The 144,179-nt window shown below is 32.0% G+C and overlaps 5 protein-coding genes and 1 pseudogene across 11 annotated transcripts; 3 read left to right on the top strand and 3 right to left on the bottom strand.

Moving 5' to 3' along the window:
- Positions 1-10,670: 10,670 nt before the first annotated feature.
- Positions 10,671-21,394, bottom strand: LOC139481059 (vitelline envelope sperm lysin receptor-like). Of its 4 annotated transcripts, none has more exons than XM_071264118.1 (9): positions 21,293-21,394; positions 20,314-20,364; positions 20,003-20,036; positions 17,003-17,187; positions 15,189-15,349; positions 13,754-13,902; positions 12,110-12,197; positions 11,430-11,589; positions 10,671-10,739 (listed from the first exon to the last, which is right to left on the bottom strand). In XM_071264118.1, exons 1-9 carry the CDS (start codon positions 21,293-21,295, stop codon positions 10,713-10,715), a joined length of 858 nt encoding a protein of 285 aa, XP_071120219.1. In that variant the 5' UTR covers positions 21,296-21,394; the 3' UTR covers positions 10,671-10,712. The 4 variants fall into 4 exon arrangements, with proteins under 4 accessions (XP_071120219.1, XP_071120218.1, XP_071120220.1 ...); XM_071264117.1 differs by having other exon boundaries at positions 21,255-21,300; XM_071264119.1 differs by lacking the exon at positions 10,671-10,739 and having other exon boundaries at positions 11,530-11,663; positions 21,255-21,300.
- An 8,059-nt stretch (positions 21,395-29,453) lies between these two features.
- LOC139481058 (uncharacterized protein DDB_G0284459-like) lies at positions 29,454-34,849 on the top strand. The gene is made up of 2 exons (XM_071264116.1): positions 29,454-31,967; positions 32,648-34,849. The coding sequence occupies exons 1-2, from the start codon at positions 30,285-30,287 to the stop codon at positions 32,858-32,860; spliced, it is 1,896 nt and encodes a 631-aa protein (XP_071120217.1). The 5' UTR covers positions 29,454-30,284; the 3' UTR covers positions 32,861-34,849.
- A 19,679-nt stretch (positions 34,850-54,528) lies between these two features.
- LOC139481057 (condensin-2 complex subunit H2-like) lies at positions 54,529-78,055 on the bottom strand. 2 transcript variants are annotated; one of them, XM_071264114.1, is made up of 20 exons: positions 77,977-78,055; positions 72,882-73,018; positions 72,436-72,537; positions 71,731-71,786; positions 71,021-71,096; positions 70,568-70,633; positions 70,248-70,327; positions 69,743-69,882; positions 68,692-68,769; positions 67,136-67,278; positions 66,712-66,798; positions 63,951-64,020; positions 63,509-63,622; positions 62,698-62,822; positions 60,695-60,767; positions 59,958-60,092; positions 57,748-57,815; positions 55,753-55,854; positions 55,173-55,319; positions 54,529-54,702 (listed from the first exon to the last, which is right to left on the bottom strand). In XM_071264114.1, the coding sequence occupies exons 2-20, from the start codon at positions 73,011-73,013 to the stop codon at positions 54,562-54,564; spliced, it is 1,935 nt and encodes a 644-aa protein (XP_071120215.1). In that variant the 5' UTR covers positions 73,014-73,018; positions 77,977-78,055; the 3' UTR covers positions 54,529-54,561. The 2 variants fall into 2 exon arrangements, with proteins under 2 accessions (XP_071120215.1, XP_071120216.1); XM_071264115.1 differs by having other exon boundaries at positions 77,961-78,010.
- A 262-nt stretch (positions 78,056-78,317) lies between these two features.
- On the top strand, positions 78,318-135,908 carry LOC139481056 (lipase maturation factor 2-like). Of its 2 annotated transcripts, XM_071264111.1 has the most exons (17): positions 78,320-78,494; positions 79,265-79,315; positions 79,800-80,002; positions 83,160-83,188; positions 83,599-83,804; positions 85,768-85,793; positions 87,593-87,745; positions 106,835-106,943; positions 107,960-108,100; positions 108,924-109,029; positions 110,274-110,373; positions 112,272-112,390; positions 116,239-116,363; positions 117,589-117,802; positions 119,001-119,103; positions 129,846-131,116; positions 131,748-135,908. In XM_071264111.1, the coding sequence occupies exons 1-16, from the start codon at positions 78,401-78,403 to the stop codon at positions 130,002-130,004; spliced, it is 1,938 nt and encodes a 645-aa protein (XP_071120212.1). In that variant the 5' UTR covers positions 78,320-78,400; the 3' UTR covers positions 130,005-131,116; positions 131,748-135,908. The 2 variants fall into 2 exon arrangements, with proteins under 2 accessions (XP_071120213.1, XP_071120212.1); XM_071264112.1 differs by lacking the exons at positions 112,272-112,390; positions 131,748-135,908 and adding an exon at positions 112,780-112,898 and having other exon boundaries at positions 78,318-78,494; positions 129,846-130,022.
- On the bottom strand, positions 89,919-101,485 carry LOC139481055 (malignant fibrous histiocytoma-amplified sequence 1 homolog). Of its 2 annotated transcripts, none has more exons than XM_071264110.1 (3): positions 101,237-101,485; positions 93,775-94,204; positions 89,919-93,005 (listed from the first exon to the last, which is right to left on the bottom strand). In XM_071264110.1, exons 1-3 carry the CDS (start codon positions 101,240-101,242, stop codon positions 90,073-90,075), a joined length of 3,369 nt encoding a protein of 1,122 aa, XP_071120211.1. In that variant the 5' UTR covers positions 101,243-101,485; the 3' UTR covers positions 89,919-90,072. The 2 variants fall into 2 exon arrangements, with proteins under 2 accessions (XP_071120211.1, XP_071120210.1); XM_071264109.1 differs by lacking the exon at positions 101,237-101,485 and adding an exon at positions 97,972-98,382.
- Positions 123,218-124,499, top strand: LOC139482508 (uncharacterized; annotated as a pseudogene).
- Positions 135,909-144,179: the final 8,271 nt, after the last annotated feature.

The following is a 144,179-nucleotide window of genomic DNA, read 5'->3' as shown; positions in this document are numbered from 1 at the left end:
TTTTTTATGTGTCAATAACGCTTTGAAAGTTTAGTATGACAATTATCGCTTTCAACACTTTTAACATTCACGCAATCTCATCAAGCATTATTTTATTCATTTAGTTAATGGTCCTTCAAAAACTCTGATTGCAAATGTGTTTCCTGCAGATCTTATAAAGCCTTATTCTGTATTGATTAAGAGGTATATAGTTGATATACTTATTGGAAATATGACGCGATGATTTGAGCTGTATATTTTTCTTTGACAACATCTACATATGTTTATACACTATCACATTATTGAAAGGTTGTATGCATATCCATGGTCACCAATTCTAATGCAATTTGTATGTAACAATTTTTTTCATTGGCTAAAAGTTGCCGTCAAATCCACAGTTGACCAGGCGTAACTAAGGAGGGACAACCATTTTGAAATGATTGAATCAACAAATGTTCGATTACTACTACATAATCGAAAATAAAACAACACCTACATCGAATTCGCAGTTTTTATGTAAATTTATCTGAATTTAAAGCGTACATATAACGTAATAACCTCCAGTTTGTAAGTTTTCATTTGTATGACGTCACGTTTACCTATGACGTTCATCGTTCATGAAGTTTCGCGGATTTTTTTTTATTTGTCAAGTTTAGACATTTTTCCAAGTTTTATCGTATTATTTCTTTTTGTAATGCATTAGAATCGGAATAACAGTACTGTAGTTGAAGAGTTGCCACCGTCAATTTTGATTTGACGGTCGCAAATCTCCGTACATGTCTCATACATGTCTGTTCAGCTACGCGTCGCCAGTAAAACTGCATTTGCGACCGTCAAATCTACAATTGACGGTGGCAACGCTTCAACTACAGTACTGTTATTCCTTAATTGTACCCCTTAAATAACAGATTTTGTCTTTTTGTTGCTATTAGTATTAATCACAGTGTATGACCAAACTCAGTAAAGATCTATGTAACTTAAATATAATTGATAAATTTTATAAAAAACACTTACCATTACCTTGAAAATGTCATGCTATAAAAATAATAATCAAACGAACTTAGTGCTAAAATAGACAGCAATAATTGTCCTTTTCGAAATTTGTATTATATCAGTTTCAAACAAACTTACGAGGATGCAATTTGTTTTTGGCTGTACTTTTAGAGTTGTTGTTGAAATCGGGATATCACATTTTTATATTCACAATAAAGTTGTTTATAAAACCCGTAAATTCATTGATCATTCGAATTAAACACTGCAGTAAAATCTTTAATACATTATTGGTTTTTTTTAACACTTGAATATAAATTTATTGCACTAAAGCTATTAACAATGACCTTACTGCTACAACTTTAACTGTAAGGTACCCCTGAAATGGTTAGTCATATTAATACATTGTTTTATCGGTACTGATATTGAAAAAGTACATTTCTAACCCTATATTGCTGTTTTAGTAGGTAGGAGTGCTCATGATCATACACTCTGTCGATATAGCTACTTATAATTTGGTATTGTACAAGGTCATGTGTTTCTCGTTGATGTTTTTCGTTGTTGAAGGCCGTGCGGTAATATATAGTTACTGATCTCCACGTCATTTGAACTTTGGTGGATAATTGTCACCTTGACAATCGTATCACATCTCCTTATTTTTATATACTCAGATACACTATTCACTGTTGTCGTATCATTCCCCCCTATATTAGCTTTTTTACATTGAAATCAATATATTAGAATGAAGCTATGTACACAAAACCCACAGATCAGCTATTCAAAATAATAGAGTTGATAATATATATGATAGACCTCTTGATATGTACGTCTTTTCTGTACTCGGGCGGACTAAATGATTGACCTTTTACACATCTCTTTAGTTAAATAACGTATGTTGACGCCCAGGTTTCTTTTTAAAATGTTGATCATTTGATTAATTATAAAGTTTGTCTTCTACAAATAAGTTTAACTATCTCTTTGGTATCTTTTGCATTTATTTTATATATGCTTACATTATATTTTGAACCATATCTTTTTGGGACAGTGTTCTTTACAATCGTTAAGAATTTATGCTATCAAATATTTTAACATCGATAATTATATAATACCTCTATTAACTATTTTCCGGTGCATTTAACTTTTCCTATTATTCTTTAATGTTGATAGCTTATTTTCATTGGCGTCCGTTAAATTCAGTTTTGCACTGGAGACTTATCATTTATTTTCTACTCCGTCATATAATTTAACAAATCAATTATCCTATATGTTTTTTAATTGTAAAAGATACCGAGAGTGCAATCTTTAGTCAGAGCAGAAAAAACAATGACAAAGAATAATCCATAAAACATTTCATACATGTAGAAACTATGACAGAACATCATAAAAAATACAATTCCAGGGGTGATCATATGCACTCCTTGATTTTAAAAGTCCCTGCTTCTCTTATCTCGTTCGTCGTTGCTTATAAGAATTATTTCGGTTATGTCGTAAATAAAGAAAACAGTAGTATACTGTTGTTAAAAAATGGCGTTCATTATCACTGAACTAGTATATTTTTGTTTAGGCGCAATCTGAAGGACGCCTCCGGGTGCGGGAATTTCTCGCTACATTGAAGATCTGTTGGTGACCTTCTGCTGTTGTTTTTTTCTGTGATCGGGTTGCTGTTTCTTTGACACACTCCCCATTTCCATTCTCAATTTTATTCCATTCTCAATTTTATATAAATTGATTGAGAGAAAACAAATCTGGGTTACAAACTCAACCCGAGGGAAACACATAAACTATAAGGGGAAAACAAAAGAAAAACAAAACAACTGAAGTGCGACAAAAAACAAACGCCAACATACATAGAAACGAAAAATTTTATAACAACTGCCATATTCCTGACTTGGTACAGGCCATTTTGACATGGTTTAATGGCTAGCCAAACCTCCCGCTTTAAATGACAATGGTTAAAATATCGCTACTATAATAACACATCACAGACACGCAAGAACAAAACAACGCACAAACAAATAATTTACTAGTCTACACAACATGCCAACTGCAGAACAAAAACGAACATCTTCAATCAATGACAGACACCACAAAAAGTGACGCCCGTACTTACGTAACTAACATGCAATCTCGAGCGTTGTTCAATTATTTTGACAAAACCAGTCAAAACAATGTTCATGTCAAAGTTAATACGTGAACCTTATTCCTATTTTATACTAATTATTAATTCAATTGAATTAGAAATTATATCTCAGTGTTTTCATGACCATGCGTGTAAAGGATACCATTTACTTTTATTGTAAATTGTGACAGTTTATGAATGTTGAGAGCGGTCTTCAATTTAAAGTGATGAGATAGACTATTGTAATTTCAATATTCATTTAAGGCTGGTGTAAGCTTTCATTATTTTTTCCCAGTGTGAAAGGTCAAACTGCTACTACGGATTTTATTGGAACAGTTAGTATATCACTAAGAATTCCTCGGTTATTTTATTTTATTTTATTTTCAAAAAAAATATATCAGACTAAATAAAATATTTTGTTTCATGTAATGTGGTCATTTAGTTTACTTTGCTAAGACTCCACGGCATTCAACGCCATAATGTGACTAAGATTGCTTACATACTAGTGTATGACATTTGGCAAGTATACAAAATATCATATAATCATATCAGTTGCAGGATAATTCTGACTACTGGGCTGGTGATACCCTCGGGAACGAAACGTCAACCAGCAGTGGCATCGACCCAGTGGTGTAAATATTTATCAAAGGTACCAGGATTATAATTTAGTACGCCAGTCCATTTTTTGAATATAGTTGGTATAATATGATTTGAAAATGAGAATGTTATGATAGATGTTAAAACGTAAGAGAGAGTTTTCCCACCAAATTTTAAATGTTCACAGGTTAATCTATAGGCATCAGGTGCCTTTCCATTCTTAAGTGAATTTATAATTTGTACCACCTCCTTTTCTGAGACTGGGGCCAAAGTATCACTATTCTCAGTATAAAGTATCGGTCAAGGCTGATATGTCCTGTTCCACAATATGTTTATATGTATTATCAAAGTCCGGGTTATCGACCGGAGTGGCTAACTTTTCATAATACTAGAACACACCCGTGATATCACGGGTCCGTGACTGAATTAAAGTATATAACTATGCGCAAGCCTTATTTTAGTATTAGTATTGTCATCTGATAAAGTCATGCCGATTATAGTCATTATAAGATACACAGTTTTTCTCTGCTTTCAAGTCTTTCTGTTTGAACCCGTCGAACTGAAACAGTAATATTAATTATTTGGAAAACAAAAGGTCCTGGAATGGGGTATTTTTTAATCAACACATTGTCCTACATAAGTTATAAATAAAGTTGAATTCATTGCTTCGCTGTTTTACGTCATGCCCACTAACAAATTGAAAACTGTACCTATACGCCTTATTTTTAGTCCAGATCTTTAGTATTCGTATTGTTATCGTAGAAAGTCTTACTGATTAAAATACTACAATAGGTAACAATTTGACAATTTAGTAGTGTCAACCCTGTGGTTATGACCCGTGTATATAGCATATTAATCCTGAATACAACGTTTGGTGGTGCGCCTGTCAGATGCGGAACGTACAGATAAGGTAGTAGGTAACAGGTGAATATACTATTGGTATCAGTAGCGGACTCGACCCGGAACTTCTTAATTATTTAGCTGTTCCCCTAATGGATCGGTAGTTTCTTTCCGAGATCCTTTATTATAGGATTTTCGGCTTTCATTTTTGAGGATGAGCGAGTCAGGTGAGTGGGTGTGTTCGTATGCTTTATTACATTGTACTTATTGTTTTGGGGAAGGTTAACTTTCTGGTAGTAAGACCCGTCACGGCCAGGCTGGGAGACTGGATAGGCAAATGCTCACATTAAATCTGTACCGATACAGTGTGTTAAATGTCTTCCTTTTTACACCATAACCCATGGTGGTGCTCCTACTAAAGGAGGGAGATACGGAACATACATACATACATACATTGGCAATATTAATTACGTGGAAAACAAAAGGGCCTGGAGTGGTGTAATTTTTAATCTACACCTTTGTACTATATTAGTTATATATAAAGTTGAATTCTGTTATTCGTCGTTTTTACGTGATGACGGCTGACAAATTGGACCTCGTAATTTTAGTATTATAGATGTATCTTAAATTTTAAATGTTCACAGGTTACTCTAGGTATCTAAAATTTCTTCCTTAGTATTAATTACTTTATTGTCATATTCTTAAATAGATGTTACAGAAGAGCGCAAGTTTCGCTGGTTGTTTATTAAAGTATAGAATTTTTTATCATTTCTGTCAGATAGCGACATGACATCTGTAAATTTAGACTGTCTCTTAGCAGATTCTATTTTCCTTTGTTCTGATCTAAGTTTCTTTTTAAGTACTCTCATTTGTTGATAATGAATGCTTAATTTATCTGATGTTCCCTCTTGTTTCTACATCTAATAATGATATTTACTACGATTTAAAATTTCTGTCATATTAGGAGTCCAGTATCTACTATTTTCCCACGTTTTCTACTATTAGGAGGTTGATGCGAATCAGCAGTTTGAGTTATTATCTCACATGCAGAGATCACAAATTCATCACAAGTTTTCAATTGATAGATTATCTATTTCAGTTATGTTTTACTGAAAATTTAATTCCATTAATCTCTGATATTCACATTTTTCAAGTTTATTCCAGTTAATACGCTGCAAATGTTTGCTTTTTGGAATAGCATTTGGTTTATCTGAAGTTTTTATTAAAACTGATACCATTATCGGATCATGAGTAGAAGCGTTAGCTGATTCGCGGCTATAAGAACGGCATGTATTAATAATATCAAAATTCTAAATGAAATAGTCAATTTGTGACTATCATGATTGTTAAAATGATAAAATGTACTACACTCTACACAGTTGTCAGGTATACGTAGATTATTATTACGTAGAAAGTTTTTAAAATCATTATCTCTAGGATGATTCCTGAAAATTGAGGCATTCATATCACCACCTTTGTCCTGACAAACTTCGTATTAACTCGAATTATCATTTTAAGATTATGAAAAAGTTTGATTGATACAGCGTAAGATCCGTTTAACCTATTACGAAAATTTTAAAGCAGTTGTTAATTAAGATAATTTTACTGATGATATAATTAAATTATACACGAATGCAGTGTAAGACTATGCTGTAAAGTCGAAAGTCAATAACACAACGTTTAAAGGAGGAGGCTTTGCTAAGACCCATTCGGTATCTGAAGTTAGTTCTGCAACCCCACTGTTCTACTAATAAATAAACTCATCATAGATACCAGGACTAAATTTAGTATATACACCAGACGCGAGTTTTGTCTACAAGACTCATCAGTGACGCTTGAATCCCAAAAAGTTGAAAAAGCTCAAATAAAGTACGAAGTTGAAGAGCATTGAGGACCAAAATTCCCAGAATTTGTAAACAGTAAATTTATAAATATAACCATATCAATGACAAATCATGTCAGCACAAAAAGTGCTGACTACTGGGCTTATGATAATGAGAGAGGATTTAATCTTGAATCTAAAAAGATAATTGCGATGTCGCTGCTACGTCATAATCATGTTGAAATTGATATTTTTTATAGCCTTATACATGACACAAATGCACAGGGCACAATTCATAATATAATAATGACGACTGCCATGCCTTCTAAACATCTTGGAGCGGTTATTCTTTGGTTTTTTAATATTTTTTAATTTTTTTAATTTTAAAAGCTAAAAAAGGGATGGAGAGAAGGAAGATACCACACGGATGTTCAAATCATTCAACAACGCCTTGACAAAAAACGACAAATGTACAAAACACAACATCAAAAACTAAAGACTGCGTAAAACGAAACCAACAATATCCTGCTCCACAAGTGTCACATTTCGTTAAGCTTATATTATACTGTTTCCTTTATGAAGAAAAACTGTCTCGCCGTCGAATAATGCAAACCCTCTATCCTCCATAACTTCCGTTATTTGATTTATTGACAAATATCTAGGTGCAGTCTTTTATTAGAAACATACATTGACAACGTGAGTCAAAGGGAGGTATAACAAAGGGACGAAAGATACCAAAGGGACAGTCAAACTCATAAATCTAAAACAAACTGACAACGCCATGGCTAAAAATGAAAAAGACAAACAGAAAAACAATAGCACACATGACACAACATAGAAAACTAAAGAATAAACAACACGAACCCCACCAAAAACTAGGGGTGATCTGAGGTGCTCCGGCAGGGTAAGCAGATCCTGCTCCACATGTGGCACCCGTCGTGTTGCTTATGTGATTACAAATCCGGTAAATAGTCTAATTCGGTAGGTCACATTCATGAAAGGGAAGTGGATTGTAGTTACGACGTAAGGAACATATCCGATATCATTTGTGAAACGGTTATTCCATAACGGTCAACCAACTCGTGATGGAGTCCGTAAAATTTACGAAGGGATGATTTCAACTTCACCATTTGGAAATCTTGGTTTAATAGCTTCCTTGTGAGCAGTAACCCTCTATCAAGAAAATCATGATAGGAAATGCAAGCACGGGAATATCGTATCAATTGGGAGATATATACCCCGTATGCAGGTGCTGCTGGAATGTTGCTACTTAGAAATGGAAAGTTCACAATTGGAAAGCTGAAATCATCTCTTTTGTCGTAAAGTTTTCAACCGACCCTCATTGTCAATTTCTAGATAAATTATAATTTATTAAATAAATTATTAATATGAATCAGTATTCCAAATTCTAAACAACATCGTAAACTTTATTTAACATTAAATATAAGTTCTGAGATTTAGTCCATTTCAAAAAGTTCTTTTAGATAAAAGCCTGTTCCCAAACGGAACCAGTATTCCATAAAAAGAAATTAGCGAGAGGATGATTCAACGTGCACTAATATCTTTGGTTTTGAATCGAAATCCATCTTTGTTAGAACACGTGTATTATAAAATAAAGAGGGTCCGTTTTTAAAGTCTATTATAAGCCATCTGTTACGCTTCAAAAGTTTTTACTGTTCTTCATTAATTGTCGTTTCTTCCCTCAAAAGATTGTCCTGATATATTTTCCGGAATATTTACTCCAGCTGGCACAATGACGATTGCTATCGTTGTACTTTTGGGTTTATCAACCTCTGCTGTCGCTCCCGATCGATCATCTTCAGATTCCTTAGACTCATCCAACTGTTCGTCAAGTTCACTGTACCTTGGTTTATTTAATTGAATTTGCAGATTGGCTTATCTTTTTTCCGTCAGGTCTGTTTAATAGTCCTTGAAGATCTAGTCGTACAAGATCTCCTTTCACTAATGTTCTCAGTCTACTGTTTTATCTATATAAGTTGGTGCTTTCTCTCCAATAATTTTCCAAGCTTTGACCGATTCTTTTTACTTGGCATTGACTATGACCGATGATGCTTCAAACCTTATTTCGTAAACCATAACTGTGCTTGATTTTGAACACATATAAAGGAAGTATTGTGAAACCTCGTCCTTCGTAATAACACATTTATCAAAATGCCCATATTTATATACTTTATATGCACTGTCATGTAGACGTTGTAATGGAAAAGGATCATCTAAACATCTAGAGTATCTCTGTGTAAAGTTATAATTATTTTTTGGTTGATGTAAATATAACTCGTTCATTTCTTGAAAATCAGCTGAACTCTATTGTCTTTATGTATACTTCTGAATAGTAAAATTACAAAAATACTGAACTCCGCGGAAAATTCAAAACGGAAAGTCCCTAATCAAATGGCAAAATCAAATGATAAAACACATCAAACGAATGAACAACTCCCATATTCGTAGGTACAGGCATTTCCAAATGTAGAAAAGGGTGGATTGAACCTGGTTGTATAGCGTTAAACTCATTATTGTATGACAGTCGCATCAAATTCCATTATATTTACAACGATGCATGAACAAAATTGACATAACAGATAAAATTGTCAAAATAGAGGTACTGCAGTCATCACCGTGTCACAATCTCAAATGACTTATGAAACTCTGCAAAAGGACTTTTGGTCCTCGATGGTATCACTATCCCAGTAGTTAATACTAACATCCACATATGATTATTTGTTGAAATTTGCCACTTCTAACTTTTGAAAATAATTTAAATATACATACACATCTCCATCACTAACTACTGCATGCAATTGGACAGTTAGTTGGTAAGTTATTGCCTATAGATATGAAATGTTAACAATAGGTAAGCTTTATCGTCACGTTTTTCTTGAATTATTATGTCTGATGGATGTTTGATTGACTTCACAAAGAAGTACAACTGAATTATTTACCTAGAAATTTGTTCGATTGTAAAACATGGCTTTAAAACATTAACAAAAATAGTCCAAAGTTTCTGACGCCAGACGTTCTTTTCGAGGACGGATTGTCGATTGAAGCTTGGAGACTGTGTAGTACAGTTCATATAGAAAACGTGGAATGAACTTGAGGCACTCGTTTCCACACGCCAAGTAGTCAGGGTTTAAATGAAACAGTATTTCTAAAATTGTGTTGATAGATTACGTTAAATTACTTGAAGCAAAAGCTGTGCTTCAATCGACAATGTTAAGCTTAGACGTTTTTTTTTATGTTTTGGTATAGAATTTTTAATTCATCACACGCATACATTTTATACTTATATTTTTTCCTCTAAACTTTCAAAATTGGTTGAACAGGAAATCAGGTACGTCTAATTTTATGACTTCTGGGTTGTTGTGACCATTAACTAAAGTTGCACTGATATCTATGGATAACCAGTACCTGTCTGACATTACGTGAGAAAAACGTTTTGCCAACAAACTTTCAGTGAAAAGATTATGGATTTTAATTTTGAATTTAATTTTATCCCCTACCACAAAAAAATCTTTTAATATTTGTATCTAAGATGATAGTCCTTTAGATAGGGCAAACCCAACCCTTTATAGCAGAACATAAGACTGTATCCCCTCGGCGAAAAGCATCTGTTTAAACCTTGACATATGGTTAACCCCTCAAGCAGAGTATAATATTTGTTCATGAACGTTGTCAATATAATATATTTGATGCAACTGTCATACAAGTGCAAGGGCTTAGCTGCCGACTTATGCGAGAGGTTGAGCTAGCTATAAAATCCGGTTAATCCACCATTTTCTACGTAAGAGAATGCTTGTCAGGAATATGACAGTTGTTATCCATTCGGTTGATGTGTTTGAGATTTTTGATTTTGCTATTTGATTAGGAACTTTCCGTTTTTAATTTTCCTCGGATTTCAGTATTTTTGTGATTTCAGTGTTTTCTAGTAATAAAGGTTATTCCTGAAACATGTGTCATGTAAAGGGAAATCTGCAGTTAGACATTTCCTATTTTTCTGTCTTTTCCAAATTTATAGACAGTTTGAAAACTCTGGGTTGAAAGCTTTTAGGTACAGGAGTTGGTTATACGAACAGGTACACACATTTTCGACATAATTGGTTTTTTTTTGGAATTGAAATGGGCATTATTGTAAACGGCAATCATCAAACATCTATTTATAAAAAAAAGACCTATGTATGTTAGTCTTACTCCCAATAAAAATTATTTTAAACAAAATAATACATTGATACGTTGCTTCGTATTCCCGGGTTCAATATACATATGGTATAACGGTGGACTAGCTGGACGATTAATATTAAGACAAAATAATTTTCATTACACTTTATTGTTTTCAATCCCATTCACCGATCATCTTTTGTCTTTATAACAGGTACTCTGTAAAAAATAAAAGAAGTCTCAAACATTATTTCAATATTCAAACAAACAAGAAGGTGTAATAAAAATATGTTTGTTCTTGTATAAGATAACTATTTAGAGAAAATATTAAAATCAGTTACATTGGTTTTTTATTCTTATTTTGTATTCGAATTTGTAATTTGATTCATAGAAAAATACCTAGGCACAACATTGACCCAAAACATTTCTGTTTAGTTGTTATAATAATTGCAATATCTTAAGCTTTCTTTCAAGTGCTTAAAGGCGCACTAGCTGTTCGTGTTCATCGATTCGACCTACGTTCTATTATGTTGTTTTTTTGTACCTTTAAGTCAAGCCAATTGCTACTGAATTTTTTACAGTTTGTTTTTGAGAGGGTTGATCGTTCATAAACATGTTTAACCCCGCAACATTATGTATGCGTCTGTATTAAATCAGGAGCCTGTAGATTGTATGGACTCTATGAAATATTCACGATTTAATTATCTTTGTGTTTAGATTTCTCTGACAGACTTGATCACATTCAGGCGAGGTATTTACTGTTAAGGTTATAAACCATATACAAATTCGTCTTGTTTTATTGAAATTCATTTTTTAGTACCATGCAGATTGCATTAATTCTAAATTTGCATTCAAATTTTAATTATAACATAAAAATCAGTGTCCCATTGGTTAATTAAGTCTACAAACCCCATTACATCCACCACCTTGCTGACAAGCAGTAAACTGACACTGGAATTTTATATACGGATTTCCTCGCATTCTAAAAGCTTTAAAAAATGGACTGAAAGTAACACTTCCTGTTGTTGTAAAACCATTATTTTTCTTGAAAATAAGCCCATCGCCGCATCTACAATTGTAATCAGTTCACAATGTGCATACCATGATTGTCACTGGACATCTACATTCTGTAACGGTTACACGCTATAAAGTTTTATAAAATAATGTAGTAGCTAGTTAAACCTGCACATGTTTTTATTCATAGTTCTAGACTCTGGTAATATAGAATTTGTCAAATGGGTATTGCATGATCGTGTATAAACAAACGTTTGTCTATGGCAAAAACCCCTCTAGATGGCTTATACTTAATGGCGTACGGTTGTCATGTTTTCCCATATACGTAATTCAACATCGTGTAATTTTTAAATCATCATGTTATAGGGGATATTTTCGGTGGCGTTGTACCTTTTATTCATTTGTTTGTCAATTTGGTTAAAATTCTGATCCATGTCAACTCGCGTGGTCGTACATATGTATAGATTTTAGTATAACGAAATCAGAGAACTATATTGTTATCAAATTGTTTATTTAACTATTTTGTACTGATTTTTTTCCATACAGGTCAAATGCATTCGTAAGATTTAACTCACCCGCCTATTAAAATGTTGAATGTCTCAATTCCATCGTATGATATAGCTTGGCAGCTGAAAGCTCTAAAGGAAGTCTCGTTACTTGTAGCTGAAATCAACACAAACCAGAGTATTATTTTGGGATTTAAGTACAAAAACATGGATCGTATAGCACGTACAATCTACTGATCGCAGAGGCGGATCCAGAACTTTTTATAATGGGGAGGGGTCTCTTATTACCATAAGAGGGGTCCGCTAGTCATGCTTCAATGATTCCCTACATAATGAACAAAATTTCCAACACCACTGAAAGCCTATGAATCTAAATTTCCATTTGTAAAGTCGTCACCTCATCAATGGTATTGCATCGGTGTTATTTTCTGTTGGTTTTATACACAAGATTAAAAAAAAACGTAGTATCTTTTTCTTCTATTCAAGCTAAATAAAAAAATGTGCTCAAACGTAAGCTAGCACTAAGTCTTGTGTTTTGGGGTTGATAGAAAACAAACTCCTAATAAGGCTCATATGGCTTAATGACAATGATAAACTAAATACATAAGTTAACAAGATTCGATTCGCCATCTGTATTACATACCATCGACCCAAATGTATACAAAGCAAGAATGATATAGAACATGATCTGGATCAATCTATAATAGATAAGGCGATTTAAGTCATTTGACTTTCATGTCTCACTTAAACAAACAATCATCTCAATATACCTAGGTTTCGTTCCTACTTCTAACGAATAGAAAGGAAGGAACTTATTCACCCGTAGATTGCCGAGTAACGAGCTTATTCACCCGCAGATTGCCGATTCGCGAGCTTAATCATCCGCATATTGCCGATTAACGAGCTTATTCACCCGCAGATTGCAGATTTCCGAGCTTATTCGCCCGCAGATTGCCGATTCTCGAGCTTATTCACCCACAGATTGCCGATTAACGAACTTATCCATCCGCATATTGCCGATTAACGAGCTTATTCACCTGCAGATTGCCGATTGTCGAGCTCATTCACCCACAGATGGTCAATTGTCAATAAATGAGCTTATTCATCTGCAGATTGCCGATTAACGAGCTTATTCACCAACAGATTGCCGATTGTCGAGCTTATTCATCCGAAAATTGTCGATAAATGAAATTTTTCACCCGCAAATTGCCGACTGTTGAGCTTATTCACCCGCAGATTGCCAATTGTCGAGCTTATTGACCCGCAGATTGCCGATAAACGAGCTTATTCACCCACAGATTACCGATTGTCAAGCTTATTCACCCGCAGATTGCCGATTATTGAGCTTGTTCACCCGCAGATTGCAGATTATTAAGCTTATTCACCCGCAGATTGTCGAATAACGATCTTATTCACCCACAGATTGCCGATTGTCGAGCTAATTCACACGCAGACTGGCGATTAACGAGCTTGTTTACCCGCAGATTGCCAATTATTGAGCTTGTTCACCCACAGATTGACGATAAACCAGCTTATTCACTCACAGATTGCCGATTGTCAAGCTTATTCACCCGCAGATTGCCGATTATTGAGTTTATTCACCCGCAGATTGCAGATTATTCAGCTTATTCACCCGCAGATTGCCGATAAACGAGTTAATCCACCCGCAGATTGCCGAATGTTAAACTGATTATAAAAATGTTATACACTGACCTGATATTTCACCTTTTAGTCGAATATTTTTTCCGAGTGGTATTAATTTCCCTGTTAATGAAACTCCACCGTAGTCGACGACATCAAGTGTCAGATTAGTAGTAATGTTTCTAGATTTTATATCAGTTAAAGCTTTAGGAGGAAAGTGACTGAAAAAGAAGTTTGTATGAAATTTATATCATAGGTACATTGTTTTGGTTTTGAATTTCTACTTGTGTGCACAATGTTTTGTAGTCAGGGCAAGTTGAAATTTGTCGAGAAAATTTATTGTAAGGATTGTGTGCACTTGTGTTGATTCAATGTTAAACATATGGATATTTTATAGAAAATCCACAGCATTTCCCCTTGTTCTTTCAATTTTGACAATTCGGTGCTTGATAGACAGAGGATAAGTGCATGCCGTGCTAGCAAGGGTTTCCTTAAAACAAGTTTATAAACTTAAAATATTGGTCAAAACAAATATAAATATGGACCAAATTATGTACACCTTCTAGAGTGCGCTCGGCTTAAAAGGGATTCAGCACAAGTTGTTTGGGAAATCAAATGTTGTTATCACTTTTGTAAACAATAATGCTAGCACATCATGAGTAACTCACATACCAAAAATCAGCCCAATATCTGAAAGAGTTTAGAAAAAAGTCTGTAGAACTGTGATTTTCAACAATTATCAAAGTCCAAAGCCCGTTATTTCGGCAAAAATTAGCGGAGCGGTACGAAACTTAAACTTGATCTGTAACTCATCATGGTAAACTCACAAACCAAAAATCAGCCCAACATCTGAAGGAGTTTAGAAAAACAGTTCTTATAACTGTGATATTCAACAATTTATCAAAGTCCAAAGCCCGTAATTTCGGTCAAAATTAGCAGAGCGGAACGAAACTTAAACTTGATCTGTAACTCATCATGGTTAACTCACATACAAAAAATCAGCCCAATATTTGAAGGGGTTTAGAAAAAAACTCCGGATAATGGTTTGTTGCGGAATGACGGAATGACGGAATTACGGAATTTCGGACAGGGGTAAAACTATATGGCACCGACAACTTCGTTACAGGGCCATACAAATCTTTGTAGTAAAGTCTGGATTATGTACAAAAAATCTTGGTATTATTTGCCACATTATCGCCATTTTCGATTAAATGTAACAAAACAATACATAATAATGATTTGCACGAAATTTTTCCTTGATATATGTACAAAATGGCCCATCTCTGTTATTCATTATCTTTGCTGTTTTGATACTATTGCAGTTTGAAAGTTTTGCAATTCACATGGCTACCTGAGAAGGGCTCATAAACTTTAACTTCGTAGATGATCGGAGGAATACTTTTATGAAACAGTATTGATGACCGAAGAGAGTAGTTTCTGTTTTTTTTTGGTTTAGATTAGTCATTAATTATATTTTTTTCTGGATAAATGTTAAGAAGTATGATACCTGTCATCGATTTTCCTTGCATCAGCATGTCCATCTATTTCATCTCCAAACGAACATGTTAAAGAATATACATCGTCAGCATTTTGTATGAGAGTACCATTTACGTTGTGAGCAACTTCAATGTTCACGCTATAGACATCTATTCCAGGTCCGTAAGTTCTCTAATAAAAAAAAATAGTGCGGTTACTATTGTATGTACAAGAAGAAATTATTGCATCGATTTAATAACCATGTCAGGGTTGTTTTCAGCTGTGTTTTATTTTTCCAGTCATTTACACCCTACATATAAGAACAGCATTCGTTGCACATATTGATCTGCTGAAATTCACCCACTCAAACAAAAATGTTTTTACTTCTAATGAATGTCTCACAAGAAACGTAGGCGTGGGATCGCTAACATTTGTATCTTTATTTTCAATGAGCATATACATATAGGGAAAACGGTAGTATTTAATTTTCCCAGCATTAGGTTGGCCTTTTGTGTACCCAAGGCAGGTGAAGGAAGTCAAATTAGGAGCGCTGTGATTGGATGTAAGGGTACAATATATTTTTTATTTATCTATGAATAACTGCAGTGTGTATATTTACAACATAAATTTTGAAACCTATTGAAATATTTTCTAGAGAATTATTTGAAAAGACTTGCAAAATTTCACAAATTTGGTGCAAAATGACGGTGGGCATGGATAACATAAACAAGCTCCGTTGGAAGTTAGTCATGATACTATTTGGCTTTAATTTTTAAAACACAATAATAAAGTACTAACACAACATATAACTGTTTTATCCAGGTTTTTATCTTAAAAAGTTGTAAATTTAGAAAATGTTAATATTGTCGCCTATGGCAGAATAAATAGTACCGTTTTCCCTATAACTTCTGTAATAATAGAAATTAAGGTGTGGGTGTGCATACAATGCAATATAAATTACATTACATTTCAATAAGACAAAAACTCCTGTCAAAATAATAGCCAACGGCGATTTTTGAACTCGAACAATACATTGCTGAATTATTCTTCTGATCTAGATCCCATAACAATCCAACAAGTAATGTAGATGTGAGTGTGCTTAAAATGCAATTTTCTACATAAATATAAATTGGTATCTCAGGGGGGCATAACTCTTTTAAAAACAATTAATCATCACTGATTTTCAAACATGTCAAAGCATTACTGGTATGCCCTTGTGATATAAATTTCATAACACTCTACAAGAAATGAAGGCATGAAAGTGTTAAATAAAACTTCATTTTCTATACAATTAATATTTCCAAGGGGCACAATCCCTTTAAAATAGTTTTAACAGCGTGGCAGTTTTTGAACATGCCCAATGCATTGCTAATTTTATTCTTTCAAAGATTTTTTTTTCATATTTGACACACTTGCGAACACTTGAAAGTGCGTTTAATGCAGTGTTCTACAGAATTAACAAATCTATAGGCAACGGTCACGTTATCGTATTTAATTTTGAGTAATAAGTACATATATTTACGTTTACATAAAAACCAAGTCGACTCAGTTTTAGTGTAGATATAATTCTCCGTCAACCTAGCGGCATTTAGCATGTTTAAGATGTTGCAATTGTATCTGCGTATTGCTACTATATATGTGTCACTGAACAAGCACGTCAAATAATTCTACTTTCCGTGTCAGTGTGTTTTTTAGAAGTTAATTTTGGAAGAAACTGATGAATGACGAACTCGCAACGCCGATAAAAGCACACATGATCCTTTAAGTAAGGAGCATATCCAAATAAATTTATAGAGCCTTTGTATGCCCACATCCCTAAAGATCACTCTGTAGTAAACAATTTACCAAAAATATACATCCGACATCTGGTCCTCCTGGGTAGCTGGCATTGATTGTTGATCTAAAATCATCGATAGGGGTCAGTATTACTTCCGTCCCATTACATAATGCGACAGGTGTAATGTAATCCACGTCGGTTAGAAAGGTGATATTAGCTGTATCATTTATGTTTTCTCCGCACTCTATATCAACTGCAATTAGATTATGCAGGAAATGTTATCTATTTTCTTTATAACTACACAATCATTTATTATGAAGTAAAGACGATGGGTAAAGAAAAATAAAATTTAATAAAAAAACTTGTAAAAATTATACACTCGTCATGTTAAGTTGATAAAAGCAGAGACATATAATACATATTATATGTCTCTGATAAAAGCAAGGACAGGGTGAAATAAAAGCAAGTGGAGACAACCTTCAATATTGCACTGTAGTGGCCCCTTTTCACCAAGTTAGAATGGTTTAAGGATAAAATTGGTCCTACAATTTAAAAAAAAGGGTTTTGAACAGATGAAAAAGAAAAAGTCGTATCGTATAAGTATAGTAGGTTTTAGATTATTTCAGATTCAGATGAATACACAATATTGTCTTGTAAATTTTGTCAACTAAAATGATGTGTGAGCTTTTCACTGTGACTTGTAGAAAGAACAGCAATGAAAGTCCTGTCCTTTTTGGTCGTTAAGTGCGTGTATAACTTATGTGCAACAAATATAAAATAGATTTTTCTATAATCGTTTATTCCTGGACGATGGATCATTGTAAACACAGGGCCCATTGTGTATACTACAGTGGATTATACAAGGTACATTATATTCAGGTGATTTTCAATAAATGTATTTCAAGTCTTAAAAAAAGAAAAGTGCGTGTAGGACATTGTGTAATTCTAATGACTTTTAAATTTTCTATTGAAGACCTGTTGGTGACCTTCTGCTGTTGTCTGTTCTATGGTTGGGTTGTTGTCTCTTTGACACATTCCCCATTTTCATTCTCAATTTTATATCCCTCAGTTTGATTAAAAATTTGCATTATTAAGGAACTTTACCACTAAAATAAACGATATTGTGATTTTTTTTATATACAAACCAGACTCCCAACTATTAAGAAAAAAAACCAGCTTTCAACCTTAAAAGGGTATACCACCGAATTGCAACCTATTTGATGCAAAACTGCGAACAAAAATTGTATCATCAGATGTTTAGCTTGCAACTGGTGACAACATGGTGTAATTTTATTTTTTTCCAGATTTGTTTAACTTTCATGACTTTTGACCTATTCATTGATGAAATGATTTTTTTTAAACCCTGACAAACGTATGGAAAATCTAGACAGAATCCTTTCCTCAAAATTTCAAATGGTTTATATCTTTAGTTCCGTTATTTATTTCTATATACTAGCATTTTATCATAGTATTTTACAAAGCTTGTTGTTTAGACACTCACACAGAGCATCGATCCTCTTTAGATAAAGCTGGTTTAGTGCAAAACAGATACTACAAGTGAGGTTTTAACGTTCTTAAAAAAAAAAGCGAAGAAGTACATACGATATCTTCTTTATTCTCAATTGTTTTTCGGTTTCAAAGTTATACAATTTCCCATTTTCCAGAAAGCAGAGTTTTTGATACTTTCTCAAATATATTTGTTTAACTCTAGTATACCAGGCCGTCATTTTTCCTCATTTGCCCTTCTCAAACAGTTGGAAAACGCAACTTGAACTTAATATTTGAAAACAGTTGGAAACACGATATTGACTTCCAGTAGATAAACAAAATTTACAGTTAAACCTGGCTAAACCGAATCCTGTATAAACAGAAAACCAGTATAAACCAAACATGTTCTTAAGCACCGTCATATCAGTCAATTTTAATGCACTGTGAACCTGATAAAACCGAACATCAGCCAATACCGAACATTTTTTAAGTCCCGAAGAGGTTAGGTTTAAACAGGTTTAACTGTATATGAATAATTGAATATCATGTTAGAAAATTTAGACATATCATAGCGCATAAACGTCCATCAAAAACATAAAGGATCTTTCAAACATAGCCTGTACAGAGGTTGGTTAAAAGTTAATGCCATCTTATTCATTGAATTCTGAAAGTTTTGTATTGTTGTTATCAGTAAATGTGTTTGCTCATTGATGAATTGACTGTCGCTGATAGATCTTTTGAGTTATAAATACATGTAGACGGTTGTTTGATATTTAACGGACAGTCGATCATTAATTATCTATACTCGAGTTTGACATGTAAAAAGTAAAATAACAAAAATACCGAACTCCTAGGGAAATTCAAAACGGAAAGTCACTAATAAAAAGGCAAAATCAAAAGCTCAGATACACCAAACGAATGGATAACAACTGTCATATGCCTCACGTGGTACATGCATTTTCTTATGTCGAAAACGGGGGGTTGAACCTGGTAACGATTTCTATACTCGGCCGGGTCTGACATTTAAGCGATTGTCTGCTATTACTAGGGTTTGACATTTAGAAATTTTCTATAGACGGGTTTGACATGTAGACGATTGTCTAAACGGGTTTCACATGTAGATGATTTTCTAAACAGATTTGACATGTAGATGATTTTCTAGACGGATTTGACATGAAGATGATTTTCTAAACGGGTTTGACATGTAGATGATTTTCTAGACGGATTTGACATGTAGATGATTTTCTAAACGGGTTTGACATGTAGATGATTTTCTTAACTGTTTGACATGTAGATGATTTTCTAGACAATTTGACATATTCACGATTGTCAAGTTTGATTTGACATGCAGACGATTGTCTATACTCGGGTTTGACTTGTAGGCGATTGATTTTACTCGGGTTTTACATGGAGACGATTGTGTTTAGATGGGTTTGACATTTAATCGATTCTCGACACTCGAATTTGACATTTAGCGATTTCCTATAGACGGGGTTAACATGTAGACGATTGTCTAAATGGGTTTGACATGAAAAAAATAGGGAGGTGAGAGGTAAATACATTTGATAAAATCAACTTACAATCGACCACAATGCCCTGGGGTAGACTTTCTATCTGCAATGAATAGAAGATAATTTTGAACAATAAGGAAGATTTGTTGCCGATACATATATAAAGGTTTTGTCTTGAACAATAGGAATAAGTCAGAACTACAATTCAAAATATCAAGAAATTATTTAAAATTGATGAATTGTCACATGATTTGATTTCTATTTAACGTTCAGCAGCAAATAACAAATACCATGTATGTCATAAAGTAATATAAATAGGAACCTTTTATTCTGCTAAATCCGACGCGATTTTCAACGTGCTTGTTCAGTATTCTACATACCTGTGACCTGATGAAGAAGACAAACAGGACACACATCAAAGTTGAGAAGGGCTGAAATTAAATAATAAAAAAATGTTCAGTTGTCCATTTAAAGACCACAAGGGCTGAAATGCAAGATTTAAAAAAATGCCATTTGTTATTTGGTGTATAGATAACAAATGTAATGCATCTTACATCTTAGAAAATTATAATTTAAAGCATAATCCTTTATTTCATGAATGACAACTTTTATCAAATCTATAAGAATCGTTCTATAGTTCTACTAGAGATGAACAACATTTTTACATGCAGTTGCTGTTGTGATTTCTGTGAGTATCTATATATATTTAGATATAGGAAGATATGGTATGACTGCCAATGAGACAAATCTCCATCCAAGTAACAGTTTATAAAAGTAAACCATTATAGGTCAAGATACAGCCTTCAACATGGGGCCTTGGCTCACACCGAACAGCAAGCTATAAATGACCCCAAAAATTACTAGTGTAAAACCATTATCTATATATTTGATAACATTACATGTGGAATAATTATGGTTTTGGTGGGTGTGTTTATTTACGTTAAAGACAGTGCATTATAAATCCCTTTAAAGGTATTAATCTAGTGGTAAACTCGATTTTGCTAGGATTTTCCAATAATCTACTATTTGATAAATAGTCATTTTGGGGCATTTATAGCTTGCTGTTCGGTGGGAGCTAAGGCTACGTGTTGAAGTCCGTACTTTGGCCTATATTGGTTTACTTTTACAAATTGACACTTTGATAGTTGTCTCATTGGATGTCGTACCACATCTTCTTATATCCATCTATGAATTTGTCGTGTAAGATGACTTGACATGTCCATTATTCATATTAAGTATTGACATATAATTTCTGCTCATTTATTGACCATTTACAAAATATACAATTTGATTTTATGGTATTTATAGTTGTAAAGATTACACGCATTTATTACTTCATCATAAGAATGACGAACTTACCATCCTGTAACGTCCACCTGGATAATCGAGTACACCTTAGGTTTCAAATCACGTGATTACATGTATATGTGAGGCACTGACGTATAACGAGGAGCTATATTATGAGTGACTAAAGAAATAACTCAATTGAATTGTTTATTAGTAAACACAGGACCGTAACTACATTGAGGCAAATGAGGCAAATGCCTCATGGTGGAGATTTCAAAAAACAAAAACAAAAAATGAAACAAAAGATTGCCTTCATATCAAATTGTTTTCACGGAAAGTGTCTTGCAAAAAGCAAGTTCTCTTCACTCTCTAATGACATCATGTCGCCCCTGCATGTTTTTCGTGATCAATGTTTCTATTTTACTTTTAGTTTTCAGAGTTTATGGTCTATTGTTTGTACTTCTGTGTCTCGGGTTTATCTTTTGTTCATTTTTTCTCTCTGTATGAATATAGTCTGAGTGTTGATTTTCATTTGTAAACGTGGTTAGTAACACTTAAGATGTTGAAAATTAACAAACTTATAAATTATGTCCACCATTTAGCAAATTTGTACTTAACATCATCATGCACCAAGGGGCGACGAAAAATAGTTATTTTTTACTGGATAAAGGTCAATGTCCAAGCAGTTATTGATACATTTAGACTAAAATTTGACAAAAAGATATGTGGTTCACGGTAGCTATAATTTATACCTTCCACTTTACCAAATTTGATTGTAATGGTGATTGTGGTAAATAACTGTTTAACGTCTAACGGCAAATTAAATGTATTTTCAGGACAAGAACATGTTAAGGCAACTAATTATTACTCTAATAATTACAAGACAGACAAACTGAGAAGGACTTGCTTGTTGACAAGGTAAATAAACTCATCATAGATATCAGGACTAAATTTTGTATATACGTCGACGCGCGTTTCGTCTACAAAAGACTCATCAGTGACGCTCGAATCCAAAAAAGTTAAAAAGGCCAAATAAAGTACGAAGTTGAAGAGCATTGAGGACCAAAATTCCTAAAAGTTTTGCCAAATCCAGCTAAGGTAATCTATGCCTGAGGTAGAAAAGCCTTAGTACTTCAACAGTCCGCATGAAGACATGTCACCATACCAGGACAAATTGTGCACCAGTCTTTGCTCTTACTCTTAAATGTCGTGTGCTTCGCAGATAAGAGGTAAAGACCAATTTTAAAGTCTTTGGTTTGATCCAACCGAGATTCAAACCTGACCCCTCACGCTTGGTGCGAAAACGCTTTCACGAAACCACCGAATGGTATAATTAAATTCGGAAACGCTCCTTGATAAGAAAAACACCTGCCTTTTGGTGTTGGTATCATTTAAGGTTGAAGACTGACGTTGCAGTACCAACAAGTGAAACTGCGAGCTACTGCTCACTGATGATACCCCCGCCGCAAGTGGATAATATTAATAGTGTAAAAATATGCAAGTGTTCTGTAAACAGGAAGTTGTCGAGTGATGAATTTGAAAACGCATCACACGGTATAGCTGACTTATAAAAATCCTGAAACCAAATTTCAGAAATCCTTGTATTGTAGTTCCTGAGAAAAATGTGACGAAAATTTTTAACTTGGTTATCATGTGTAAAATCATACAAGTGTTCGGTAAACAGGAAGTTGTCGAAAACGCATCACACGGTATAGCTGACTTATATAAATCCTGAAACCAAATTTCAGAAATCCTTGTATTGTAGTTCCTGAGAAAAATGTGACGAAAATTTTCAACTTGGCTATCATGTGTAAAATCAGACAAGTGTTCGGTAAACAGGAAGTTGTCAAGTGATGAATCTGAAAACGCATCACACGGTATGGCTGACATATATAAATGTTGATACCAAATTACAGAAAGGGTGGATGTGTAGTTCCTGAGAAAAATGTGACGAAAGTTTCATGGGACGGACTGACTGACGGACGGACTGATGGACGGACGGACTGACGGACGGACTGACAGACAGAGGTAAAACAGTATACCCCTCTTTTTTTAAAGCGGGGGTATAATTAGTAGAATTGTAGCAGATATTTTGTTTTGGTCTTTTGAACCATATGTTGAAATCTTCAGTATTCACCAAACACTGAGCTTGAGTGTGGCACTTGGAAGTAAGAAGTCTTATATATTTAAGTCAGTAGGTCAAAAGTCAAGGTTACAGACATTACAAGTAGACTGAAACTTTATTTTCCGCCATTTAGGTCAAAGGAAAATGTTACAGTAGCAAGTCCACAGCCTGAATTTTGATCAAATGTTTAATTTCTCGCCATTTGAACCTTAACTGTGGGTAGTCTTTACATCTTCCTATGTTTCCTCTACTACAAACCCGTTCTAGATCTATGATTTCACCTTATGCAGGTTATATAGCAAATGGGTGTACACCCCAAAATAAACATAGTTTGGCATCCACTCAACTGGAAACAAATTGTCTTGTGAAGAAAATGTTAAACTCTTTAGAGTAACTATAGATTGGGAATTAATTATATATGGCAATAATATATCTGAAAAATGTAAAAAGGCAACAAGACAATAAAAACGAATGGTCAAATATTTACAAAGGCTAGGCAGTTTAACAGCATATCATTAATTAATTCTCTTGAATTAAGATATGGTTCAGTAATTTTGCACGACAGTTACAAAAAAAAATGTTTTGAAATTTGAAAAGAATATAGAAAGAGCTCTTGTATTCATCTAGGAAGACAAGGATAGTTAATAAATACGAAAAACTGCTAAAAATTCAAATATTTCGACTTTAAAATATATATATTTAAGAAGAATATAGAACTATTGCAACAGAAACATTTGAAATAATTCATTAAAAATTCCAAGTTATTTTCATGATTTAATTAATATTGAATTCATAAGTATAATTTTAGTTCACATGAAACAACAGTACTCCCGAGAGTCAGGACTACCAGGTTTGTTGCGAGAATGCTACACGTCTGGACTATGTCCCAAGTCAGGAGCCTGTAATTCAGTGATCGTCGTTTGTGTATGCGTTACATATTTGTTTTTCGTAAATGTTTTGTACATAAATAAGGCCGTTAGTTTTTTCGTTTGAATTGTTTTGCATTTTCATTTTGGGGCCTATTATAGCTGACTATGCGGTATGAGTTTTGCTCTTTGTTGAAGGCTGTACGGTGACCTAATGTTGTTAATTTCTGTGTCATTTTGGTCTCATTTGGAGAGTTGTCTCATTGGCAATCATATCACATCTTTTTTTTATACTTATATTTAACATTGTCGCACGAACACATCTTTTGACCAATTAAAAAAAGGTACATAAATGGGATCCAAATAACAGCTCATGCCAGTTCAGTGTATGCATATAGTGCTTTTGTTCTGTGCACTTTTGTTTTCTATTTTGTAAGACTACTTGCTTTGTTTAGTGTTTTTTTTACTATTATCTGATGTGATTGATATTCTTACTTATGTTTTATGTTGTTTTTTTTTTAATTTTGCATGCAAATTTCAAAAAACTTCTTTTAGCTTTCATATTTCTTTCAAAACAAACATTTATAAAATGCCGATACATATTATCGAGCCCATGCATTGTAAATCGTTTATTTTAGACTTTTGTATGGTTTGGATATACGTTTTAGTATGTTATAAATCAAATATGAGAATTTGAGTCAAATCGATGAACATGTATTTGACAGCTAGTACCCCTTTAATAAATTATGTTTGGTAATGTTTTACATTAAATTTTGAATTGTTAGCTCCATTTTAGTGCTTTACTTAATTATTTCATAGTATATATGTTGTGTACAAGTTATCATTTTGTACAAATTATAATTTGTACCAAAAAATTGTACAAATTATAATTTGTATTTTTACTTTGTACAAATTGTAATTTGTACAAAAAGTGCTTGTACAAATTACAATTTGTACAAAAATTGACAAAAATTCACTTATAACTTGTACAATAATTTATAATATGAGTTTTGGTTAAAAAAAAAAAAAAAAAAAAGCATTGATACACATTAAACAATGGCTATTAAATGACCACACAGTACATCTTAAATAAAATAGTTCTTTATCATTCGTTTGATCAGGTCATCGAGTGATTTATGGAATTGGGTATTGCACAACATCTTTTGACTCTCACATCTAAGTTTAGAAGTGCTGTACCTGTTTTCAAGGCATTTTAACTGCTTCACGTAGCGAATGTTGAAGATCATGAACCGTTGCTGTGAATTAGACAAATAAATGTCTTAGAAAGAAAGCGAGTTTAATATCATCATTTGCTGAGGAATATGGCTATGCTAAAGTCAGGAATATGTCAGTTGTTTTTCTGCTGTACTATGCATAAAACTTAATGAAATCAGTTGAGACAATCTAAACTTAAAAAACAACATAAAACGTACACAGAACGGACAGACGGACTTTAATTGTTATACGAAAACTAGTTAGTGTAGTATTATTAAGTTATCAGACCCAATGACATTGAATCATCAACCTTTTAACAAACACAAGTAAAGCAGAATAAGTCATGAAAATCCAATCATTTGATATACGATCAAAAATATAAATCATTACTTGTTTAAAGAAAGACTTGATTATTTTCATGGACTTTTTGAAATAATTTTTCGAGATCCTTTTCACGATCATCAAAATGCTGAACACGATCTTTAACGATCCGAAATGTCAAATCTTACAAATGTTACAGTTTTTGCAAAGTTTCTGAATAAAGAAAAATCATCAAAATAACGATAATAACTAATTAAGAAGTCATATTGAATGATATAAAAAAAAATTAAGAAAAAGGAGTTTGTGCATTAAATTTTTTTTTTAAATCCTGCAAATTTACTTTTTTCTTTCTAAAAAAAAAATTGAAAATCAGTCTGCCTTTTGTAATTTTGTAAAAAAAACAGTATATTCTGTTAATAAGGTTTAATGTGTGGTCAGTTAATTAAAATTCTACCGTTTGATTCAATGCTGATTTCACCAAAACCCACATTATAAATTATTGTACAAGTTATAAGTGAATTTTGTACAAATTGTAATTTGTACAAAGTCAAAATACAAATTATAATTTGTACAATATTTTTGTACAAATTATAATTTGTACAAAATGATAACTTGTACACAACATATATATAGGAACATTACATATTACATATACAAGAAAGTGTTGGAGTACGAATGAATTTTTTATTTTTTAAATAATAAAAAATCTCTAAGAGATGGACGAGTACAGCCAACAAATTATCAGTATCATATCATGGTCTTTAGAAAAATAAATGTGAGAAGATGTGGTATGATTGTCAATGGGACAGCAGTTACTGTCCACCAGAGTCCAAACGACGTAAGTGTTAAAATAATTATAGAGTACTGGATGTGCAGCCTTCTACAACTAGCAAACCCCATCCAAAATGATAACCTTTAAAATATCTGGCATAAAATCAAAAATTACAGTAGGCATCTGTTCCTAGTGTCTTTTTGTTGTTGGGATGTACAAGTACCCGGCCACGTCCACTTGTATTTTTGTCCATCTGATGAGTTAAGCCTTTTTCAACTGAGTCTTATGTTGTACTGTTATACCACTGTCCCAGGTTAAGGGGAGGGTTGGGATCCCGCTAACATGTTTAAACCCGCAACATATGTATGTATGTGCCTGTCTGAAGTCAGGAGCCTGTAATTCAGTGGTTGTCGTTTGTTTATGTGTTACATATTTGTTTTTCGTTCATTTTTTGAAATAAATAAGGCCGTTAGTTTTCTTGTTTGAATTGTTTTACGTTGTCATTTCGGGGCCTTTTATAGCTGACTATGCGGTATGGGCTTTGCTCATTATTGAAGGCCGTACGGTGACCTATGCATGATCCAAGAAAATGAAGATACGATCAGATTAACCAAACAAGAAATACATCTACACCTTATAATATTTCAATACACTTAATATAGCTGACCTACTGCTTATAGTTTCTGAGATACAGACTTAATCAAGAAAGCTATATTGTGACCAATGAACCATGAAAATGAGGTCAAGGTCAGATGAACAACAGCAGGCAGACATGTACACCTTACAATTAATCGTTATGCATTAAATATAGTTGACCTATTGCTTATAGTATCTAAGAAACAAACTTAACCATGAAAACTTCACATTGACCAATGAACCACCAAAATGAGGTCTTGACTTTTTTCAAGTAGTCACTGAACCATGAAAATGAGGTCAATGACAATGGACATGTGACACACGGAAACTTCGTAACATCAGGCATCTATATATGTTGAGGGCCTCAGGGAAGATTAGTTATATAGCTAACTGTGTAACCCTCTTAAAATAAAGTATTTTTGTTGTTGTTGTTGTTGTTTTTGTTGTTGTTGTTGTTATATACAAAGTATATGAAGCAACCAGGTCTTCCACCTTCTAAAATATAAAGCTTTTAACAAGTTAGTTACCGCCATCGCCACCGCCGCCGCCGCCGGATCACTATCCCTATGTCGAGCTTTCTGCGACAACAGTCGCAGGCTCGACAAAAATTATGCACCTACGATTAAATCATCAGTCAGTTCATATCCAACATCCAATGGTTGTATTGTAAAAGCGTTATAAAGAGTCAGAGAAAAACATGACATTGTGCAATGCCAAGATACAAGAGTCGACAGATTGTAGATCCGCGAAAGTGCAAACAAATAAAAGACACAAATAACCGACCTAAGAGTACTGAAAGTTAGTTCATAGCAACTTACAAATGATGAATAAATCAGGTAATCCCAGACTAAAGTATCAATCAGTATACAGGCATCCGATGGATTTTGTATAAAGACGTCACGCCAAGACAGGCAGACACGGCCGACACTCGGCTAACCGAGAGATTGGTCGGTTAATCTATATTGAGTATGCGGCTATATGGGCGATTGGTCTCATAGCCAGAAATTAGTAGTGGTTTTGCTAATTAATATTCATAATATGTAAAGAGAATTGTACCACGTGATAGTACTTTGAACTGGACTGGCTTGATAGGCTTGATATCATTAAAATCTTTAAAACACGGATATTATAAGTTGCCCGTCACAGAGTCCTTATTTACAATCACTTTGATATTTCCGTAAAGTTGTCAGGCGGTCAAAATCAAAACAATGAACGCGAATTTAGTGAATTTTTCGTGCTTTCGTGAGTTTATTCTTCTTGAAATAGTGACATTTTAATTTTACGTGGGAACCTAGAGTTCAACGACTACAAATACAAGGTTTGGACTTGCTTATTCTTTGGGAATTCAAGTTTCATATTTCACCCCGGCAACCTGTTTTTGTATTGACCTTGTAAGCCAATTTTCAACACGAAGTTTGCAAATTTGACGTTTCAGCCATTTCAGCCTGTATTTTACACTGCAATGTTAAAAGCCTCTCGCTTCGATTTTTAAAATAGCTCAGGAACCTGTATTTTTGCAGCAACAGTCATTATGTTTCGTTTAAATGGTGTATATTGTTGTGTATCTTCATTTTCTGCCCCGGCAACCTGTCTATCACTTAAATTAAAATTAAAACAGACATTTTTTCAAAATTCCCTATCATTTTAATGTAATTTCCGTGACCCGTATCCGATTTCTTTAGTATAATATTCAAATAAGCAAAGTGGCGTTGATTTCTGGATATGTGCTAATCGGGTTGGTTATACGTCTGTTAAGAGTAAAACGCTTAATTTAATGTTAAACTCTATTAAATATACAGATTTTTGGCATGTTATAAGAAGCAAATCAAAAAATGAAAGGTGTCTGACAAAATGATATCTATCATAGAACATTTTGCACTTGTAAAAACATTTCTTAGTCTGCGCAGTTTTCAGTAAAACTAAAAGGCGTCGCACAAGTATGTAGTATTTATGCTTATACGCATAGCAATTTTTTTAATAAAGGCGAAACAAACAAATTTAGATATCACTTAAAGGACAAAAAATAGTACGGTCCCTTATGGAAATGTAAGCTTAAGAGTGACACGGACCTTGGGTGATTTTGGTGAATAAAATATTCTGTTCTATTCTATAATCTTGCGTGCAGATATTTTTTTAAGGATTTTTAAAAATAACAAACTTTAACTCTGTAAAGTTCTTTCTCGACAATCAAGCGTTTTGTGTAGTCCTAGTTAAAAATTTATCCTTGCTTCGGAATACCTGTTTCTAATTATAGAATTCATTTTATTACTCAGATAGAAAGCATGTGCTTATGACGTCAATTCACAGTGCGTCAATCATCCCCGTTTACTACCAGTCTAATTATAGTACAAAGAAATATCGGAATCCCTTAATTATCGAGTTCGTTTATGCATTGTAGGTCAACTCAGTCATCAATTCAACAACACAATGTGCATTTTAATTGTACTTGTTCAAAATATTACAATTAACGGGCATCTTCCCTTCTTAAGCGAAAGCTGATGCAATAAAGCACTGACCGTCACATTTTATGAATCTAAAAATAAATAATAGATTATTACGCTTTTGGAAAATTTTGCTCTTTTGGAATATTTTTTTAATTCTTGTCATATATAAAATGTTACTTGAACTATTTGAAATGATTTTCATTACATTTTGAATTTGTAGTTTGTGTGTTAATTGAGATATTGAAATATAATTTCATGCAAATCGGAGAACTATATTATGCGAACGAACCGGACTGTGGAAATTCTCGAACTTCCGGGAATTATCCATGTCGAAAAATATAAGACAACATGTTTACCGTTACACAGATCATTTTTAAAGCAACACACAAAGAAGATAATAATTAAATAGTTCAAAATGTATGGGATAGTTGAAAACAGAATTTGGAATTTATATAAACAATACAATACTGTGAATTGTGATTCTGATAACCAAGAACAATCTGGCTGGATATTTTGCGGAGTAAGTCGTAATTCTGATCCCAGCTCACAAGAAATTGTAAGAACACTTATTGACAGTTCTTTAAAGGAGTATTACTTTGCCAACAATCCTTTGTCAGACGGTTGGAACCATTATTCAACAAAGATTGCAAGAGAAGCCGCTGGATAAGTAGTTTCATTTAAAATTATGCCATATGGGAAACGATTTGACCCTAATCACGTAACACGGGTACCTTTCATGAGACTCGACAGTACGGGTGAAATTTCGTCAGAAAGTTCGGACATTGACACTATGATTGACCATAGTTCCAGGAAGAGTGGTAATAATAAACAATCATTTAATAGTAAAGGGGTTGACCTCAGGAACATGTTTAATAGAAAGTATACCAACTTAGGTGGGTACAGAAATAATTTGACTGCTGAGGATAGCCATAATTCATGTAAAATATTGAAGGATATTGTAAACAAAACAATTATAGACGATTCTAAACCAATAATGACTGAATCAAGAGGAAAATCTTATTGTCCGCTCACATCCCAGAGGCAGAGCAATATGTGGAACAACAAACCAATGGCAATGTTCCATCCTGCGGTAGTGGCTTCAACGATTGGCATAACAGCACCATCGAATACAACATCGGAAAGATCATACATTCCAAAAATGACTTATTGTAATTTGAATCAGTGCTATAAAAATAAATTCAAGCAAAACTATTTAGCAAAGATTTCTTGCAAATCTGCTGGTGCTACAGGTAGTGTAAATCAGACAAAGCATTCCAATAATCCTTCCAGAAAAAACTGTGATAAAGACAGAATTTTAAATGATGTAAAAACTAATAATATAGAATCTGTTACTTCTAGTCCAGATACAGAAAGAGTGCAATCAAATCCAAAGCGTTGTGATGAAGAAAAATGTGAACCGAAAAATGGCAGCAAAAAAACACTTTCAGAGAATCCTAAAGAAAGGGAAAAAAGCAGCCGATTGGAACAACAAAAAAAGGATAGTGAAGACAGTTGTGAAATACCTGACAACAATGGCGAAGTTGTAAACAGTTGGTTAGATTTATGTACAGATGATGAATGTGATGAACTGAAGACTCGGGTTGTACCTGATTCCTCAAATTATGAAGTTGTGGAAGTAGAGGAAAGTGGCAAAAATATAACGTGTGAAAAGAAGTCCAATATTGACAAAATTGGAGGCAATGAAATGAATGACAATTGCAAGAGCTTCAATTTCAGGAAATTAGATGGAAAATCTTCACAGTTTCAAATTCAAATTAATGCAACCAACTCTCAACAATCTCCTAGTAGCATAAGTAGTGAAACAGATAAAAACAGTGAAGAAAATACATTAGAAGATAAATCTTTTATACTTTTTATAAGGAAAGAAAATAAAAAATGTAGACCCTCAGCTAAAAGGCGACGAAGATCCAAAGCTAAAAAGGAAGATTCTACAGACATGACAGAGGAGACAAGTCAATCAGACATTTCTTTCCAAAAGTGCCAAAATCCAGCCGTTGCTTTCATGTTAGGTTTTAGTCCAGACAGTAACACTAGTGAATCACAAAATCAACCTTCACATTCTTTTTTTATGACTTTTGAAGATGATGAAGACTTCAGCGATTGGTCAGATGATGAAGATGATGATGATGATCAAATTGATGGAAACTGTTTAGGTTCCGATTTTCTTGACTCTGCATTTAGCATGCCTTTAAATTTGAATGTTATTTGCTCTGTGAAACAACCAGAAACAGATGAACATTCCAAAAATTTAAAAGACATAAACCATGCGTGGGAAGTTCAAATTAGAAGACATCCTTCAACAGCCAAGATTGAGGATCCAAAAAAATCTAAGAAAAAGGACAAAAAGGTATATATATTTCTAGATACATGTACATGTACTGTACAATCATGTATGTTAGATATTGTTGGAATGACAATTTACATGTACATAATCATGATAATAAGAAGTGAATATTATGAATACTAATCGTTAAAAAGAAACCTAACAACACTAACATGACTTATAAGGTTACACCAATGCAAGTAAAAAACAGTCACTACTAAAAAAAAAAACTGGTTGGTAAAGAAACACCCCCCAATTTAAATTTTTTTTTTTTTTAATATTTCACACAATTTATCCAAGGTCTTTAGGACTGTATGTTCCTTAACATACCCTATATATTTATAAAAAGATGTAATACAAATGTATGATTGCCAATGAGACAAGTTTTCACAAGAGACCAAATGACATAGAAATTAACAACAATAGGTCACCTTCAACAATGAGCAAGCCTATACTGCATAGTTGGCTATAGCATGTAAAGTACTAAATATAGTTGCATACATCTTTAACCTTTTGTCTTTGGTGAAAAGTTTTCTGATAGTCTATCTGTATCATGTGACATCTCCTTATGTTTATGTTAGCAATTAAAGGACTGATAAGTTGGTGTTAACCAAAATTTACAAATTAATTTTGCTTCAATTTTATGTATTTATATAATTATTAATATGTATAATGTATATTTATGGTGTTTATATATACTTCAGGTACACTTTCCAGAGGATGCAACGATTGCCAAAGTACACCACATGATTACATGGGCACATGCATATCAGGCAGCAAGAAAAGGCCAGTGGCGGGAAAATGCACTTGATCATGAACGTTTTCAAAGACGCATAGATGACACAGAAAAAATTCTTACTCCAGTATTATTAACAGAACATAGAAATAAAATGTACAAATTACTATCAGAATCTTAGATGTAAACAAAAAACAAATTTGTAACAGATATGTTAAAAAAGGAGGTTAAAATGCAAAATATGAAAAATGGTAAAAATACAGGTAGCCTGAAAATATGGATTCAATTTTTGTTCCTAAATTATTTCACAGTCCCAATTATCCATTCTAAAATTTGAACTTTATATGGTTCTAAAATGTTTTGTAGGCAATTACATGAATTAGTTTCAAATTATAGTTGTGATATTTTTTTCAAGATATTATACATGTAAATGACTTGATATTATGATATTTATATGATATATACAACATTTAGACTTGGCAATTGAAAGTGATATACCTCAAGATTACAGAAATAATTTCAATATAACTGTTCTGCTGTTACCTTCTGTCTTGACTGTCATGTGTGGTTTTTTTTTACAATTGTAGACTTGAATGAATAAAAGAGGTTAAATTTATTAATTAATGCAGAGTATTATCTCCTTAACAAAAATGATTTCTCTCACTTGTGCTGGGTATTCATACAGAAAAAATAATAAATTGTTTTGAATTTGGTGATGGTTATTTCATCATGCTCATTACTTTTAATTGCAGAATTAAATTTACTATTAATGTTTCCAAACATTTACTTTAAACTTAGAATGGAGAAAAATGCTAGACAGATTTTTCTAAATAATTAATGGAGAAAAGTCCAAAATATTATTTCAGTCTTCCAAGATCATGAAGATAGGAACTGGATTGTAAAAATATATATTTGATAATTTCTTTTTCTGTATGCATGTTAGATATAAACAGGGTTTGTTCAAAGTTACACTATGTATATCATTTATATGTAAATAAGTGGCGGCAAAAATCTGTGATAGTAAAGGCTGTGCTTAAATAGCAGTTGAAATTTGTTTTCTTTAAGAAGACATTTGTAAAAGTTTCTTAACTGTTGAGCGATTTGGAAGTATATAACCAATTTTCTCAAATGATTAGGTACATTAGATATACATGCCTTAGTCCTGTAATGGTTTGAAAAGTGGTTCAGACTCCAGTCTCCAGAGTTTGATATGCAATCATGACAATGTTGTTAGGCTATTTTATATTTTTACTTTCCATCATTATTGCTTCATTGTTTGTATATATAATTATGCCATATTCATGATAGTTACCCAATTTTACATTGTAATGTTTGGGATAAATCTTCACTGCTCATCTGGGTTTTTACATGGAAGTTTTGTCAGTGAAAAACAAATACACTTACAATTAAAATTGAAACAAAGGATAATATTTGTATTGTTTTTGTTAAATTTGACAATCTTTAAAAATGTAAATTCTTTAGTGGATTAACCTTAAGAAGTTAATTAAAAAAATACATTTAGATACATGTATGCATGTATACACATCTGAAAAAAATAAAAACCTACCCAAATTCTTAAAATTTTGTAAGGTCAAAATATGTTTCGAGCCCATCAGCTGTGGCAAACTGCTAATTGTTATGTTTGCCCAATGATATTCATCTAACATCATGCTTATGGGAAAATGGCTTAGAACTTGTCAGTACTTTATATATCCTGTAATTTCTAGTATAGATGTATTTTGTTTTATTTGTGCAATTGTCTTTTTCATGTTAATTTTAGTCGAAACAAATTTTTGTTCACTCTGACAATGTTATCATTTATGAATGAATAGTGGTTGATATTTTATTGAAATCCTGTTGAGTGTTGTAGTAATGATTTTTTCTGTCAGAAGATGTAATTGACTTTAGGACCTATCTTGAACTTTAGTGTTGTGTGAGCTTTGTTCTTTCAAAGGCTTCACTGTTGAATTTATAATGTATGAAAATTATTATAAATTTAAAAATGACAAATTTGATCAAAAGAAAATATATTAATCTTTTATGAATTTTTTATTTGATACCTAATTATGTACATTCTAGGTGAAACATGCTCAATTCAAACACTGAAAATATTATAATCTGTGCAAATTGTTGATTATTTTTAAACTATGAATGATTAAATATATATATAAAGATTATAGATTGTTGTTTTATCTTTTAGCATATATAAAAATAATGAGATGTGGTTTGATTGGCAATGAGATTATAATGATCTACTAAAAACAAAGATCATAGATGTAAAGTAAAGTAAAGTAAAGTAATCTTTATTTAAAGTCGGGGTTTCATATATACATAATAACAAGGAACATGAGCTCTTAAGAGCTCTTTAACCGACTGATATTAAAGGGAAACTTCGCAAAAAAATCAAAAATTGATATGTTCATTCTGTATAAAAATGCTCAAATTCATAGATATTAAAGTTTTATTCCGCTAGATAAGCGATCACCATCGATTTTAAATTTAGAGTATCAATTCTCTGCGATCCGCCATTTTGTCTTCTTTCCCCGATTAATAAAAACGATATGTCTATAAACCACAAAGAAACAAAACTACAGTAACCGATGTAGTCGTAATTGCGTGTCGATATCTTGTCAATCGTACGGTTGTTTTATCCGACTAACTAACTTGATACGAAAAATATTTTTACTTTTTTTAAATTACCATGGTCTGTTGTTTTTAAACTGTTGATATTGGAATTAGGTGAAAAGTCAAAGTTGAAATCATAAATAAGTGTTCCGTGAAAATTGTTTTCGAAAATCTAGTTTGTTCATAATTCTTTAAAGTAATAAACAAATATATGTTGATCTTCCCTCATCTGATCACCAGCATGGCTAAAGGTATAACTTCCAAAGGTATTGTGAGGTGACACGTCCAGGTATTCAAGCGATTTCCTGTCGGGCTTGCAAGTTCATGCATCGTTTCACTTCTGCAGGTATTGATCAGTGTACAAGGCTGATAACTTATAACTTATAACTTTCCATTTTGAACTATCAGATGAATAATATACAACTCTGTCTAACTCTTACTTGTCATTACTAAACTCATACGCTTGTTTATAAATAACATTTCTGGTGTAAAGAATATAATTCATAAACATATAAATAATACCCAAAAAATAAGATTTGATGAAATTAAAATCTATTTAAATATTTTTTCCAAGGGTGAATTTGGGAAAATGTAATATATAGTCATTGTCAATAGTGAAGGACAGATTGGAACAGACCAGAAATATTGATTTAAAAAAATGTACGCACTTGCCGACGATTCGTTTATACGACTGGATAGAAAGTTACGGAACTATAGCGCAATTTAAAATATATACATGTATACATTGAACATAAGAAAAAAACATATATTTTGAATAAATAGGGGTAAAAGTGTTGTAAATAGACTAGTCCACGTATGCCAACAGTATGTAATCATCGAATGTCGATAGACTATTGTATACCAGAAGAAGAAGAGAACCAATTTGATTTAAATACAGGTCCATGTATACCTTTTGCTTTGGTTCATTGAAGCTGTGGACCTAGTAAAATCACAGATTTATATTTCAATAAGATTGTTCTCGAACAAAGGAAGTAATTCGTCATCACAATTGTTATGTATGCCACTGGACGAACACTAATTATACCCAGGGAATGTGAATATTTTGCTGGGAAACTTTTGAGTATCAAAGTTTCAAATTAATTTCGGGATTTATTTTCTTTCTTGGTATTCAATAACAGAAAAAAGAATAAATTACTTGTTCGCTAAATAGGGGTATTCTTGTCAGATAAAAGACTTTTAGTTATATTTAAAAAATAGGGAAATATGACATTAAACTGGTTCTGTCTTTTTTTTTAAACATCGTTAAAAAGATGTGTGTCTAAGGTGAACGCCACAAGAACCCTGTAATACTAGTACGAGAGTATAGCATGTAAACATTCCTTCTCAATAATATGGTTGTATTGGAAATCTTTTCATACAGATTGACAACTCATTGTCCGATATGCATGTACTATTTGCCACATGACGCCCATAGTTCTTTCTACCATCATCATCTTATTCTGTGATATTGCTGTAAACATCGATGGTTCACACCCAAACAAAATGGGAGTAATGGACCTTCAGAGCTTCTCCGTGTTATACACTTGTGAAATATATAGACGAAATTTCTGTATTGAAATGAATCTACATCTCACAAACAGGATTTTCAAATAACGATTGTGAGTAATCACCTTACAAACCAATATAAACGTATGGCAAGATATAACCATGAAGGAATTTAGTTTTTGTCAGACGCAAGAACTCATCACTATATATATCATAAACGTATACGTATATATATGCATACAGTTTCAAATATTAAGAACAAGCGGTCGATGTCGATAGTCTGTTTTCTAACTGTTCAGAGTTAGACATGTCACTTGTTCATTCTTGGAAGCCTTCATATTCCCCGTCTAACGATGGGAACTCTTTCTGATTGTGTTGACTACAAATGCTTGTATGGTAATTCTGTCGTTTATCTGTACAAGCGGTTGCATTTCCTCTCCTTTCCCAACAAACAAACGAACGAAACGCCACTAGTCTGATTTCTCTGGAGCTCATCCTCAATGGCTCTTATACGTCAGGAAACTTACATGTATACTAATAATGATTGTTTCAAGAACAACGATGTATGGACGAACTATTATAAATTCGTCAATATCAGTTATGCATGACTAAAATATAACTTTTATTACAACTACTGTATTTATTATTTGGATTAATGACGGCTATCATGTTCAACATTGCACAAATATTATCATAGAATTTAAAAAAAAATCCTCAAAAATCCTCAAAAGAAATAATGCCTTAGCTTAGATAATTGATATTCTTTTCACAAAAAGTTCGTGTAAATGATTGTGAAATGAATTTAATTATGTAAGAATAAAATGTTAAAAAGAAACTAAAAAAAAATCATGCATGTTGTATGTTGTATTTTTTTGTTAATTAAAAACTTTAAAATTGCAATAGTTTTATTAGCATTTAAACACAGCCAGATTTGAATACAAGTTAAGAAATTCCGGTAAAGTCAATGATATCAAACAGATGTACAATGGTATATCAAATTGGGTAATATTGCATTTAGTTTTTATAAAAGATTAAAACTACTATGTTTTGCTTCATATTTGAATCTTTACGCCAATCGCCGCTAAGAAAGTAATCAAAAATTGTTTCCTTTTATTTTTATACACTTTCGGAATTACGAATATGAATTTTATTTTCAATTAATTTACACAATTTAATTATTGTATCTTTATTCTCATCGTGTATTAAATCTTAGTGTATTAACATCGTGACAGCATACTCTTTCTAATCCTTTCTGTTTATCCTTTCCAAATAACAACATTTATACCTGTGTACGCTTGAACTCACACCTGTGGCTAAATAGCTACAAGGTAAACGAATTGACCTCAAGCCGAGAAATATACAGTGACCTTTACAAAATAATATACACACTCTGCTCACACATTAGTTGCATTGAAATGATTATCAAAACAATAACGGTAAATAGAACTGAAATATTTTCAGTTCAATATCAGTAAAAATGTTCAATAAATATTTTATGAAAAAAATCTCAACAATAATTAATTAAATTTATTCAAAAACATTTACTAGAGATAATTTTATAGGAGTTTAATTCAATCAATACAAAACGGTATATGCATATTCATTTTCGTTCATTCTTATATTGTGGTTCATAACTTCGACCATTCGTCAGCTGTGCGCTTTTAATTACGTATATTGTCGATAAGCTATAAGAGTTAAACATCCATAATATGGCACGCGGGAACCACATAAATGAGATAATCACAATTTATCGGGGATAATGATAGATTATCGGTCGACCATTATAGATGTACGGCGTAAAGTATACTTTACGGTTGTAAATGCATTTACGAAATTATCGTCGACAATCTATCATTATCGATCATAAATGCATTAACAGTCGACAATCTATAATAAAGGAACGCGGGAACCACATTATTGGATAATTACAGTTTAACGGGCGATTCGTAAATGCATTTACGCCCTGTTTTCGATAGCAATTCATATGTACCCAATCACAATAGGTTATCGACAATGCTAATTAATTTTGTCCAATCATATCCATCGATTCAAATGACAACGCGTTTAAGTCAAATTGATCGTCTAGCTAGATCTCAACAACCGGCAATTAATAGTATTTTAGAATACTGTTTATCTGTAAAAATTGAGACGAAATTATATTACATGCAAGTTTACAGTTATTAATTATTATACTTATAATAATTTTACCGTGACAAAGTTAATAAGTTATAACTGGTACTAATTTCATATACATGGCAAGTCGTTGTAGAATAATTTACTTTCTAATTTCTATATTAATGCATCATTTATCATTTTTAATATAACAAAATATTTTTTTTTATATCAAATATTTTATATTAAAAAATCGTGCATTTTTTTTTTTATCATTAACAGAGACACACATATATATAATATATATGTACCGTGACATATATTGTTTTTCCGGATTGAATACCATAGTATTGCCCAGTGCTTCTGTTTAAATAAAGTAATTTGTTTAGTTGTAAAAACAATTACCAAGTGATAATCCATTTAGAACTTCACCTCCAGCTTAATTTCAGGTGATTAATTGGAGGGCAATAAATTGCGCAATCGCACACCTGTAAATCCAGTCACAACTCGGGCTACAGAACTAATTATTGGAAAATCGGACACATATAATTTTACTGTGTAATTAAGAAGCAAACCTTAGCAAATAAATGCGGTACAGAAAAGTTTCTTGCAATATCAACTGATCATTACCAGATTTTAATTTTTAAATTAAAAGAAATGCCGAGAAAGTAGCTTTTTATTTGTTTGGTGTATATAATAACCATAAATCCACTTATTCATGGTATGGCATCAATATTTCTGACCTGACACTACGTACTTTATATTGCTTAATTCTATAGAATTTAATATGCAATGTTTCGGGTTCTTTCAGGAATATTCCAAGGTAAACCCTCATCAGAGGCCGACAAATACTGTCTAGTGAATATCTAATTGTACATAATTAAATAAAGTTTATCAAGAGAAACAAAAAAGAATCATATAGACGGTGAAACATTTGTAAAAGAAAGGCAGACAGCTTAATCTGAAAGAATCAAAATATTTTAATTTGGCAGAACTATAACCAATGAATATCTATAGACAGAATATATTCAGAAACAAATTTTGTACATGTTGCTATTGTTTCTAATAATTCTCGCAATTTGTAAAGGAATTAAATTCAAATAGTTTTTGTTCACCGTCTTCTTTGAATATATTAAATCCATTATTTCTCGTTCTTTTGTGCAATTTGATATTATTTTTGTAAGATATTGCTTTATTTTATTGTTTATTATTATGGTCATTGTCAAATATAGCAATATAAAATATTTCCAGGAAGGCAACTCCGCCCATTAAAACGCCAACGATCTGTTGTATTATAATAGCATTACTTCCATAGGTAGCTCATTGACAATCATATTATTTGTAATCAGGTTGCATGGTAACTTCTAAGGTTTGATACGATTGGCGAAGAATTATATATTGTTGATTGCTTAAAACCCAGTGGCAAGTATCTCATGTATGTGTATGATGATGGTATAGTGATGATATAAGGTTGTTTGCTTTTTTAGTAGTATAACTTCTATAGTTCACTGACAATCATATTAGTTTCCATGTTACCTTCAATGGTTTGAAATAGTGATGAAATATTGACTGTTGGTTGCTTAACGTTCAGTGGAACATATTTCATGTATGTTTAGGACGATGAAATAGCTATATATATATGTATAGTGATGACCTAAGGTTATTTGCTAGTATAATAGTATAACATCTATATTTCATCGACAATCATGTTAATTTGTATTTATTTTCCATGTTTCCAACTAAGGTTTGACTTGAAATAACGACGAATTATTGATTGTGATTGTTTTAATGCCAGTGAAAAATATTTCATGTATGTGTAGGACGATGATATAGTGATGGCCGAAGGTTGTTTGCTAGTATTATAGTATAACTTCCATAGTTCATTGACGGTCATATTGATTTATAACTAGTTTTCATGTTCTGTATAAGGTTTGAAATGATATAGCGATGAAATCTTGATTGTGGTCGCTTAACATCTAGTGGCACATATTTCATGTTTTTTTAGGGCTATAATATAGAGACAAGGCTGTTTGGTAGTATAATAGTATAAGTTTTATGGTTCATTGACAATCATACTAGTTTGTACGTAGTTTCCATGTTACCTTCAATGGTTTGACATATTAATGAATTATCGATTATTGGTTGATTAACGTTCAGAGGCAAATATTTCATATATTTTTAGGACGATGATATAGGCACGGAGATGACATAAGGTTATTTGCTAGAATAATAGTAAAACTTTCATAGTTCATTGACAATCATATTACTTAGGTCTTTCTACCTTTCCGTGGAAAGACCTATTGATTTTGTTCTGATTATTAGGTCTTTCCACCTCTCCGTGGAAAGACCCATTTATTTGGTTTTGATTATTATATATATAGTCATAGCAGTAACTTGATGGATACTATTGTCAAAGCATGTACTTGATGAATATCCTATTGCCATAGCAGTTACTTGTTGAATATCCTATATTCAAATAAGGGAATTGATGAATATCCTATAGTCAAAGCAGGGACTTTGTGAATATCCGATCGTCATAGTAGTTCCTTGATGAATATCCTATTGTCATAGCAGGTACTTGATGACTATCCTATAGTCATAGCAGTTACTAGATGGATATCATATTGGCAAAGCATATACTTGATGAATATTATATTGTCAAAGTAGGTTACTTGATGAATATCCTATAGTCAAAGCAGTTCATGATGCATATCCTATTGCTATATCAGGTACTTGATAAATATCATATACTCACTCAAAGCAGGTATTTGTTGAATATCATATTGTCATAGGAGTAACTTGACGAATATCATATAGGCAAAGCAGTTGCTTGTTGATTATCATATAGTTATAACAGGTTCTTTTTTAATGTTCTATTGTCATAGCAGTTACTTGATGAATATCTTGCAATCATTGCAGTTACTTAATGAATATCCTATTGTGATAGCAGTTACTTGAGAAATATAATATTGTCATAGCAGGTACTTTATGAATATCCTATTGTCAAAGTAGGTACTTGATGAATATCATACTGTCATAGCAGTTTAATGACGAATATTCTATAGTCAAAGCAGGTACTTGTTGAATAACCTATAGTCATAACATGTACTGGATGGATATCCGATAGTCATAGCAACTACTTGTTGGATATCCTACATTAAAATAAGAAAATTGATGAATATCGTATAGTCGAAGCAGGTACATGATGAATATCCTATAATCATATCAGTTACTTGAAGATATCCTATTGTCATCGCAGATGCTGGATGAATAATCTGCAGTCATAGCAGTTACTTTATGAATATTCTGCAATCATAGCAGTTACTTGATGAAAGTCCTATTAAGATAGCAGTTACTTGAGAAATATCTTTTTGTCATAGTAGGTACTTTATGAATATCCTATAGTCAAAGTAGGTACTTGATGAATATCATACTGTCATAGCAGTTTAATGAAGAATATTCTATAGTCAAAGCAGGTACTTGTTCAACATCATATTGTCATAGCAGTAACTTGATGAATACCCTTTAGTCATAGCAGGTACTGGATGGATATCCTATATTCTTAGCAGCTACTTGTTGGATATCCTACATTCAAATTAGAGAATTGATGAATATCCTTTAGTCAAAGCAGGTGCTTTTTGAATTTCCTACATTCAAATGCGAGAAAGGATGAATATCCTATAGTCATAGCAGTTACTTGATGAATAGCATACTGTCATATCAGTTTAATGAAGAATATTCTATAGTCAAAGCAGGTACTTGTTCAACATCATATTGTCATAGGAGTAACTTGACGAATATCATATAGGTAAGGCAGTTGCTTGTTGATTATCATATAGTTATAACAGGTTCTTTTTTAATGTTCTATTGTCATAGCAGTTACTTGATGAATATCCTGCAATCATTGCAGTTACTTAATGAATATCCTATTGTGATAGCAGTTACTTGAGAAATATAATATTGTCATAGCAGGTACTTTATGAATATCCTATTGTCAAAGTAGGTACTTGATGAATATCATACTGTCATAGCAGTTTAATGACGAATATTCTATAGTCAAAGCAGGTACTTGTTGAATAACCTATAGTCATAACATGTACTGGATGGATATCCGATAGTCATAGCAACTACTTGTTGGATATCCTACATTAGAATAAGAAAATTGATGAATATCGTATAGTCGAATCAGGTACATGATGAACATCCTATAGTCATATCAGTTACTTGAAGATATCCTATTGTCATCGCAGATGCTGGATGAATAATCTGCAGTCATAGCAGTTACTTGATGAATATCCTGCAATCATAGCAGTTACTTGATGAAAGTCCTCTTAAGATAGCAGTTACTTGAGAAATATCTTTTTGTCATAGTAAGTACTTTATGAATATCCTATAGTCAAAGTAGGTACTTGGTGAATATCATACTGTCATAGCAGTTTAATGAAGAATATTCTATTGTCAAAGCAGGTACTTGTTCAACATCATATTGTCATAGCAGTAACTTGATGAATACCCTTTAGTCATAGCAGGTACTGGATGGATATCCTATATTCTTAGCAGCTACTTGTTGGATATCCTACATTCAAATTAGGGAATTGATGAATATCCTTTAGTCTCTTACATTCAAATACGAGAAAGGATGAATATCCTATAGTCATAGCAGTTACTTGAGGAATATCATATTGTCATATCAAGTTCTTGATGAATATCCTATTGTCATAGAAGTTACTAGATAAATATCTTATAGTCATAGCAGCTTCTTGTTGAATATCCTACATTCAAATACGAGAATGGATGAATATACTATAGTCATAGCAGTTACTTGATGAATATAATATTGTCATATCAGGTACTTGATGAATATGCTATAGTCATAGCAGTTATTTGATGGATATCCTATTGTCATAGCATGTACTTGATGAATATTCTATTGTCATAGCAGTTACGTGTTGAATATTCTATATTCAAATAAGGGAATTAATAAATATTCTATAGTCAAAGCAGGGACTTGGTAAATATCCGATCGTCATAATAGTTCCTTGATGAATACCCTATTGTCATAGCAGGTACTTGAAGATTATCATATAGTCATAGCAGTTACTTGAAAGAAATCCTTTTGCCAAAGCATGTACTTGATGAATATCCTATAGTCGTAGCAGTTACTTGATGGATATCCTATTGTCATAGCATGTACTTGATGAATATCATATTGTCATAGCAGTTACTTGTTGAATATCCTATATTTTAAATAAGGGAATTGATGAATATTCTATTGTCATAGCAGGTACTTGATGAATATGCTATAGTCATAGCAGTTATTTGATGGATATCCTATTGTCATAGCATGTACTTGATGAATATTCTATTGTCATAGCAGTTACGTGTTGATTATTCTATATTCAAATAAGGGAATTAATAAATATTCTATAGTCAAAGCAGGGACTTGGTAAATATCCGATCGTCATAATAGTTCCTTGATGAATATCCTATTGTCATAGCAGGTACTTGAAAGATATCCTATTGCCAAAGCATGTACTTGATGAATATCCTATAGTCGTAGCAGTTACTTGATGGATATCATATTGGCAAAGCATGTACTTGATGAATATTATATTGTCAAAGCAGTTACTTGATGAATATCCTATAGTCAAAGCAGTTCATGATGAATATCCTATTGCTATATCATGTACTTGATAAATATCATATACTAACTCAAAGCAGGTACTTGTTGAATATCAAATTGTCATAGGAGTTACTTGACGAATATTATATAGGCAAAGCAGTTACTTGTTGATTATCATATAGTCATAACAGGTTCTTTTTGAATGTTCTATCGTCATAGCAATTGCTTGATGAATATCCTGCAATCATTGCAGTTACTTAATGAATATCCTATTGTGATAGCAGTTTCACAAGAAATATAATATTGTCATAGCAGGTACTTTATGAATATCCTATTGTCAAAGTAGGTACTTGATGAATATCGTAGTGTCATCGCAGTTTAATGACGAATATTCTATAGTAACCTTTAATCATAACAATTACTTTGATTTAAATCATATAGTAGAAACAGTTACTTGATGAATATCATGAATATTCTTTAGTCAAAGCAGTTACGTGAAGAATAACCTACAAGCATAGCAGTCACTTGATTAATATCCTATAGTCATAGCACTCTGTGTTTTTTGGTTTGTTAGATGTATTTTTGTTTGTACCCAACTGATGATATAAGCTTTTTTCCACTAAATTTAATAGTTTATTCTTATGTTGTACTGTTTTATCACTGTCACAGGATATTAGGAGGGTTAGTGTCTTCGAATAAGTTTTAACCCACCACATTCTATATGTGCCTGTCCCAAGTCAGGATCCATTCAGTGGTTGTCGTTTGTTGCTGTAAAATATATTTGTTTTCATTATTCCGTGCATAAATTGTTTTTACATTTGTCATTTTGGGGCCTTTTATAGCTATGCGGTATGGACTTTGCTCCTTATTGAAGGCCATATGGTAACATACAGTTGTTAATTTCTGTGTCATTTGGTCTATTTTGGAGTTGAATCATTGGCGATCATACTACATCTTCTTAATTTTTTTTATGAAAGTCTGGTTCTTCTTTTTAGTTATCGAAGAGTCATGCACAAACAACGGGAATATTGGAAAATAACCTTTAATACTTATTTTTTTTTATTCATTTTTGAAGAATGTAAATGAATTTTCCTTTTTTCTAAATTGCACTCATTAATTCTATATCTATTTAAAAATTTACTGAGAAAAAAGTAATCAAAATTACGGTATATAGCTCTAAGGCAGATTTGAATTTCGGGGGAGGGGGCAAGGATTTTTTTTTCTGGACAAACTTTTTTTTGGCGAAAAGACGAAAACAATTTTTTTCTTTCAATTTTAGAATTACATATAGTGGCAGCTGAGGATGAAACAAACACTTTTTTTTCTCAGGGACAAAAACAAATATTTTTTTTCTCCAAAACCTGGAAACAAACTTTTTTCCCAAAAAAAATCCATAGCACACCCCCCCCCCCCCCCCCCCCAAAAAATCAAATGCTACATATTAAAATAGGTCATTTCTATAATTGTAAAAATACTTTATCTGAGTTATCTCCACTAATTTGGCAAAGCTGAAAACAAATTACAGCCGTAAAAATGAGAAAACACATACCAACAATCGATCAAATGTTGCTTTAAAAATGAATTAAACAATACAAGCCACAATTGTATTCAAGACAGCAAGTCTGTTGTCTGTTTTTATAGTAAACATTTACTGAATTCGTTTTTGTTCACTGAGAATATATTCCTAAGACGAGCTCAAGTATGTCAATTAAGTCATAGGGCATCATGTGATAGTTGAAATTTCCCAGTGCAATCATTTTGTGTCCAACTGTGTCTTTAAAACATATCAAATGTTGTATCCACTGTCTGCTGTTCTGTAGTCTGTTAGGTCGCGGTTTTTTTTTAAACTTTAGCCTCCCACTTCGGCAATACCAAATCATAGAGGGGGAGGGCGGTTACCCGGGACAAACTTTTTTTTGTCAATTCATAAAAATATCGTTATAAGTAACAACTTTCTGTATTCTAAGATCTGCTATGACATCACAACATTGAATTCACCAAGGTACACTTAAGCTTTTATCTATAGATGTCTTATTAAAAATAATAATCACGGAATCTTAAAGTATTTTCTATGTTAAACATATATAATGTCTGAGATATTTTCTTATGCAAATAAGTTTAAAATTTTCATTTTTTTTAAGATAATAGAGTAATCAGATATGTAATTTGACCCATATCTTGCGGTTCATCGATTTTCGGTAAAATCAAAGAAAAACCGGCAAGATTAACATTGTTAAATACTTCATTTATTTGTTATTCTGTTTATTTTATTATTTTGAGTTTATGCATTAAATATCAATTTCTAACATAACATGATTTTTTTTTTACATTTAATAGTACTCCTTCTTGTCAAGAGTGTCATATTATAAGTTTTTAGTGCACTTAGGAGTCCTAATCAGTGTTAAGACACACTAACTTCATAAAATATTATTATATGAAATGATATATAGATTTCTGAACAAAAGAACAACCCAAATAATTACACACAAAAAAAGAACCATAGAGCATAAATCTTTAAAGATTTCTTGTTTATGAATGTTGAAAATTTGTTTCTTACTGTCAAACAGTCTCGAATTAATTTATTGATTATAAAATTCTTAAAAAAAACACTTTTTCCCTGTTATGTCAACGTTTATTGGGGCCAGTTGTTATAGAAATTTAACTTCTGACACCTCTTAGCAATATTACAGGTAAACATGTGATCATCTAGCCACCTGTAATATGCATTTACCTGTAAAAATCAAACCTTTTAGAGAAAAAATACAAATATACATGTATATGATAATAAAAGGTATTTTACTTTGTAAACGATAAAGAAAACAAAACATTATTTATGTGTGGAACTTTTAAATTTTACAAGAAGCTTCAATTCTCAGATCTGCAGTGACATCACAACATGTAACTGACCAATCAATGATTAGCATTTTTGTTATGTAAACAATGTTGAGAGGTGATGCGGATAAGATTCCTCTAGATTTTCCATAGACTTATTGCAAATTAATTTAATTGATATATATCGTAACCAGTTGAATATAGTAATTTTACTCTTTTAATACTGTTAAAGACACTATATAATATCTCTATTTTGATTTTTAACATACTATAACATCTCGTTAAAAAATTATCGGCAATATAAATAATCAGTAATCCCCTTCAAATAGATGAAAAATCTAGAGGATTCCGGATGGCATCACCTCCTGACAAATGTAAATGCCAGGATGTCCGGATCTGAGAATATTAATACAAGGATGTGAAGTCCGAAATTTATTTTTTACAACACCTGTTGAACATGTTTTAGAAAGGGTAACTTTTGCTTTAAGGAATTAACTTCAAGGAATTAACTTCCAAAGAAAAAAGTTGACCGCCAATCAAAATCGATTTTACAATTGGCTAGCATTTCCGGTTTTATCTAAAATTATCGAATTTACGACTTGTGTTTTAATTCACTTGGTCGAGGTTAACTATCATTGTCGAAACAATTCACCTTGTCGACTGTAAATGCATTATCAAAGAAGTAACTATCATTGTCTGCGCGCGAGTCACATTAATTAGACCATCTATGATGGTCGACCGTAAAGTATACTTTACGCCGTACATCTATAATGGTCGACCGATAATCTATCATTGTCGCCGATAAACTGTGATTATCTATTAATGTGCTTTACGCGTTCCATATAAACAGATTTTATTTTTTCCCAGAATTCAATAAATCGGGCTAATACGTCACGACCCACTCGAGAATTCAACCAAAAAAGTTACAAATTAAATACTTGATTTTCTCCGTTATTAGAAGGAATATAAATTTAAAACTTTGCAAATGTGTTTTTTATGTTAAGATGAACATAATTAGATGATAAGTAAAAAAATCGCGGAATTTCCCTTTAATAAACAAAACATACATGTAATAACATCAGATACACATACAACACAAACATACAGACATCACATATATATATTAATACATAGATAGCACATGCAGAATAAAAGCTAAGCAAGATATATTAAAACAAATGTCTAATATCAGCACATATATAGTAGCACATAGTATTTATATAAGAGTAGCACATGCAAACTTAAACACTTTAAGCACAAACAAAAGACTGCATGCAGCTATAGCAAAGGTAATGCATAAGCAAAAGAAATAAATGGCTAAATAAAAAATAAAAATAACTGCAAAAAGATAAAACATAAAAAAAGCAAACAAACAGATGTATTATGTAAGCAGCTATACGTTTTATAGGTAACTGTAAGACCTTCAAGCATGAGCAAAATCCATACTATAGAATAAGCTACCATATATATAACCATAAAAATGACAAACAATGACACAAACAAACTTTGTCTTTATCTTGCTGTCAGAAGTGGACTTCAGTAGAATCAATAAACCTGGGTCCTTCTTAATAAAACTTTACTCAGTGCAAAATTTGTGCTCGAAACACCAAATCCAGTATGTGGGGGGATGATCACTGAGTCTGAGTACAAAAATCATACTTAAAAGTTTTATGACTAAGTCCAAAGTGGCTTTTGTAGTATTCTTGGCCTATAATTAATTTCATCCATGTTCAAGAAATTTGAGAAACAATATGGAATGAATATGTTTTGTTCTGCATCCCCTAATAGAAAGAGGGATTTATCTTTATTTTATATAGGGACTTTTAGTGTTGATACTATCATAAATTTCTACAATTCTAATAGATGTCAGCTGTGCAGTTGTTAGTTAAATGTTCTGACATAATGATCACTTACATGCTAAATATATGTATCAAACTGTAAGATTAAGGATCATCTGTACTTTGGGAACTCTTGTCTAGACACACAATTCTCAGTAAGGATTTTCAAAGTCCATCAGTGAGAAGATTGAATTTTGCTGCTGTATGGTTTATTATTTCAATCCCTATGACAAAAAAGGGCATGGAATGACATTATTTTTATACTACTGCAAAAATTGAAAAAAAAAATATATTTTGTTTAAGATTTTCTCATAAAATTTGATTTGTGCCCAATTGATACAACATTTTACAATCTTGATGCATCTTTGGACATGCCAGTTTTAAAAATGCTGACTGCATGACTCATGGACTTGCCTTATCGAAATCCTGAATGCAATAGTAGGGGTATTTTCACAGGCATTCTGAGTCTGTATGTGTTTTACCAACCTATATAATACTGACTTTGATTCAAGTTTAATATACATATAAGTTCATTAGTCTTGTGTACTGGGATAAACTTGATACAGTACACACAAAGTGATTCTGTTAAACATCCATCACTGTTGAGTGACGTGAAGGTTTAGTTTCATTATACTGATTACAACCCTGCCATATGTATCTTATATGAACCAGTGGCGGATCCAGAACTTTTCCTAAGGGGGGGCCCGCTGACTGACCTAAGGGGGGGCCCGCTCCAGTCATGCTTCAATGATTCCCTATATAATCAACCAAATTTTTCCCACAAAGGGGGGGCCCGGGCCCCCCCCTGGATCCGCCTATGTGAACTTCCTCTTTTACTGTTTTGTGATATTTTCTCTGCAGTGTAGGGTCTTCTCTCTTAGTTTAACACGATGTCAATGACAATTTATGCCAGACCAAATCTTCAGAACATATATCCAGATCGTTTTAAAAATATATAGCTTTATGCCAAGAGCCAACACAGCATGAAGTCAAAGACCGATGAATCCTGCTGGATGCATACAATGTGTGTACACAATATTTCAGATCACTAAATGAAGTTGTTCTTATGTTGTACTGTTACATCACTGTCTCGAGTTAGGAGGGTTGCCACCTTCAAACTAGTTTTACCAAGCCACATTCTGTACATGACTGTCCCAAGTCAGGAGCCTGTAATTCAGCAGTTGTCGTTTGATGCTGTGTAACATATTTGCTTTTCGTTCATTATAATTTTGTACATAAATTAGGCCTTTAGTATTCTTGTTTGAATTGTTTTACATTTGTCATTTTGGACCTTGTATAGGCGACTTATTCAGAGTGGGCTTTTCGCGTTGTTGAAGGCTGTATAGTTACCTACAGTTGTTAATTTCTTTGTCAAATGGTCTCTTGTGAAGAGTTGTCTCCTTGGCAATCTTTCCTTATCTTTTTATATTTACATTGATTATATTATCTGAGAAACCAACATAGTAAAAAGAATGTGTCCAAAGTACACAGATGCCCTATCCGCACTATCATTTTCTATGTTCAATGGACCGTGGAAAAATTTCTAATTTGGCATTAAATTAGAAAGATCATATCATAGGGAACATTTTTACTAAGTTTCAAGTAGATTGGACTACAACTTCATCAAAAACTACCTTGACCAAAATTTTTTAACCTGAAGAGGGACAGACAGACGGAAGCAGACTAGAAAACATCATGCCCATAAATTGGGCATAAAAAAATCACCTTAAATACTGATCCCTGAAAATAGTGTCATGGTCAAATGAAATCTCCAAGGTAGACATGTTCATTCAAATTCACAAGTCAAAAATAAACTGATAACGCCATGGCAGAAATGGTTATTATCGATTACCAATGATCCATAAAAATGAGGTCAAGGACAACAGACATTTGCTAAACAAAATCTACAGAATATACGGTATCTGTATATACGATATAAAGTATTTTCTTAAATATAACACTTGATGTAGAGAACTAACACTGCCAACAGATAAGTATCCCTATGTCTCTCATTCTGCAACATTTATAGAGACCAGTTAAAAATGTTGGCTGATTTCAAAGATTAAACTTTTGAATGAAAGAAAATATTATTTTTACTTCCTTAATGAAGCACCAATTTATCACAGACATTTAGCCTTGGGTTGTCTCTTTGACACATTCCCCATTTTCATTCTTGGTTTTATTAGAATCTAATAATTTATAGAATAAAAAAACCAACAAATGCCCCCACACAAAATCAATCGACTAAGCCGAAAATATATATTTTCAACAAACAATTGAAGAAAACAATCTTAAACCTGTTACAGGGTGGATGCAGACCAGAAAACATAATGGTCACGATTTTGTAGTTTGAGATTACTCTAACGTCCAACTGCTGTTTTCACCAGACAAGCTTGGCAGTGGAAATCCCTTGCCCAGCTTGTCTTGCAAACCAGCCGTTGGTCGTCAGAGTAATCTCAGACTATTTATTTTGTAGATTGGGCATGAAACAATAGTAACGCAAATTTAATATTTTTTATTTCTCATATATATAAAACTCATGGCTTATTTTTCTGAATTAATCTCAAAGATCTGCATCTATATATTTTTACAATGGTGACAATATTTGACTCTTTACCTTTCTTATATGTATGATATATAAACAATCTAATTGAGTTTTCATTGAGTCTCATCTATATTTGAAAAAAATTATACAATTTCTCACCATTAACAATATAATTGAGTTTCCTTTAAAATCTCCTCATCTCCATTGAAAAAAAATATATGATTTCTCTACAAATATCTTTGCTGATGGCAGCTAACAATAGATGATCATTACCTTTGTCCATGATGTTGAAGTAACATTACTACAATCGTGACTTTTATAACATAAAAAACATTACAATCTAATGTCAAATTGTGTAAGTATCAACTGAATGATGTATATCGTCCATAAAAATTTCACAAATTATTTATTCTTTCATTTGACCAATTTTTTTCTCCATTTTGTACATCAATACACCACACAGTAAAGGTTAAATGCTGACTGGGAGTTCATTTTTGAAAAAAAAAGTCAAAAATCAAAAATACTTGTACTTATATTTGTTTCAGGCTTGTATTATTTGAAAACAAGATTCTAACTCTAAGACAACCTTTTTAATATTATTCTTGTACTTATTCCTTATTACAATGAATAAGTGCACATAGTGAAATGAATATGTTTAAAAAATATTTCATTTAAAATAATTTGTATTGGATTTGGTCATTTGCCAAGCTTATGAAAGCCCTCTCCACAATATTAATGTTAAAATTCTTTAAAAAAGTTTTACTACAAGGATCACAAAAACTTTACAGTACCTATGATTTTAGAAATGAGGTCAAGGTCAGATGATTGCTGCTATACAGACATGTACATCATTCAACAAGTATATATTGAAAACATCAGCAAATCAGAAAATCTATGACTAGTGGTATAAAAAGCAGATATACATGTACTGTTATAATGTGTGTTGCATCACCTGAAGTTTTGAAACCTTGCCTTTCAGAGAAGATTTTTGTAAAAGATTACTAAGATTTAAGAAAAATGGTTAAAATTGACTATAAAGGGCAATAACTCCTAAAGGGGTCAACTGACCATTTCAGTCATGTTGACTTATTTGTAAATCTTACTTTGCTGAACATTATTGCTGTTTTTAGTTTACATTGTATCTCTATCTATAACAATATTCAAGATAATAACCAAAACTCTAAAATTTTCTGAAAATTACCAATTCAGGGGCAGCAACCAAACAACGGGTTGCCTGATTGGTCTGAAAATTTCAGGGCAGATAGACTTTGACCCATCAAACAAATTTATCCTGTCAGATTTGCTTTAAATGCTTTGGTTTCTGAGATTTTAGCCAAAAACTGCATTTTACCCTATGTACTATTATTAGTCATGTCGGCCATCATAACAAAGCTTTACGAAAAATTGACAAAAAATTACTATAATGGGCAATAACTCCTTAAGGGGTCGACTGACCATTTTGGTCATGTTGACTTTTTTGTAGATCTTACTTTGCTGAACATTATTGCTTTTTACAGTTTTTCTTTATCTATAATTATATTCAAGATAATAACCAAAAACAGTGAAATTTCCTTAAAATGACCAATTCTGGGGCAGCAACCCAATAACGGGTTGTCCGATTCATCTGAAAATTTCAGGGCAGATAGATCTTGACCTGATAAATCATTTTACCCCCATGTCAGATTTGCTCTAAATGCTTTGGTTTCAGAGATATGAGCCAAAATCTACATTTTACCCCTATATTCTATTTTTAGCCTTGGCGGCCATCTTGGTTGATGGCCGGGTCATGCCACACACCAATGATGATTTTGGTCAAGTTTGGTTAAATTTGGCCCAGTAGTTTCAGAGGAGAAGATTTTTGTAAAAGTTAACGACGACGCCTACGCCGGATGCCAAGTGATGAGAAAAGCTCACATGGCCTTTGGGCCAGGTGAGCTAAAAAAGTGATTTTTCACTACTAACACACATGTTTTGTTTGCTATGAAATATGCATTCTTGAAATTCTCTTCTGCAGATTAGACACTAAATCGTAAATTTAAAATCATTTTATGCCAAATAAACCAAGTGCAACTATCCTTAATATTCAAACACTATAAAAGTAGAAAAGCCGACGATTTCCTGTGAATTTGATAAACAAAACAAATCCCAGAAATGAGTTAGGAATTGTTTGTTTTAGTATTGTCACAAAACATCTGGTTTCAATTTTGACTTGTAAATCAAAAGAAACGTTAGCGATGACTGAGAAAATTATCGTTTTGAGTCATTATTTTTAAACTGATGCCTTCCCTTAATTGCTCTTGAACGACTTTAAGAAGATGGTAGAAAAAAATCATTAAGTAAATGCAATGCAACAGTTAAACAAGTTTGTTTATGCTACGAGTATGAGCATACTCGTGCAGTAATGTGATTTTGACAATCTATATTTGACATAATATTTTATGTGGCTTACATAAGATAGATTTCTATTGAATTATATAACAAAATTTTCCAAATTAATATTATTTTAATTAACAGTAGGAATTCTGTAAAAAGTTGCTTGATAAACGTCTATTACTTTGTGTTAAAAAAGTCATTCATTAAAAATCTGTCTTAATAATTCGTCATAATATTCATGGTAACATCAATAAAAGTAAATTCTATCATGAACTAGCTATAGATGGCGCTTGATATTCTTCCAACTGTTCAAAATGTCTGACAGTAGTTAATAAAAGTAAATTCTATCATGAACTAGCTATAGATGGCGCTTGATATTCTTCTAACTGTTCAAAATGTCTGACAGTAGTTAATAAAAGTAAATTCTATCATGAACTAGCTATAGATGGCGCTTGATATTCTTCTAACTGTTCAAAATGTCTGACAGTAGTTAATAGTTCTAATTCATATTTGTCTATTCCTTCATCAAAATTTCCAACCTGGTGAATCTTTACATTTGATGTATTGGCCTGTAAAAAACAAAAACAAAAGGAGGCAGATTAAGTACCATAAGAACTAATTCAATCACATGTTAATAAGACTGTCAATGGTGAGAAACATTGTCAGGAGTTGAATTAAGTTTTATCATAGTGTATTGACCTCGTAAAAACTTGTCTATTTTTTGGACAATTCCAAGCTTCACATACAGTTTATATTGTTGCCTATTGCTGTCAGAACTATGGAAAATCTTTGGATGTCTTTTCTGTTTTCTTTGTGTTGATTGATTGCTGTCGATATCTCATTGAATATTCATAAAGACATACTGATACAGTAATTTAAAATGGGTTTGAAAAAATACATTCAAGAGTATCATTTGCCTTTAATTTTATTTATCCGTTTATATAGAAAATCTTGCATTTTCATACTTAGGATTGACACAATGACAAAAGGAAAAATGTACGTAATATCTAAAATCAGGACTTATTCTTTTTTAACTTACCAGCATCAATGATGCTAAAAATGTCCGACAAACGTCATATGTCTGTTTATGTTTTACTATTTGTGTGAATGGTTTGCTTTTATTTTTCTCCAAGTTGTCTATGATAAATGTTCCATAGATATTAATATCAAATGGTGGTCTTTCATCCTGAAATAGAAAATTAAAATTGTTTATATAAATTACACCATCAATATTGAAATAATAATTGTTTTTCTTCTAGTTTATTGAAGTTGTCTCCCCTTAATTATTCCTTTAAAAGATACAAGATGGAAATCCTCTTTTGTAGATGGTAATAGTAATACTTGCAAAAATACATTTTTATTAAAAACTAAATTATGAAGCATGTAGGATTTTTGGGGGAATGTCATTGAACTAAAATAAGTTTTCAGTTTTAAATACATGAAGTTTTCACTATTTAAAAATACAGACACTGGTTTAAATAAAAATTGTGAACTAATTATCACAAATTGACACAACAATCAATATATATGTCTTTTGATTTGCTAAGCACAATAGCATAATGGTGATATAATTTGGTTGAAACTTTATGATTATTTAAGTTAATACATTGAAATCCTACCTCTTCTGCTAGCTTAGGTAAAACTTTGTCCTCCCACTCAGAAACTCTCTGTGATAATTCTGTTATCTGAGCATATTCCTGGGCACTGGCTAAATACTGATCCTGTAATTATTATGTTATGGCTTTAAAATTAGAAAACATATGTTAATATACTTACTTGCAGAGATTTGAAAAGTTTCTTTAATTTTGCCTATACTATAATTGACTACCATTTGTTTTGATTACTGTCAAACTATCTACTTTAATATATCCGATGGCTCACACGCTTAAAATGAATATTTTTCTTTACTGAAATGAGTATTTATTTTATGTAACAACCCAATATATGATAAGTGTCTTTCTTGTTCACTTTGAATATTTTTCACTATAAACAATCAAATAACAGTATGTACTTATAGATTATCGTTGGTTATCTCAACAAAGATTGCATTTCTAGCTAGAGTTAGTACAGGAAAAGTGAGAAAAGCAATCGAGTTGAGATGACCAATTATAATCCGTTTACCACTATTTAACCTATGATGATGATGTTAATTTTATTGATGAGGGGCACATGCTGCCTTAGTTTCTAGTGATAATTTTTCATATCACTCGAAACCCCTGAGAAAGGAAATTATTAGTCAGCAAATCAAAGGAAAAGTATGTAAAATAGCGATAAAACATTTTATCAACTAGAGTCATTACTTCCTGGTGTATTGTACTACTGCAAATTCATTACTATTCGTTTGATACCAAGTTTTGTGGATTTCATAGTTACCAGGGAACCATAAGTTCTAATGTAAAATAAAATATAAATTTTCTATAAGAATGTATGTAGACTTTGGAAAAAACACAAAAATGCAAGTTTTCCTCAATCCAAGAAAATTGGTACCGTTGAGAATAATTGAACCCATAGTACATGTTAGAAGGACTATGGAACAAGCTACCACTTAGTTGAATACAGTTTCATGTCAACACATAAATAGAAATATGAAATATTTAGTTTTTATTAATAGCGAGTTCTTACATGTTAACTACTTAACCCTTTCAACGCTAAACACGGCATATGCCGCGATGACATACGCCGTCCGCCACTGCTATTCGCGGCATATGCCACGATGACAACGGATTTTTCGTAAGGACTCTTAAACCATTCGGTTTTCATTCGGGTCCTCTCTAATTTTTCCTTGTATGAATCAAGGATATACAAGGTCTCATTTGCGCTTGAAATCCCGGCAATTTTAATTGTAAAATCATGCAGTAGAAGGATAATTGAAGGAAAATAAAAACAAATATTTTGACAAATGCAAATGGCGGAAATCGGAAACGAAGCTGCAAATATGGAAATATTTCAGCATTTCTTTGGGGAAACTTACAACGAGGATTAGTTAAAAGGTTTCTTGTTACCTCAACGTGTTTATTACATTCAATTCGTGTGGGAAATATGATTTGATCGATCAATACGAGACGTAGAAAAAGGGGGGAAAACGGAGGTTGACTGAAATTTTGAGAACGGAGCCACTGATTTGTGCCACAACTACATAATCCGTTGTGTATGATGCAATGCGCTATGAAATCGAGCAATTGATGTCTTCTTTATTATATGGCAGATAAAACAACAAAATAGATGAAGACTAAAAGTTGTTTTTATTCAAAATTCAACACAAATGTAATAAATTACACCTTTTACCTGTTAATTACCTGAAAATGCAGGTAACCTGCTAAAATTTTTACTGAAATAACTGCCTAATATTACAGTTCATACTCTCCTGAGCATTTTTCATGCAATAACTTTCTCTGTATCTCTTATAATAAAAAAGATACAGCAGTCTGAAAAGGAATATACTGTTCTAATGAATGAACACACAAAAAATGCAGCAGCAGCAACCATTTTTCTATTTTTTTGTGTAGCGTTGAAAGGGTTAACATGACCAATCTTGATAAAAATCTATAAAGTCCAAGCCTTGTGTGTTGAAAGCAATTTTTTGTGGGCCATATACTGTGTAAATATTTTCTTACCACATGTTGTCGGACCAGCTCTTCATAATCACTTATAACTGTGGACTTGTCAATTACTTGGGCCTCACCTGGTTAAAAAAAGTTTATGCAAATATTATTACAGTTCTTCTATAAAAGCATGCAAAATAAAACATTGATCAACTTGCTTGCTACATTTGCTTGGTTGTTTGCAAACAATAGGTAGGCGGAGTTTCAGTCTGTTTTTATATATACTGGGATTTGATTGGACAATAAGAATTGACATGAAATGAATTTAATGTTTATTGTCCAATCAAATTCCAGTAAACAGACTGAAATAGACTACCTACCTGTTGTTTACAAACATCCAAACAAATATAGCAAGCAATTTAATCAATCATTTGTTTTGCATGCTTTAATAGAAATGCTGTTATATACATCAAAGTTTATGTGTTTTTTCATTGTTAAAAAAAAACCAAAAAAAAAACCACAACACTGAGCACAGCAACATATGACTACAACTTTCACAATGGGGATTGTTGGACAACTGTTTATCAAAATCAATTGTGGATACAGTGGTATGCCTGATCCAGATCTGTATTTTCCTTGACATACCATTTAAAAGTCCGATTTTCATCCCATTAGCCTATTTTTAATAAAGCTTAAAAGCTGTAAGAGTTATGAAAAATTTGTTGTTATGTCCCTGAAAGCATTATATATGTTGTGTACATGTTATTATTTTGTACGGGTTATTACTTGTACAAAAATTGTATACAAGTAATTACTTGTACAAATTTTACTGAGAAAAAGATAATAACTTGTACAAACCAATATTTTATCTTGGCCTGTTTGAAGTTTACAACAAATAGTTTCCTTTTTAACAAATAATTCATTACTTAGCCTAAAAATTTTAAACTCTCAATATGTGAGTACATTTTATCTATCAAATATATGAGCAAAACTGTTCAGTTAAGTAGTCAAAACTAAAGTGTAACGATAGAAAACAGTATTGAAAAGACACAAAACACTGAAATTAATGTTGCAACTAATACGAGCACTGAAACTGGTAAGGACACAGATTCAAATTTCAAAATAGTATGTGCGATAAAACGAGCCCTGTCAGGTCAACAAATTCAGGTCGGTGAGATGTTGTCTTCTTCCAAGAAATAGGAAGCAATGTTATGATACCAGTGCAAAGAGTAAATCGAAGTCTGATGGCCTGTAAAAACATTAAAGGTGTTGTGCTGACTATTGCAGAAAAATTCAAGATGCCATGCTTCCTGGTCTTGTGCAAACAAATAGGTTATGTAATCTATTAGGCTTGGCTTTTGTTTCCAATATATGATATTATGTATGCAACTTTTTGTCATGATGTATGTTTGAAAATAAATGGTTATAGGTTAACAATTTATTTTTGCTTTTAACGACATTGTCACTTTGCACCAAAAGACCGTATTTAAGTGGCATCAAGCTGTTTAGCTAAATTTGCACAAGGTGTCATGTTAGCTTATGTTATTACTTTGCATCCTTCGATTGTCTGTAATTTTCTAACATTTATAAATCAATACTAATGAACACTTGAAAATAAGAAAAGAAAAACAAACACAATATAATTTTCAAAAATACGACAAAATGCCAACAAAAATCCAGACTAACAGACGCAAAAGAGAAGAGTTTTTAAATAAGAAGAAACAAATATAACTTAAAGATAGAGAGTTGTACAAGTTATTATCTTTTTCTCCACAAAATTGTACAGGTAATTACTTGTACAATTATAATTGTACAAGTAATAACCTGTATGTTGGCATCATACAAGTAATTACTTGTATAAAGTTTTTGTACAAGTAATAACCTGTACAAAATAATAGAATGTACACAACATATATATTGAAATATAAAAGTAATGATGCATGATTACAAGTGTAACAGATAGCAAAAATCAAACTGGCCACTGCAAGCAGAAATTTTCTTTAATGATTTTGAATGAAAATTGAAAAATAGAATAAGTTTGAAACCCAAATTGAACCCTTACAGCTTGGTTATCTTGAAAGTTATGGGTAATCTGTCAAAAAATATTTCAAAAGCTCTAGTCATATATGAAAAAGAAGATGTGGTATGATTGCCAATGAGAAAACTCTCTACAAGAGACCAAATGACACAGAAATTAGCAGCTATAGTTCATTGTACAGCCTTCAGCAATGAGCAAAGTCTATACCACATAGTCAGCTTTAGTCAGAAATATACAAACTTACTCATTCTTCTTGAAACTTCAAATCCCCCATGGTGCGACTCCATAGCTAATTCCATGGCTTGGAATAATTTATCATCTATCAATGGTGACTCGTCTAAGTCTACGTTATCTCCAGCATCAAATCCTAACCCGTCATCTGGAATACAAAATATAATAAATTTTCAAGTAACTATTAGTAGATTTAAGATCTTTCAAGAACCATAACACCGGATGAGTGAAAGTTAAAATCGTCAATATCAAACTTGACCTCCATTTTTTCACAAGCAACAACATATTAACACAAATTATCTGTCAAAAAATTTGAAAAGCTTTGGTTGAAGGGTTTATGAGTTAATTCATGGCCACTGTTTACCGCCGTACATCCTCTAATCAATATCCGATTTTCTTTTGGAAATCCAGTTAAAATGCACTTACATGTAAATCTGTTTGAATGACAGGAAAAAAAAAAGAATGAGGGTCACAATTCAATTTATTACTTTTATGCTCCTAATTATAACATTACTCACAAATTCTCTTGATTCAGGTTCAGAAACAATATTAGTGTAGTGTTTTAAACATTAGAATTGAATTAAAAAAAATATATTAAAATCAAACAACTTGCTTTAGGTAACTTTCTCAGATGAGTTACAAATGTCACAGGAACAATTTTTATTTCAACACCTAGCATATTTTCAAACAGCTCTTGATAAAAACAAATTGAATGTTGCCCCCCTCCCCCATCAATTGTCAACTTTATACCTATAGGGTCATCTATCATATTCTCAACATCATCCTCTTCCTCCTCTTCTTCAATATCTTCTTGTATAAATGTCTGTGGAAAATAAAGTTTGTTAATAAAAAATTATTCAACATTTTATTGGACATGACACCAGAACATTGAGTATAAGATTTCCCACTGTTCTTTCTGACAGACGTGGCAACTTATTTATACACCATCCACAGCAAGACAGAATAAAATTGAGAAAGGAAATGGTGAATATGTCAAAGCGACAACCACCCGACCATAGAGCAAACAACAGCCGAAGGCAACCAATGGGTCTTCAATGTAGCGAGAATTCCCGCACCCGTAGGTGTCCTTCAGCTGGCCCCTAAAATATGCATAATAGTACAGTGATAATGGACGTCATACTAAACTCCGAATTATACACAAGAAACTAAAATTTAAAATCATACAAGACTAACAAAGGCCAGAGGCTCCTGACTTGGGACAGGCGCAAAATTGCGGCGGGGTTAAACATGTTTATGAGATCTCAACCCTCCCCCTATACCTCTAGCCAATGTAGAAAAGTAAAAGAATAACAATACGCACATTAAAATTCAGTTCAAGAGAAGTCCGAGTCTGATGTCAAAAGATGTAACAAAAGAAAACAAATAAAATGACAATAATACATAAATAACAACAGACTACTAGCAGTTAACTGACATGCCAGCTCCAGACCTCAATTAAACTGATTGAAAGATTATGTCTTCATCATATGAATATCAGGTACAATCCCTCCCGTTAGGGGTTTAGTATCATACTATCATAAAATATATGAGAAGAACATAACCCGTGTCATGCCAACAACTGTTTTTTTAGAAATAAATGTGTTTAGTTCCGATGCAAAGACCCTATCAGTGAATCAATGTTAAAGCCAAAATATGCAATCTTTAATGACCTGACAACAGTATCGTAACTATATCCCCTTTTAATAAGTCTATTTAAAGGTCTTGTTAGTTTCTGAGGAGAATACTGACATTTTTGTGCTTTATAAAGAATATTTCCATAAAATTTTGGATGTGAAATACCTGAACGTATAAGAAGCCTTCTAAGCATTGTCTTACTACCAAACATAAGTCAAGGTAACATTACTTCAATACCACAGTCACATTTAAGATTAGTTTAATAGAATCTGGTCAGTATTTAGTGGTCAATAGTGTTTATTCTTTAAAGGGGCACTAGCTGTCAAATTCATGGTCACCGATTTGACTCAAATTCTCATATTTGATTTATAACAATGTAAAACATTTATCCAAACTATTAAAAGTCTAAACTAAACAGGGTAAAGAGCATGGGGTAGATAATGTGTAGGTTCGTTTCGTGTGTATTTTAGTCCAGATGCCATCCAATTAACTATCAATTTGACCTTAGATGACCATATAAGCGATGTAAACATAAATAAAGATATGAATAGATTAAACCAACACGTGCAATGGGATTTTTATAGGTCTGTTTGAATTTATTTTATAGATTAAAAATATAAGTTTCTCATTGTTTTTAACTGTATAAGAATGATTTTATGTGGATCCAATCAGTAATCAAATGATTTACCGTAGTTTCACTTTTTATTGTTGACATTCTTTTTCTTTAGATAACCAGTACACATACAATGCATGTGTTGTCAATCTCTAGCTAGGGGGTTCAATTGAAGTTCACATGAATACCGATTTAATGAAGTCGAGTTATTCACTTGCAAGTGAATAATTAATTTTCCATATTTCTTAGCTCAATTTGACCAAATTGAACCATTTTGGCTGCTAAAAGGGAATTATTATTTCACTATTTCACTTTCATCAATGATTGAACATAAAAATTCTTACTTTAGATTTTTTATATATCTTGTAGCTAGTGCACCTTTAAAAGAAGATTACAGGTCTGGTAAAACCCTTATCATTATTCATCAGATAAATAACCAGTTTTTAGACAGAGGCATATTTTCGGCACACACAATTGAGGATTAAAAAAACCCAATAGTATTTACCCGCAATTTTCTTTCATTTTTATGTATTGATAATCTCCTCTTGTACTCTTCATAATATTTCTGTTCAAACTCTGGAAATGTTGGACATTTCAGCTTGTTCTTTGGAAACTTTGATCTTTGTGAATCTATTTGATAAACAATAAAATAATACAGTTCATTATATATCTGTCAGAGAAAACTTCACATATCAATACCAGTTATAAATTTCCCTTTTCATTAAAAACCAACCATAACATCATCCCTTGTTCTTCAGATCACAAAACTAAACACTTATCATAATAAAGTAAAAACACATCCCTTGTTCTTCAGATCACAAAACTAAACTTTCGTCATAATAAGGTAAAAACAAACAAGAAACACATTGCCCAAGTCTGAAGCATTAATACAGTTTCACATCAACTTAAGCTGCATTACTTAGTAAATAAAATGATTTGGAAAAAGTTTTTCCTTTATTTTAGTACTAATACAGTTCTTGGATCATTAATGATTAAATACAAACATCTCTAAATTAATCAGTACTGCATACATGTATGTTGGGTGACTCTCATTTCTGATATGGTCTAATCCATTAGATTAATGTGAGAGGGTAGAAAAGGAAACTTTATGTTTGGACATTGGTCATTTATGATTGTTGATCTACATGATGATGTATGTAAATTTATTATTAGAATGTATCAAAAAGCCAAGTCAAAGAATAAAAAGGTATGTTTCCATTAAAGAAGAACTAATCAATAGTCTATCACCTGCTCTGTACATGTTAAGCTAAATCTCATTAATGTATGAACAATTATGTTTATAAAATCAATCTTACTCTGTTGCATAATAAACTCAGTTAGAGGTAGTTGTTTAGGAGGAGCAGGACGACGTTTCCTCTTCTTACTTGTAGGATCTTCTAAACAGGCAGGTATTCTCAAAAAAGATGTACCTGGAAAAATATAATTTATTTCCTTTAATAAAACATGTTTTCATTGGCAAGCAGCATTATTTTAAATCCTCTTCTTATCAAATTCTTCATGTTTGCACTCTTAATGTTGGTTAATAATGAAAAGTAATGTTAATAATTGACAGAAAATTAAAAGTCTCTTGGCTGCTCTTTTATATAATAGATAATATTGATACTTTATCATTCAATCATTCATTACATTATAAAACTGCAATAGTAAATAAAAAAAAAACCTACGAAACAATTTTCCTAAAATCAATAAACAATTACCAAGATAAATATTGCAGAATTATCGTAGAATAATAAATACCTTTTTTGAAAGGTCTTTCTACTATTTTACCAGCATCATGAGGATCTATTGGTTCCCACAAGTTAACAATCTGTAAAACATAACATAAACAACTTCCTTGCACATAAATAGAATAACCAAAAAAAATCATATGAATGCTGAGGTTTTGATACACTTATTACTATTGTTGTAGATGTAGTTACGTACTGGCTTTTTTTGCCTTGTATATAAAAATCACCACAAACATCCAATTGAATATCAAAATATCTGTTAACCATTATTTAGGTTGAAAAAAACTATTCAAAGTCTGTAACTGTTTGAATAAACTGTTATCACAGAGATATGTCTCGCTTTTTGTAATTTCGATAATGCAAATGTGGAAATTAAAATTGCAAAACTTTAACATGTAAGTTTTGCAAATATTGAAAGTCAATGAATCATAACTGAAAGTACATGGCTAAACAAACTCCATTGAAATAAGATGCTAATACAACTGTATACCAAATACCATTGACTTACCATAAGTAGTTCCCTTAAAACAGACCTAAACACAATTAAACTAATACATGTAAACTAAGGAAAATTTCAAAGTCAATAAACAATAACTGAGGTGGTGTGGTCAAATAATCTCCATGTTTATAAGATATGCCAATGCTTATTCAACTGCATACCAAATATCATTGACCTACCACTAGTGGTTCCCCATAAACTGACCTAATCACAAACTAATACATGAAAACTAAGCAAAAATTTCAAAGTCAATAGACCATAACTGAAGGGAAAGAGCAAAATAATCTCCATGGAAATGAGATAAGTCAATTCTTATACAACTGCATACCAATTATCATTAACTTACCACTAATGGTTCCCCATAAACTGACCATATCACAAACTAATACATGAAAGGGCGTATGACATTTGCGCCGATTTTGAAAATTTTCATTCTTTCATTTGCGCCGATTTCATTTTTTCATTTGCGCCGATTTTATATTTGCTCCTAATTAGATTTACAGGTAAGTTAAAACTTGTACATGTACTGTGCTATACCATTGGTAAAATCTGGTTATAATTGTTTTTCATCCATGTTTAAGTTAATTTTGATTCATATTGTTCTGGAACTTTGTTGTAACTTGATGGTCATATTGCACTTTGAAACGGACCGAGAAGTAAATTCTTTAATCATCGAGGGCCATACATACCGGAAGGTCAGTGTTCTCAAACATAACTACATATCTTACTAATGTACCATAAAATTGTGTAAAGCCAGAGTTACCACGGATTCTATTGTCAAAACACAGATCGAGCATAACCATGTGGTAAATGTCCGAAAGACAGGTGCTAAAGAACTACGGATACGGTCAACAAGGAAAAAGGTCTGGAGATGTATCTTGTAGGTGATGATGGTGAGCAGGGGACAACAGTTGTATACATGTTGTGATTGACAATTTATTACATTTGTACAAGTGGCAAATGGAAGAGGTCTATAATGATAAATGAAAAATAACATGACTTGGATGGAGAGTTCTCTCATTGACACTCACATCTTCTTATATCTATTCACCTGTAATTTACCTGTAATAAAATCGGCGCAAATGAAAACAAAAATCGGCGCAAATGAAAGAAAAAATCGGCGCAAATGAAATGCAGATCGGCGCAAATGCAAAATGCCGACATGAAAGCTAAGCGAACATTTCAAAGTCAAACGACCATGACTGAGGGGGCGGTGTCAAATAATCTCAATGGGAATAAGGTATATATAAAAAAGAAGATGTGGTATGATTGCCAATGAGACAACTATCCACAAAAGACCAAAATGACACAGACATTAACAACTATGGGTCACCGTATATGCCAACACTAACTTATACAACTGGATACCAATTATCATTAACTTCCCACTAGTGGTTACCCATAAACTGACCTTATCACAAACTAATACATGAAAACTGAGCAAATGACAAAAGACCATGACTGAGGGGGTGGGGCCAAATAATCTCCGTGGAAATGAGATATGCATGCCAATGCTTATACAACTGCATACCATTTATCATAAACTCAACACTAGTGGTTCCCCATAAACTGACCTAATCACAAACTAATACATAATAACTAAGCAAAAGTTTCAAAGTCAATAGACCATAACTGAGGGGCAGGGCCAAATAATCTCCATGGTTATGAGATGTGTCAATGCTAATACAACTGCATACCAAATATCTTTGACTTACCACTAGTGGTTCACCATAAACTAGACCTAATCACAAACTAATACATTGTTGACGCCGCCGACACTGCGCCAACGCCGGAAACAGCATACCTAATTTCTTGCTTTTTGACTCTGTCAGGCGAGACAAAAGTGAGTACATTTAAGAACTCAACAAAACAGACCAAAATCTTTTTTTTAAATTAGTATTTTTAATGTTCCAAAACCAGTCAAGGTCTTACAATGTATATGTATATGTGCACATGCATATGGTTGATTTCTACTAGCACAAATAATATTGAGTAACTGCTCACTAAGGATAAACATATACTTTTACAATTTATTCTTTTGATAACTACTCTGGTGTGTACTTCTTCATACAAATCTCACAGGTATACTTTTGTAGGTTTTTTTGGTCACATCTTCAATTTTTACCTTCATAATTGAATCATTCTTATTTAAGTTTAAACAATCTTGGGACGGTAAAGCTATGTTTTTTCATGCAAGTTGTATATATTGTGAAATACTGAATGGACAAAATAACATGTATGTTTAAAGAACCTTCATTTGACCTTGACTTACCTGTTTAGGAGGTAGTAACTTGACTTGTTTATTTCTACTCGATCTTTTCAACTCAAAAATATCCTCAGTAGCAGCATCCCCAGTTTCCTATAGAAATTGATTATAACAAACATAATTTCTTTTTTAAGTCTGTTAAATAAATAAAACAACAATTTATAATTTCGTGTGTCATGTTAAATTTCTTTTCTAATCTCAAACCAAAACAGAATATATACTAATTTCAATTTCACATTACACAATACAGGTATATAAACACTTCCACCCCATCAATTAATCTATTTGATGTTCAAGTCTTACAGAAGTTCAAAAGATATGGAGTAAAGTTGGTCTTATCATGGATGGACAAACAGATATACACCATGAATTTAACTTTCCCTTTTGCTGTTTATATCTGGATGTAAAAATTGTAGAATGGATCACTAACCATAGCATTTTGGTGAACTTCTTCAACATGTGGACCACCATCCACTTCATCAGTTGGTGGTATGTCTATACCATTTTCCTGTGGCAGGTCCATAAGATCATCAAGGGGTGGTTCAAATGCATTATCATTATCATCATGATCAACTACAATGACAGATAACAGGTTTCTTTACAGATGTCACTCCGGGATCCATAAAGTAGGGTTAAATCACTAGCTAAGATTAGTCCTTAATGTTCGTTTTTTATTTTTTTTTATCAATAACTATGGTTCAATTTCCATTAAGAACTGTTAAAATATAAATGAATGTAATCAAAAAGAGAGATTGCTGAATTTGCTGTATTTTACAACTTAGACCAAAAAGTTAAATATTTAATTTTTTTTATAGTTGGTGTAATTGTTGTCATAATTAGTTTTCAATGTATTACTTGCACTTCACAGCATTTTATCTTAGGTTAGGTTACTATATACATCACTGTAAATTTTCAGATAGGAAAAAATTCATTTTAAAATATTTGTTGTGTAGTAAATGACAGTAAACGGGATTTAAATTGCTCTGACTATTAATATCATAACAAAATACAATTAAAACAGGATTACAGTGTATGAAATTGTTTCAATAATCATGATAAATCAAACTTAACAATTTTTGTGTAATTAAAAAGATATCCCTTGAAGTGCCATCAAAACACTTTTTTGTAACTAGAGGCTCTCAAGAGCCTGTGTCGCTCACCTGTTACTGTATTTACTGATGTCGGCCATCTTGGTAGGCGGGGTCATTTGACACTTTTTTTAAATAGATACCCTAGTAATGATTGTGGCCAAGTTTGGTTAAATTTGGCCCATAGTTTTAGAAAAGAAGATTTTTGTACAAGTTACAAAAATGAAGAAAAGTTGTTTAATATTGACTATAAAGGGCAATAAGGGGTTGACTGACAATTTTGGTCATGTTGATTTATTTGTAGGTCTTACTTTGCTGAACATTATTGCTGTTTACAGTTTATCTCTATCTATAATAATATTCAAGATAATAACAAAAAACTGCAAAATTTCCTTAAAATTACCAATTTATGGGCAGCAACCCAACAACAGGTTGTCTGATCCGTCTGAAAATTTAAGAGCAGATAGATCTTGACCTGATCAACAATTTTACCCCTGTCAGATTTACTCTAAATGCTTTGTTTTCAAAGATATAAGCCAAAATATACATTTTACCCCTGTGTTCTATTTTTAGCCATGGCGGCCATCTTGGTTGGATGGCCAGGTCATCAGACACATTTTTTAAACAAGATACCCCAAGGATGATTTTGGCCAAGTTAGGTTAAATTTGGCCTAGCAGTTTCAGACGAGAAGATTTTTGTAAAAGTTTACGGACGACGGACGCCAAGTGATTAGAAAAGCTCACTTGACCTTTCAGGTCAGGTGAGCTAAAAATGTATTCCTGCAACTATTAGTTTCTAAAATATATGAAGTTGACAAACTGTTGGTTGCCTGACTGCAATAAATGCAGGAGTCTTTGTGATATGTTAACAGATACAGAAATATCAACAGTTTAATACCTGACATGTTGGCTTGGTCATTGTTTGGTATAGAATTTGGTTCTGAGTCTGTAAGATGTGGATCAATGTGCATTGATTCTGAAAAAAACCAAACATATATCAGTTATATATATATGTTGTAATATTGCAAATGCATACAATTACAGAATTAAATTTTTGGAATAAAGGGAAATGTAGTGTATGTCAATCAGATTGAAACTCAACCCCAAAAAATAACCAGATTAAATATAGAGATCATATGGTAGAACTTGAACCATGAGCCATCTTTACATTCTAGAAGTCATTTAAATGTATAAAACATTTCAACTTATTTTGATGCTTACAGAGAATTACTATTAAATTTTTACAGTTTCAATTTTTTTAAATTCAGTTCAGAATACATCAGGTGTTTAATATGCCAGATTCGAGATTTTCAAGTGTTTGATTTTTCTTGTTTTTGCATAGGTTTGTCTTGTGAGCAATAATTTGACCTATTTGAGTATGAATTATGGCAAATGACCGTGAATGAGACTTTATAATTTTAGATGAGAAGGTATTTTATGGATCTTTGAAGAAATGGCATCCATGTTTTTTCCATTAATGAAAAGTAGATGTACAAGTTTAAAACACAGTGATCAAGTATAATTCAATTGGTGGAAGAATAAAGACCAGGGATGCACAATAAAAGCAAAAGTTCTACAATATATAATACTAGGCCATTTGTAGGCTTAACAACTACAGAAATAACAATATACTTTAAATGTTTTTTTTTAAATTTTCCTTTTGGCTAATCTAACATAATCATAGATGCAAATCAAAAAGGTATGGTGGAAAACAATCTGTTTATTTTGGAATGAATCAACCTGGAAATTTTAATGGAAAAAGATATCAAATATTGCTGAAAGACAAAAGTTCACATATTTCAGATTACAAATTTAATCTAGAATCTCAGAAATGCATCAACTTGGACTAATTTGCATGGACAAAATTCTAGAAAAAAAAATGAAAACTACACTTTAAATAATTTCAGAAATTAATTATAAGTTTAATAAAAACATAGCTTTTTCATTACCATGTGTACTGAAAGACATCTGTAATGATTTTTCCAGGAGTGCCAGGTGTGTCATATCTAGGAGCAAGGTTCCCGTGGTGTGAACAGAACATGTATTCATCTTGAAATCATTTCTACTGGCTAACACTTCTCCTGATTTACTGAAATGAAAAGAAAAAGTTTGTTAGATGTTGGACCAAATCATGATGATACACTATAGATTCCCTAGTTTGTTCAGGATAATCCTGTAGTGGTTTTATGATACAGTGCAAGAGATTATAAAAATGGATTTTTTAAATTGTTAGAATGATACACTGTTATTTATGCTAAATTGTCCCTTATGAAGTAACAGATTATAAACTTATGATTTGACAGTATGATATAAACAACACTAAGGCTAGTTAATTGCATCATCTGTTTTCGTTACATTACACAAAGTTTAAACAAATTTTGCTGCTCAAAATGACAACAGACCTTTTTTGTGGTGTAGTAGTTGCTAAGTTCACAAATTCATGTCTAACTTTACCTCAAAAGTGGTTTATCTCCCTTGTCACAGTCGTCAAATGGAATTAAGGATAGGGGCATCTGTGGTATAGGTGGTATACACTATTAAAAGAGAGAAAAAGAAAATGTCATAAAAAATACAAGAAAAATGAAAAAGTTCTCTTCATACATTAGAAACTTGAAAAATTATTAAAATTTTACATTGTATTTCATCAAAATCCAGAAATATATCATTTCAGTTCTGCAGAATGTCTGTAGGTACTATTATTTGTAAATATAAAAACATTTAACAGTAATTTCTCAAATATCAACGTGACTTTTTGTACTTTACTATAATTTTACCTTATCATCACTTTCTTCTTTCAAAACAATATTCTTGTGTTCTTGTATGTCATCTAGTGTGAGAAACTGAAAGTAAACAAAATATTAAACATTACAAACCACTAAAGTCAATATAAATTCATTCATAGTTTTCTCATGTCAATTTTGCATTTTATTTTTGCTGATACTATTCTTTTATTAATATTTAAGTACTACCCCCCCCCCCCCCCCCACTACCCCCAAAATAAATCCTTAGATATAATAGATATAAGAAGATGTGGTATGAGTTCCAATGAAACTACTCTCCATCATAGTCGCATTATAGGTCCAAGTACATGAAGACTTGGCTCCCAGTGAACAGCAAGCTATAAAGTGTTTAAACCATTCTATCAAGGAAAACGAATCGTCTTTTCTATACAAAAATGAGAAACAAGAAACACTTCTGAACCACAAAATAACATTGTAGGTAAATACCTCTTCATCTTCACCATCATTGTCCCCCTGGTCATCCTCATTGTTATTACCATCTTCATTTCCTGTTTTCTGTTTTCTACAAAAAAATAAGTTGTATTCCCATTAAAATAAACATTGTTAATAGCTGGTAGAAGACAATAAAGAGTAAACAGTGATTTAATAATACGAATTTGATGGCAATACAAGTACAAAATTTCAATCACTCATACTTGTAAACAAACATGAAAAGATAGTACAATGTATGTACTCAATTAGAGTAACGATACTGTTTCCCATGGAAAACTCATCAGATTCAAAGGACAAATTCTGTAAAAGTCAACATAAGCAAATTGTGATGAAGTAAGTTTTGAAATGGGTATATACCTTTATAGCTTGTTGTTCTGTGTGAGCCAAGGCTCCGTGTTGAAGGCCGTACATTGACCTATAATGGTTTACTTTTTTAAATTGTTATTTGGATGGAGAGTTGTCTCATTGGCACTCACACCACATCTTCCTATATCTATATGTATATATAATGACACCTGAAAAAAATGTTCATATCTCTTTGGCAATGAAACATCATTTAAGTTTGCCTGTGAGATTATGTAGTAAGCTAGTTTACATCTTGTTCCAAACTTTTTGTTTTTCTTGAATGTGATACAATTTTCTTCCACCTTTAATTTGCAAAGAATCAGTAAAAAAATTCAACTTTCTATACATAAAACACTTACTTTTTATTTGCAAGAAGGTCTAAAGTCTGATATACTAAGGTATATAAATATTCAACCTGAAAAATACCAAGTTAAACACATTGGACAAGTATATTCATGTTACATATATGCCCCTAATAATGATGCTGTCCTCATCAGTTAAGTTCAATTTCAAAATCAAGTAAAACATGAAAGGCTGTAGTGTGTTTCTTATATTTGAGTATATATTTGTGTTTAGGGGTCAGCTGAAGCATGCCTTCTGGTGCATGATTTTCTCGCTATGTTGAAGACCCTTTGGTGGCTGTCAGTCATATTTTGCTCTTTGGTCTGCTTGTTGTCTCTTTGACACTTCCCCATTTTCATACTTAATTTTATATTTAACTAAACACTATCATACTCATACCAAATCATAAATCATTTCGTTTTGTACAAGCAAAGAATTCTTAATGAAGACCCCTATGTCTAACGGGTAAAATATTAAGTTAATGTATTAACTAACAGTAAGTGTATCTATAAATCATTCACATTTGACAATTATATTGAATGCACTATAGAAAAATACCACATTGAAATAATTAAGCAGTATTAAAAATAACAAATTTGTACTTTGAATCCTATATACATGATATATTTCCAATATGCATGATATACAGACAGATGAGATTTCCCTGAAACTTTCCACTTTTTTTAAATATGAAGTTTATCATTGAATATTAAATTAAGTACCTTTTTACTGTAAACACAGGCTGAACCTTGAATTACCATAGCTGCTTCAGCAAAGTTCATTGTTGTCAACCCTCCATCAAAGGTAATCGTAACCTTCTCTAGCTAAAAAGGAAACATATTTCTTGTATTCAACATCGAAATACCCAAATTGCCCAGAAAACCCATTTTAGATAAAAAGGATATCATTGAATTATAGGGTTTCTTAGATACTAAACCGTTCATACTTTTGTCATTTGATTTTATTTTTAAGAATATCTTTCTTAACACAGCTTGATATTCTTAAGAGGTATTTTCCGGCAGTTTTGATAAAATTGACTGTCAAATGCTGTGCTTGTATGTTTTGAGTTGCCATTAAAAGGAAATTTACTCTTGTCATCTGCCTTCAAAAAACATCTTTTAAACAGTTAAAGCTGATCTGCTAACATCTTATGTTTTGTTATTTTTACCTCAGACAAATAATCTTCTAATTGCTCAGCTATATTTACATCCCAGTTTTTGGTCAGATCTCTAATGGGTTGTATTAACTGGGAAAACCTGGTCTCCAAATCACCTTGAGTCTGAGAAGCTGAAATCGTCATCTTTTCTGGAATGATAATTCAATACATCAAATCAAATTTATAATACATGTATTAAGATTAGTATATCTATACATTTGTACATGTATTAAGATTAGTATATCTATACATTTGTACATGTATTAAGATTAGTATATCTAACATAAATATTTTCATTCGGATTTCATAGAATGAACCTTCCTACATGTTGTACATGTTTAGAGAAGGCATCAGGTTAAGATGTTGTAATTATTCGATTTTCAAATGTGTTATTCCAAAATCACCCATATTCTTACATTTATACAAAGAAGAAACTTGGAATTTTATCTCAAATTTCTCATGCACATGTAAACATGCACCAATTCCTTAAACAGAATGAAAGAGCACCTTTATTGTCTTGCAACACTCTTTAGTTTAAACATATTTATTTATAGTGGATTGGGCAACTTATTTGAATGTCATTTTCAATGATTGCCAACATTCTGTCCTTTTTTCAGAATGTTTGTAAAAACCTCCCTATGTGAAGGTCCCCTGTACTAACATGGCCATAGAAATCATATTGACATTTTGTCTCACTGTCACATGCTGATTAGTGTTCCAGCTAAAATTTCAAATGGAAATGAACATATTCAAACTATAACTAACCAATAACTGCAAAATTTCCTAAACATTACCAATTTAGTGGCAGCAACCCAACAATGGGTTGTTTAGTTCGTCTCAAAATTTCAGGAATGTCCCAGGTTAGGGGAGGGTTGGAATCCTGCTAACAGGTATAAGTCAGGGGACTTATTGAAATAAGTGATTTTTAAATCACTTATTTAAGAAGCAAATTTGAAGTTTTGTCACAGATTTTGTAGTTTTATCAAAATTTTAAACACATAGTTTAAGATAATATCTTTTCAATGTAAAATTGAAAAAAAAACCTACTTTTTGCTTCTTTTCAGTAGCAAGGTTTATGCCTTTGATGCAATCATACAGGTGCAAATTCTATTTTAGTTGAAAAAATGCTTTAATAATGGCTTTACATATTGAACTGATACTTTTTTTAAAGAATTTTCCAAGATTTGAGACTATTAAGGTTTCATCTTACAGATTATGTAATCAAATTCTACTTTTCACGATAAAAAATTCACTGTTATGTGTGTTGAAATTAGTGGGAATTATTAAAATAAGATACTTAAAGAAGTGATTTCATCCTATCAACCAGTGTTCTCCCCAGGCCGTTTTAGCGTCGCGACACTATATTTTCCTCCCGTGATGCATAACAACAGTTTTCTTTTCTGGACTATCATTAAAAGAAGGAGTGGAGTCGTCGAAATTTTGCTTCAAACACGTGCAGTCGCAAAGTGGTGAATAAATCCTTTATGTGACATGTGACGGGCGCCATTTAACCATATCAATTTGTCATATAATACAATCAACACCTTTATTAATTAGTCCTTTGATGTCGATAGCTATAAAATGCAATCAGCTGATTATTTATTTTCTGTCAAAATCTTAACGAGGTCAAGGTGAATTCCAAGTATTGTCTGATCAGGTAAAGTCCGAGAAAACCGAAAAAGTAAATAAACAAGATGGTTGAAAATAAATTGTTATATATATTTCTTTCGCCAATGACAAATTTTAATCGCCAAACCCTGGAAACCCTGGCTATATGATACTTTCTCTTCCCTTTCTTTTCTTTTGATAAGAACAAGTTTTTTCCTAGATATTTAGTGTAATTGTATCTATACAGGTTGCACTATAGTTAACTCGTACCATCGAAAACTCGTACCACGTTAACTCGTAGCAAAAAAGTTAACTTGTACCACTGGGAAGTTGTACCATTCAGAACTCGTACCACTGTAAACTCGTACAATTAAAAATATATTAAACAAGAGGCTGTCACAACGACAGCAAACCGGATTTATTAACATTTATTTGTGTCCTGGCAATATCACAAGAACCATTACTGATGAATGGTGAAAGTGAAAATCGTCAATATCAAATTTGACCTCCATTTTGTCATCAGTATCAACATATTAAAATTTGAAAAGCTTAGATTGAATGGTTCATGAGTAAATGCAACAACCTGAATGGAAACGCCATTTTACGATCTTTCAAGAACCATAACTCCTGAACGGTAAAAGTCAAAATCGTCATTATTGAACTTGACCTCTATTTTGTCATCAGTAACAACATATTAAAATTTCAAAAGCTTTGGTTGAATGGTTCATGAGAAAATGCACGGACACGACGGGAAAAACCATTTTTCAATCTTTCAAGAACCATAACTCCTGAACGGTAAAAGTCAAAATCGTCATTATTGAACTTGACCTCCATTTTGTCATCAGTAACAGCATATTAAAATTTCGGAAGCTTTGGTAGAACAGTTCATGCATAAATGCACGGACACGACTGGAAACTCCATTTTTCAATCTTTCAAGAACCATAACTCCTGAACGGTAAAAGTCAAATTCGTCATTATTGAACTTGACCTCCATTCTTTCATTAGTAACAACATATTAAAATTTGGGAAGCTTTGGTAGAACAGTTCATGCGTAAATGCACGGACAACTCCATTTTTCAATCTTTCAAGAACCATAACTCCTGAACGGTAAAAGTCAAAATCGCCATTATTGAACTTGACCTTCATTTAGTTGTCAGTAACAACATATTAAAATTTTAAAAGCTTTGGTTGAACGGTTCATGAGTTAATGCACGGACAACATTTGATTGCCGCCCGCCCGCCCGACTGCCCGACCGCCCGCCCGCCCGCCGTACATCCCCAAATCAATAACCGACATTTTTGTCACAAAAATCCGGTTAAAAATGAAAACTCAGACAAAAATAGAGAATGTTTTTTAAGCTTTATTGCTTAAACTGATCTTTCAAACTAGAACTTAATCCAGAAGAAAGTTAAAACATTGCTTTAACTGTACCCTAAGTTGAATATATATATCCAAATTAAATTAATTAAAGCTGTAAACCATGATCACAAATTGAATGCTATGTTACATTTCATTGTTATTTATAGACAGTAAGAATTTAATTTTGGAAATCATTTTGATTAACTGCTAAGATTTATTCATGAAAAATTAATATTTTCTTGGGGTAAAACTGATAATACTTTAATAATCTACATCTGCCACGGTATTTTCTATCCAATAGACAAGGAACATTAGCTACAAATTGGTCATTGTACTTTCAAATTATATACATTTAACAGACTTAAGAGGTATTGAGTGAAAGTAACGTATATCATGTATATAAAAAATTATATTCATCATTAAACACCATTTAAATGCATTTGAATAAGTTGGTACGAGTTAGCAGTGGTACGAGTTTGCATTGGTACAAGGTTTTTTTCAGTGGTACGAGTTGACGTTGGTACGAGTTTACAATGGTACGGGATAACTATAATTCCACTATAATAACCCATTCATTCATTTAGTTGGGTAGGTAGGGTAACTGGAACCACACATATATTTTTATTTGGCCATATATAATCAGTGATCGGGAAGGTCGTGCGCCCTGCGCCTATCGACCAGAAATGGCGCATAGAGTGACTTATGTAAGCCCCCATGTGGCGCACAATATTTTTCACTTCGTTTAGATATGTTTAGATATCGTCAAATGGATTTCCGATCGTGTTCCGTGCCGCCATGTGTGTGTACACAACTGTGTAATGTTCCTCCAATGATAGGAGCACCTATATATTTTTGGGACGTCTCGGTGTTTTCCTAGGCCCGTTTTCCTATGGAAATAATAGAACCATGGGGTGTAACTGATTACCCAAAAAAGTAATTAACCATCATTCATGATATGATTTTTTACAACCTTAAATTTGTAAAATTTGGCTAGTACAGACGAGATTTGTCTCTAATTATTATCTTTTAACTTAGTTCAGCTTGCTACTTTTTCGTTGAAAAACCCCAAAGTCTTTTTATGAATATAGTTTTTGTCTCCATAAAAGGCGACTAACTGTCCTTGTCACTTTTTGGTCTTTGGCTTGTTTTGACATTTTGTAAACATGCCTTCAGCGAATTGTTGTTTTGTTTTATCAATTAATGATACTCTCTACTATTATTGTTGTCATCGTGAAGAAGTAATAATAATACAAGAAGTGCAGAGGAAATGCCAAATACGTCCTCTAATACGGAACGTCAGGAATAAGTATGGTATCGACGAAGACCCAAATTTAGACTAGTGATTAATTTGTACTACTTAAATAGGTGATTATAAAAGAAGACAACTCTTACTTCCAACCTTAATGGCCATAATGTTACTTGAATCAGTGATTAGAAAATCACTCATTTAAGTACATTTAAGTCCCCTGACTGGTTTAACCTCGCCACATTCTGTATGTAAGTGCCTGTCCCAAGTCAGGAGCCTGTTATTCAGTAGTTGTTGTTTTTTGTACATAAATAAAGCTGTTTGTTTTCTCGTATGAATTGTATTACATTTGTGAGTGGGGCAAGACCTTTTTCAGGACGTGGACGTTGGGATCGGGTGTTTTTAAGTTTGGGATTTCTGGATTGATCCTTTCGGGATCTAGGAATTCTTTTTTTGAATTTCGGGATGTCAAGATTTAAATTTCTTTAAATTCGGGACCTCAGGTTTTCATATTTTAAAGCCCAGGATTTTGGGATCAGGAACCCTCCTCATTTGTTATTTGCCTTTTATAAATTATAGCTTAGCTGACTGTGGTATGGGCTTTGTTCATTGTTGAAGGCTGTGCGGCGACATTTAGTTGTAAATTTCTGTGTCATTTGGTATCTTGTGGAGAGTTGTCTCATTTGCAATCATACCACATCTTCTTTTTTATTTCATATATGTGATATAGTAATACTCAGTAAATTAGATTTAATTTGACTTTCAAACTGTGGCTTCTCTTCCTTCCATGAACTAGAGAGGACGGGTTTTGGTGTGAATAACTTGAGCCTTCTTGCTCGTAATGAACAACTGATGAAAGCTTTCATAAACACCTACTTTTTTTACTATTTACCTGGTAGTTTTTATATTTATATTTTGATTTTGGATATCCCGCTTCCGCTAATACATAAAATGGTAAATATTGAAGGAACAATTTGATTGGATATAACGGGGCACCTTGCAATATTTTATCCAATCAAATATTGTTTAACATCAAAAACGAAAGTAGAATATTTTAATCCGCCAATTACAAAATGAAAGTACAATTATGACAATTTGTTTTAGCATTAAAATTTATAGAATCATAGCTAAACCAAGAAATTAATTGAATCTTTTGTAGTGTGAATTATTGTAATTATGATCAGATAAACGATTGATGAAGTAGTTGACATCTATTGAACAGGGAACTATTTTTCAGTGCAACTGTGTCCGAAAGTGTTGTTAGGTCCGTTGCAGCGGCTGTTGTTGTGATTTGGTTATTAATATTATACATTAAGATGTCATCTTACAAAGTAACGAAAAATGCCTTTTTATGGGGCATGGCAGCAATATATTTGCTTGCATTTTCATCACTATATGTACAAATTCCTGGTAACTATCCGTTTGTTTACTCTTATTCAGATTTTAACATTTATAACCATAAAGTGATTTCCAATAGCTATACATAAATAACCCATTACTTATCTTTTAAATCTATTTATTTCAATTTGATTTATAAAAGTCCATCTTGAGTTCTATGTTCAGATTCTGTTGACCAATTCAAGCACATCATTTTAAAGACATTTATAGAAATGAAACTGAAAGAGTTATAAATATAAAAAAAACTTATTGAAACAGTATAACTGTGTTAAATATAGTTGGAAAGCAAGATTTATATTATGAATAACTAGGTAAATTTTAATCAGTTTCTAAACCGAAATCTAAAGCATTTTATACTTACAGAACAATGACCTTGAGCAATGTTCACCATCCTAATGAATACCTACTCTGTAATATCTTATAAATACTGAATGGTGACACATACAATAAATGATTGACTTCATTACTCCCTACATCTGTCATAAACTATTGAATCCAAACATCCCCCTGCTCAAATAATATTTACAACTTTTCTGACTTCTGATCAATTGAAAGTCTATATATCAAATATTTTTGTTTATATGCCATGTATGTTACTTAGTTGAGTCTGAGTACCATTTACTTTTCTAATATTGGAAAGAAATTATACTCTTTTCTAGGTGTTTACCTAAAGTTGTAGTTACTTTTTGCTTTACTCTGAAATAATTGAAATAAATGTTATAAATTTTGATTTTGATTCCAGAAATATTAAAACCTTTTTAACCAAATTTCTTTCATTCAAGGTTTATATGGTGACAATGGAATATTGCCAGCTAGATTAGCGGTTGGGAAAGGTAATTAAGTTCTATTTTTAAGATTTTTAAATTAGACTAAGGTTGTAGCATACATGTACTATTTATTACCAAACTATTGTAAAAGTACAACAGGATTCTTCTTCCATGATTGAAGTACAATTCTATTCATATGATACCAGGCCTGTCTCAGTTTGTTAACTGTTCATGCACTACTGCGATTCTTAAATTAAATTCTCTAATTAAAGGGTAAAGAATGAATTGAAAGTTGTATATATGTCACTGTATGTCATTGAGACAGCACCCCCTCCCCCCCCCCCCCCCCCAAAAAAAAAAAAAAAACAAAACCAAACACCAACAAACAAAACATGCATTTGTCCCCAATAGAAAAAAGTCATATCATACATCTAAACCTGAGTCAAGACATTGTGAATTATTAACACTCTACCAACACTACTTATGTGATTGCCAGTTCATTTAGTTCCTCTATCAAATCTGACCATTATTAACAATCTTATATTTTTAGCTGCAAAGTCATTTGCTGATTTGCTAGATGGACATCCAACTTTGCTGAGATTAATGCCAATGATTGGATTAGATACCGAGACTGGCCTTGATCTCCTTTGTATACTGGGTATACTGATCTCCTTTGCAGCACTTCTTTTCCAGGCAGCTAGAGATGTTTTTGCCTTTACTCTTTTGTGGATGTTATATTTGTCTATATACCAGGTAGGTTTACTTAGGATATCCCTTGATGTTTTATCGGTAATTTGTATATTTTCCTTTGATGTGTACTCACTGATAATGTCAGTATCAGTGGACTGGCCGTGATATAAAAATTATTGGGTTAGTACGCAATTGACATGCGCGAATACAACGCGTAAGGATCTACTTTCCCCTTTCATTCACAAAATTGCGCATGATTTTTTTCGCAGAAACGCACGAGATTTTTGGCGATGAAATACTTTACATTGTTTGAAACTTTCACAAAGTTAGTTTAGCCTTTTTGAACAATTGATGTCAAAATGTAAACAAAATATGCATGAAAAAGCCGATAGACTTTTAAAAAAAATGTGTTATCTATAATTGATATATTAAGTACATGACTAACATTATTATATCGTCCATGATGTTCCAATCCGAGTTTTTATGCATACAATACCAATACATAGCCGGGTGCTGTTCCAAGTAGTTTTCTTTTTCTGTTTTTTGAGAAGTATTTGTTTTACCTGTTCAGTCACTATAAAGTGTTGCAATTCATATTTAAACGCAACACATAAATAGTGACCAAAAAGGTACCGCTATCGCATGAGAGAAGCTAGAAAATAATGGTCAATTTAAAGACAGATATTCATAGAACAAAGAACAAAAAAGTGAACTTATTCATTTGCGGATCTACATGTAGGATAAATTTTAAAAAGGGGGGTAACCGGGGTCACCAAACTATACATGTATAAAGGTCTGCTTTGACCTGAATTGTAGCCTTTATAAGCTAAGAGGTGACTGACACGGGTCGCCTTCCCCTAAATTCACATAAGAAATTAAAGGTAACCACAGTGACTGTAAACTCAAATTTCATTTTTCTGGTCCGTGTTGAAAATAGATGAACAAGACTTTGACAAAAGCAAGAATTATATTAAGCTAAAAGTTTAGTGACGTCTATTAAAATGTTTGAAATAATTATGAAGAAGGCAAGAAATGAGCTTGTTCAGATAATTTACAAATAACTTTAACAGTCACTCAGCTCCTAAAATGTCTCCTCACATAGTCCAAATAATCATGACGAAAAAATATAATAAACTTTCAAGATGTCATAATTATTTGGACTACTCCTCAGTGCTTCCTTAAAATTATTTGAAATCAATGTGATCGTTTTCATGATGAACACTGAGCGAATAATGACAAGATAAATGTAATTTTATCCACTAAACTAAGTAAAATATAATTATAATAACTTGTCGTTGAACTTAAAAATGATGATCGATGAACAATTAATCTGCTGATTCATATCGTATCATTCTAATGTTCTGACTTACTATGCTCGAGGGGGGTCATGGATGCATGGATAGGACCTTTATCGGGACTCCGGGATCAGGTGTTTTTAAGCTCGTGATTTCGGGATGTCGGGATTTACTTTAATTTACTTTATATTCGGGACCTCGTGATTTCGTGTTTTTAAACGGGCCGGGATTTCGGGATCAGGAACCCTCCTATCCCCCTCTTTGTTGATGCTTTGTGAAAAATACAGAAATTTGACTTACCGGTATGCTACCATTATATTTGCCATCGTTAGAGTCATGTCCAAAGCAAAATATTAATGAAACACATGCAATAATTCCTTCAAATCTTTATACTTTGTGCAAGAGAACGCCATGTTTAATGTTTACTGCACTGTGACAAAATTTCAAATGACGTAATGCAGCCTGTGACGTCAAGTGTGATTCGCCGTGATCCGACGCGAAAAAGAAGTTTGTTTGTTATTTTCTCTATTATTGTAGTGATTTTTAATTTTTTTTTAAATTACCGATAAACAGAATAAAGGACTTTTTGTTTTTGATACTGACTTTATCACAAAAAATATCAGGCTCGCCCGAATTTGTCTATATACCAGGTAAGTGTACTTAGGATATCCCTTGATGTTATATTTGTCTATATACCAGATAGGTGTACTTAGGATATCCCTTGATGTTATATTTGTCTATATACCAGGTAGGTGTACTTAGGATATCCCTTGATGTTATATTTGTCTATATACCAGGTAGGTGTACTTTGGATATCCCTTGATGTTATATTTGTCTATATACCAGGTAGGTGTACTTTGGATATCCCTTGATGTACACATTATGTCTGTCTTCATGTGTACAATAAAAGTGTGTAATGAAGATTATTCTGTTGTTGATCTTATATCTGTAAACATAAGGGACGACGTCAAAAGTTCAATGTAGGATAAAAAACTTAATTCACATAGTTTTTTCACTGACACCCCCCCCCCCCCCCCCTCTTAACTTAATTTGGGAAAAATTGATTTACCTTTATGGATATATGTAAAATCAATTTTGGATTAACAAAACTAGCAGAAATGTTGACCCCCCACCCCCAAACTATTTGATTTAAGTTTTTTATCCTACATCGATCTTTTGATGTCGTCCCTAACAGGTACACTTCAAGTTGTCATGAAATTTGCCCTGTTGTGGACATTACATCTTTACCAAGTAGGTGTTATGGTGATTATTTTGTTGGGAGTTTGCTCTTGGTTGTTTGTTAACAAAGATTAAAAAAAAAGGATTGTTTTTTTGCAGATGATATTCTGACTACATACCAGGAAGGTTTCATTAAGATAATTCTGTTCTTGATGTTACATGTTTATCTGTATCTGTCTGTAGTTGTTATAAGGACTTCTCTGTTGATGACTCCACAGTAGATACAATGTACTGTGTTTGTACCATACTTAATAATCAGATATATTTAACTTCAGTTGAATTTTAAATTACTATATTCTTATAAACTGGATGAGATAAGTATTGTTTAAACTTTTGAAAAGTGAGATATTGTAAATGTACATGTACATGACTATTTAGTTATTATCTTACTTGATAATTTGAAAATTAACCTATAGTAAAGAATAAGATATTTTATTCACCAAATTTGGGCTGCAGGAGTGCATATATCACAGACACATACACAGTTTAATTATAAACAATCAAATATTCAATTGAATCTAGACAATAGGCATGTTAAAAAAAAAAGAAACATACACACACACACCAAAATAACAACAACAGTATTGAAAGGATTGTACATTAAGATACATTCTGAATTATTTTCAGAACAGATCTGAATGCATTGGAGATGCCAGTTAATAAATATATATTCTTTGTAATTTCAGGTTGGACAAACATTTATGTGGTTTCAGTGGTAAGTTACTGACATAAAATGAAATAAGACTTACAAATTGCATGCATCTGGAAATATTTTGAAAGAAATAGTTTTTATTCGAAATTACCAAACTCTTGAGAATGCTAAGCAAAATTCAGTCATCCATGATGCACAAATATTATATTATGAAGGAGAAAGACTCAATCAAGATGTATTAGATAATAAAAAACTTAGAAACAAACAATTTAGTAGTAAAAGTTACATGTATAAAAATTTAAAGTAAAAAGATGTGGTTTTATTGCCAATGAGACAACTCTCTACAAAAAAACAAATGACACAGAAATTAACAAGTATAGGTCACATGTATTTCATTACTTATCATTAAAATATGATGGTGCATTTTGTGTATATAATGTATAAATTGAAAAAAAGAATAATTTATTTTACAGGGATATTTTACTGTTGGAAGCAGGTTTTCTAACAATTTTGGTGGCACCATTAAATATTCAGCTACCAAAGAAGTACAAAATGTCTATACACCATGAGCATGACTCGATAACACTTTGGTTGGTTAAATGGCTACTGTTCAGACTGATGTTTGCATCTGGTATTGTTAAACTAACCAGTGGTTGTCCTACATGGTGGGGTCTTACAGGTAAACTATTATTAACTCTTGCTCAATAACTCTGTGGTTGGTTAAATGGCTGCTGTTCAGACTGATGTTTGCATCTGGTATTGTTAAACTAACCAGTGGTTGTCCTACATGGTGGGGTCTTACAGGTAAATTATTATAACCTCTTTCTCAATAACTCCATGGTTGGTTAAATGGCTACTGTTCAGACTGATGTTTGCATCAGGTGTTGTTAAACTAACCAGTGGTTGTCCTACATGGTGGGGTCTTACAGGTAAATTATTATAACCTCTTGCTCGATAACTCCATGGTTGTTTACATGGCTACTGTTTAGACTGATGTTTGCATCAGTTGTTGTTAAACTAACCAGTGGTTGTCCTACATGGTGGGGTCTTACAGGTAAATTATTATACATGTAACCTCTTGCTCAATAACTCCATGGTTGGTTTAATGGCTGCTGTTCAGACTGATGTTTGCATCAGGTGTTGTTAAACTAACCAGTGGTTGTCCTACATGGTGGGGTCTTACAGGTAAATTATTATAACCTCTTGCTCAATAACTCTATGGTTGTTTACATGGCTGCTGTTTAGACTGATGTTTGCATCTGGCATTGTTAAACTAACCAGTGGTTGTCCTACATGGTGGGGTCTTACAGGTAAATTATTATAACCTCTTGCTCAATAACTCTATGGTTGTTTACATGGCTGCTGTTTAGACTGATGTTTGCATCTGGCATTGTTAAACTAACCAGTGGTTGTCCTACATGGTGGGGTCTTACAGGTAAACTATTATAACCTCTTGCTCAATAACTCCATGGTTGGTTAAATGGCTGCTGTTTAGACTGATGTTTGCAACATGTGTTGTTAAACTAACCAGTGGTTGTCCTACATGGTGGGGTCTTACAGGTAAACTATTATAACCTCTTGCTCAATAATTTTGGTTGGTTAAATGGCTACTGTTTAGACTGATATTTGCAGAAAATTGAAAAAATACATGAACGAGCGCTTTACTTTATTTATGAAGACCATCAGAACTGATACAAAACACTTATGCAGATTTCAAACCTTCCATCACTAAAAACTGTAGAATGCACTCTAGTATAGATTAAAATACAAGACAGTTATAATCTAATTGCAAGATTACTTTAATACTTTAATAGAAACAAATATGTTTGCCAAATGTTGAGATTAAATTTCTCTAACCACATTCTATACAATGACACTGAAAGGATAAAGAAAATTTTAAATGGCAAAGCCATTTGAGTATTGTCCATAAGAATTGTTGTTCTAAAACATGTGGCATTAGAATTGTAACTTTCCTTTACTGACAGCTGTCTCCATCTGTTAAAGGAGTAGGTTCAGTAAGACCCCGTTTTGGCCCCAAAATATAGCAGTTTTACAAAGTTGTGAAAATGCAATCTTTAAGCTGTATTTTGGAAAGTATAATGCTTCTGCTACATAAATATGGACTGTTTTTGACAATGCAATGCACACATATCGCGTACTAGCATCATTAAGTCATGTTAAATTACTGAAATCTTCAAAATTTTAGCATTTTGGTTAATTTTTAGACGGTTTCCGTCTAAAATGAAAGTGGCCGCATTCGTGTTCATTCATAATATTGAAATGGAAGTTATATTTGATGATAATACAAAACATATATAAAGGTTGAGGATGAACACGGATGTGGCCACTTTCATTTTTGACAAAAACCATCTGAAAAGTGACGTTTGTTGGCATATTTTATAGATTTTTTCGTATTTAAGCTTGAATCAGAGCGTTTTTTATAACTAAATCAGTTAAAATCTTTCACATAAACTAATCGAATCAATTGAAGTAGACATTTAAGTGTTTAAAAAGTGTCCAAAAACTATTGTTAGATGAACCTGAAATTTGAGGCCAAAATCGGTCCTTACCGGACCTACTCCTTTCTATAAGTCATTGTTATTTGTTCTGTCATTTCAACTATGATATTATTTATTTTTCAGCATTATCAGTGCACTTTGAATCTCAGGTTTGTACATTCTTAGAAGTAGTCAAAGCATATTTCATTTTTATGCCATACAATAGTTGTGGGGGTGGGGGTAATGCAATTTTTCTGGTCCGAGCCTGTTAGTTCATACCCCATCATGTTTAAGTGTTGGTTTAATAAAAGAGAGGCAAAAGATACCAAGGGACATTTATACTCATATAAGTCAAAAACAAATTGACAACACCATAGCAAAATATGAAAAATAACTTATTGACAAATAACTGTATATAAAACACATTATATTATTTGAAGAAGACTCCAAAAATATTAGCACTTGACTGGTAATATCTATGCAACACTTTTATTTTCAAATTTCTAGTTATGTGATTCTGAAATCAGCATGAAAATACAACCTGGAAAAATGGGACATTGCATTTTCATTATGGCATAAAGTTACCTTTCTTGAAACAGAGTTTCCAGGGCATCATATTTAGAATATTTCTTTTAATTCAATGGAAACAAATAGCAGTAATTTACAGTCTCTTGACAAATATAGTAATTATAGATAACTGTTTAATATTTTCATGATGTTTTAGGTTGCTCTTGGTAATAAGAGCTGATTCACAAACAATGCTTCTTTTGTGTTGATCTATATAAAAATTAAAAGATATGGTATGATTGCCAATGATGAATGAGACAACTCTTCACAAGACACCAAAATGACATAAAAGTTTACAACTAAAGGTCACAGACTGCCTTCAATAATGAGAAATACCCATGCCTCATATTCAGATATAAAAGGCCCTGAAAGGATGATGTAAATAAATTCAAACAAAACAACTTAATGGGATGATTGATGTACAAAACAAATTAAACAAATATGATATACAGCAACAAGTGACAACCACTGAATTACTGGCTACGGGCTTGGGGCAGGTGCTTGCAGAATGTTGCAGGGATAAACTAGTTTGTTGGTGCCAAACCCTCCACCTAACCTAGGAGAGTAGTGTAACAGTATAACATAAGAACACACTATTAAACCTGTTGAAAAGGACTTAACTCATCAGGTCGATACAAAGTTGAAACACATCTAACAAAATCACAGACCTATGCTATTATATATACAGATACTACATTTTTTGTAAGAAGTTATCTTTGGAATATCTACTGGTTACCAGATTTGATCCACATGTTTTTAGGCTAGGGACACAACCTGGATAGAGATTAAAATAATTTTTCCAAAAGACTTAAAAGTAAAGAGAAGAACAAAATTAAAGAATTAATTTTAATTTTGAAAAAAATGCTCAAATACTAATAGTATTAACTTATATATAGGGAAAACGGTACTATTTATTCTGCCATAGGCGACAATGTTTACATTTTCTAAATTTACCACTTTTTAAGATAAAAACCTGGATAAAACAGTTATATGTTGTGTTAGTACTTTATTACTCTGTTTTAAAAATTAAAGCCAAATAGTATCATGACCAACTTCCAACGGAGCTTGTTTATGTTATCCATGCCCACCGTCATTTTGCACAAAATTTATGAAATTTTGCAAGTCTTTTTGAATAATCCTCTAGAAAATATTTCAATAGGTTTTAAAATTTATATTGTAAATATACACACTGCAGTTATTCATAGATAAATAAAAAATATATTGTACCCTTACATCCAATCACAGCGCTCCTAATTTGACTTCCTTCACCTGCCTTGGGTACACAAAAGGCCAACCTAATGCTGGGAAAATTAAATACTACCGTTTTCCCTATAACAAGTGCAACCTTAAAAAATATAATTTGAAATGAGTTATCTCCCCTACCATATAATTGTAATTTCAGTGTATTCCTACACCATTAGCCTGGTATTGGCACCAGTTCCCAGAGTGGTTTCTAAAACTGAGTTGTGTTGCTACATATGTGATAGAGATGGCAATACCGTTCCTGTTCTTTGCACCTGTCAGAGGCTTAAAGATATTTGCTTTTTATGCGCAGGTGAGTAATATTTGACATAACCAAAAGAAAATTGATTAAACCATGCATTTGCAGTTGATATATATATGTGTTGAAAATTTTAGACCAATTTTTAAAGGCCCCACCACAAAGTGGTTGGAGCCATATGGTTTCACACTTATCCAGCATCTGTCATTCCTCAACAAACAGTAATACAAAATTTTTACTAAACACTTATTAGTATAATTATGCCAAAATTACAGGCTTTGGACTTTTGAACAATTTCTTTACAATAATAGGGTTGTCCTTACACATTTACTTTAACTTTTATTGTTAATAGTACTACAATATTTCTATATGTATGCCATCACTACAAAATGACTACCGGTATGACATATAGTTCTTACCATGTAGGTCATTTAAAAGTAGTTCTGTGAAATGTTTGGTCATGCCATGTATTAACTCCGATTTTTTGTGTGTTGTTGCATACTTCTAATTGATGAGTTACTAAGTGATAATTTTGTTTTATTCTGATTGACCATATTTGGTTGAAGGAATAACAGACATTCTATAGCCATACAAAATACCATACACATCCTACTTCTTAATCTTGTATACACAGTGTCACTTTAAATTCATGTATTTTTATTTATATTGGTAACTAATGTACAGATGAATTACAGAACAAATGTTGAGTTCTGTCCCTTTTTTAGATTTTTTTTTTAGATAGTCAGGTCATTTGCTTCATTTTGACACATTTTGTTGGTGGTGTGTAAATAAAGTTATTTGATTGGTACCTAATGTTTAGTAGCAAATAGAACATGCATGATAACAATGAGCTATGAGTATATATTGTATCTGACTAGATGGACTCACTGATTTCGATGTTTAATATTGAATTCTATTAGAAGACATATCACCCAACTCAGACACATCATTCTGACTCAAGCTGACCAGTCTTTACTCTAACACCTAAATGCTGAAATTTAGTGAACAAGCAACTTTTGGTTTGCACAAGACATTTATCAGTATGCATTTTATTGCTTTAATTATACTTTGTCTAGATTGTTATAGAGGTGTTATATTTACATGTTTGGTTGTATGAATAAGGGTCATTAACTGTTCTGATTCATAACTTCAGTTTGGCCCAGTTTTGCTGTTTAAATAAGGCATCTGGGCCACCAAAGACTAGATTAAATGATTAACTGCCACAAGTTTGTTTTGTAAGTTCTTTTTCCATAGGGGTCATACAAGTTCTAGGTCAACTTTACTATTGTATAAGGATCCATAATCAACTCAGGACCATGATGGTAATTTGATAATCTGTCCATGAATGTATTTTTTTTCTCCAAAAGATCACAGTATAATTACCTATGAATGCTGTGTAATAAATTACATTTGCAATTCTCTTTATTTTGGTAAAACAATTTTTTCGTTAGTTATCGCATAAATTGGCATATTGCAAAGTGTTGAGAATTTAACTGCCTGTTGTCACACTTTACACAAGACAATTGCCTAAATGTTAAAGAGAAAATGTACGAGTGTATGATTTCAAGTCGGCCAGTTAAGCTTGAATTCATCAACTCCTATCATCCTTTGATATGGTATTGTTTGTAATTGTTTTGCTTGTTCTAGTCTTTTAGTTGTCTATATTTTGGAATTGTCATAGAATTAAATTATATTCCTGTACTGTATTTTTATTGTATCTTTTGTATGTACAATTCGACTTCATTTGTCTAGACAGAAAAGGGAAGATGAGATTTTGAGAAATAAGTGAAACCTGCCATATTTCAAATTCAGGAACCTTGTTAGTGCTTGTGTTTTGTCATATCTTGGTTCTAGTCTCTGTTATATTCACTCTCAACTTGTTAAGTCATTGTTATTTACACCATACATGATTTGCCCACAAGTGTCTATTGTTGAAGATGGCATGTTTCATTCACATACCTCCTTTTGTTTATTACTCCTTAAATTTGCTTGAAAGTATAGAAATGTCCGGGTGTTTAATGATGTTGATTTCCAATATGAGTTGCAGCTATATAATAATGTTGTTAGAATACTTATAAGAATATGTTTTTCAGAGTACCTGTTGAAGTACCTCAATATTTATGGTTGAACAAAATCCAAGTTTTTATACCAGTAGTTGTATATCAAACAACGTCCTTCACACTACATGCTACACATGGCACAAATAAATAAAAGATTAATAGAAGACTTTTTAAAATGGTGAATTTTATATGTTATCAAATAACTCATAATTTTCACTGAAAACTGATTCTGAACAGATTTGTTGCTATGATACATGTTATGTCTGTGTTAGTAGCTTATGATATATTTCATTCATTTTGTCCCCTAAACTATCTGTCACTTCATTCCTTATGTCCACTGAAAATGAAATGATTTTGCCAGAGTGACACTGGAGCATTAATTCTCCATACAAGTCCCTTTACTTTACTGAGTACTTCAGTAACTATTTCAGATAATTGTCTCACAGATTTTTCAACACTTCCTTTATCTGGACCTCCTAAGAGGATAGTCACATGTTCACTCTCAGATCTATTGTCATGGTAACGAGTTATCAAAATTTGACCCGTTTCTAAATCGGCATATACGGCATTTTTCCAGTCAGTCCTAGTTTTGACAATGTCTTGTAGAACACATACAAGCTTTTCAAAAGTTCCATCCGGTATTGTGAGTGGAAATTCATATTCAAACGCCAAAGTTTCATTGTTTGTTGTTGTCAAGGTTGATTGCATTTCTACAAGATCTGTGCCAATTTCACCCTTATTGTACCAAGGGAGCACCATTAACGGACGAATATAGTAACAGCCATCTGGCACTTCAGGTTCCACCAATGAGTAGCACATCTCGAACAAGGGTAGCAAGGTCAAAAGGTCATCGTATTCAGCTGATGAGAAATTATGGTAGAACCAAAGGCAGTTCAGCAATGGTCTTGGAATTTGACCTTGACTTTGAAACAAACTGACCACTTCTTTGTATTTTTCTAAAGAAAAATTTCCTTTGCAGACAAACAGGTTTCCAATTTTTGAATCTTCTCCAAGCTCGAAGAATTTATCAAAATCATGTCGGAAAAGAGATGTTATGATATCATTGAAACGCCTTGGCAGATGAAAAATTATATTTTTCAGCTTTGGATTTTCTTTTAACCACAAAATTTCTCCAATGTCATGCAAATGTTTCATGCATTCCTCCACAGCTGTTCCCATGACATCACACTTTTGGCAGATTTTGGTGACCTCTTCCCATGTTAGGTAGATATGTTTCGTTTGTTGTTTGATCCTTTTGCTGACTTTGGTCCAAGAATCTGATACATATCTTTTTGCGTTTGGGAAATATGTTGAATTGAGAACTAAAAGTTCAAGGCTATTTACAAGTGATTTGAATCCAACTAACCAATCCATACTGCTGACAGTTGAAACATCTTGAATAACATTAACTGGATTGGTCAGTAATTTTTCCACTAGGTGGCGCTTGTCTTCCAGATGTGATAAATAATCACTTGCATAGTCCTTAGCTCCTCTTGCCTCGTTTATTTTCTGACCCAGCAGTTGGAGTTCCAGCAGTAGTTTGTCTTTTGCTCTTGTTTGGTGATTTGTCACCTGTTCAAGTAAGATTTGCTTTGTTTGTTCTATTACTTCATGTTTCTTCTGTTGGTTTTCTTCCTCATCTTCTTCATCCTTTTCTGTCTCTTCGTTTTCTTCTTCAGCCTCTTTTTGGCCTGGATATCTGCAGAGGTCACTTTTCAAACCAACAAGTTTGATTACTGCCCCTGGAACATGTAAACTGAGATAGTCAAGCCATTTGCCAATCATTTCTTGATGTCTTTCGATACTATAGGTACTGTGGTCATATGCCAGTATAAACAAAGCTTTCTGATCCAAAAATAAAGCAGATGGGGCATTGTATGTTGGATCTCCACTGAAATCATAAATGATGAAGTCAACCATGTTTTCCGATTTCCAAATTGTTTGTTCTACAAGTTTTGTTTTCTCTGATTCACTATTTGTCAGCATTGACTTGCTGTGTACTAGGCCATTTACAAAGCTGGTTTTCCCACATTGAGATTCTCCAATAATAGCTAATTTTTGTCGTTGTAGATGCTCTGTTTTCATGATAGCCAGTTTCTTTAAGTAGTCAAAGATTTTTGTTGGTTCAGATGTCCGCCAGATTTCTTTAGGTGGATATTTGAGTGGATTCCCATTTAACCACAATCCATATTTCTGCAATTTGTCATAGCTGTGAGCAACGGTCAAGTTTTCAAGATTATGTAGATGCATTGGGAGTGAATGGATCTGGTTCTTTGCAATGTTTAATGTAGATAATTTTGTTAAGTCACATATTTCATCAGGCAGTTTCTTGATTTCATTTTTTTCCACATCTAAAGTTATTAGATTTTTTAGACCTTTGATTGTGATTGGTAGATGTTTAAGGTTGTTGTCTGCTATGAAAAATTCACGTAAACTTTGCAAGTTTGATATTGTTGTTGGTATGGCAACAAGGGAGTTGTGACTTAGTTTAAGACTGACTAAACTTCTAACATTTCCAAGTTCATCTGGTAAAGTGCTGAATTGGTTCTTAGATAAATCCAAAACTGTCAGTCTTGTTAAGTTGTAAGTATTTTTGGGCAGTACACTTAAAAAGTTACAACTAAGATTCATCTCCCGTAAACCATAGTTTTCAGTCTTTGGTATATTATTTATTTTGGTTGCTTCTAAATCAAGCACTTCTAGTGCAGGAAGTTCAAAAACAAATTCTGGAATAGAATCTGATGGAACCTGGCCTTTATGTAGAAATTCCTCCAAAACATCTCCAACTTTGCGACAGAAACTTCTGTAATTTAAAGCGAGGGTTTTTAACTTATGAAGAACAGGTAGTGTTTCTGGGAGTGTTTCGATCGTATTTCCCCACAATAAAACTTCTTCTAGTTCCTGACACAAAGCTATCTCTGGTGGTAGTCCAGTAATATTTGTATGTTTCAAGTTCAGTTTCTGTAGGTTTATAAGTTGGCCTACTTCAGGGGGCAGGAAATCAATTTTGTTTCGACTAATATCCAGAACCAGTAGACTTGTAACTTGCCAGACTACAGGTGGAATTCTAGGCATATTACATTCAGCTAGTATTAGTTCTTGTAGGTTGACCATTTGTTCCATTTCTTTTGGCAGACCATATTTTAAACCATTTTTACCGATATCTAATTTCCTAACTGTTGTCCACCGTCTTATGTCTGCAGGTAACGAACTTAGGTTATTAGCTGATAAGTTTACAATACCAATGTTTTTCTCTGAAAAAGAGAAAAATAACTTTAATTGTCTAGAATTAAAAACTAATACATATTCAGTGTTTCTGCTATAGAGTGACTTAGTTTGGAATGTGTTTTTTTTCAATGGACTTCATTTTTTACACAGAAGAATGTATCTATTTTTTGGAGCCTTTTGAATTTATGAAAATCAAAAACTATTACAACTCTTCAAAAATATCTTCTTTCACATGTTTGTAAAACATCACTTAGAAAAATATCAAGAATGATGACGTAAGGACTTATCTTTGGCTGCAGTTCACAAAACATGTATTGATTTTAGCAGATAATTTATTGTTTTCTGCTAATTGGTTTCATTTAAAAGAAAAGTAATTTTTTTTTTATGTTTTGAATTCTACTTTAGTTTGAAAAGCACCATTAATTTTAAATTGTTTCTAAACTTATAAGGTCTTTTTTCTGTCTTCTTTCAAAAAAGTATTTGATGTTTCTATTTTTGACAGAAAATTGGATAGATTGTAAAGATTTCAAATGATAGTTTGTTAAGTTGATAATAAGACAGAATAGTTATAAATAAAAACTAATTTGTTCCTACTGGTTACAGTAGTTATGTTTTGTCTTGTCTGAGTAACAAGTTAAAGTTTTAACATTTAGATTTCAAAATTTACATAAAACTATCAAAATAGCATACAGGCAATAAATATCTCTGTGTATTAAGTCCCCCCCTTATTTAATGTTGTATAACATATACAAGTATCAATGAGATGTATGTTCTTCAAGTAAAGTATGTTTGTACCTGTTAGAAGAGGTCCAGGTACCCTCGTCAATCCTTGATTTGACAAGTTTTTAATTTTCAAGCCATCCTCTGTCTCATTAGGTTCCTTTATTTCTACTGTCTTTTTCTTCTTAATTGCAGCTTCTTTTGTTCCTTTCCCTTCTAAATCAGACTTTTTATCCTTTGGTGTAGAGGTCTTGATAGTCTTTGGACTAGTAGATTTGTTACTTTTTGTGTCTGATTTTCCTGATTCTGGTCTTTTTAGTGATTTTCCTGATTCTGGTCTTTTTGGTGATTTTCCAGATTCTGGTCTTTTTGGTGATTTACCAGACCTGGGTCTTGTAGGAGATCCCTTAGCAGATCCCTTTCTTGTTGGAGAAGGAGATTGTTTCCGTGGTGATCTTGCCTTAGGGGATCCAGGCTTACTACCTGACTGACTTCTTGTTGGACTCTGAAAAATAAAAAAAGGGTATTTTGATTTTTTTTAGTGTAAGAATTTTAATAAGTGCTTGAACATCTGATCTTTGTGGCTAACTCTCTTCTAAATAGGACACATTCATTTTGTATTCGGTAATTATTGAATGGTTTTCCATTGATAGTTAATAAGGTTAATTCTTATTTTTGATAAAAGAAAAATTGTAAGTTAACGAAAAGAAGGTTTCTCCATTTCCATGAGTCCTTCATAGTTCAAACAAGATAAAATCCTCATCTATATAAATTCAAATAATCATTGAATTTTTGTCCGTTCCATATATTTATCTAATAAGTACTAATCTATTAAAACCTTGATAATTCATTGATTGTGTTTGAAGTTTATTTTACTAAAGGGCTTAAATTTTCTGTCTGTCAAATGAAAATTAAATATTCATAGCTAGGTGCTTTATAAGTAGAAACTCAATATATATGTTAATGAATGTTTTATAAGGGTAACTTATATCTTGGCAGTTTGTTACACATTTATTTATATTTAATAGGTTTTTGTTAGAGATTTATATTGGGTTGTAAATTGTTTCTGAACTTGTCTAGGCAAATAAAATTTATATTTTTATTAAAAGGACATGTTTATGCATTTTCGTAATTTATCAAATGAATTTTGAGGTAGACTCAATCTATGTTTATATTTGTGACACTGTGTAAATAGTAAATTGAAATAACGTTCAGAAATTTAGAAATAAAGGAATTAAAAGGCTTTGAATTTTTTTTAATTAAATCTAAAATATTCTTATTGAAAACATACATGTATAAAAAGAATTTTCAAAACAAACTTTAAATGAGAAACTTTATAGTACATTTAATTTTTATAATTCAAATGCTTCCTTTTACATGTTTCATGTCAATGTACTCCATTCAGAAATGGAAGAAATTAACACCAACAAATACTTAAAACTTATAAAGTTAAAAAAAAAAGATTTTCCCCCCAAATGACCCTCAATAAATGATTGATCAAATGATTTAAATATCTTATTGTTGACAACTTTACAAACAAATATTAACAACATACCATTTAAATTATCATTTTCATGCTCCTTTAAACCCCTTCAAAGGCAAAAATAAGAGCAAATATAATGCATTTATTAATTGCTATTTGGTTTCTAAGTAGAACTGCAGGGAAGCTTTTCATACCAGTAATATTTCTGTAGAGTAGTCCTATTTATGTGATGCAAGTTAAATAGTACTTAATGATTTGTGGATAGATTTGAAAGGTCTTTGTATAATTACTTTCAAGAAAGCTTGAAATGTCTTCATATATGAAAATATGATTGCCAATGGGACAACTCTCCACAAGAGACCAAATGACACAAGTTAGCAACTATAGGTCATGCTATGTATGTATGTCTGTATGTGTGTGTGTATCATGAACTACTCTGACAACATTATGTAAAGAAAGAGAGAGAGATAAAATTGTTCCAAACAGAGGAAAAAATGGTGATTACTTGACCCTGATCAAAGAATAACTGAAAGCATTTGGTCTTGGAAAAACATAACCATATGTTTTATTTGACAGACAGGGCGATAACTTTTACTGAGAGTTTTTTTTAAATTTCAGACATACTACTTGACTAATTTGACTACCATCACAAGACCAGGTTTAATAATAAGTTTAATGAAACTTTCCCTAAATGTGGCTTTGATGGATGGGTTATGGTGCTTGATATTATATAAAATCTTGAGATAAAATTTGGTATCAGGATATATTACATAATCTGATTTGCAGAGTTAAAACCTCCTATTGACGGCCTATATTTATTTTGTCTGATTGTAAGGTGGTATTTATATTTTGTACTTGTATGGACAAAACATTGATCAACGATAAATTAAATATATATTTAAATGTCTTTAACTCTATAAATTAATTGATTGAATAGTTACTGACATATTAGATTGAAGTATGGACAATGATGGATAGGAATATAAATGAATTCCCACACTGTCATGAATAGGGCGACATTTTTTTAAATATTAACCATATTATTTACTATTGTTTACACACCTCTGTTTTTGCTGTCTATTATGCTGGTGTTATGGGGGTCATTTTGTTTGTAAAAATATGTTTAATATTACCTTTATTTTTATCATCTATTTTCAAAAGGGGTTGAATGCTCAAAAACCTATAATGTATCAAGATTGAAACCTTATCAGTGGTTTTGATTATATCTAAATACCTTTTAATAATTTAAAATCGTTAATGGTAAATCTTTGATGGTCTTTATAAGTATATATGATTTATTCACAACTTTTCTAAATTTTCAATCCCTGCTTTGGGGAGAAAATTTCAGGGACTGAATTTTCGACTCTCCCTTGACACCATTTGTTAGTATGGTCTTGAGGAAACAATGATAGTCTTTTGTCAGGGGATGATAAATGGCTGACCCCTGTTAAGGGAGAGTCATATTTCTTGCATGTAAAAGACACCCTTGTAGATTTTGAAAAAGAGCAGGCTAATGCTGCTACAAGGCAGCACTCGCACCCTCAAAGTGGAAAGTGATTAATATAAGTTGCAATAACTTGTTTCCCAATCCACTATAAATGCATATGTTTAAATTAACTTTTCTAAGCATTAGTTGATTTAAAGTCATGTTACAGGAGCCTTTCTATTGCTGAAAAATGTTTTACATCTAGACAAGTTGATTTTTTTTTTTTTGGCCACTTGAAAGACAGTAAATGTAGTATTAGGGAGAAAATTTTGCCATGAAATAGACCACCTTCTAACCCCACAGACAGATGTTGTGATTCTGTCACATGTACAAAGCTTAGCACTCACTAAACATGGAGTTTCTAGGTTTAATGCTCTTTCCAACTGTACAATTTTGAAAGTAGCTTCATGATTTTTTATCCTAAAAAAGGGTTGCCTATTTCTGTGAAATATTGTCAATAGAACATGCTTTATTCCATCAGAAACTTATACTGAATGTTTTAATTTATATTCTAATGTGTTTTAGTTGTTTTTGGTATTCGTGATGTTTTGTAGTATTTACAAATTAATTAAATAGATAATTCAGTTTGAATAATGTGTATGTGTAATAGATATACACTACAAGGGTAAACCAAAAATATATATAAATGGCATCCTGATGAACATTATACATGTACCCCCAATTGAAGAAATTGACTGTTTCAAAAACAAATTACAAAATTTTAGATTTGTTACCTTCATATCTTGAAGCCAGACTTCCCTCTGTGTAATATGGTGAAATTATTATTGTCATACTGACTTAGTTACTTAATATATGTAAATAAATACAATTTTATACATTCAAAATTAATCTGCGAATTTAAGTATTTAAGCTTCTTTAATAAATTGTGTGTTTAAAGATCTAATTATTGTATTAAAAAAAGTCTTGACCAGAGGCATAAAGTTTTTAACTTTGTTGAATCATGTACTTGTTATTAAAATATCTTACATATGAAACAATGCTTTACAAGACTTTTATAGTGTTCCTGGTTGAAAGAGGAGTTTCTGTTGATTAAACTTCTAAACTTTCAATTTTCTTTAGTAATTTTCATTAAAAGAATTTTGTTGTGCTCTATATAGTCTGCTTTCAACTTTTACATGTACAAACATTTGGTTCCTAAAACAAACCCTTATTTATTTGTTAAGGAGTTATATACACTTTGCTGATAAAATCTGTTTATCTTAATGATTGAAAAAAGAAATTTTACATGTTATATTGAAAGTCACAATAAAACTTGTGCTAAAAATATTTTTTTGTCTCTTACCTTAAAATTGCTACTCTTTTCATTGTTTTCAACTAAAGTTCTCTTAAATCTAGCCTTCTTAATCATGTTTTCCACACTTTGGTAAAGTTGTTTTCAAATATTTACAACTAGTAACATTTCTATCTAGATTTTACACAAGCCTCATGTTTCCAGTTGAAACGTTGTCAAAATGTATTTGATTTTAGGATTTAACTTGAGTAAAACCGATTATCAATGCCTCGATCTGTCAAACCAGGCTTTCGTTATTGATCTTTTTATGGTATTTTAATATCCCAGTGAGTGCTAACAATTTCGTCAATATATTTTATCTCAATTTTTCACTTGAACCAATTTTATCAGTCCAACACAGGTAGATATAGAAATCCATTTCTACTTATGTCAGAATTATACAGGGGTACTTTTATTTCACCTGACAATGCACATTTGGGGAGGTCTCATGGGGGAGATTTTCTTGGTTAATGAAAATAATAATAAATCTAAATATTTATTTTGTGGTAGGGTTCAAAATTTTCTTTAATTACAAACTGTTTATCATTTGTGAATTTACCTATGTGTTTTTGAAACAGTGTTAGATACAGTGACAGTGCTATGATAATAGTATAAAATGTTTTTTTTTTAATTTTAGTCCTGTCAAAGGATTAAGAATGATACTCAGTGCTTCTTTCCTTCTTTTCTAGAAATTTTGATTCCAATCAACTATTTTCAGTTTGTTGTAATGTTCTCCTACATGTTTAATTGATTTAGTAATTAAAAAAAAAACCTTCCAGTAACCCTTGCAGGGTTAATAGGGGTAATTTTAAATCAATTGTTTAAGCATTTAATGCTGATAACAATCAAGGTTATAATTGATTGGCTTTCAATCATGTTAATTATAATAAATGGTTAATTGTTTTGGACAAGATTTACAATCAGTTTATAGCATGTTAGATGTTAACTGTAACAATTTCTCGATTGACCGTATTTAGGAAATCAAGAAAGAGTGATTGATTATTTCCAAGCTAAGGGTTTTTTCTTTCTTTGATGTTCCGTTGACATTTAGGAGTAATACCATTGTTTTTTTACTTTCAGTTTTTGTTATATTGGCACTTTTCAAATAAAGAAATATTGCACCAGTAAAGTTTCATCCTGTCCAGTAGTACAGACAAAATTTCACATATCATTTCATTGCATTTAAGATGTTAACCATCACTGGAAATAGATGGTGATAGTTATAAGAAGATGTGGTATGAGTGCCAATGAAACAACTCTCCATCCATTTTTTTATTGAGAAATATTAAGACTGGATATATAGGTTTTGCAAAATTTTGAGATCAATTTGTGTATGCAGCATCTCGTAAAATCGTAATAATTATCGCATATTTTTGTCCTTCCTTTAATAACTGAAATAATAGATTCACACAGAAATTTCGTAATCTACATTCAATTTACTTGATTGACATTTCATCAATAACATGATTTATATTGATGTGCTGAGAAAGGAAATTCTATTATTATCTCTTTACGTTTAATTGGAAATTAAGATTATGACAACTGATTATGATTCTATTTCAAGAAGAAGAAATTGTAGAAATCAGTATACTTAATTTTAAAGAAATGGTTTGTGTAACATTTACAAGCTAGAAAACATGTGGATATACCCTGCCTACTAAAAAGTATAACAAAAATACTGAACTGTACATGGTAAATTAAAAAAATGGGAAGGTTATAAAAACTAACAAACTTAAATGTTTCAACCAACAGAACAAGTGACAAATATCTGCCATATACCTGACTTGGTACAGACATTTCTAAAGAAAATTGTGGGTTAAACCTGGTTGTATAGCTAGCTCAACCTTCCACTTATATGACATTTGTTTCTAGTTCCTTAATAATTAACAAAATTGGGTGAGTAACCCAAACAGAAAGTATTGGTGAATGTGACAGCAGCCAAAAATAATGCAAAATCTTGCTTTTTTTTTTATGTCAGATGTGATATTGGAATATCATAAGTATATCACAAAATAGATCATGCTTTTAAAAAAAATGGATGCTAAATTAAGCTGAAGACATAGAAACAGTAATTGTTCCTCTATATTTCAGTTTGAAGCTTATATTCAAATTCTAAAATATATATTAGATAAAGGATATTGAAAGTATATTGGATATTTAAACTGGGACATGTTAGTCATGAAAAGTATTGGAAAATACCCTAGTATTATGCTAGTGTTTAGACTTAATCATTGTAACCCAGGTTTTAATACCCAGACAAAGTCAAAACCAAATTGTGTATAGTGATATTGAAAATCGTAATCAAATCGTAATCTGCGGTATATAATAGCACTTAATTAAAATCTAAATAATCTTCAGAACAGCCAAGAAATTTTAATTGAATTAAAAATGAAAATGTACCTGGTTGTGAGGATAAAATGAAGAGGTATTAGACTTTAAGCATTTAATTTTGTGCATATCTATAACAACATAACAGTACAGTCTGAGAGTTTTCATGTTTGATTTGTTAGGATTGACTAGTTTATGCTTCGTAAAAGAAATCCCCCTTTTTTATGATGTCTCCTGTACCATTAGTGTGATCCCTTTTTGCAATAAATACTTAATTATTAATAGGATGTTTGTTCATGTTTGAAATAAGTGCTCACCATAAATTGTGCCCTTTTAAATTAAAAAACGGTAACACACAGTTTCCAAATGATAACTAAATTTGGCTTTCTTAAAGCAGAAAATCCTTGTAACAAGTTGTGGATTCAGATCTTTCAAATTTAATAGGATCTTTATTACTTATTTTTGGTCAATATTTGTAGAAAGGAAAGTAATTGTTAATAGGAAACTGCAGTTACTGTAATTGTATAGTTACTACTTGTAAGTGGTCAAACCATGTTGAATTCCTGAGCTTTCATTTATATAGGAAAGTGCATGGGGAAAAATGTGATTATCTTCTTGATTGTTGATTAAAAAACGGCTACTTATGTCCATTGGCAAATATTTCATTCATATTTATGACAATATCATGTTAATGTGAAATGACTAATCTATACAAGACCAGCAAACTGAGTTTAATTTTTTAAGTTTTTATTTAACGTTTTTCTATTTTATAAAATAAAAAGGTATAACAAGAGCAATTTCAAGGTGTACAATAGAACTTTTAAAAAAGTGAGCTGTCTCGTACTTCTTTAAAGTACATTGTTTTGAATTGGTGGGTACATGTAAATATATGAAATAACATATATCTTTTTACACATTCTATTACGTGTACCAAAAAATAATTAGTTACCTCCATAGTTGAGAAAAAGTAAATATATCCCAGCAAATAAATGAACAAATAGTTTCCAAAAACTGATCTAAGTTAATTCCATCTTTACAATTGGAAGTTCCTAATCACCTCAGTCATAACAATAACGAGTTGGGTATAGGTAACCATGCAATTGACAACTAATCAAAGGATATGCTAATTTCTAAAGTGAAAGGCAAATCTGCCCTGTGTATTTAAATTGGTGGTAGATAAACAGAGATTTTTATTTGTAAAATGTATTTCATTTAAAGAAATTGTTCAAGCAAGTGTGACATTTAATCTGGTCTATGATTGACTTGTATATGTATATATTACACCAGTGCTTGCATTGACCAGACATTTTATTTGTACATTTAAATTTCTCTTAAAAGTTTTCATTTCATATCATGTTTGAGTAGTCAAATTGAGAAATTTATTGATAAAAAATGAAGGAATTTTAAAATATTGATTTCATAAAAGGTTTATATAATGATATATACATGTATTGATATCAGAAAGAAAACGTAATAAAATTTCTTAAATTTATTGGCATGAAAGCATTTGTTTGAAGTCATATATAAACTTTAAAAAAAAAAAGTAATGTATAACCTTAAAAAATTATTCAATATTTTTCATCAAATTAGGAAATAATTTGATCAACTTGTGCAAAATTAATGAGTTTTTGTGAATACATGATGAGCTTTCATATGTATCATTTAATGGAAAGGATTCTTTTTACATGAATCTATTAATCAATTTTTGCCCTATGACTCTTATAAATAAGTTTGAACTAGTTCTTTTGATTATGCAGAAAGATGATATAACGAAACAATAGGCATCTGTATGTACATGAATATGATAGAGCATTGGTGATCTTAATGATTATGCTTATAAATTGAACATGAAAAAAAGATGTGGTTTGAGTGCCAATGAGACAACTTTCCATTCTAATCTCAATTTTTAAAAAGTAAACCATTATAGGTCAAAGTACAGCCTTCAAAACCAAACAGCAAGCTATAATTAGCGCCCAAAAATGAATAGTGTAAAACAATTCAAACAGGAAAACCAATGGTCTAATCTATATAAAAAACGAGAAACCAGAAACACCTATTAAATACACCAGCAAACAAACCGCTGAACAACAGGGTCCTGAGTCCAGACTTATGACAAGTGCAAAACAATATCTTCTGCAGGTTTAAATGTTTTAACAAGCACCAACCTTCACCCTATCCTGAGACAGTAGTGTAACATTACAACATAAAAATACACACTATATAATATCAATTGAAATGGCTTATAACTAAATGCCTGTATTGAACAATGAGCAGGTTCAAACCTTACACTTGAAAATTTGTTTTTGGTTTGTTTCTATGTTAAAGAGTAAGATCGAAGATTAAATGGCTTAGATGCATGATTTTTAAAGCAATTGCTTTTATGCCGTCGCGTATGGCCATCTTTGTGACCCAGATCAGAGACTCCGCCCAGATCAAGCCATAGTATTTTGTTAAACAGGCTCCTGGTCAGTCATTCTGTAACACCTATGTATGTTTTCTAATGCAATACATAGCTTGAAACTTTAAAAAAAAAGTTAGTGGATTTAAGAAGTTTCAGAATATGTTCTTGTAGATGTATTTTTGTATTTAAAGGGTCAACCGTTTGACTATCAAATAACATAGAAGTCCGAGTGAAAAAAAGTACATTTTTATAAATGCGATTCCGTTTTCCGCCGTTCGTACGATGTTTCAACAAAATATGGATTCATTTCAGTTGTTGATTTAGTATTGAAAATTTAACTGAATTATCTCCCAATAAATACGGTTTTTATGTTTAATTTGTGTTTCTTTAAGAGGTCAAGTGCTCTTGTTCATTCATAAAATTATCGTTCATTCATACATTTATCGTAAAATCAAAATCACTACACAGGTTAATGCGTAGTGTCAAATTATTACCTGTAATCTAAAAATAGACAAACTTTATTTGCGCAAATAATTTAGCGGAACGAAACCCTTGTTGAAAACACATAACAATAAGTTCGTTTTCCTTTTATGTCAAAACTCCGTAATATTTATCGATCACCTTACTGATGAAATGGACCCGTCCAAACGTAGTAGATGCCAAGTCGGTCCAGATGAAGGGATATTTACAATTTGGAATTTTCTAGTTTATTAATACATAGATTGAAAAAAAAGTACGTCTTTTTAAATATCATGATCAAAACTGGGTTTGCATAACAAATGTCAGATGAAACCATTATCCTCGTCTTTTCAGTGAACAAGTCTACTACGTTTGTTGACACTCGACGGTCCACCGTGTTAGCAATTTTATTTCACATGTTTTCGAAATATTGAAGATCAATTTTCGCAATGTTTCCTGAAAATTGATAAATATCAAAGCAACGTAGAGCTGTTTGTTCTTGTTCGTATAATAAAATTGAGAATGGAAATGGGGAATTTGTCAAAGAGAACCCGACCATAGAAAAACATACAACAGCAGAATTAAGGTCACCAACAGGTCGTCAATGCAGCGAAAAATTCCCGCACCCGGAGGCGTCTTTCAGCTGGCCCCTATACAATATATATATACTAGTTCAGTGATAACGATTTAATGTCATGTTTGTCTGTGATGACCCCCCTTTTCGGGATTGCATGAGAATTGTAGTTATCTCGTACCCACATGCACTTGTTTATATGGATAATCGACCTTCCTATGGATAGAAACAAGTGCCTGTGCTCGTACCGCATCAGAAGGACACATATCAACTGAGCAATAATGTTTGGAACTTAGTTTTAAAAATGATGGAAGCAAGTTAACTCGTACCACGGAAAACTCGTACCACGTTAACTCGTACCAAAAAAGTTAACTCGTACCAACGTAAACTCGTACCACTGGGAAGTTGTACCATTAAAAATATATATTAAAAAACATGAATGTTTATAAAAATGATGACAAAGTAACATTATGAAAATATTTTTATTAAGCTGAAATATACATTTATTCTTTACATGTTTATGTCTTGTAAGATATTTTATTTCTTTCCCGTTTTTTAACATTTGCGTCTGGAAAGTTGAAATGTTTTAACTTAATCATTTGTGTTAATGGTTAAATATAAATTAATAATGAAAATTGTTAAAATTAAATCAATAAAGGAAATTATTGCCAAGGAAGTTACAAACACTACCAGGGGATAATCCATGATGATTTCTTTTTGAGTTATATGTTTCAGCACATGTATATTTGACCCCAACTTTAGCCTGGTAAACGTGTTGTCTCCTTGTGAAATATAAAACATATTAAAAATGACTTTCTGCTAAAGTCTTTTATTTATATAAAGTTAAAACCTTCTTACTTTTAACTAGACAACACTCATGTCAGGTTTAATTCTTGTATATATGTGGATGAAAAATAAAAGTCCCCAAACATTAACATGGCAGCAATTGCTTTTACAGCCTTTAAGGCTTTGATTTTATTAGTTGTTAGTGGCTTTGAACTAGCTGTCAGTTAACTGCGAGTACTTTCAGATGATGATGATATGTGGATGTTTAAAGTCCGACTATCCTGTCTGGATATCGCGGACTGTAGCAACCTATTCTATAGACTGGAGTCTGTCTGTCTTTTGGCCTTCATTTTACTCCGACTGCGTTGGTGTTGCTGGTACGGAGTATCAGGTCGTGCTGCTTGTATGGCTGATTGTATTACCTCTTTGGATTCTTCAGTGATGACGGGCGATGTGTGCGGTGGTGTGCGCAGTAGGTCTGGGTGGTCGATGTCGAACCCGTCTTCAAAGTTCATCCTACTGTGCTTGCCTCTGTCATTGGTGGAGGTGTAAAATACCAGGCGGTGGCAGGCCTTGTTGGGGTTGTAGGGACTGGTGACAATATCCCTATTGACTACAACCCCAACTGGTTCCCCTTTGTACTTAGTTGGTGTTAGTACATGTCCAACTACGCTGTCTCTTGCCTCTGTTTGTGTGATGGTGTTTGTTGGACTTTGTCAGCAGGTATCACGTCTGTTTTTGTTGCCATCCACTGGTCAAAACGCTTTGCGTCTCTTCTCCTGGTGGATGGTGGCTTACTTTTCAGGGCCGGCTTGGATTTACTAAAGGATGCCTCTGGTTCCTTAGCCTTTGTCTTGATCCACGTCAACTGTACTGACACCTGGTCAGAACTTGCCGAGAACTTCCAGGCAGGTTCTTTTCCAGTCAACTTTATGGCAGCTAACAAAGCGCTCAATTCATCGGGTATTTCCATGATGATTTGTCCAAAAAGTGAGTAGTGTTAATTAAGCAGTGATCAGTACGAGTACCTCTCAGATCTGTCTCTAGTGTCTTTTTGTTGTTGGGATGTACAAATACCCGGCCACGTCCACTTGTATTATTGTCATCTGATTGGTTAAGCCTTTTTCAACTGATTCTTATGTTGTACTGTTAAACCACTGTCCCAGGTTAGGGGGAGGGTTGGGATCCCGCTAACATGTTAAACCGCCACATTATGTATATATGTACCTGTCCCAAGTCAGGAGCCTGTAGTTCAGTGGTTGTCGTTTGTTTATGTGTTACATATTTGTTTTTCGTACATTTTTTTATATAAATAAGGCCGTTAGTTTTCTTGTTTGAATTGTTTTACATTGTCATTTCAGGGCCTTTTATAGCTGACTATGCGGTATGGGCTTTGCCCATTGTTGAAGGCCATACGGTGATCTATAGTTGTTGATTTCTGTGTCATTTTGATCTCTTGTGGAGAGTTGTCTCATTGGCAATCATACCACATCTTCTTTTTTTTTATATTAGAATAGTTAGTCAATGCGGGACAATATTATTTCCAGGGTACTGTAGCTATCTGAGGCTCTGAGCTATTAGTTTTACTTTTCCTAAACAAAGTTGATGGACACAATTGGAGTACCCTGGTGTCCATGTCCCCAGCCATATGCACAACTATTTCTCAGAAATTGATAAATCATCAATCATTTCTGAAATTAAAGTATCTTGATAACTCTAATAGAAAGGCAGAAACAATGAACAGCAAAAATGATCAGCAATATGCAAGATCTACAAATAAGCTCAGAAAAATGTATTTGACTATTTATTGGAGTTATTGCCCTTTGAACAAGGATTTCTGTAAACAAAAATACATCTGAATTGTAAATTAAATATTTTTTTCATTTCTCAATGGAGAGCAATAAAAGTTGACTTGACTACCTGATTGGTACATTTAACTTAGGTTGGGCAATGAAGAAACCAGATTGCTCCAAAGAACAAATTCATATGGTCATAAATTGTGGCTGATTTAGCGTAGCTGAACATTTTACCATATTTACCACAATTCTTATAATTCCTGAATGCATTTTGAATATAAAAAAAACATATACACTGATTCAGCTTCTTAAATGTATATTAAAATCATAATACATGAAAGTGACAACAGAAAATGTCAAAAATACTGCACAGTACACTGTACCAAACCAACTATCAACACCCAACTACTTCGAATAAAAGTATACATACAAACACATGACCCAGATAGAATGGCTCTTTACAGGTTCAAAATGCATCGTCTTCTTCGTACAACAATTATAAATGTTTTTTGCAACATTGTCTAATTTCAGCTAATGCTACAGATCTTGATCATACTGACAGGGAACTATAACTTCTTCAATCTTTTGACCATAGTTCTATGTATTCCATTACTAGATGACCAGACATTTGGAAAGAAAGGTAAAACAGATTAGATGGTTTAAGATTTTTGTCAAAATTATCTGTTTGAAAAGAATTTTAGAAAGTTAGATACATGTAGTTCTCCTCACTAAAAGAAAAATTGGAAAATAAAAACTGTTTGATTGTTCAAGTTTATGAACATAAAGTAAATTAGCAGATAAATGACTGAATCTTTGTCACTTTTAAAGGTCTAATTACCAATGATCAAAGTCAATATAAAGTCTATATAGGTGTGGAGAGATCGATGTAGGAGGTGAAAAAAAAACAGTATTCACATGTTAATAAAGCTGAAAATTTCCCTATATTCTTATATGATTCCAGTCTTATGTATCAATAAATGTTTCCAAAGTATACATTGAATTTTATTCATTATCAAGATTATAAGAACAGAAACTTTTATTAAAATAGTTCAGTTTTCTGAAACAACAAATTATCTTGACCAAACATAAACTTGTTGAAAAGTCAACAAACACTTGTTTTGAGGTTTAATCACACTTAATACCATAACTGCCCACTCCTGGTAAACAAACAGTTTATATACAGATCTTAATAGTACTGGCAGCCTTCTACTGTAAATCACATATTACAATGTATATTACACACACTTGACATTGTACAATTTGACTACAAGTGTAGCCATTCATATTATTGTATATTACACACACTTGACATTGTACAATTTGACTACAAGTGTAGCCATTCATATTATTGTATATTCCACACACTTGACATTGTACAATTTGACTACAAGTGTAGCCATTCATATTATTGTATATTACACACACTTGACATTGGACAATTTGACTACAAGTGTAGCCATTCATATTATTGTATATTACACACACTTGACATTGTACAATTTGACTACAAGTGTAACCATTCATATTATTGTATATTACACACACTTGACATTGTACAATTTGACTACAAGTGTAACCATTCATATTACTGTATATTTGACCTAATATAAGTCAACATATTATAGTACCATTGACTATTGTTTTTTTTTATTTCAGGAAGGAAGAGAACAAGATCTACTGGACTTTTATCTAACATTTTTGAGATAGTAACAGTATGTTACATAGGTTACCAGACTTGGAAGCTGTTTTCATTACAAGTGGTAACCAGTCCAAGTTTTTCTATAAAGTCTGAAATAGGTAAAATATCTATAGTCTACAAATTACTGTTGAGGTAGCATTTTATTTGAACTTTTATTTTTTTATATAAAGAGAAAAAACATTGAAAAATAGAACAATACAGAATTCTGAGGAAAATTCTAAACGAAAGTCTATAAGCAAATGGCAAAATCAAAAGCTCAAACACATCAAACGAAAGGATAACAACTGTCATATTCCTGACTTGGTACAGGCATTTCATGTAGAAAATGGTGTATTTAACCTGGTTTTATAGCTAGCTAAACCTCTCGCTTGTATGACAGTCAAGGGACAGGAATTTTAAAAGTAATATAAAATTTCCTGATAAACAATCTCAACAACAAATTTGACAAAGTATGAAATCCTGGCCATTATACTATGTGGATCTATCCTACACATCTGAGGCCATGGTAAATGTAAAAATAAGCAGATGTGGTATGATTGCCAATGATACACCTGTCCATCATCAGAATACAAATGATGTACTTTTGAGCATATTAATAAAAAGTAAAATACATACTGTATGGTATGGTTTTAATGGCCCAGATATGACAATATGTGAAACAATCCAAATAAGAAAACCGAAGGCATGACAAAACAAAAAAGAAAATCAATTATAACAGACAGCAACCAACAGCAACCACTGAATTACTAAATGATTAAACACATGTTCCCTTTGATCTAATGCCAAATTAGACTTTTGACCTCAGTTTTACGGTCCAATGAACATAGAAAATGATAGTGCCTGTGGGCCTCTGTGTACTATGTGCACATTCTTTGTTCTGAATATATATTTATGTTCATTATCTGTTTTATTATTTTATAGCTTTTAGTTCTAAAGAATTTGACCATTGGTTAGAACAAATAGTTCCATGGACAATAGTAATAGGTTGTGTATCTCTGGGATATGAAGTTCTTCTTTCTGTTTTAAGGTCAGTATGTCAGTATATGTTAAATAACCCTTCATATGTTACTCTTAACTAAATTATCATGAATACTGTATACTTGCCAAGTTGAGATACAGCAATTCGTTTCACCAAAAACTTACAAAAAAAATTTCTAAAAAGTTATAAACATTTCAGTATAACTCACAACCCCAGGTAGACAAATTTGACAAAAAAAATAATAAGTATTTGTCTTGGTGTTTAGTTCATATTTTTAGACTACTATATTAGATGTGGCCCTTGGACATAGAAAATTACTTGAAATTATATGATATCAAGAATGCCTTTTTTACAATATAAATTGAAAACACAAAATCTTCCCACTACAAAGCTTGTCTATCATATTTGTTCACTCATCCAATGTTCCTGTCATTAGGTGACATTGAAAAGCATATGCAATACTCTCTGATTCCAGTACTGTATGGAAAGTTTGATCAACCATTTTCTTATCTCATGATTTAGAGCTTTATATAATTACAATAATTTGACTACAGTATTGTATTGACTGTCTGGTCGTCAGTATTAAGTTTTGTGTTTTAGTGTTCAAAATCTTATTATACAGACGTTTTATTATGCACCCGCGACAAAATGTCAGGGATGGGGGCATATTAATTTACCCCTGTCCGTCTGTCCATTGTACTGTCCGTCCATCCATTAATGGGACCTCCCATCCGTCTGTCCATCTAGATTAGGATACATTATTTGTTAGTCCTCCTACAGTTTTAGAGGTACAGCTTTAATATTTTGTAGGCTGTTCATACACATAATGGAAGTGTACATTGCCACAGGATTTTGATTTATTTCAAATATTGATATTATTCTGAAAATGACAGGTAGTTGGATTTAGTCATTTTTTTGGTACTAGCTACATAAAGAGATCATGGTTTGTCAGGCTATCTCATCCGACAGTTACATCATCATGCATGGTGTTAAATTCATAACTTTCTATAGTCAGGCATCATTTGTGTCGTGTGGACAACATAACAATCTCTAAAATATCTAAAATATTTGGAACAATACTCATGCATATGGCAGAGCTGAAAAGAAGGAGGGACATTGTCCATATCTAGTTATCTAATGAATTCAATAATGTTTTGAAAGTTTGGTGAGTAGAGTTATATATGTTTGTGATCTAAATTGTATTTTATAAATGTTTTATATTTTACTCTACTAAAGTATGGAAAGTATGGCCAGCTGTGCTATATGTTTGTGATCTAAATTTTATTTTCTAGATGTTTCATAACCGATTCAAGTATTGTATGGAAAGTATGGTCAGCTGTTTTATGTCTAGTGTTCGGTGTGCTTGCTGTAGCAATGTTCTGTTTAAGTCTGGTAAGTAATGTTACATGTAAAGTGTTTCACAACCAAGGTGACACATTATATTATGTGACAGATTATTGACTTTCAAGATGAAATGGAATAAGACAAGCTGAGATTTTTTCCCCTGTTTGATACATATCAATAACAGAGGTTGTTTTATTAGAACCTCTAAGTGACCTAATTTACATCTTCAGTTGACCTCATTATATGGCGTTCACCATATCCTCTTGTTCAGGTTTGTCTAATTTTATATCCGTTGTATAATAATATCTTGGCAAAGATTACTATGGGACATTTTTTTAAGGCTTACACTTGAATATAAAAACATACAAAAAATGGCAGCTGCTGTGAATTGCAATATGAAGCTTGTTGACACTGTTAGCTTTTTGTTAAAAAATGGTTTGACAGTATGCATCTGCTTTTAAAATCACTGAAGCAGGTGTATCTTCAGTGACTAGTATGTGATATTAAAGCCTGAAAACTAGTTGGCAGGGGTTCAAATTAGCGGTGGTCCGAGGTCCAGGACCTTCCACTATTGCAATCGGACTTTCATTTTGGTTACTAGCTACGTCCGACGGACCTTCGATTTTAAGGAAAATAAAAATTGACTTTGCCGACTCTTTTAACCAAAATTTCCAAACAATTTTAAAATATATTTTCATCTTTATCATGTTTATCATTCATGACAGCGATGTTCATTTCGTTCAACCACAGCTTTATACCGAAAATTGCCAACAAGTAATGTGTAAATCCGAGTAAAATCCTATCTGACTGACAAAAGCATCACTGAAAAAGAATGGATGTCATAAACTGGAAATAAAGACAATTACATTACCGGATCATTCATATTCTGGGGCGGGGGGATAAAGGTAATTCCGGGTTTACCGATCAAATACAATAAAAAAAATAATAATTCCAGGCAGACAAGGATTTGTATATTATACAAAACCTTGAGGCAGGTGACAAAATACATCTATGATGATGAAATGCAAACACTAGAATCGAAAACCAAAAGATATATTGAAAAGAAAGAAAAAGCATGTAGGAAATATTTTATACAGAAACTCAAAATTTCTTTTAGTTCACAAATTTTCATGTCAAAATCCAATAAAATGTGACAGTAATTTTTTTTATCATTGATAAATGTTGATATTACATGTAGATGTTTTTATAGTGTAAACATATAACAATTCCAAGAGGTAATTTCTCAATTTTGAAGGGCAAGTAAAAATCTGGAAGTTTCATACTTTATTTTCACAGAGGAACTAATATAATAGTGAACTGTTTAATATAATGGTTTAATTAGTAATTAATTACCAATCGCTGAGACAACACAACCACCCACAGTGACACCCTCCCCAATACCAAAATTTTTTTTATTTGAATTCATAATATAAAAGACAATTATACATTTATTATTTAACATGCTATACAACAGTGACATGGACAATGAAACAAGCTAACCTAACACCAAAAGCACATTAATTTTGTATCTTGACTGAGTTATGAAATATTTCAAGTAAAAGTAGGACCTGGAATTTAGGCTGTGGACCTTTCAGTTTGGAGTGTCAAAGGTCCTGGACCTTTTAGTACCAAATGTTAATTTGAACCCCTGGTTGGTTATTTGACAGTAAGCTAGTACACTGAAAAAAGGTTAAGTATCAATAAACAAATAAAAAAAAAAGGACAAATCAATGTGCTCTGGAAGCGTAAGCAGTTACTGGACTATTATTTTAGAATTCATTTAAAAATTATTTAGTTTTAGATAGGAAGTGATAATACATGTATAAAGTGATTTTGACACTCTAAATGTTAAAAATAGTTTTGTTTTAATGAAATGTTATTTAATCATGTTCATATAATTTGATAGTTCCTTTTGTATGAAATGAAGAAAATATTCAATATTTTAGGTACCGTTTACAACAGGTATCCATCGTCCATCACAGAAACTACTCCCAACAGATATTACAAGAATGCATGAAAAAACTAAAGAATTTCACATAGCAAGTTCATATGGATTATTTAGAAGGTACAGGGAATTGTTAACATGGGACATTGTCACGGCAGACTTTGATGTCTTATTTTTACGTGTGTTACTTCATTGTTGTTTTCTTATCCTATATATGCATGAAATACTTGCCACTGGACATAAAACAACAACCAACCAATCAGTCCTGACCATTGATACATTTCTAGTTTACAGATGTTTGCTAGTCTATATTGCTATAGTCAAATGAAACCATGGATCTGATTGGTCAGGATCAATATCAGCTTTTCTGAAAAAGATCTGAATTGGTTATAACCTATCAAAACTTGGTTCCCTTTGTCAATAGCTCAATTCAATAGTGCATGTTTAAAAAGTACATAATGCATGAAAGACTGAAATTAGATAAAGTCTTTAAACATTTCTGATTGCAGGTTCCTTATACTAATGAATTAGATTGGAAGTCAAACCAAAAAATTCCACCAGTAGTTCGTAATGTCAATGAAAAAGTTGACCCCTTCCAAATTACCAGTTCATATGGACTGTTTAGAACGTAAGACTTAACACCATTTTTTTCATAGTCTCTGTCCTTGTTTGCTGCTTTGGGTCATTTTTCTGTCTGTGTGTCCCAGTAAGTCTTTTATGTTAGTTCTTGTTATTTTAGTAGCTTTGCATGATGGAAACATGTATATATTTGTTGGATTTATTTTCATGTTTTAATTATACAATTATGTGGCTGTTTTTGATCATATTTTTAACATTTATAAACTAAAGTTTGGCTATCATTATATTCCCAAGATTATTATCAATATTGTAATGATTGACTTTGGTTCTGTTTGTGTTTAAGGCTCTTTTTTGTAATGTTAAGCTAAATCTAATAAACTTGGATTCATTTTGTACAAGTTAATAGATACATAATGTTTTAGTACCCCAAAGGATACATAATGTGTTAGTACCCCAAATTGCACCAGTTTTGACAGTTTTGTCACCTACGTTTATTTATGATCGAGACAAAAGTTTCCATACTGTGTTTATTTTGTAAATGTGTCATTATTTACCATATGGTTCCACTAATTTAAATTTGAATCCACATTGAATCATAGAAAAATGGGTTTGAACCCCTCCAAATAGTCCATGATTCTGTAATGACAAGTACCCAAATTGCATCCATGCTAAAATTCACAGCCTTGAAAATCAAATAACAGATGCTTTATTTTATTCTATAAATATTTAGAAACAATTTGCCATGAGTCCATGCTTACTATTATTTTTTTTAAAGAAATGGATACTTGTAACATATTTAATTTGCTCATTATTAAAAAAATGACTTTTTGTCAACGTCGCATGGGGAGTGGCTTTTGTAGATTTACTTTTTCCAGCGAATGCTTCGTCTGTTGATATAAATTGTGAAGGTTTTTGCGTATATTTAAATAATTTAATATGTTTTGGAATTGGGGGTAAAAAAAAAGGAGAAATCAGGTGCAAAAAAAGGGGGAAAACTAGGTTTTCCAAACAATAACTTTAGATTTAGTGAATGGATCTGTATAAATTTTTACCTGAAGGTTCAATACCGCTAAAGAAAGGTTGGGATTAATTTTGGGGGTCATAGTCCGAATAGTTTAGGAATAAGGGGCCAAAAAGGGGGCAAAATATAAGCATTTTTGTAGTTTTCAAACAATAACTTGTGTTTAAGTGGATGAATTTCTCTAAAATTATACCACAAGTTTTCATACCATTAAGGGATGGTTAGTAATGACTTTGGGGGGTTATGGCTAAAAATGTTTTGGAATTAGGGGCAAAAAAAGGGGGAAAACTAGGTTTTTCTAGTCAATGGACAATTAAGACAATTTAAAAGCAGTGTAAGGGAGGTAGTTCAAAAACAGTTAATATACCATATTTGGTATGTTTGGATTTACCTTCCTTACACTACTTGTAAATAATGTATAAAGAAATGTCAGATTTTGGACTTATTGCAAAAAAAGGGGGTAGGTAGTAGTTTTAATTTTTTTTTTCCAAATTTCTCAAATTCCAAATATTTGAAAACTTTAAAGAAGAAATCTTTAATTGCACAATATTGCATAATAGTTTTGTAAGATCTTGACATTTGTTATGTGTCAGAAACTCATATTATGTCAAGAATTTGATCACAATCAAAATTCAGAGCTGTATCAAGCTTGAATGTTGTGTCCATACTTGTCCCAACTCCCAACTGTTCAGAGGTCGTACAAATCTGCGCCCTGCAGATCACCTGGTTGTGTTTTGGTCTGTTTTTGTATATTGTATGCAATAGGTCTACTATATTTGGTGTATGGGATGATTGTAAGGTGTATATGTCTAGCTGGCAGGTGTCATCTGACCTTGACCCCATTTTCATGGTTCAGTGGTCAAAGTTAAGATTTTGATTTTTTGTCTTTTTTCCTAATACTATATGCAATAGGTCAACTATATTTGCTGTATGGAAATATTTTATGATCTATATGTCAGTCACACAGGTTTTTTTTACCTTGACCTCATTATCACGGTTCGTTTGCTCTGTTAACTTTTTGTGTTTTGGTCTGTTTTTCTTAAACTACTGTGAAAGTACTTTTATTCGTGGGGTACCAATTTTCGTGGTTTTCGTGGATGACTTTATCCACGAATTTAAGTGTCCAACGAAATAAAACAACCATTGTCCAAATGAAGACACGGAAAGATCCCCATGAAGGTTTGACTACTGATATGGTCTAGAGAATATATTGCATAACCTCGAATCAGAGAATACTTTAATAGCAGTCACAGAACATAACTTTTGATCTTTTAATTCTCATAAAATTATTTTTTTCCGATGAAAGTCAGATTTCCGATATTGATATGTTAGTATGATAAAGTGTTCATTTTATATCCTCATAATTCTCGTACATATGAGAAATAATAGTTTAATGCTGGGCTTGATTTTGATAAGAATTATTTGACAATTCAAGATACGTTTATAGCATTTGTTTATGATACTGATTTATTTAGGTGACATGTTTATGGCCTAATTAACACCTTTGATGGTCCTTAATCTGATGATCACTTTATCTTGGGTTAATTAGTGTTTTCACTACGATTTACACGGGTCAATGTTTTCTTTGCAATTTCCTTCAATCCAGACTATTTGTAACCTTCGTTCATAAGGCTTTAATTAATTTTTTTTTTGAAAACTGAAATCCACAAATTTAAAAACCCACGAACATATAAAACTTGCTTAAACCAAGAAAATTAATATCCACGAATTAAAGTACTTTCACAGTATTAGCAATGGGTCAACTATATTTGTTGTATGGAATAATTGTTAGCTGTACATGCCTGCCTGGCATGGTTCATCTGACCTTGACCTCATTTACATGGTTCATTGGTCAATGGTTGATTTTCTTGGTTAATGTTAAGTTTATGTGACAGTTGTAATAAAGCTTTATATTTAGGGACTATCAACATAATATCAATGATTAGTAAAAAAGGCGACACATTTTAGCGTGTGCACTCTTGTGTTGAATAGGTGCAATTTGGGTAGTCAATGCAATTTGGGAACTTTGACTTTATGTCCTTGGCAGATTAGAAAATTTGCCTAAAAATATGATTTAATTTTGTGATACTGTCATTCATATTCAGGTATGGGCAACAACATATATCTTTGATTTTTTTGGTCAGATGAGCCAATAGTTGTAATGACAAGAAGACCAGAAATTGTTGTGTACAAAGGTGATTTATTGCTTAAATTTACTGTGATTGAAAATAAAGGATGTTATGTATAGATTTATGTCACAAATCATAGCAAAGAAAGAGTACTTCTACTGCTTGTCATACTGACTTCTAATGAAAAAAAAAAAGAAAAAAATTCAAACCAAATTTACATCTAATTTGTTTTTGTGTAGAATGACTGGTGTCGGTGGTAGACCAGAAGTCATTGTAGAAGGCAGTAACAGTATGCAGACAGGTTGGAAAGAGTATGAGTTCTTGTATAAACCTGGTAACCTGTCTAGGAAACTACCTATTGTTGGTGAGTATAGGGATAACAGTATTGATAAAGAGATGTGGTTAATCTGACCTTGACATCATTCCTTATAAACAGTTACTTTGAATAGATTGTTGATATGTGGAAAGACATTTTTATGAATAGAAAATCACAACAAAATCAAATACTGATTCATTCCATTTCAAGGGTACCAGTTTTCATAAATAAGTTAGAAATTATATTTTTATGGATATTTGAGTTCATGATTTTGCCAAAATTAGCATAGTTTGCTTGATCACAACTTTTAAGTTGTTGTAACTTGATAAGATTTGCAGATACTTTATTATAGGTTAGCTATATTTTCTGTTTACAATCATTGTAAGGTTCCTATGTCTTTATGACAGTGTTTATCAGACTTTGATATGATCATCATTGATGATTCAATGATCCAATGATAAGTTTTTGTTATACCTGTAGTAACCTCTTGACCAGAAGGTAAAATTAAATCATAATCTGGTGAGATATTTCAGCATGTCAATCTTGTTTTACTATTAACAAATGCAAAATAATTTCTCATTGAATTATTCATAGTAAAAATTCTCAGGCATTTTGGAAACACCACTTAGGATTCATTGTTGATACATGAAAAGACATTTTTAGGAATAGGAAAATACAACAATATCAAATACTATTCATTCATTTATATTCCAGGATACCAATTTTCTTAAATAGGGGGAAAATTGTATTTTTATGAATATTTGATTTCAGGGTTTTGCCAAAGCAGTAGAGTAAACTATAGAAAATTTGTACATTTTAAAAACTTAAATTCAGGTTCACTTATACCCACTAAATCAACAAAAATATGTATCCTACGAACAATAATGAATGCACAGTAATCAAAGAAGGAATTATATGCATCAAGTTATCTTATTTACTGTGGATTCATTATCATTGGTTGAATACTAACTAAATATTGATTCCATGGGTATTGATGAAACACAATTTTAAATGTTCACTGAAGTACACATTTTCTATAGGCTTGTATGCCGACTTTGGCTAATAAGAAAAAATTCAAATAATCATAAAAAGATGAGTTTTCCTCAATTCACATAAAATGGTACCCATGAAAATTAATGAATTTCATCACTTCTATTCTGGTCATGTTTGTGGTGTGTTTCAAGCATTCCATTGGCTGAAGATGTCCGTGTGTAAAGTCTTCTAATGTTATGAGAATAAATCCAAAGAGAATATATTTTGTGTATAATTTCAGCACCTCATCAACCAAGATTGGATTGGCAGATGTGGTTTGCTGCCCTTGGTAACTACCAACATAATCCTTGGTTTGTTACAATGGTGTATCGTTTGCTTACTGGGCAGGAGGAGGTTCTCGAGTTGATCGCCAACAATCCATTCCCAGATGCTCCGCCAAAATATATTAGAGCCAAATTGTACCATTACCACTACACAAGTTCCAGCCAAACAAGGTAGATAATTTGTTAGCTATCAGTAATTAGATGGTTACATGGAATAAAGGTATAATACCACCAAATCATGGTACGTCATATCCGGTTGTATACGAATCCTACATTTTATTGCAGTAAAACCATTTCTGTGTCATAAACATATGTCTTGGGTATTTCAAAACACCATTATTTTTTATTTGGGATTTCTATAGAAAATTTTGTAATCTTGAGGTTACATGGTGACTAAACCTTGTACACAGATAAGATAAGGGGAGAAATTTGATTGGTTAACTTCCAATAATGGTTATTTTCTTATATGCAATGAAATGTTATGTGAATTTTTTTCTATGGAACTGCACAGGATAAAACTTTACTCATGCCAAGTTTTTCTTTATTTGAAACAAGGATAAATTCTGCACATTCTTTTGAAAAGTGCAAATTTAACAAAGACTAGTAGGGGAAAATCAATGGTGGTATTACACCTAAAGAGGTTATTTGAAAGTTATTTGGAAGAAAGAGATCATTGGAAGGATACTTTGAATAAAGAGGTCATTTGAATGTTACATTGAATAAAGAGTTACTTGAAATAAAGAAGTCATTTAAAGGTTTTATGGAATAAAAAGGTCGTTTGAAGGTGACTTGGAATAATGATGTCATATATAGCTTTTATGGAGTACTGAAGTCATTTAAAGGTCACATAGAGTAAAGATGTCATTTAAATCAAGTGTGTTTATGTATCACTTATAATTCTTTTATTAAAAAGATAGGGAGTTAGAGCAAATTTGCATAGAATAAGTCATAAGTGCTCAATATACTCACTTTATATAGTTCCAAATGATACTGGTTGATAGATTGCCTTGCCTTACATATACTTATCAATCTTACGTCAAATATAAGATTGTAGAATCTTGGAACCATTTATTATACTCAACAACAACTTAAATCATTAGATTTTTTTGTGAAAAGCTGGCATAACCCTTTATCAGAAACCCTTATATCCAACAGTTTGGAAAGCTAAATGAAAACAAATGCTTACAGATCAAGAAAATCTGAAACTTTAGCCCAGAACTAACCTATGAAGATACATATTACATTAGATCAAAATTATCTTATTAAAGCAAATCATAAAAATCCTTGAAACTCAGGTTGTTTTATTGGTTTAAATGGCTACAGCAAAAAAAATTGTTTTATGCTTCATACAAATGGTTTTCAATTGTAGATCTCCAAAAAATTGGTGGACAAGGAAAGAAAAGTCTGAGTATTTACCTACTCTTAGTAAAGATACCTCAAGTTTAATGGATATTATAAAACATTATAAAGTGGTGAGTAGCTATACTAAGTAAAGTTACTTCTAGTTTATTGGATATTATAAAACATTATAAAGTGGTGAGTAGCTATACTGAGTAAAGATACCTCAAGTTTAATAGATATTATAAAACATTATAAAGTGGTGAGTAACTATACTGAGTAAAGATACTTCTAGTTTATTGGATATTATAAAAAATTATAAAATGGTGAGTAACTATACTGAGTAAAGATACTTCTAGTTAATTGGATATTATAAAACATTATAAAGTGGTGAGTAACTATACTGAGTAAAGATACCTCTAGTTTATTGGATATTATAAAACATTATAAAGTGGTGAGTAGCTCTACTGAGTAAAGATACTTCTAGTCTATTGGGTATTATAAAGTGGTGAGTAACTATACTGAGTAAAGATACCTCAAGTTTAATAGATAGTATAAAACATTATAAAGTGGTGAGTAACTATACTGAGTAAAGATACTTCTAGTTTATTGGATATTATAAAAAATTATAAAATGGTGAGTAACTATACTGAGTAAAGATACTTCTAGTTAATTGGATATTATAGAACATTATAAAGTGGTGAGTAACTATACTGAGTACAGATATCTCTAGTTTAATGGATATTATAAAACATTATAAAGTGGTGAGTAACCATACTGAGTACAAATATCTCTAGTTTATTGGATATTATAAAACATTATAAAGTGGTTAGTTACTCTACAGGGTAAAGATACGTCTAGTCTATTGGGTATTATAGAGTGTTGAGTAACTATACTGAGTACAGATATCTCTAGTTTATTGGATATTATAAAACATTATAAAGTGGTGAGTAGCTATACTGAGTTAAGAATTTAAGATATCTCTAGTTTATTGTCAGTTCGTTCATCTGTCTGTTCGTTCGTCCGTCTGTCCCGCTTCAGGTTAAAGTTTATGGTCAAGGTAGTTTTTGATGAAGGTGAGGTCCAATCAATTTGAAACAGTACACATGTTCTTTATGATATGGTCTTTCTAATTTTAATGCCAAATTAGAGATTTTACCCCATTTTCACGGTCCACTGAACATAGAAAATGATAGTGCGGATGGGGCATCCGTGTACTGGGGACACATTCTTGTTCTGAAATGCTTTCAATTATTATCATAGTAGTTTTAAACAGGTTCTAGGCATTTCATGTCAGTAAACATGCAAGTAGGGTGAGCTGACAATAATTAAAATCTTTCAATTTCTTTAAAAATTAAGAGTTGGGGTATTCATTGTACTGTAAAAGAAAGTTAAGAGTACATGAAGTGGTTCCCTTTAGGCTATGATTTGAATGGATAAATAATGTTGAGAGAAAAAGGGATTTTAAAGATTTTTCTATTTAAATAAATGTAAATATTGGTTGCACTTTGTAAATACAGCTGTTTCATGGACCACTTTTTGGGGAGATATATAATATTCTTGTGGTTTTTATTTTGTTTACGTTCTGGTTCCCAGATATGATCTATAGGCTACATCTCATAGACAATTGGAAATTTACTAGTAAAAATACACATTGATAGCTGCCAAATTGAATTCTAAGGAAGACCCATTTGAAGGGAGGGGTAGTACAGAACTTTAGTATATAAGTTTAAACTCTTAAAAGTTTGATGCATATTAAAGTTGAAAATATGCTGAACAGCCCTATGTTTTGACATTTGAAAACAATTGAGGTGAATATTCTACGATATTATTTATGAAAATTCATAGTAAAAGTGACACGGTTTTAGCTATAAACAGAGTTCCTATGGGAAGTTTCATTTTCTATACTTACAGGTATAATATTGCTATTTTATTTTCCACATTATTTCCAACATTTGCAATTTACTATACAGGTGAAACATATCTTTTTATTTACTATTACTTGTATAGATTTGTTAGTATTTTTTATAAAGGACCTGATAAATTTCTTTTTTTTTCAAAACCACTAGACCATGAAGTACAAAAATATTGTTGACATTTTGTAAAATAACTGAATGTCAAGGTCTTTATAGCCCGGAAGTTATCACACACCTGTATTTTAAGAAATAAAAAAATACCCTAAGAATAGGTCTAGTAATTTTTCATTTATCAGAAATAAAAAGACATATTTACAGCTTACGTTTAAATTGGTTCATATTTTTTTATTAAAAACAAACAGGATATAGAATTATTTATTTATATACATCCCTGGTTAGTTGGTTAAACTGGAACAAGTATCTTTGTGTCGTATCATGTACACGGTGGCGGAGACTAAAAACCACATCCAGTGTAAATTTGTGGATACATTGCATATATGAAAAAAGTGTCCTTTCTATGAAAGGACATATTTCCAACCATAATATGTCTCAAACGAAGGAACTAGAAGACAAATCTTGTGAAGATTCAGACAAAAATGTTTATTTTAAGAAAATTAGATGCAATCAACATTTGGATCATGTGTGCAGTTTGTTTTGTGCAATTTGTAAAGAAAACATTTGTCTGAAATGTCTTACTGATATTCATAAAGGGCATGATGTTATAGAAAAGGAAAAATATATTTATGAAGATGAATTTGTTGAGGGAATTCAAAGAGAGAAAGAAAACCAAGAGACTAGAATAATGTCAGAAGTTGGAATTCAAAGAGAGAAAACAAACCAAGAGACTAGAATAATGTCAGAAGTTGGAATTCAAAGTGAGAAAGAAAACCAAGAGACTAGAATAATGTCAGAAGTTGGAATTCAAAGAGAGAAAGAAAACCAAGAGACTAGATCAATGTCAGAAGTTGGAATTCAAAGAGAGAAAGAAAACCAAGTGACTAGATCAATGTCAGAAGTTGGAATTCAAAGAGAGAAAGAAAACCAAGTGACTAGATCAATGTCAGAAGTTGGAATTCAAAGAGAGAAAGAAAACCAAGTGACTAGATCAATGTCAGAAGTTGGAATTCAAAGAGAGAAAGAAAACCAAGTGACTAGATCAATGTCAGAAGTTGGAATTCAAAGAGAGAAAGAAAACCAAGAGACAAGAATAATGTCAGAAGTTGGAATTCAAAGAGAGAAAGAAAACCTAGTGACTAGATCAATGTCAGAAGTTGGAATTCAAAGAGAGAAAGAAAACCAAGAGACAAGAATAATGTCAGAAGTTGGAATTCAAAGAGAGAAAGAAAACCAAGTGACAAGAATAATGTCAGAAGTTGGAATTCAAAGAGAGAAAGAAAACCAAGTGACTAGATCAATGTCAGAAAATGGGATTCAAGGAGAGAAAGAAAACCAAGTGACTAGATCAATGTCAGAAGTTGGAATTCAAAGAGAGAAAGAAAACCAAGTGACTAGATCAATGTCAGAAGTTGGAATTCAAAGAGAGAAAGAAAACCAAGTGACTAGATCAATGTCAGAAGTTGGAATTCAAAGAGAGAAAGAAAACCAAGAGACAAGAATAATGTCAGAAGTTGGAATTCAAAGAGAGAAAGAAAACCAAGTGACTAGATCAATGTCAGAAGTTGGAATTCAAAGAGAGAAAGAAAACCAAGAGACAAGAATAATGTCAGAAGTTGGAATTCAAAGAGAGAAAGAAAACCAAGAGACTAGAATAATGTCAGAAGTTGGAATTCAAAGAGAGAAAGAAAACCAAGTGACAAGAATAATGTCAGAAGTTGGAATTCAAAGAGAGAAAGAAAACCAAGTGACTAGATCAATGTCAGAAAATGGGATTCAAGGAGAGAAAGAAAACCAAGTGACTAGATCAATGTCAGAAGTTGGAATTCAAAGAGAGAAAGAAAACCAAGTGACTAGAATAATGTCAGAAGTTGGAATTCAAAGAGAGAAAGAAAACCAAGAGACAAGAATAATGTCAGAAGTTGGATTTCAAAGAGAGAAAGAAAACCAAGAGACAAGAATAATGTCAGAAGTTGGAATTCAAAGAGAGAAAGAAAACCAAGAGACAAGAATAATGTCAGAAGTTGGAATTCTAAGAGAGAAAGAAAACCAAGTGACTAGATCAATGTCAGAAGTTGGAATTCAAAGAGAGAAAGAAAACCAAGTGACTAGAATAATGTCAGAAGTTGGAATTCAAAGAGAGAAAGAAAACCAAGAGACAAGAATAATGTCAGAAGTTTGAATTCAAAGAGAGAAAGAAAACCAAGAGACAAGAATAATGTCAGAAGTTGGAATTCAAAGAGAGAAAGAAAACCAAGAGACAAGAATAATGTCAGAAGTTGGAATTCAAAGAGAGAAAGAAAACCAAGAGACTAGAATAATGTCAGAAGTTGGAATTCAAAGAGAGAAAGAAAACCAAGAGACAAGAATAATGTCAGAAGTTGGAATTCAAAGAGAGAAAGAAAACCAAGAGACAAGAATAATGTCAGACGTTGGAATTCAAAGAGAGAAAGAAAACCAAGTGACTAGATCAATGTCAGAAGTTGGAATTCAAAAGGAGAAAGAAAATCAAGTGACTAAAACAATGTTAGAAGTTGCACTAGGAAATTCCTTAAACTCAACATTAGATTCTGAACAGGGAGAAATGAGAGAAGAACAAACAGAGATTGAAGTTACCAGACAATTTACAACTGATATAAATAACATTTTTTGTATGTCACCCTGCCATGACAGTTCCATATGGATATCGGATGGTACTCATGACACTGTTTTGCATTTAAATTTGAAAAAAGAAAAGCCGCAAATAATTTCACAGTTTAATATAGTTGTACATGACATGGCAATTACCCCATCTGGAGATCTGATTTTAGCAGTAGATGGTAACAAAACGCTACAGGCGGTTGACCAAAGAACAGGGAAATTGTCTAATTCTAAGTATACATTTATCATGGCGTTATTCAAGAGTTATGCCATTGTGTATCCATGTAACAAGGGACAAGGTCATTACAGGTGTCGTAGATCGGTACCAGTTTTTATCCTTTCTTAAAGGAATGTTAACATTTTTAGGTGCTACCGGTTACAGTTCAGTGCTAGTAAGGGATCATGCAGGAAATTATTTGAATTTATATGAAGTAGATAAAAACAGGAAACCATTATTTACAGTTCCAGAGAGAATTACAAGTACCAGTAATGGAAACATTTGTGTGGTAGATGGATTAGATATAAAGACTGGTAGAATTGTAATACTTGGACAGGCTGGAAATGTGGTAGGGACATATGAAGGCAATCCCAATATTAACTCTAAGCGACGACCTTTTCACCCAGCTGACATCCTGACCACACCATCAGATAATATAGTTATAGCTGATAGGAACAATCATGCAATTCATATTTTAGATATGAATGGACAAATTATTGCTAACAAAAGGCTGTCTGAAGTTGGAATCAGATTTCCCTATTCTCTTGGAACATCAGTGCAGGGATACTTCTTTATTGGATGTCATTCTCCAGAAACTGACAAAGCTAAACTTTATGAAGTAAAGTTTTCTGGATTTTCATAGATGAAAATTCAGGTTAGAATGTCTTAAATATCACAGTATTAGGGCTGGCTTTGCTAAATTAAATTGAAAATGTTTAATTGAGTAATAAAAATTATCTTCCTCTGCCAACTATCATGGCCATTTATAAATTGAAAGAGAAAATCACTTCTGCTATCTGATGTAAAATTTTCAATTTAATTTTCATTCATTTTTCAAGGGTTGTCCTGTCTCTGTTACACTGTTTGACTCATTTGGTGAGACAAGGTATGCATACTGTTTCAGCAGTTGGTGTCAACTTGCTTAACAGTTATTAAAATTTGTAATATGGTCAGCTTAAGGGGAAACAGTACTGAAGCATCTGATTTTTATCATGATTATCTAGGTCTACATGTTTCTATTATCTAAGACGTGTTTGGATGGAGTTTTAAACTTTTGCATCAACATTTCAAATGGCTCAGCAACAAGTGTATGATATACAGCTGTTGCCAAGAGATGTAATATACAATCTATGCAAAATCTTTGTCGATTAAAAAAAACATAGGTTTTGCAGACATGAGAAGTTTATTGTGATACCCGACATTTTCTACCTTTTTTTGATATTATGAACTTGAAATGTGATTGCTGTATTTTGGAGTTCTCTCTTACAGTGAGTTGACTGTTAGTGTTGCTCTCCACCAATTGCAATTCATTCAAAATTTTGACCCAATTGCAATTTGTTTTATAAAATCAAATTGTTCAACTGGTCAGAAATTTGAACCAACTGCTGTAGAAAACCACAGACAAGTCATGAAAGTGCAAGGTGATAAAATAAAACATACTTACAATCCTATAAGACTTTTACTCCACTTTATTGATGTTGTGACACAATTAGTTTATCAGTTTGTATAGTTATATTATATTCATTTCCATGCTGAAGGGGAACTGTTTATTTTGAATTGCTATTAAATTGTCCAAACTAAGCTTTCATATAGTTTTTCTTTCTAAAAGTATTCTATATTTATAAGAATCAGATATCATTTTAAATAAAACATCATATATTCAGTAAAATATGTGTGAACAATTTGGTTTAATAAAACAAATTGCAATTGGGTCAAAATTTTGAATGAGTTGCAATTGGTGGAGAGCAACACTAACAGACAACTCACTGTAATAGGGTTCATGAACAAAAGACATAACTGATATAAATATAAATTCGGCTCATCAGAGTAGTGAGGTCCCCATTCAAATGCATTGATCATCCAAAAAAAGGAGGGTTCCAAAACCCTGTGAATGAGTTTATGAGTTTATTTAACTATATGGAAAGCTATTTATTATTCTGAAGACACTTTTAAGGATTAATACCTTAGTGGTGCTTTAAAAAAATAGAGGAGTTTGCCTCATTTTCTGATGTTTAAGCATTGCTTTAAACAGCACCATGATGCATTTAAACAGTTACTATCTTTTTGTTGACATATTACTTGTTATATTTGCTGGCATGTTTGATTATTAATAAATTCCACACTTAAAAACTAGTGTTGTCAAAGGTTAACCGGTTAACTGTTTGAACAACCGAATACCAAAAAAACTAACCAGTTAACCAGACTTTTTTTCAATTTTAATAGATTTGATATAAATTTGTATTGAATTCATTAATCAATTATGTTTTATTTAAAAATTGTCTTTGTGGTAATTAATTTGACAGATCAATTGTCCAGTATATTGATTGCTATTGTTAATCTAAAAGACATAAAGTTAATTAGAACTTGTCTCTCAGCTCGGGGCAAGATCTTTTAAAAGGAAACATAATTAGTATACATGTTTTTTAACAGCAACTTTAAATCACTAATACGATTAAATTTTACGATTTGCTTAATTATTTCATTTTTGATCTAATATTGTGTAGACCTACATCTGAATGTGCAAGCCCCGTCGTGCAAGGCTTTGTCATACTTTAAACGAAATGCTAACTCAAAAATTGCGAAATGCAAACCAATGTAAATGTATTGAATGTATTACTTGATAGTACGAGTAACATGCTTAATCATTTCAAATTGAAACACTCCACATTATTTTTGGAGACAAGAGAAAATGAAAGAATCATCAGTTTCAGATATATTCTATCCTACTAGATCAAGAAGTTTTTTTTTTTTATTTTTTAATCTGAAGTTAGTTGATGCGGTGTATTTGATTATTAAAAGTCAAACTTCGCCAGGAATCCCCACAGACCAGCCTTGTAATGGCAAAGGACAAACTTCAATTCATTGTATCATAATAAGAATAAATTTATGATTTTGATGGAAGAATGTCACATTTACCCTCAAACCACATCTTCTTATATCTATGTGTAAGGTACTATAGATAAGTCCTTCAAACATCAACTTAAACTACCAGTTAACCGGTTAATCGGTCGAACGATTATCCGAGTAACCGGTAAGCCAAAAGTTTACGATTTGACAACACTATTAAAAACACAAGACAATATAAACATTAAATGCATCCATCAAAGGACACTTGACAAGAAGTCAACCTACTTCCTGCTTGAAATTTCTGTCTCTTTCCTCCCCACCCACCAAAAAAAAATTTTTTTTAAAAATCATTACATGTTTATGCTTTATTTTAATTTTGCAAATCAAATGATTGGAATTATTTTTATACGACCGCAAAATTTGAAAAAATTTTCGTCGTATATTGCTATCACGTTGGCGTCGTCGTTGTCGTCGTCGTCGTCCGAATACTTTTAGTTTTCGCACTCTAACTTTAGTAAAAGTTAATGGAAATCTATGAAATTTTAACACAAGGTTTATGACCACAAAAGGAAGGTTGGTATTGATTTTGGGAGTTTTGGTCCCAACATTTTAGGAATTAGGGGCCAAAAAGGGCCCAAATAAGCATTTTCTTGGTTTTCGCACTATAACTTTAGTTTAAGTTAATAGAAATCTATGAAATTTTGACACAAGGTTTATGACCACAAAAGAACGGTTGGGATTGATTTTGGGAGTTTTGGTTTCAACAGATTAGGAATTAGGGGCCAAAAAAGGGCCCAAATAAGCATTATTCTTGGTTTTCACACAATAAATTTAGTTTAAGTAAATAGAAATCAATGAAATTTAAACACGATGTTAATGACTACAAAAGGAAGGTTGGTATTGATTTTGGGAGTTTAGGTCCCAACAGTTTAGGAATTAGGGGCCAAAAAGGGACCCAAATAAGCATTTTTCTTGGTTTTCGCACCATAACGTTAGTATAAGTAAATAGAAATCTATGAAATTTAAACACAAGGTTTATGACCATAAAAGGAAGGTTGGTATTGATTTTGGGAGTTTTGGTCCCAACAGAATAAGGGGCCCAAAGGGTCCAAAATTAAACTTTGTTTGATTTCATCAAAATTGAATAATTGGGGTTCTTTGATATGCCGAATCTAACTGTCATGACTGTGTATGTAGATTCTTAACTTTTGGTCCCGTTTTCAAATTGGTCTACATTAAGGTCCAAAGGGTCCAAAATTAAACTTAGTTTGATTTTGACAAAAAATGAATCAGTTAGGTTCTTTGATATGCTGAATCTAAAAATGTACTTAGATTCTTGATTATTGGCCCAGTTTTCAAGTTGGTCCAAATCGGGGTCCAAAATTAAACTTTGTTTGATTTCATCAAAAATTGAATAAATGGGGTTCTTTGATATACCAAATCTAACTGTGTATGTAGATTCTTCATTTTTGGTCCTGTTTTCAAATTGGTCTACACTAAAGTCCAAAGGGTCCAAAATTAAACTTAGTCTGATTTTAACAAAAATTGAAATCTTGGGGTTCTTTGATATGCTGAATCCAAACATGTACTTAGATTTTTTATTATGGGCCCAGTTTTCAAGTTGGTCCAAATCAGGATCTAAAATTATTATATTAAGTATTGTGCAATAGCAAGTCTTTTCAATTGCACAGTATTGCGCAATGGCAAGAAATATCTAATTGCACAATATTGTGAAATAGCAAAAAAAAATTTAATTAGAGTTATCTTTCTTTGTCCAGAATAGTAAGCAAGAAATATCTAATTGCAAAATATTGTGCAATAGCAAGATTTTTTTTTAATTGGAGTTATCTTTCTTTGTCCAGAATCAACTTAAATCTTTGTTTTATACAATATACTATGTATATTCACTTTTTACTACCAACTGATAAATTAAAATAATCTTTACCATTCAGTGATAACAAGCAGTTTTTTTACATCTTAATATTTTATGATGTATTTAAATGAGTAGTTATTGTTGCAAACTCCATTAGAAATTTTAATTGAGATTAGTTTTGGAATAAGGGAAAGGGGGATGTGATTAAAAAAATTGGGTTCAATTTTTCTCATTTGAAATTTCATAAATAAAAAAGAAAATTTCTTCAAACATTTTTTTGAGAGGATTAATATTCAACAGCATAGTGAATTGCTCTAAGAGAAAACAAAAATTTTAAGTCATTAGAACACATTCATTCTGTGTCAGAAACCTATGCTGTGTCAACTATTTAATCACAATCCAAATTTAGAGCTGAATCCAGCTTGAATGTTGTGTCCATACTTGCCCCAACCGTTCAGGGTTCAACCTCTGCGGCCGTATAAAGCTACGCCCTGCGGAGCATCTGGTTGCAATTATTATGAAATGGATTGTTGTTCTATAAAAATAAAGGAGATGTGGTATGATTGCCAATGAGACAACTATTCACCAAAGTTTTATTAAAGTGAATTTTATCAGTTATAGGCAACTGTACAGCTTTTATAAAAAAAAACCATACCGTATGGTCGACTATAAAAAAAAACATACTGTATGGTCGACTATAAAAAAAACCATACCGTATGGTTGACTATAAAAAAACCATACCGTATGGTCGACTATAAAAAAACCATACCGTATGGTCTACTATAAAAAAAAAACATATCGTATGGTCGACTATAAAAAAAAACATACTGTATGGTCAACTATAAAAAATCCATACCGTATGGTCGACTATAAAAAACCCATACCGTATGGTCGACTGTAAAAGGGCCCAACATGAAAAATATGACACAATTCAATTGAGAAAACTAATGTCCTTATTTATTACAAAACAGTTTATGAAAAACAAATATGGCAGACATGAACCTATGACAACCACTAAAATCTCCAATCACCTTTGAATTGTTTTGTATAATGTTTTTTGTTGGGTTTTTTTTTACAGTCAAACATGTATAACACATGCACAGATACAGCATAAGTTATGATCTTATTTCCAATATAACAATGAACCTCTAATACTTAGTGTCTTGTAGTTATGCAAATGTAGACAGGCGTATAACCCCTGGATCTGCCAATGCTTGAAATAATAGTCATTTTTACTGGGTAATAACTGCATATTATTATAAATTTCAGGAACCTGTAAAAAGGAAACCGAGCAGTTTGACATTTGTTGGTAATTCTGTAAAGTGGCTGAGAGAGAAGATAGGACAACCAGAAGGATTCATATTTACCATGTCGACATTCACAGCAGCCTTAGTTATAAACTTTCTAAGCTGGATACAGATCTTTTAGTTTATAAACCATGGCTGAGTATGGCTGAAAAAAGAGTCAATTAAGGGTTCATGGTACTGGTCAACAATTTCACCCAGAAAATATTAATACAGATTGAAATAAGAAATTTAAACAAAAATAATTTTCAATATCATCGCTTTATAGAAAAACTGTACTTGCTGAACAATTCTAGTCCAGTGTCTAAATTTTAATTTAGGAAGCCTAAAAAATAATTTACTAATTAAAAACTATTAGATAAATCAGGGGCAGATCCAGCTATTTTTAAAAGGGGGTTCATAAACTAGGAGAAAGGGGGGTCCCAAGTACTAGTTTATGTCCCCATTCGAATGCATTTATTGTCAAAAAAAGGGAGGAGGGGGTTTCCAACCCCTGAAAACCTTCCCCCTGGATATGCCACTGTTAATGATAATTGTTAGGTTGTTGTAGAATGTAGATTAACATTTTAATTGTGTTGTTAAGATTCTGTGAAAACCATATCATGTTTAGCCCACTTAGTCCATATGGCCAGTATAAGCTTATGCCATAATTTGGCTTCTGTCAACTCTACTTCACTCTGTTCATTACCTTTTCATATTTTTAAACTTCCCTTTAGAACTCACAAAAGCCAATTTAAAATGAAAATTGTCTGAAAAAATGTTTATAACGACCTTGCTAAAGATTCTAATACAACAACAAAAAATAAAGGTGCAGCATCCTTTGAACAAATTTATCATATACTGTAAATTCAGAAATTAATGCGAGGTTTTTATTATTGCGAAAAATGCGACTGAGTTGTAAACGCAATAATTTAAACTCGCATTTTGAAATATTTTATATGAATTTGACAGGATTTTTCTCAAAATCGTAAATATTAAAATCGCATTTAAGTCTAAAATGACAAAATCGCAATAATAAATGCACGCAATAATTTCTGAATTTACAGTAATGCAAATTGGAAGGCATTTAAGACAGCAATGATTACAAAATGATTCCCATTGAAATTATGGTAAAATTTAACCAAAAGTACATGACTGATCAGCAACAACTTGCCATAGATAATATATATAAGACGTACCCTTTGATAAAAATATCATTTCTTCCATTCAGGCAAAAATTTGCCTGTTAAAGACAAGGTTACTTTTAGTTGAATAGCTAAAAATATCATTTCTTCCATTCAGGCAAAAATTTGCCTGTTAAGGGGGTTCGCGGGTCTAAATCATTTATATAGGATTTCTCTATATTTTTCTATAAATGAACTTTATCTTATAGTTAATAGAAAAATAAAATAAAAAAGTGGGGTCACCGTTCATTTGCGCTCACAATCTGCCTTCGAAAGAAGCATATATTTTTGTAAAGGTGGTATTTTTCTGTTGAAGTAATAGGAGAAATAAAGGTAATATCGAAATAAAAAAAAGAAATTTATTACAGAAATCGCTAAAATTTTACAATAATTTAGTTTAAGTACAGCTTATATGAAAATTATATTAAAAAAGATAGGTCACCGATGAGTTGAAAAAGATATTTCAATTTTAGAGCCAAAAAATGGCATTTTTCCACAAAAAAGGGAGATAATTTGGAACTTTTTCAATGATGTATACATTTTGAAAGTCATCTGGGGCCAACATGAATTGATTGTTTTGAATGATTTTTGTACCATATGATAAAGTAACACCTACTAAAGGAAATAAATAAAATTTGTAATGAAAAACAAATGTTTGATTTTTTTCTGAAATTTTTATACCCTCGAGCCTCCTTAAAGACAAGGTTACTTTTAGTTGAATTGCTAAAAATATCATTTCTTCCATTCAGGCAAAAAGTTGCCCGTTAAAGACATGGTTACTTTTAGTTGAATTGCTAAAAGTATCATTTCTTCCATTCAGTCAAAAAATTTGCCTGGTAAAGACAATGGTTACTTTTAGTTGAATTACTCAGGCTAATTTCTGCCAAAGTTAAGGCGTCAGAAGAGGTTTTATATGGTAAAAAAGTTAACATTGATGACAATTAGCATAGATACATTTAGGCAATACAACCACTACAGAGCCTCTCTTGTTATTTTTAGTATGAAGTGTTGTTTATTATAAGTAGCCCTTGAACTGTACATGATTATATCTGTCAATATATATGTATAGACACCCCGATATTGACATTTATGTGCCAGTTTGTAAATAGTTCTGGAAATCCAAATACAGTAGGTCTCTTCATAAAACAGAGAATAACATCAATTATTTATTATAATTATTACTTTATGAACACATATCTTTTATTTTTTCTTAGTAGAAACATATGGATTAAGGTGGTACCTAACACTACAGGGAGATAACTCTGTAAAGTCAGCTAAACGTTTTAATTACGTTTTGTGGTAAAGGGAATATTAAGCTTCTCAGTGATCAAAATTGGTGTTTGTCAAACTGCTATATAACCAGTGTAATTTTTCTGATAAAATGGTTGGTTCAAAATTTTTTGAAATTTTTATATTTTTGTTAAAGGGTCAAAGTAAATACTTTGTGAAAATTTTATGAAAATCAAACGAGCCAAATTGATTTTAGTGAAAGTATTGGGTACCACCTTAAAGTAATTTTAGTTATATATTTTTTGTGAAGAGTATCACTATGTATCTATTCATGGTCAAAAGTGCAGCATATTTTTTTGTTTTAGATGGATTATTTTTTTGTTTTTGTTTTGTTTTTCAGTTCCTACAACTATATACAAACTAGGTACAACATCAAATTTTATATGTTTATACAAATAATTATACTATAATAATGTTTACTGTCGTTGTAACAGCTTGATGGTGTTAGATATAATTGTTTCTATTTATAAATTATAAGACTATTTTTAAAGAAAGAGGAGATTGATGATTTTTTTTTTGTATTTTCTCCCTTTTTGTTTTTATTTTAAGATTTCAGTAAATTAGAGAACTCGTTTATTTACAATGATTTCTGTTGGCATAAAACATGTATATGATATGATATAATATTTACACTTTTGAATTTGATAACAATTTTTAGTTCTAAAATGTTGTAAGAGTTTTAAAAGTGAAATAAAGGAATATGATTTACCTATTACATTTTAGATATACCCTTTATGATCTTTATTTCAGAATTTTGTTAAGTTATATTTTTCATGTTAACTTTGTTTTTGCAATTTAAAGACAAAAAATTGCACAGAAAATTCCAAAGTCCATATGTAGTTAAGTTTTATTACTTGTCTCTCTTAGCAATAAACATATGTGCATAATACATTGCATTTTTATATGTGTAATTGTCTCATTATACAATTCCCATAAATATATTGAAAATTCTTTTTGAACCCTAAAATATAACCTTATGTAAAAACATAGGAAATAATATTTTTGCCTGGAGTTTGGTATTTTATGTGATGTTCAGATTCCAAGAGACTTACAAGTCGCCACAGAGAAATATTCTGCCCATTATAAGGGCCACCGTGCCGTTATTAGCTCCAGAGACAAGCTCTCATATAGCCTAGTGTAAGTGTGCATCTAGGGAAAGTATAATATTTGCACAAAGGGAGGTAACTCTTAACATTTAATTTCACTTCAGATTGAAATAAACAATTGATTTTCCCATATGCGACAATGATAGCCTTTTTTGAGATACAGACTTTAGAAAGTTGATTTTTTTTACGAAACCTTGCTAGAATTACAGAAAAGTTATTCGGACTACTTTTTGGTCCAAAAAATATAGGTTTGCGTTGCTTTTCTTAGCGTATTTTGTACTTATCTCCCATGCCTATCAATTTTGCACCTTATAATACATGTCTCGTCCTAGCGTTGAAAAGACCTCTCATTTCCGTTAGGGCTAAGGAAAATAATTTCTGTGGCCTATCATATCATGCAGAATTCACGAAGTCTCTAATAATAAAAAATTACGGGCGCACTTATCAACCAATCAGGATTAGCCATACTCTTAAATCTGAATACCATGTTATGCTCATAAATTGGCTGCGCCCATACAATCTAATGGTGTATTGTAACCTCTACGTTATTCAATACTTTCTAGAATTGTGCAATTCATAGTGCGTTAGATGCAAAATTATATATGCCACACATAAATCAGCTTCAAACCGTCCTTGCATTACTCTCTGAATTTTCATAAAAAAATTTCAGAGGTGACCCCAGTCGTAAATGTAAAAAAAAAAAATCTGATTTTTGTGGTAAATGCGCCTGCCTTGTAACCTTCATTGACTGGTATCTTGTTTTGTGTTTTGAGTTTATTTCCCATAAATACATGAAGTAAGAGATGTAGAACCATCTGTCTTTATGTAAGGATGTTTCCAACCAAATAGTGCACATGTTTGTTATGTTTGAACACTTTTTTTCAAGTTTGTACTTTTAATTATTCCTTTTATAGCATCTGGAGACAATATATTGAATGTCTTTTTTTATTTGTGTTGTTAGGTTGTTGTTAAATTGACATATATACCACATCTGTTATTTACATATATATGAAAAGTTCATCGGAATTATGCAATGTATGTGACCTTATGTATTATAGTTGTTTTACAGTATATTGCTTAGTAACAGATAGGAATTTTGATACAATTGTGTGAAAAAAAGTTAAAAAAGCAATTATATAATCAAGCTTATAGTTGTGTGTGTTGTGTTTGTAATAAGGATTACATTTTCAACTTTTCCTAGAATGTTTTCACTCCTGGTTTTTGTTTGGCAATGCATTAAAAAAAATATTTTTTATGTGCACAGCAACTTCTGTAACTTTTATGGGGAACTAAGTTTAATATTTGAATCAGAGTATTTCATCCATCCACAAAGATGGCCACTGATGCTAAGAATATACAATGTAACAAAAGGTTAAAATACATTTTTTGGCTTTTATGTTTAAAACTAAAGAAGTACAAGCTAAATTAATGACCTAGTAAAAATTACCAGCAGGTCAAGGTCTATTTGGCAAATTTCTAAGTTTTGGGTAATTTTCTTGCAAACTTAAATAGATTAAGAGAAATTTTAAAAGTTAATATAACGGTTAACCACAACAACAAGATCTTCAAAATGTTAACTTAGTAGAAATTGCCAATTGACCCATTAGGTGTTATTGCCTTTGAAAACATGCTTTTTACCCTTTTTGCATTTTATCTAGAAACTATAGTAGATTAAGAGTCTCTCAATGATACAAATATTCAGCAAAATAAAATCTAGAAATAAGTCACATGTACGACATTGTCAATTGACCCTTTATAGAAGTTACTGCCCTTGAAAGATGATTTTTTACCTATTTTGAGTATTTGTGATCATCCGACATTACCAGATCTTAAAAAAAAGCCACATAATAAGATTTACAAATAAGCAAACATAACTGATTGCAATAAAATTTTAAATCTCAAAATGGCATATTATTATCAGGTGAACAATTCAAGCTCTTGGGAGCCATCTTGTTTAAATCCTTGTTATTTCTACAACTTTTTTTGTACAGTTTGAAATTACTTTCTGTCCATAATTTTATTTTTTGTTTTTTGTATCTGAAAAAAAAACCAAGCGCTGTACACAGAACTCCCTTCTTTGACATGTACATTATTCTCAAGTCAGAAAGACTTTACTTTTTTGTAAATGTTATATTTTAATTTTAGCTGTATACATAAATGGTTACTTAAAACTACATAAGAAGTGCTGTTAAATTTTGTTATTCATAGAATAACAAAAAATAATATATAAATATCGTGTTCAGGATGTAGGAATAATTTATTCAGGTAAAACTTTATTATACATGTAATAGTAATTATATGGCTGTTTTGTTGTGAAAATGACATATATAAAATGTATGTTTAGAGGGAAAAGATTATACATTTACATTAATGTGCATTGTGTGCATGTGTGTTAGTTATATATAGCATGTTATTGATTATATGTGTATACTTCTGTCTCAATACTAAATAAAGGATTGATCCGCTTGATGCAAAGAATTGTGTTGTGCTTGGAACAAACAAAAAGGGAGTGATTGGGAGGGCAGAGGTAAAATATGCAAATACCTTAACACATGTGTATGTCAGTTTTGATGATTTTTCCTTCTAAGAAGGGGGGGGGGGGGGGGGGGGGGGCAGGACATTTTTCGGGACATTGGGATCGGGTGTTTTTAAGCTTGTGATTTCTGGATTGATCCTTTTGGGATCCGGGAATTCCTCTTTGGAATTTCGAGATGTCGGGATTTTAATTTCTTTAACATCGGGATGTCTGGATTTCTGGAAGCCTAGGATTTCAGGATCAGGACACCCCCACCCCCTTCTAAGCCTAATCAAGTTTTCCTGACTTCTCTTTCATTTACTAAGACATCAAAGTACCAATCATTTGCTCTTTTCACTAAAATAACGACTAAAATCTATCATCAAGTATTTTTTATCAAGAATTTTTCTGAAATTAGTGTGATCTCTAGTAACAATATTCAGCTACTTACAGTTATTGTAATGATTATCTATGTTCCTCTGATCTTGACATCATTTCTAAACTCTAGTGGTTCATTGGCTAGGTTGGTTCTTTAGAAACATGACTGGTCAACAATACATATGTACTAGCACATGTATTTGTTGTGAAGGGTATATATATTGAAATTTGACATATGACCTTGACTGTCCTCATCTGCACTCTCAGATAGACTAATGATAATTAATGTTTTTGGATTAGTTATATAGATTAATATACAACAGAAGAATGATGTGGTATGATTGCCAATGAGACAACTCTACACAATAAGTAAATTTTGTATGTGCATTCAATGTAACAAGTATATGTACATCTTATGGTTTAATCTGACCTTTAACCGATATTACAAAGTTGGTTGACTTTTCAGCTCATTCAAATATTTCAACTTTGCCATAACTAACTTACCTTTGTTAGAAGTCAATGCATCTTTTGATGCATCCTATGGCATGTTAATTTCACAGTGACATGTTCTAACAAAGCTGACTAGAATGAACTTTTTTAAAAAGCTATCAGTTCACAGACTTATGAAGCATCATGATCTTACTGTATATATCATGTTTCTCGCTAAAAAAAAAAAAGAACACTCTTCTTTCTGTTGTAATGTTATGAATAGAACTAACATAATGAAAAGTTATTTCTCTTACTTCAGAAATCTTCTAACATCTTTCAGTAGCAAGAGCAGGCATGCTATACTAATGCATTCAGTTTAAATGGTTCTTTCTTTTGATGGTGTTGACACAATTCTCAGAATTTGAGAACCCGTGGTAAAATCTAGATATATTCAAGCCCCCATGAATTATTTCGATTCTGATAGGACACATACGGCAATTCTTTTGGATCGAAGCGCTCTAGGTGTAGGCAAATATTTGCCGTTCCCATAAATAAACGCACTAATAAACTAGCGTAAAAGAACGGAGCAAACTGCATTAGTGACATGCTTAAACTATTTAAAATAATGTATTTAGACAGTTTTGGATGAATTTGAATGATAATTTATTTATATGTCTTATATGATGTACAATAAAGGGCTTTTGCCACATTTTAGTATCATTTGTGTATGTTTCCTTGTGATGATTTTCGGATCCACAAGCGTGTATTTTCCCGTAAAATGCTTACATTCTAACGTCATTGTTCTATGACGTCGGGTATCTCATTCATAAAAAAGCATATGACGTGGGAGTAAAATCGGAACAGCACTGGCAATATATTCATATTTTACCACGGGTGTGTACTCAAAGCGTTTGAAGGACGTCATGTTAGAATTGTATATATATTTCTGGCTGTGGTGTAAACTATTAATATACAGCTTTACTGTATATTTCAGAAGGGAGAAATCCTGGATGCTTCATGTCTTGTTTGCAGATACCGTATGTTGCAAAGTTTCTGTCAGTCATGTGTCCATTGTCCTAGATCTTATTTACATTATTCATCAGTAACTGTTTAATAAAAAATAAGTACTTTGTTGTTCATGTGAAATACTCACTTATTATGCATTTTAAGATAACTTTATCCAGTATATGGGTTCCATGCAAGGTCTACATGTTTTTCAAACAGGGTTCACCTGACCTTAACCCTTTCGGCGCCAAAACGACATTTTTGTCGTTTACCGCTAGCACGCCAAAACGACATTTTTGTCGTTTTTTTAGTAGAAACCACAAAGCATTAAAAACATACATAAAAAACTTCATTTGACTTCCGAAACCATATTAGGTTTAAAGAAAAATAATCGACTTTGTTCTGTGTTTCAAGAATAAAAATAAAAGTCTCAAATACATATTGAATTGGCACTGGCTACGGTTACATGGAAATGTAACAATAAAAAAAATATTATTGTTACATCGTAGACTAATTGCCGGAATGCAAAGTTGGGTAAGGAACCGATTAATTACGAATGTAACAATAATTATTGAGGCTACGGTTACATTGTGTTATTGTTACATGAAAAACAGCAATGTAGATTTATTAAATTTAAATTTTCTATAGTTATGTTGCTTAATTCTTTCATATGTACTAAACAATTATACTTCTAATAATGATAAATAATAAATATTATTATTCAGCAAATGGCGTTTAAATAGTTTTACGTATTAATGGTTTTGATGTTCTTAAAGGTACAACTTAAGATTAGTAGTGCAAAAGGCGAAAAATGGTTTGTTGTTGAGAACTCGTGCTGAGAAAAGTGTTCACTTTTATAAGTATTGAACTGCACATCTACTCTTATTACTGTCATTATACTTTGAACAATGGATGAAGAGATTCCTATTACCAATTTTGTTTTGGATGAAAAATTTTAAACTTGGGATGCGTTTGATACGAAACTGAAACAATATCAAGAAACAAAATTTCTTACAGCTATAGGAACAAACTCTGAAAAAAATGATACATCAAAAGCAAGGTTTGCTAACTGCTAAGTTGGATACTGAAATTTGAAGTAAACCTAAAATCCGTAATGGACGGCAGTGCGATCATATTGAAAGACGACATGAAACTATACCACATGCTTTCAACCAAAATATTGGATGAGGAAGTATTTCTCACCACTGGAAGCATGGCAAACATTAAAGGTTGCCTTATCTTCTAAAAGGAATATTGCAGAATAGAATTGCACGGTATGCAATACAGACGTTCGTAATGCGGCATCACTGGTGTGTGATGGCTGCTTTGAGTGGATTCATCAAAAATGCGTCGGACTTAAACATGCTCCAAAACCACTTACTCGGGATATGTAGAAACTGTCATTGTAAATACAAAAATAAAGAAATTGTATGTAATAATTGTATGTATTGTAAATATAAAATAAACGTCATCAATTTTTATAAATTAGTACATATTACAAGTCCCATCGTACATTGCTGTTTCAAGTTCATGTAACAATAACGCTATGTAACCGTAGCCTCAATATTTATTGTTACATTCGTAATTAATCAGGTCCTTACCCGACCATGCATTCCGGTATTTAGTCTCCAATGTAACAATAATATTTTTATTATTGTTACATTTCCATGTAACCGTAGCCAGTGCCTATTGAATTTTGGTGTTGAAAACTATTTTTTCTGTGATAATGTGCAAATTTTTACATAATCTATACTCCAATTATAAACTTTGTATGCCTTTATTTATTAAATTAACTGAATGAAATTAGTTCACATGGTTGACATAAAAAAATACAGTTGTTATTCTATTTTTAAATTGTAACGTTTATCTGAATGACGTCATCAAAACTGGTGCTGTGTGTGACGTTTGTGCGTATAAAATTGGCAGGTACTTGAAATTACTGGAAACGTTTTGCAGTAAAACCATTTATTTTTTACCGATTTTTACAATGTGAAGTGTTACAGATCGAAAATCATTCGATAATTGGTAACACAGTTTGCTGTTTGTAAATATATTAAATAAAACTGTTTGTTCAAATTTAGAAGGTTAGCTCGGCAACTATAGTCGGTAGAATCCGGGAATATCTCTTTTTGAATGCACTCTTTTACCCATCATATTTCTTGAGAAATTTACCCATTTTGGGTTGGCTTAAACATAGGTTTACTTCACTAGTATTAAAACAATCAATTAAAGTTATAACTTATAAGGAATAATTTTGACAATGCCGGTTTAATAAGATAATTTCTGCGAAAACCAAATCAAACCCGGATTTTTTTGATTGATCATTCTAATACTTAAATACGGCATACAATCTGCATACTCCACCTTATGTGTACTGTACATATCCGTCTCACTTTGTTGTCAATTCAATATGTTAGAATACATATTCAACTTTTAGTTAAGGTCGTGTTTTTATTTACCCATCACTTACTGAGTATTTTTGGATTTAGTTTTGTCCTTTGTTACTGTGCTGGTTTTTATTTTTTTTGTGCTTGGTCTAATTTTGACAAGTCAAGCTCTTTTTAAAAGCTTTTCGCTATTTATCCTAATGTTAAACTGGTACCCGACAGTTCTAGATTGGAGGAGGGAATTAACGACTACAAAAATTTACTGAGTTATTCCAAAGCTAGGAAGAAGCCTTTGGCAAAGTTGTCGTATCACATACACTTTCTTTTCATGTTTTTTTTTCGATCCTGCAATACTTAAACATGCATGTCGTGATTATCTCATTTTAAATGTTTCACATTGAATTATATAGTGACCAATCGTGCATACAAAAAGAGAGGTAAAAGATACCAAAGATATAGTCAAACTCACGAAAACAAACTAATAATGCCATGGCAAAACACTAAAACTAACCAAAAGACAAGTTAAAGGCAGCAAAGAATACTAAAGACTGAGCAACATCAACCCAACCAAGAACTGGGGGAGATCATATATACATAACTATTGTCGAAGGCAGTACGCCGACGACCCGTAGTTTATAGCCTTGTTCTGATGATTGTGGTGGCTATATGTGTCTCATTTGTAAACCATACATACAGATATCAGAACTTTCAGATATCATAACGGACTCTTTCAAAAATAATACTGGTGCTAAAAGAAAAATTCTGAATTATTTATTTTAACAAACATAATTGTTCAACAACAGCTAAAGAATAAACAATATATAAACACGGACGGCAGTGCATGATTCTATAAAAATTACATACAAGCTTATACTATAGTACAGACAATTCAAACCCAACACACGCAATTGATATACTAAATTGTGTATATACAGAAGTTAACATGTAGATCAGTCCATCTGATTCATTAATATTATTACACTATTGTCATCATTTTGAATCCGGTTTTATTTTCGTTACTAGGAAAGATTAAACAAGTCTCCAATCTAGCTACTTCGTATGACTATAACATAAAAAAAGATCAAGATATAATCAAATAGAGCTATGGAAAAGAGTTAAAAATATAAAAACATATTATGAGGCATCTCTTGTGATTCTAAGACCAGTGTTTTTTTAATTTTCCGTTTGGTTTAAAACTGGAAAAATAAAGGGTCGTCTAAAATTGCATATTATCTTCTATCTAACTGGATGGGATATGAATGACAACATTTTAACCCGGGGCAATTTATCTGTGTCAGTCATCGGCGATGTTTTCCACTCATGCCGGAGAGTTGTTTTATTGTCCCAGTCGTTGTTTTCGATAGTATTTGAGTGGGGTTTTTTTAATGTCCAAGCGATTGCGTTCGTTGATATCAGACTGCTATATTTTGATTTAGGAAATTAATGATATAGCAAATACTGGTAGTCTCGAATAATTTTATTCACAGCCAAGTTATACTTTTGCTTTTAGTGTTTGAAATACCGTATAATGCATATGTCCGACTATCTTCTTTTCAGACTGTAATTTGACCTCTATATATATATCTTTGTTAATTTGTTTGTGTCCTGGCGTTAAAGTCTCATTTTCACCGAGTCTAGATCTCTTTTTAAAATTGAGCTTGTGATTATATTTGTGCATGTTTCAAATCAAATTCAAAACTTATAGAATCAATCACAGTCAAAAGGAAAGTACGTCGTCCGTAATTATGATTGGAGTTAACTATTGGTACCAACATTTACCTCTTTTATTTCAAACTTCAACCTTACCGTGTACATGTACTAGTTTAAACAAAAATAGACATACATCATAATATAGGAATCTATGAAAGAAAATAGTTCAAGCATTTGGGGCTATGTCGATTTTAACGAAATACCTAAAGAAACTCTTGCCAAGAGAATTTGTCTTTACGATTAGATAGTTTCTCCTCATTTTCTGCGGAAATCACACCTATGAAAAAGTGATCTACATCAGATTATCGATGTCAAAGATCGCAACAAGAAACATAAAATATTTTTATCGACAGACCCCGTTTAATGATTGAGGTTAAGTCGGACATGTATTTATCACATGCAGCATAGGACCTATAATTATGTTTTTTTTACTGATATTAAGTTCATAACACTTTATAGAAATAGTATCTGTAAAAATCAGCTTACACCATTAAAAGGTCAAGTGAACCACAGATATTAATACATTAAACTGAGATATCAAGTGTTGCATAAACAAAAAATATTAAGTGAAATTATGAAAATTTGCATGCCGTTGACATGTAAAATATTGATTGACTTGAATCCCCCAAAAAATCAGTAAATAGGATATATTTATAAAAAATAAATGCTAAATGTTCACTACTACATGTACTGATCTAGTCAGAAAAGTGACATTCCTCAAAACCAAATAGGCAAATCAAAATGAAAGATAAGTCACACAATTGTTAAGTTAAAGCAAACTTATTTCAGATTATACGTTATCGGAAAAAAAAAGATAAGTATTGTTGTATATTTATGAAATATTTTCCGCTTAACTATTTTTTACTCAATTAGTTGAGACTTATGATGGTTGAATTATTACAATGCTATTTACTTATATCCCTAATATTGTGGTGATATGAAAAGATCTGCAAAGTGTTAAGTCGAACTCTTCATCGATGGTGCTTTAGAAAAAAAAACCAGACCAGCGCTAAGTATGAAAAAACTGAGAACACTGCTCGTTTTTTTAATCATTTGATTATATCAAATCTTATTATGATGATGCTTCATAGAGGGGCGTAAAGAGAGGGGGTAACTGAAAGAAGGAAGGCGAAATAAAGTTGCCATTTCACGATGAACGAACAATTAAAAATTCTTGCACGTTGTTTTTTTTACCGATTTCACAAAACACGGTGAATAATGAACCTTTTTCACGGCTGCACGTGAAATAAAAATGGCAAAACACGTTACACGAAAATAACCCTTTACCACCCTTTTAATATCAAAATACAGTAATTGAGCTATATTTTCTTCAATATATTTTCACTGTTAATAATATTTATGCTATAAGAATCTTCATTCATTTCCATATTGTCGGTTTTTTTAATAGTATTCTAGAAAAGAATAAGAATAACTTCGAATTTTAGCCCGAAAATTAAGCAAAAATCCCTGAACATAGAATCTACGCATAGTTTGCTACGTGTACTCAAGTTAATTCAAAGGTCACCAGAGATATGGGAAATTTCCCCGAATGTATGAGATGTCCAATTAATCGATTAACGAGGAAACGTGCATGTGCTTGTACGGTAATGTGTTGACGTTACGTTACGTATCATTTTAGTAACGTCATTGAAATATGTATGGCAACGAAACGTCATGGATCAGTGAACTAGGTTGAATTAATAAGGCAACTCTAGTTAGTGTATGCAATGATTCTAAGGTGTGAAAATTTTTTGGTCGTATATTGGTATCACGTTGGCGTCATCGTCTGCGTCGTCGTCCGAATACTTTTTCGCACTCTAACTTTAGTAAAAGCCCCCCCCCCCCCCCCGTAAAAGTGAATAGAAATCTATGAAATTTTAACAAAAGGTTTATGACCACAAAAGGAAGGTTGTGATTGAGTTTGGGAGTTTTGGTCCCAACATTTTAGGAATTAGGGGCCAAAAAGGGCCCAAATAAGCATTATTCTTGGTTTTCGCACAATTATTCTTGGTTTTCGCACAATAACTTTAGTATAAGTAAATAGAAATCTATGAAATTTAAACACAAGGTTTATGACCACAAAAGGAAGGTTGGGATTGATTTTGGAAGTTTTTGTCCCAACAGTTTAGGAATTTGGGGTCAAGAAAAGGTCCCAAATAAGTATTTTTCTTGGTTTTTGCACACTAAATTTAGTATATTAAAGTAAATAGAAATCTATGAAATTTTAACACAAGGTTTATGACCACAAAAAAGGTTGGGATTGATTTTGGGAGTTTTGGTCCCAACAATTTAAAAGGAATTAGATTCTTAGTTTTT

The sequence above is a fragment of the Mytilus edulis genome, chromosome 7 (assembly GCF_963676685.1).
Source record: "Mytilus edulis chromosome 7, xbMytEdul2.2, whole genome shotgun sequence".
NCBI classification, from domain to species: domain Eukaryota; kingdom Metazoa; phylum Mollusca; class Bivalvia; order Mytilida; family Mytilidae; genus Mytilus; species Mytilus edulis.
The sequence above is the reverse complement of the archived record's forward strand: the minus strand, read 5'-3'. Positions and strand labels throughout refer to the sequence as shown.

Bases quoted from the DNA above. Each gene is read 5' to 3' on its own strand.
- LOC139481059 (XM_071264117.1), bottom strand. The intron at 17,188-20,002 runs GTAAGTTGATTT...ATCTAATTGCAG, and splicing joins CCAGGGCATTGTGGTCGATT to TTGATATAGAGTGCGGAGAA. The intron at 11,590-12,109 runs GTGAGTTAAATC...TTACAATTGTAG, and splicing joins TTCAACATTTTAATAGGCGG to ATGCGGCGATGGGCTTATTT.
- LOC139481058 (XM_071264116.1), top strand. From the start codon at position 30,285: ATGCCATATGGGAAACGATTTGACCCTAATCACGTAACACGGGTACCT. The intron at 31,968-32,647 runs GTATATATATTT...TATATACTTCAG, and splicing joins CTAAGAAAAAGGACAAAAAG to GTACACTTTCCAGAGGATGC.
- LOC139481057 (XM_071264114.1), bottom strand. From the start codon at position 73,013: ATGACGATTTCAGCTTCTCAGACTCAAGGTGATTTGGAGACCAGGTTT. The intron at 67,279-68,691 runs GTATTAAACTGT...CTGTCATTGTAG, and splicing joins TGACCAAGCCAACATGTCAG to TTGATCATGATGATAATGAT. The intron at 60,093-60,694 runs GTATAAAGTTGA...TTTGTATTCCAG, and splicing joins TATGATAGATGACCCTATAG to ATGACGGGTTAGGATTTGAT.
- LOC139481056 (XM_071264111.1), top strand. From the start codon at position 78,401: ATGTCATCTTACAAAGTAACGAAAAATGCCTTTTTATGGGGCATGGCA. The intron at 106,944-107,959 runs GTAAAACAGATT...TTTTTATTTCAG, and splicing joins CCAGACATTTGGAAAGAAAG to GAAGGAAGAGAACAAGATCT. The intron at 116,364-117,588 runs GTGAGTATAGGG...GTATAATTTCAG, and splicing joins TAGGAAACTACCTATTGTTG to CACCTCATCAACCAAGATTG.
- LOC139481055 (XM_071264109.1), bottom strand. From the start codon at position 98,037: ATGATTAAGAAGGCTAGATTTAAGAGAACTTTAGTTGAAAACAATGAA. The intron at 94,205-97,971 runs GTAAGAGACAAA...TTTATTTTTCAG, and splicing joins AAAAGAGTAGCAATTTTAAG to AGTCCAACAAGAAGTCAGTC. The intron at 93,006-93,774 runs GTACAAACATAC...TCTCTTTTTCAG, and splicing joins ACCTGGACCTCTTCTAACAG to AGAAAAACATTGGTATTGTA.